This window comes from Solanum verrucosum, unplaced genomic scaffold, assembly GCF_900185275.1.
Source record: "Solanum verrucosum unplaced genomic scaffold, falcon-dt-bn FXZP01000022.1, whole genome shotgun sequence".
In the NCBI taxonomy this organism is placed as follows: domain Eukaryota; kingdom Viridiplantae; phylum Streptophyta; class Magnoliopsida; order Solanales; family Solanaceae; genus Solanum; species Solanum verrucosum.
This window is the reverse complement of record NW_026020086.1, coordinates 1,919,024-2,063,202: the sequence shown is the minus strand read 5'-3', so window position 1 is coordinate 2,063,202 and position 144,179 is coordinate 1,919,024. Positions and strand designations below refer to the sequence as shown.

At 31.5% G+C, this 144,179-nt stretch overlaps 13 protein-coding genes and 1 non-coding gene across 18 annotated transcripts in view; 7 read left to right on the top strand and 7 right to left on the bottom strand.

Moving 5' to 3' along the window:
* Positions 1-4,320: 4,320 nt before the first annotated feature.
* Positions 4,321-7,518, bottom strand: LOC125824346 (protein CHLORORESPIRATORY REDUCTION 6, chloroplastic). The gene is made up of 4 exons (XM_049503710.1): positions 7,267-7,518; positions 6,479-6,610; positions 5,426-5,634; positions 4,321-4,629 (listed from the first exon to the last, which is right to left on the bottom strand). The coding sequence occupies exons 1-4, from the start codon at positions 7,463-7,465 to the stop codon at positions 4,423-4,425; spliced, it is 747 nt and encodes a 248-aa protein (XP_049359667.1). The 5' UTR covers positions 7,466-7,518; the 3' UTR covers positions 4,321-4,422.
* Positions 7,519-13,133: 5,615 nt separating this feature from the next.
* LOC125824426 (probable flavin-containing monooxygenase 1) lies at positions 13,134-16,448 on the top strand. The gene is made up of 5 exons (XM_049503801.1): positions 13,134-13,254; positions 13,866-14,103; positions 14,202-14,380; positions 15,054-15,415; positions 16,094-16,448. The coding sequence occupies exons 1-5, from the start codon at positions 13,159-13,161 to the stop codon at positions 16,446-16,448; spliced, it is 1,230 nt and encodes a 409-aa protein (XP_049359758.1). The 5' UTR covers positions 13,134-13,158.
* A 1,480-nt stretch (positions 16,449-17,928) lies between these two features.
* Positions 17,929-30,513, top strand: LOC125824329 (uncharacterized methyltransferase At2g41040, chloroplastic). Of its 4 annotated transcripts, XM_049503682.1 has the most exons (9): positions 18,131-18,252; positions 24,783-24,843; positions 25,776-25,876; positions 25,963-26,103; positions 26,892-26,973; positions 28,000-28,193; positions 28,297-28,408; positions 29,616-29,720; positions 30,220-30,513. In XM_049503682.1, exons 1-9 carry the CDS (start codon positions 18,146-18,148, stop codon positions 30,346-30,348), a joined length of 1,032 nt encoding a protein of 343 aa, XP_049359639.1. In that variant the 5' UTR covers positions 18,131-18,145; the 3' UTR covers positions 30,349-30,513. The 4 variants fall into 4 exon arrangements, with proteins under 4 accessions (XP_049359640.1, XP_049359638.1, XP_049359639.1 ...); XM_049503683.1 differs by lacking the exons at positions 24,783-24,843; positions 25,776-25,876; positions 25,963-26,103; ... (3 more) ...; positions 29,616-29,720; positions 30,220-30,513 and adding exons at positions 19,025-19,125; positions 19,210-19,350; positions 19,623-19,704; ... (2 more) ...; positions 21,921-22,025; positions 22,297-22,656 and having other exon boundaries at positions 17,929-18,313; XM_049503681.1 differs by lacking the exon at positions 24,783-24,843 and having other exon boundaries at positions 18,102-18,313.
* Positions 30,514-41,437: 10,924 nt separating this feature from the next.
* LOC125824422 (protein RGF1 INDUCIBLE TRANSCRIPTION FACTOR 1) lies at positions 41,438-43,185 on the top strand. The gene is made up of 4 exons (XM_049503796.1): positions 41,438-41,653; positions 41,820-42,065; positions 42,155-42,295; positions 42,707-43,185. The coding sequence occupies exons 1-4, from the start codon at positions 41,651-41,653 to the stop codon at positions 43,082-43,084; spliced, it is 768 nt and encodes a 255-aa protein (XP_049359753.1). The 5' UTR covers positions 41,438-41,650; the 3' UTR covers positions 43,085-43,185.
* A 2,674-nt stretch (positions 43,186-45,859) lies between these two features.
* Positions 45,860-45,962, bottom strand: LOC125824739 (U6 spliceosomal RNA). The gene has a single exon (XR_007442807.1). It is a non-coding gene; the product is annotated as a U6 spliceosomal RNA (small nuclear RNA).
* A 22,401-nt stretch (positions 45,963-68,363) lies between these two features.
* Positions 68,364-69,279, top strand: LOC125824568 (uncharacterized). Its single transcript, XM_049503967.1, has one exon. It carries the CDS (start codon positions 68,482-68,484, stop codon positions 69,100-69,102), a length of 621 nt encoding a protein of 206 aa, XP_049359924.1. The 5' UTR covers positions 68,364-68,481; the 3' UTR covers positions 69,103-69,279.
* A 16,791-nt stretch (positions 69,280-86,070) lies between these two features.
* LOC125824429 (protein NUCLEAR FUSION DEFECTIVE 4-like) lies at positions 86,071-90,116 on the top strand. The gene is made up of 3 exons (XM_049503804.1): positions 86,071-86,474; positions 87,865-88,754; positions 89,475-90,116. Exons 1-3 carry the CDS (start codon positions 86,151-86,153, stop codon positions 89,938-89,940), a joined length of 1,680 nt encoding a protein of 559 aa, XP_049359761.1. The 5' UTR covers positions 86,071-86,150; the 3' UTR covers positions 89,941-90,116.
* A 1,457-nt stretch (positions 90,117-91,573) lies between these two features.
* Positions 91,574-92,478, bottom strand: LOC125824447 (uncharacterized). Its single transcript, XM_049503825.1, has one exon. It carries the CDS (start codon positions 92,413-92,415, stop codon positions 91,645-91,647), a length of 771 nt encoding a protein of 256 aa, XP_049359782.1. The 5' UTR covers positions 92,416-92,478; the 3' UTR covers positions 91,574-91,644.
* A 7,664-nt stretch (positions 92,479-100,142) lies between these two features.
* Positions 100,143-101,731, bottom strand: LOC125824451 (protein ALP1-like). The gene has a single exon (XM_049503829.1). It carries the CDS (start codon positions 101,695-101,697, stop codon positions 100,342-100,344), a length of 1,356 nt encoding a protein of 451 aa, XP_049359786.1. The 5' UTR covers positions 101,698-101,731; the 3' UTR covers positions 100,143-100,341.
* A 1,505-nt stretch (positions 101,732-103,236) lies between these two features.
* On the top strand, positions 103,237-112,365 carry LOC125824395 (uncharacterized). The gene is made up of 11 exons (XM_049503765.1): positions 103,237-103,632; positions 106,769-106,891; positions 107,237-107,333; positions 107,421-107,456; positions 107,941-108,128; positions 108,220-108,322; positions 108,646-108,827; positions 108,921-108,998; positions 109,265-109,367; positions 110,222-110,315; positions 111,820-112,365. Exons 1-11 carry the CDS (start codon positions 103,319-103,321, stop codon positions 112,212-112,214), a joined length of 1,713 nt encoding a protein of 570 aa, XP_049359722.1. The 5' UTR covers positions 103,237-103,318; the 3' UTR covers positions 112,215-112,365.
* Positions 112,366-113,098: 733 nt separating this feature from the next.
* Positions 113,099-119,078, bottom strand: LOC125824462 (protein OS-9 homolog). The gene is made up of 8 exons (XM_049503841.1): positions 118,855-119,078; positions 117,581-117,657; positions 116,821-117,021; positions 116,660-116,731; positions 115,142-115,257; positions 114,763-114,829; positions 114,577-114,683; positions 113,099-113,581 (listed from the first exon to the last, which is right to left on the bottom strand). Exons 1-8 carry the CDS (start codon positions 118,946-118,948, stop codon positions 113,371-113,373), a joined length of 945 nt encoding a protein of 314 aa, XP_049359798.1. The 5' UTR covers positions 118,949-119,078; the 3' UTR covers positions 113,099-113,370.
* Positions 119,079-122,649: 3,571 nt separating this feature from the next.
* Positions 122,650-127,325, top strand: LOC125824292 (protein PHOX1-like). The gene is made up of 3 exons (XM_049503639.1): positions 122,650-125,462; positions 125,560-125,797; positions 126,773-127,325. The coding sequence occupies exons 1-2, from the start codon at positions 123,269-123,271 to the stop codon at positions 125,706-125,708; spliced, it is 2,343 nt and encodes a 780-aa protein (XP_049359596.1). The 5' UTR covers positions 122,650-123,268; the 3' UTR covers positions 125,709-125,797; positions 126,773-127,325.
* A 212-nt stretch (positions 127,326-127,537) lies between these two features.
* LOC125824335 (uncharacterized) lies at positions 127,538-136,657 on the bottom strand. Of its 2 annotated transcripts, XM_049503696.1 has the most exons (15): positions 136,326-136,657; positions 136,107-136,235; positions 135,801-136,008; positions 134,940-135,086; positions 134,706-134,780; positions 134,525-134,596; positions 133,976-134,047; positions 133,741-133,812; positions 133,581-133,652; positions 132,749-132,820; positions 132,225-132,296; positions 130,328-130,471; positions 129,329-129,400; positions 128,697-128,843; positions 127,538-127,927 (listed from the first exon to the last, which is right to left on the bottom strand). In XM_049503696.1, exons 1-15 carry the CDS (start codon positions 136,518-136,520, stop codon positions 127,740-127,742), a joined length of 1,737 nt encoding a protein of 578 aa, XP_049359653.1. In that variant the 5' UTR covers positions 136,521-136,657; the 3' UTR covers positions 127,538-127,739. The 2 variants fall into 2 exon arrangements, with proteins under 2 accessions (XP_049359653.1, XP_049359654.1); XM_049503697.1 differs by lacking the exon at positions 134,940-135,086 and having other exon boundaries at positions 136,326-136,646.
* A 5,051-nt stretch (positions 136,658-141,708) lies between these two features.
* The window catches only part of LOC125824325 (protein S-acyltransferase 24), an 8,331-nt gene continuing 5,860 nt past the window's right edge, over positions 141,709-144,179 (bottom strand). Inside the window, exons 8-13 of the mRNA XM_049503675.1 lie at positions 144,031-144,088; positions 143,715-143,792; positions 143,526-143,624; positions 143,156-143,234; positions 142,924-143,072; positions 141,709-142,375 (exon numbers count right to left, since the gene is read on the bottom strand). Of these exons, the coding sequence (XP_049359632.1) occupies positions 141,953-142,375; positions 142,924-143,072; positions 143,156-143,234; positions 143,526-143,624; positions 143,715-143,792; positions 144,031-144,088 (886 nt within the window). The 3' untranslated portion in view covers positions 141,709-141,952. The remainder of the gene's footprint in view (positions 142,376-142,923; positions 143,073-143,155; positions 143,235-143,525; positions 143,625-143,714; positions 143,793-144,030; positions 144,089-144,179) is intronic.

Below are 144,179 nucleotides of genomic sequence, written 5' to 3'. Positions count from 1 at the left end.
GTTGATCTTGATTACCTGCATCTGCATCATAATAAGATGCAGACCAATTGACATTAGTACATTGAATGTACGAGTATGCGAGTTGGAAAGTTAAACATAACATAGGCTTGAAAAGATTCTGAAAGAAACACTTACCTTTGCTCTTCTCAACTGAACTGATTTCAATATAAAGCATTTTAAAAATAAGTGCAATATAAAGAAAAGTTTTTTAAAACATGATGTCAACTCTGTGCATTTAGAAATACAATAATAACTCTGTATGCATGCAAAGATACGATATGAACTCTATTTGTATATGAAAATACAAATATTTCTGATGTGTATATATAAAAATACAAAATACTGTTGTGGGAATTTCTCTAACCGACAACCATCACTTAACAACTATAGTGATGATACAACGTTTTACCTCACGCTGCCAAGGACCGTCCTATACCTTGCCAGGGGTATAGAACCTAACTCACTAAGTGGATCCACTACTCTATGCTAAAAAAAGCACTAAAGGAATCATCTAAAAAGTATGACCCTTTTCTACCCATGATGGCTACATGGTTTATGGGGATGTGAGTTGTTTGAACTCTCCCCCATATCGGTGCTCAATACTACTCCCAAAAATATTATATTAGCTCTTATGTTTAAAAACATACTTCTTTCTGTGATTTAAGATTAGTGCTAAAAAACTTAGCTCAAAGGCTATCTTGGAAATAAAAGTTTCCTCTTTTGTTTCATTTAGAAAGCGATTACTCGTTTCTGAAAACTAGCCCGAAGGCTCTTTGGAAATCGAGGTTTCCTTTCTTGTTTAAATGTGAAAACATTTTAAACCTTTGGGAATACATAGTCCCCATATACTTTTGAAGAAATGAACTTCAAACTTTACTCTTTAATCTTTACTCAACTTGAACTTTAAGTCTTAAAACATTTGGAAAAGACTTTTGGAAAACTCTACGAACTTCTCTTGACTTTGATCTTAACTTTCCTTGAATTGGATTATGGATTCAAGGTTCATGATATCAAGTTTATGGATGATTTCATGATGTTTAGATGTACCTTAGAGTGTTGGAATCAACTAGAAAACATAGGTACATTGCTAAGGAACAAGTACGAAAAGATTGGGGAAGAAATGGAAAGAACTGGCGACCTTAGCGCTCTGAGAGGCGCGGGGCGCCGAGCACAAACTTCAGAGCTGAAGTTGTGGCGCTCTGGCTGGCGCGTCTCCCCAGAGCCCAAACTTCAGGATCTGAAGTGGGGCGCTCTGAGAGGCGCGGCGCCCTAAGCCCTTGCCTAGAAAACTCCAACTTTTCTCCTTCATTATTCAACTCTAAACCCCTCTAAACTCGATTGGTTCTTTCCCCCAAACACTTAGAATCATCAATACCCTCAATATACATCAGATTCTACTCGAAAAACACAACTAATAACATGAATCAATCTCAAGAAACTCCAATCAACACAACCCATAAGAATTCAACGAATTTCATCAAGAACTCAAGAGTTTACTTTCAAATCTAAAAACTTCGCTGAAATTGAATCATGATTGGTGCGTGGGTGAACTAACCCAACACTATGTGATCTCATATACCTTTTAGGGATCACCCCCGACGAAATCCACAAGCTATCCTTGACGAAATCGACGAATCTTGAACGTTCTTCTCCTTTCTCCTCTTTTCTCCTCTTCTCCAAGCCCTAGCGTGAAATTCACTTTTCTAAAACTGACTAGAATCTGACTTTTCCCCAATTAAACTCCTAAAAACGAATTAGAATAATTAGGTAAGGAAAAGACTAAATTACCCATCCAAAATCCGGATTAGATTTTCCTTAATCCAACAGCCCAATTTCCAAAAGGAATAACTTACTCATGCGAACTCGGAATCGCGTAAACTTGGCGACGTTGGGAAGATCATTCCAAGAGATTTTCAACCATATCTGGAAGTACACATAACTCATCCTTAGATAGGATTTATGGCCGTTTGAAGTTGACCAAAACTCAACTTTTTCTAACTTGAAACAAATTTTCTAGATTTTCATTCTTTCCAAAAATGACTATTTCCAATTATAAGCTTCTTCCTAGTTATTTCAAATTGCGAGATGTTACATTTTTAATGTTATATTTATTAGAAATATTATTGATGAGTCAATTTTTGATTGAATCTATTCAAAAATAGTATTTTTCTAATAGTAAATACAAAATATATATTTTGTTTGAACAATTATGCTATACTAGTACTAGAAAACAACAATAGTGCCATACACTCAAAAAAGGAGAAAGTTGTATGATAGATTTGATATTGATTAGATCCTTGCAACATTTTTGCTTATCTAAAATCCAACCCAAATCGAAAAACTACCTACAAAAAAACGAGTTTCGTTGATTTGACTTGATTTGTAGATTAAAAAATTTGACGCAATTAGTTTAATTTGATAAATAAATAAAACGACTTACATACATTTTTATTCGTTGGTAAAGGATATTTGATATAATATTCATCAGACATTATGGAGGAGTCAATATTTTTGATAGTGAATACAAGATATATTTTGTTTGAATATATTATGCTATACTAGTAATACTAGAAAATAACAATATTATCATACACTCAAAAAAGGAAAAAAAAAAAAGTATGATAGATTTGATTTTTTTTGGATTAGATTCTTGCTAACATATTTTCTTATCTAAAAACACGTCTACCCCATACACTCAACACGTTTATTGAACCAATTTCACATGGCAATGCCTCATTTGCCCACTCTTTGTAAAACATTTTTGCATGGCTCATTTGGTTAATGTCAAGAATTATATATTTTTTGTTCCCCCCAAAAAAAAATGTTTTCCAAAGTAATTGATATAGATCTTAATTGTTGGTTGTGATATAGTATATGATGTGAAATGTCACTATTAAAGACTATTGGGACAAAAAAAAATGGGTTGTCAAAGATCGTACAAAAAGGAAAGAGAGAGAATGGAAAATTTTTCAACATATCGGTCGACTTAATAAAATTAGTGACCTATAAATTAAATTTTATTCCCTTCGTTTTAATTTATGTGTATGTTTTAAAAAATAACCTTCTTTTCCATTTTTTTGGGATTTTAAAAACCCTGCAATAATCGTATATACATTCAAAAATCCCCTCTGAGATACATCATAGAGATACATCTCTCCCATCTATTTTGTAATTGTTGAATATATGCTAGCTGTAACAGCATTGGGAAGGGCACTATTTTGGGCCACATAAAGCCCATTTGAATGGGCCTCTTAAATGTCCAATTGGTTGCCTTCATATGTTGAGATATTTAGATTTTGAAGACATTTTTTTTCTTCTTTTTTATCTCAGCTCATTTTTAGGTGAAAATTGTTGTTGGGCAAAGGTGTGAAGCAAATTAATTGGATTAAATGTTAAGTAAGGATTTTTGAGAATTAAAAAATAAGAGAAGAAAGAATAAATAAATAAAAGGAAACTAAAAAAAATCTCACTAGTTTAGGTTTTAATAACCTCTCTTCCCTTTACTTATCATTACTATGAAGCTTACCAGAATTTGGACTTCATGATACATGTATCTCAAATATGTTGAATCAAAATCAGGTGTAATTTGTTCTAGATATATTGTATCATAATGGATTCGCATGTATTTGACTCTCTCGCTCGCCTCTCCCCTTGTATCTGGCATCCCAAATATATGTATCTAGTATCTAGTGTGGTTTGCATATATCTGAGATATATAGATTATCTCGCTCGCCTCTCTCCGTCTCTCGCTCACCTCTCTTCCTATTTTAGTGTATCTAGTAGCGAAAATACATGTCTCTAGGTGTATCTGACTTGATATCGATATGACATTATTAATTAATTAGACAATAGATAATTATTTTAAACTCTGGGGAGAATTAATAAATATGATAGGAATGTTTATCTAATTAGGTAGTTTTTCCTAAACAAAAGCTCAAGGAACAAAAAATGGGCTTTCATCTCAGTTTATTTATGGGTTGGGCACAAACATTAAATTATTGGGCCTTTTGTTACTTAAGGTAATGGGATCCTTCTGAAAGAATCTTTTTACCATTACGAGGTAGGGTAGGGTTCACTTGTCAGATTTCACTGAATATGTTATTGTTGTTTGTAATATTGGAAAATATCCATTAGTTTGATTATGTAGTTTCTGAAGATGTTTGGTTAGCTAAGAGAGATCCTCCCATCTAGTCGTAATAGTTTGTAGTTAACATCGATGTATACTCCATATATAATAAGTAAACAACTAATTGTCCAAAGGGAAAAAGAAAAATAACATGCAATTCCTTATATAGTTTTAAGATAACTCATGTGTATTATCCGAACCATTTCGAATTTAATTAATACAACTAATATACTAGACAAAAGAAACATTTTATATTCAACAATTACAAAATATTTAGTGAAAAATTAATTCAATTTTTATGAAGGATCAATGTGATTTTTATCAATCAAGTCAAAAAGTTCATCACCAATCCCAAAACCAAGCATTCTTGCCATGTCTTTTGTCTTGAGCCTTGGCATTGGAATCTCATTTTGCTTCAACCAAGAATACACTACAAACACCTTATTCATCACAAACAATTCCAATGCCTCTGGATTGAATACTACTCCCATTTTCATACTCATCTGTCAAAACAAAGAAAAACTTTAAGATTTAAAAAGAAAAATGTCAAAAAAAAAAAGTTTGAATTAAAAAAAGGTTGCATTTATAGCTTAATTGGTCAAAAGTTCTTGGCATAATGGTAAGAATTATTGTCATGTGATCAGAATGTCACATGTAGAAAGTAGTGATGGAATCAGAATTTTCACTAAGATGAGTTAAAATATTAAAAACTAAACACAAAGAAATCAAAGAAATGCAACGTATATAGTATGTATATAGAAGGAACAAAAAGAATGATCTATTTACATAATGTTGTTTTCTGGCTACGTGGTGTCGATTGACTTCCCTTTTAAAAAGGTAGCACCTCTTTAGGTGGAAACTATATCTTGAAAAAAAAATACAAGGTAAAACTGTGTATAATAAACCTAATGTAATCCATCTCATCCTAAGGACCCGACAACAAAGGGGTGGAGCTAGGAGGCGCAAAGGGATTCATCTAAAAATAAAATTTATATACATAAGATCAATTTTATATATATATATATATATATATATATATATATATATATATATATATATAAAGTAAGTATATACTGAATTCTTTTGGCCTCTTCTATATATTTTACATTTCCTTAGTGAATTTTTTTTTTTTATTCTGCCGCTGTCTACCGATAGTGTAAACTTGGTGCACTAGTTGCCCAACTTTGTTTGGTTTAATCAAGAATTCAATACTAACTATACAACAAGTTAAAATACAGTAATTATATGAAAATTCTTTACATTGTCAGTGTATATAAATTTAATTAAAGAATTATATACCTGATGGGGTACCAACATTGCTGCATAACGTGCAAGTTCTCCAGCTCTCCAATCCAATAAAATTGGCAACCATGGATAAGTAGCATCTAATCTAACAAACCATAGTCTTATATCTGGAAATTCTGATAATTCCCTAAGATCATATTTGTCTTCCCTTTTGTAATTTATTGTAAATCCAATTGTCCTTTCCATAAATTCTTTTGGCTTGGCTGTTACATTTTTTGCAACATTATTAAAATCATAGACAATGTTAATAACAATAAAAAGAATTAATCTAAATAGTTGTTCATTTGACTGATTAAATTAATAATAGCCAGCAGGTATATAACATATGTATATTTATGTATAATCAATGTATATCAATTTATAAAAATAATCAGTAAATTTGTCCAGCTATTTGTGTGAAGATCCGATAAGATTTTGTGTTAAATTATTTAATTGGATAAAGATGAAAAAAAGTTCAATAAAAAAATCAATAAGATTACACTAGATATACTATTATTGTATTTTTCTCTACATATACCATGTTCAGTTTTTATTAAATCTCTCGTTTTAACGTTTAAAAAATTTGCCTTTGTAGAAAATTGATAATTAGTAATCCTTCTTAGAAATCGAATGAATTCGATTTTATACATACCCAAAAAAAGTAATAAAAAAAGGGAAAAAATAGATTCATTTTTCTTTTACTATTTAAAAACCGTGTGAGATAAAGGTTTCATTCACGATTTTGAATGTAAGAAAAAAAATCCTTTTTTAGACTTGATTCTCACACTCTAGTTATTTTTCTCTGTTCACTTAAAAACGTAACTGCTTCAGCTTTAACCACAACTAAGAAGGCAATAATTTAACACATTTTTTAAAAAAAATAGTAGTAAATTTTAACTTGTAATTATATGTTAATTATTATTTGAAAATTACTTTAAAAATACTATAGTTATAATAATTATTAAATATTTAACAGGCATACATAAATAAAAAATCAATCAACTCTCGAACTTTTAACTATATAACATAAATTAAAACGAAGAAAATAATAATTAGTGAGATAGTTACCAGATAAGGGTGATGAAATTCCAGTGGCATTCTGAAATGGGGATAAATCAAGATGTTGAATGATGTCATTATCTATTACAACTTCATATCTACCTTCTGATGGTGGCATTGGTGGAGGTGCTACTTCTATATCTGTTAAAAAATCGGAGTTAAAATTTAAAGTTTATTATTATTGAATTTATACGCGTTACTCTAACTCCGCCCTAACTTAAGTGCTAAAGAAAGTTAACTTTATTGTTGTGCATATTTAGTAGGAATTGAATCGACGAATTAACCAAGTATGCGCAGATGCGCTAATCTTATCCTTTCAAAACAATAACATATGGATTATGGACATTGATCAATTGGAACATGAAAACATGAAGAAATAAAAGAAATAGACTAGGAACGACATTTTATTATTTTATTGAAATGGGAAAATATCAAATAAGAGATACTTAACAGACAAATAAAATTATTTCATATTGAAGGAATTGAACCAACGAATTAACCAATTATATATAAGTTAACCTTATCCATTCAGAATAATAACATATGGACATCATTCAATTGAATTTTTTTAAAGAGATAGATGAGAAACATCATTTGTTATGTCAATAACATCATAAGGTAATGTATTTCAATAAACTTTGTAACTTTTACTTAAACCTTATATCTATATTAGAAAATTTGTTAAATATTTAACTGCAAACTTAATAATAATGAATGAATGACAAGATTCAAAACCTAAAACTTTCAAATTTCGACTTCGATATGTATATAAAAATGAAAGTATAGAATGTGCTTACTTTCTTGGTCATCATAAAGGGAGAGGTCAAAATTACCAGAAGGATTAAATGATACAAAGGTAGCAACTTGTCTCAAAGAAGAAGAAAAAGTGAAAGAAATTGAATTGGATTTGTGTGAATTATTAATAAATGGAACCAAAGAAGGAATTGTTTGTTTAAGTGTAGAAGAAAGTGTGTGTAATGGTCTTGTTGAAGCCATGGATAAACAAGAAATGATTATTTGTTTTTTGGATAGTTGAAAATATAGTTATTTGTTCTTTTTTATTTATCACCTTTTTATTCTAGCCTTGTGTTTAAAATTGCTTATATCCATATATTGGCTATTATGGGCAAAATTGTAAATATTGTATGGGATGGCTACTTTTTGGACCAATTTGAAAATAACCATTTTTAATGGGGAAATATTATATAATAGTATTGTGGATTTCAAACTTAAACAAGTGAAGAATTCAGGATTATTAATTATTGTAATTTTTTAAATTCATGACAGTGTTATGGATTTCTAATATAAAGAAAGAGAAACTTCATGATAATGTGAACCTAGTTTAGATAGAATAATAATACTAGAGTTATCATTCATTACTATGATGAGGTGAATAAGATTTCAATGCTTTAGGGACGAAATTAAAAATTTCAATAATATATATATTTATAAATTGAAAAATAACCTATTTATGCAATGTAATTTTTGATGAATCAGTGTAAAAAGGTGGCTCTGTCAATTCTCCAATGTAAAGCAGAGTTCTTGGGTTGGAGCGTAGGGAGCACCTCCTCTTTAGAAAGCCTTATAAGAGTGAATTCGAATTGTTCAAAACAAGTATCGAACACATCTAAGAAGAAACAAAAAAGAATATTTACAATAATAACAACAAATTCAGTATGATTCTATTAATAGAATTTAGAGAAGTTAGTGTGTACGTAAATTTTATTCTTACCTTGTAAGGATAGAAAAACTGTTTCCGATAGAAATTTTTTTCTATTAGAGCTAATATATATAGCCGATTGAAACTAAGAAAATGTCTTCCTAAGAAAATTAATGTACCCTAAGGCCGGCCATTTTAATTATATTTGGGGAGATGGGCTTAATTAAAAATGCTTCAAGTTATATATTTCCACAAGCCAATTAAGTTTCAATTAATATTTGTTCATTTAATCATTGGGTGTTTTGATCTTCATGTGATTCATTCATCTCCTTTACTAGGTAAGTGGAGTTTCTACTTTTACTTTTCTATTTATTTATCTATTGTAATCAATGATCATTTATTTTCTATACGTGTTTTATTTTTTCAATAAATTTCTCTCTGAAAATTGATTAGTTTCTTACTTCGCACAAAGCTATAGTCTAATGACCTTCTATTGTGTTGCATAAATTGTTTTCGATGGTTTTTGAGATCTCCAATAGAATTTTTCACTGAAAAAATATGTGTTTCTAATAATCTCCCATGTTAAAAGAGAATTTAAAGATAACATTATCTCATTAAATGATAAGGAGAATTAGGAAAAAGTCAAGGATTACTTGTGACCATGTCTAAAGATCTTCTTCTAATTATTAATTTGGCTATCACTAACATGGATTATATTCTACCAACAATATATCATGTTTATTAATTATTTATTTTATCAAACTGTATTTGCACCCAAATCTTTTTAAAATATGAGATTTATAATTTTAAAAGAATAACATATATAAATTATTTTTCATAACATGTAAATGTTATTGATGAAATAAAAATCTCTTACACTAACGATTAAAATGTATACACTAATGATGAATTGTAATATATCGATTTAAACTAAGATAATATATTCCTCCTTAAATTTGATTATTATTTCTTAATTAGAGAAGTACCGTAGGGCCGGCATGTGGGATTAATTAAATTGGGGAAAATTTATATTATTGCCCACAAACTAAATTTGACATTGTTAAAAAATAAAAGAATTCCTTTCATATGATTCAATATTATATTCTTCTCCAATGGCAGGTAAGATATGTAGGAATCATATTTTGGCCAGGTGTAAAATAATTTTAAAAAGATATGGATTTTAATTTAATTTCAATGGATAGCTAAACATTCAAATTTTGAGAATGTATGAATATTTAGATATTTTAATTTGTCCTAGTTGTATATAGTGGATATTCAACGATGATATGACAAATAAATTTTGAAAATGTCTAGATGATCATTTTGTAAGTTGAAGTGTTTATTTATCAACGGAACCAAGTTTAAATATCTATTTATGTATTATACCTATAGTTTTAAAAAGACATTATTATACATGGATAGACATCTTAAATTGACCTCAATTGACAATTAAATACTCTAACTTTGAGAAAACATGCACTTCTAGACATCTGATCAACTAGTGATCTCCATTGTGTCTCGTGGACACTCACATACATTACACATAAATTTGGAGGTGTCTAGATTATTTTATTAGTTGGAATGTTCAACTGAGATAATATTTCGAGATGAGTTGAGATGTCTAGACGTATATTTTCAAAATTGAAAGTGCTTAATTATCAGTTAAGATCAAATTAAGACGCCTAATTATATATTATGCCTTTCTAAAAATATATTTAAGTATTTTTCGACTTTTTAAATTTGTCAAAAAGTGAGCACATTTAATCTTTTTGTCAAATATATTATTTTTAAAAAAGCCTGGTTTGTAAATTTAACAGATCAATTTGATAGAAACTCATTTTAGGAGGTGAACATTTTGCAGTTTGCTCTATTTTTTGCGCTATTTATGTTGTCTGATATAATTTTTTGACTTCTAATTTCTATTATTTTATATATTATGATGTCTGATATAATTTTTGATGTTGCAATTTTTACATTAGAATTTTCTCGTGTTTGAAAGTAATATGAGAAAATTGCAAAATTGAGGGATGGAGTTATATTTCAAGAGATAATATTTCCGGAAAATCCAATTTATATGTTTTCTAAATAATATTCATGTTTGAATGAAGATATTTCTTGATATTCACTTCAACTTTTTTTTTTGTGTGTTAAAAGAATATGTACATATTATGCATATGGACTAACACGAATTGTAACAGAATAATAATTAAGTAGAGTATTTTTCAATCCTTTATTTTAATTTGATAAATTACATCAGGATTTATTTTTATTTTTATTTTCTATTATAAATTTTAGATTTGAATCATGAATATAAATTTGTCTTACTTAATTGGGGTCGATTTTCTTTGACGATAATACCAAAAATAATAAATTGATTGACTTTAAAGGGGGAAACAATATTTATATGCTATGCGTACATCAAAATAACAAATGCAATACGCACATTTATAAATTAATCATAGCTAGTTGTTATGTATTTTTAGTTTAATTTTTATTGCTAAAATTAAATTATTTCATTTGATGTAAATACCCAATGTAGAAATCTCACTAACCTTTTAATCTTATGAATTTGAAAAATAATATCATTTTCATTTTTGGAGTGAAATAATGGATCCCCTTAAATATTAAATCATTGTCCAAAAATGAATTGATACTATATTTAATATCTATTAAGTATATTGTATCATTTTTGGAAATTGATTTAATATTAAATAATTTATGTACATAATATTCCAAAAATAATTTGACATATATTTGTTTGAACATAAATATTTTCAAAAATATTTGGGAAAAAATTTGGCAAATATTATCTGACATACGCTTTGCCATTATTTGGCAAGTATATTTTTTGCAGACAATCCAAATTTCCAAATACTAGAATAGTATTTCGACCAAATTCTATTATTTGGAATTTTTTTAAAATTTAAAAATTATCCCAAACTTTTATATTTTATAAAACATCCATCATTTTTAGTTTTGAACTGAATTTAGTTATGGTTTATTGTACAAAATTTATACTTAAATAGTTTTTATTCGAGCTTGATCTCCAAAGTCACTTCCAATCACAAGCAGTAATAATAATAGTATTTTTCTTCTTCAGATTCATATCAATTGTGTTTCTTGTCATGACTTTTCATGAAACATATTAATCATACAATGATAAATACAAACTTAGGGTTATAAATCATATTTTTTTAAAAAAAAAAATTAAATATTTCTCTCAAAATCTATGGCTGGTCAAACTTCACCCAAAAATGACTTGCCAAAGATATTCGAAAAAGTATGGTCAAACGCCAGCTTAATATCTACTATATTGTATCCAAAGAATTTCTTATTTAATATTAAATCAGTGTCCGAAAATCAATTCAATATTATATATTACCTTATTTTATATTAAATTAATGTCCAAAAATGAATTATTTCATTTAATTTCTTGGATTTGCTTTTAAAACATTAATTGTGTAGACAAGGAAATATTTTTAAATCTTGAAGTATTATTAGTAGATACTTTTTTATTTTTGGGTAAGCTTATTAGTAGATACTTACTCCAATCAAGTTTGGATTATACTTAAACTTATTAACTAATTTGACCATATATTCAAATTTTGTCTTTTAATTGGTTCTTTGTACCACATTGTTTGTAACTCCTAATATCTAAATTTTGTAAACTTATATAAAGGTCTATTGGTTCTTAATATAAAGTTTTATTTCTTTCAAGAAGTTAGCATGGGTATATCAGTCTAGAATACAACTTCTTACCCAGGTAACCATTTATCCCATGCCTTTTTATTTTCATTTTTGTTCTTTTACTTCTTAAAATTTTATTTTTGTCAAATAGTTTTTCATGTTCATCCTTTTCTATAGATTGCTAAAAACATGACTATTATCGGTCGATCGGTCGATCGATCGATCGATCCAATCGAATTTAATGGATAACTAGTCAAAAATCGAACAAAAAGAATTTTAGAGGATAACTAATAAAAATCAAATGAAAAGGATGGTATAAAAGGTTGTCTGGAATAAAAGATCGATTTTAATGAAAAGGGTGCGTGGATAGATAAAAAAAAATTGATCAATTCGATCTATGAAAATCGGTGGACTAGGTTGATTAGTTAATTGACGAGAAAAAAATGATAAAATGTTGTGTTTCAGTGAGTTTAAAGGTTCAATTGCTAATGTTTTAACTATAAGGATTCAACTGACAAACATAGACAAATACAAAGGTCTTCTAGGTCATTCTGTCTTTAAAAAATCGTGTAATTTTTTTAATTCATATTTTTCTTGACTTGGTTATTATAGTTAAATGTCTTTATAGAATGATCTGATTGTATTAGTAATATAGATAGACAAATGTGTGAACTTCAAAAAACCGTGAAAAAATTTTATTTCACATTTTTCTTTTTAACTTTATTGTTATAATTAAATGTTTTTATAAAAAAAAATGACAACTACATAAACATCTCACAATATATATGTTAATTGTATAGTTGTTCGTGCAAATAATTTATTTCACGTTTATCGTGACATTACAACACATCAAGATGAAGTCAAACAACAACTAAATTAAATAAAAAAATAACATTAATATTCTCCTATTAATTATTTATATCAATTATCTATAACTTTTCATATATCCTTTTTATTTTCAGTCTCTTGAAGAACAACAACAAAAAAAAATTGCTTCATCATGGAGGAAAAAAGAGTAGGAATTATTGGAGGTGGAATTAGTGGTCTTTTAGCATGCAAATATACATTAGAAAAAGGTTTAATTCCTATAGTTTTTGAAGCTTCAAATGCAATTGGTGGTGTTTGGACACAAACAATTGAATCAACAAGGCTACAAAGTCCAAAAAGGACATTTGAATTTACTGATTTTCCATGGCCTAAAAGTGTTAGAGGAAGGTATCCTCATAACAAAGAAGTTTTGAAGTATGTTGAAGATTATGCAAAACATTTTGGGTTAATGGGATATATTCAATTGAATACTAAAGTTATTGGGATTAATTATGTTGGAGTTTGTGGTGATGATATGGATTCTTGGGAGTTTTGGAGTGGAAATGGGAATGCATTTGGCTCTGAGGGGAAATGGCAAATCTTGGTGCAACATGAGGACTTCACCACTCAGGTACGATCAGATTTACTGTTTACTTTTTTGTAATTGGTGTACATAAATTATTATATAATATTAATTTACATGGTTATATATATTATGCATATATTATATATATGTTAGTTATTTTTAATATAATATAAGGATTTCACCATTCAGATATGATCAGATTCGCTATTTACTTTTTCCGTAATTGGTGTAAATAGATTGTTATATAATAATTTAGTACAACATAAAGACTTCACCATTCAGGTATGATCAGATTCAATGTATATTTTTTTCTAATTGATATACAAAGGTTATTATAGTTGTCACCATTCCCATCACCTAGCACCATTTATAACCACACTAAGGTAAGTTTATCATTACCTCTACTTACTTTCACAATCATCGTCACAATCAACCAACATTACCATCAATTACAACCTCAACCAACACACACAACCATTACGATCAGTCATTACCATCATGAAAACCATACAAAAAATATTTTTCTAACAACTTTAATATTTATAAGTGTATTATATGGTATAGAATATTAATGAACAAGAGCTTTAACACATTTGATCTGTTGTTACTGTCAGTATATAAAAGTTAAAACTTTTATTCTGTTGTATTCGTTTCAGGAATATGAAGTCGAGTTTTTGATTCTATGCATCGGAAGGTATAGTGGTTTAGCAAATATGCCGGAGTTTCCTCTTGGTGAAGGACCGGACATTTTCGCCGGAAAAGTGATACATTCTATGGATTTCTCAGCCATGGACAATGAAAGTGCTAGAGAACTTATTAAAGGGAAGAGAGTTGCGGTTATTGGTTCTCAAAAATCAGCAATAGATATCGCGGCTGAATGCGCGAATATTAATGGTAAGAAATAACGTAACTTTATTTGATGATAACATTTAAGTTATGTATACTGATAATATGCATATTTTTTTAATGTGGTTGTATGTTTTATGACTTAGGTCCTGAAATTCCTTGTACATTGGTACAAAGAACAATACCATGGGCACTCCCTAGTGGATGCTTTTGGTGGGGAGCTACTCTTGGAAATTTATATGGTAGTCGATTTTCAGAGCTCTTGGTTCATAAGCCTGGCCAAAACATTATATATAGTGTGGTGGCCTCTCTACTTGCTCCTATGGTAAAGTTTCTCGAAATCCATTATATTGAAGAAAAAAAAAATATTACATTTCTATTTTATTTTATGTGTCTTAATTTGATTTCATCAAAAAAATTAAAAAGTAAATTATTATTTTTTACATGATATGATGTATCTTAAACTAAAGATATTTATAATGTTTCAAAATGACTTTATTGAATTGTGTGGTGTTTAACCTGTCATATAGAACACTAATTGGAATAAAAAAATGTTTTTTTTTCTCAATTTATGTATATATTTTTCTTTTTAGTATTTACCCAAAAAATTGACATTTTCTTATATATTTTTTAAAAAAATTGAATGTAAACTTCTCATTTTATCTTCATTGAAATTTTTACAGTTACACAAATATCTATGAATTTTATTAAATACAAGTGTTTTTTCTTTAAATAGCTTTCTTCCTTAAATTCCTAGCCTAGTCAAAGGGTTAATACTTATCCAAACATAGTGTTTACTCCAAATCAATGAAATTTTACTATGGTTAAGTTATTAATCAATAACAATTGTGTATATTTGAACATATGTGTCATGCATTCATTAGTTTAATGTGTAGACATACATCAGGCGTTTCACATAAATTGAAACAACAGAAGTAATTATTCATTTGTATGATACTATTTGCTTTATTAATTGAACAATATATTATTTATTTCAGAGATGGGGTTTCTCAAAATTTGTGGAGAGTTATATTGCATGGAAGTTACCATTGAAGAAATACAACATGGTACCAAAACAAAGTTTTCTTCAAGACATGTCTTCTTGCAAGTCCTTTTTATTGCCTGATAATTTCTATGGAAAAGTTGAAGAAGGAAGCATTGTTCTAAAGAAAATACAACATTTTTCTTTCATCAAACAAGGGTTAATTCTTGATGAAGAAGTTGATAAGCCAATAAAAGCTGACCTTGTTATCTTTGCTACTGGATATAAAGGTCAAGAAAAATTGAAGAATATGTTTTCCTCAAAAAAGTTTCAAAATCACATAGTAGGATCACCAAACTCAGTTATTCCTCTTTACAGGTACACATTACTTCTAGTACTATCTCTTGTCTTTTCGTAGATGTTCACTTGTATCACATGCATGAATGCTTTCTGAATCGTGTAATAAGGTCTAGAGTAGTTTAATAAGTTACTAGCTTAGTGTTATTGAAAAAAAAAAACATATACACACTCCCACAAGGAGAAAGTATAATAAAGTTAAAAAATTCTAATTTTACCCCTACATTATGGAAATGTTTAAAAATTATAAAATTACCCTTAGTTATGTTTTAAAATTGTAAAATTACCCCTTGTTGTTGTAGCCCTAGTTATACTTTGGGGCTATTGATAATTTTTTGTTATCGTTATTTTCTTTTCAGTCATTGCTTTGATTTCACTTCTTTTGAGCCGATGGTCACAACCTGATCTCTATCCTCTCTAAAACCCACTCATATAATTACATTGAATATGTTATTGTAGTAATAGTAATAAGATCCATGTTCATGATATATATAATTTCCCTTTCTTTTTTTTCTTTTTGCAAAATCTTGGCATTTATGTTAATCTTCGCGTAGTAGTTCATTCTTCAATTTCCAATACTATTTGTTGTTTCTTTTGTTTGTTCACATCTTGTTATTTAAGTTGAGCCTAAGGTTCACGTACATCTTATCCTCTCCAGAGAGACTCCACTTGTAGAATAACACTGAATATGTTTGACAGGCACATAATACATCCAAGAATACCAAACCTAGCAATAATTGGATACTCAGGGAGCATAACAAATCTCCACACATCTGAGATGAGGTGTCAATGGTTAGCACATTTTCTTGATCAAACATTCAAGTTGCCAAGCATAAAAGAGATGGAAAATGAGATACAAAAGTGGGAAGATTACATGAAAACATATGGTGGAAAAGAGTATAAAAGGAGTTGTATTGCAGCACTACACATATGGTACAATGATCAATTGTGCAAAGACATTGGGTGCAAAAATAGAAGAAAGAAGAGTTTCTATGAAGAATGGTTTCAACCATACTTGCAATCAGATTATGTTAGGTTAAGTCCTAATAATTAGTCCCACTAAGTATTTCATATATTTTGTTGCACCTAAAAGTTATTTTTCGGATTTTTTTTTTAGAGTAAGTCGTTTTTTATTTAAATATTTTTCATCAAATGGGGAGACAAAATGACTTTCCTCAATTGTGGGATGAAGTTATACCTATATATCTTTGACTTTCCTTAGTTCTCTATTAAGTCTTTTGGATATTTTGTTGAGATAGAAGTTATTTTTTGAGATTTTTTTTTTAATATAGGAAGAAGTGTTTGGATTGATTTTTTAAAAGTGATTTATAAGCTAAAAGTTAAAAGTTCTAAGTTGGTTTTACTATTAAGTATTTTGGAAATTTTATTACGATAAAAGTCATTTTTTGATGTAAATAAGTTTTTGTTGTTTGTCTAAAAATATTTTTCATCGGATGGAAAACTAACTTTCTTCATTTGTGGGCATAAGCTAAAACTATAGATCTTTGGTTTTCCGTCCTATTAAGTATTTTGTATATTTTTAGTGCGGTAAAAGTCATTTTTTGAAATAATAAATCATTTTCTGTTGTTTGAATGTCTGAAAATATTTTTGATCATCAGAGGAAAAATGACTTTCCTTAGTTGTGGACTGAATGTTACAACAATATATCTTAGACAATAGGAATTTATTTTTGAGGTATGATGTGTTATTTTATCCTTAATTATACGTTTTGAGATCAATTTCCTTTATTAAACGTCACTTTATCTTTTAATGGATCAATTCAATGTCAATCTAAAAAATCAATAATGAATTTGAGTAATGAGGTTTAAGAAATTAAAAGTTAATAGGTTTAAAAAAGAGAGAAAATGGTCAAAAGCCCTCCTAACTTATTGTTAGATTTTTAACTAGACACTCATATAACATTTAAAAGTGAAATATACAACCCCTAAAACGTCATAATCAGACATATGTCTGTAGTGAAATACACCCACTTAACATATGTATTTAACTAGTTAACTATTATTTTTTTCAGATTTTTTTTCTCCTTCATCTTCTTCCTTTCTTCTTTAACCATTTTTTCAATCCTAATTTCTTAAAGATTGATTTGGAGAAAATATGGGCAACAACAACGATGGCGATGGTTGTTTAAGGTTGGTGAATGGTGGTTTAAAAATAAACTTTTAGTAATATTTGTTTTTGCTACTCACTCTCTCAAGAAGAGTGAAATACATTCACTTTGCAAGATAAACAATTAAGAAGGTAATAATTTTATTTTTAAATATTTCAGGAAATGATAGAACCCAGTAAAGTATGAATATATGGTTGAGAATCCAACATATGCATCAAATTGACTAATAACATAACTATCCCTCAATTCCTGAGATTTTCAATTATATAAGGAGTATAATACATTAAACTAAAACAGGACATAAAAATAATCTTAACACATTCTATCCAACATTATTTTTATACACGTTAGCAAATGATGTTTCCAATACCTTTGGCAAAAGACCCTCTAGAGTAAAACTAAAATAAACATGGCGTGGCCAATATTGATCCTCAAACAAAAGAGCTAACTTTGGTGACGACAAAAATGAATCAAAATCACAAAAAAATTCCTCCTTTTCTTCTCTCCATTGTGAAAACACCCATATATGTAGGCTTGTTTATGTATCTCTACACTCACAGAGAATCAAATCGGAAGGGGAAAAGACAAGAAAGCCCTCATCAGTTTTAGCTGAAGTTCATCAATGGCTGCTGCTACTGCTTCTGCTTCAGTTTCTTTGAATCATCATCGTTCTGTGGTTCCAAAACATCATGGGGTTTCTTTGAATTCAAGAATTGGTGTTCCTACAAGGTTTTCCTCAAATGGGTACACTTCAAGAATCAGGGCTACCTCTGCTGTTGCTGTAGAACCGGTAATTTTTGGAATTGTGAAAGTTTGAACCTTTTTGTGTTTTTCACCGTAGTGATTTCTGATGTTCTTGTGACCCAAAAATTGGAATTTGAGAATTTATCAGTATAAGTCTCTTTTTGAGCAGCACATATTCTATTGGTGTCCGGGTCAGCTTTTTCGCATCTCCACTAATTCCACAGAATATCTGACACCTCCATTAGTAATAGGTAGCACGTAATTCTATCCACCAAGGTTAGAACACATGGAAGAAATCATCTAGTGTTTTTTTCTCCGATGGGATTTGATTGTGAGACCACGATAGATTGATGATGTACTGAATGATTTTCGGCTATTGCTGCTACATTGATGTAATTATTAGCTAATCATAACCATATTTTCAATTTGGGAGCTAAGTTTTTATGATGAGTGTGTTGACTCCAATTGGATGCTGGGTAATGTTAGACTGTGATGTGTATCAGTGTATGAATGATAAAATTGAAATATTTATCTTGTTTTATGGCTCAACTCTTATTAAATCAAGAAAGCTGGTCATAGCTATATTTCTTCGTTGATGTATCGGATCATGATCAAGTGTTACAATCAATGAGTGTTTTGCCGAATAATTGCCTTTCTTCATTCTCGCCTTTGTTGTTCCGTTAAAAGTTTAAAACTTAGGTGATGCATTACCTTTTGTTTTCAGTTTATGTATAGTTTTCACTCCTGTCTTGTTCAGGAATTGAGAACTCCAGCTCAGGATGCTACGAAAGCTGAATTGTTTGCTTGCCCAATTTGTTATGAACCTCTTATAAGAAAAGGGCCTTCAGGATTTAATGTGTAAGTTTAGTTTTTCAGATAGAAAATAACAGTGACTCAAGGTGTGGCGTTATTGTTGTTTGACTTTGAATTTAAAACTTGCAGACCTGCAATCTACAGATCAGGCTTCAAATGCAGAAAATGTAACAAATCATATTCAAGCAAAGATGTCTACCTTGATCTCACTGTTACTTCTGGAACAAAACAATACAATGAAGTTAAACCAGCTCGGAGTGAACTATTCAGGTATTAGCAATGTTTCAACATTCATGTCATTGCTTGACTAAATTAAGCATTTCTTCTTTTTTCCTGTAAGTATCTCTCCAAATAAAGTGCTGAAAATTATCTTGATCTGTTTTTGAGCTGTTTTTTTCGCCTGGCTTCCGTTTTCGTTGGACTCCTGATGCATCAAGTAAAAGCTTGTAATAAAAGATTTTTAGGCATCATCTAACTTTTTTTTTATTTTTTTATTTTCCAAATGTTTATTTCTAATATCTGCTGCTCTTACCCTTTTGTAGGAGTCCAATTGTTTCATTCTTGTATGAGAGAGGCTGGCGTCAAAATTTTAACCTAAGTGGTTTTCCTGGTCCTGATGAAGAGGTAAAAAAAAATTTATTGCTCAGATTAGATGTATCTTAGTAGCCTTATGGGTTGGATAACTAAATATTAATCGAAAAGTAACTATGTTCTTTCATCTTCCTACATATATAGTAGTTGTTACTTACCTATTAACTTTCCATGTTGGAGAAAATTTAGGCATGAGAGGTTTAAGGTGTTTGCCACTTAATGAATGCCTCTTCTCTCAAAGGATTATGTAATATCTATAGACAAAAGCTTTAGAGTTTTTATTTTTACATCTTTCGTCTCCAATTAGTTTGACTAATTTAGAGATCAAGAAAATGTAGCTATAGTATGGCACTTATAGCGTAAAAACTTGAAAGTAATTGTGCAAAATTGTGAAACTCGAATTAGTATTCGAATAGTTTTTGAATTTTTTTCCCCAGTACCTTGATCTAGTGGCAAGAATGCAACGCGCCAACGTACTCTGCATCTCTGCCGCAGACTAAAGCATATGGTGTAAGGTCACCAAGCATATGGTGATTTCTTGAACGGTGAAGGAGAATATCATAGACACATTTTCACACTGATAAAAATAAAATTATGGTTCCTTCCTAATGTATAAACTAACTGAAAACCGCTTTCCATAACCAAATCTGACCACCTAATATGTCAATATATGATAATTGAAGAATTTGTTCATGGATTCAAAATATGATAACTCAATTGATTTCATTACATGGAGAACCTCCTTGACTATATAACAATAACATTAAGGAAAAGAGTGAAACTTATAATTTATCTTGTATAGTCCAGTGATGGCTCACGGCTGCGTGATTGTCCTTTTGATATTAAATGCAGTTTAAGATGGCTCAAGAGTACTTTAAAGTTGCCGAAGGTGGTGTTCTTGTTGACGTTAGCTGCGGTAGTGGATTGTTTTCCAGGAAATTTGCCATATCTGGGGCCTATTCAAGAGTCGTTGCACTTGACTTTTCTGAAAACATGCTTCGCCAATGTTATGATTTCATCAAGAATGACGAGAGTATCATAAGCTCGTAAGTGGTTTTCTGTCTAATATAAGATATCAAGTCATTGAAATCTCAATTGTCGGAAATTGTCTTTTTAGACGAGAAAAAATTGAATTTCTCTTTCTATATAAATTTGCAGCAATCTAGCTCTTGTAAGGGCAGATGTTTCCAGATTACCTTTTCCCTCTGGATCTATTGATGCTGTGCATGCAGGTGCGGCCTTGCATTGTTGGCCATCTCCGTCCAATGCAGTAAGTTTTTCAAATTTTGATCTTTTCTGGGCATTCGTTATAACTACATTTCACTATAACGGCTTGATTTTCTCTAGAGATTCTCTGGATCAAACACTTAACCCTACACTAACATTTACGTCTCTAACCATACTATGAGGACTCACGTAAACATGAGACTTAGTATAAGTGTAACCAAAAACCTAGTCTTAATCCCAACTAGTTCGTATTGGCATGTAAGGATCCCTTGCTTTTATTATGTTCTGTTACTTAATTCTACATTGATTTCAATAGCTTGTCGATCCTTGTATTTGTAATATTGATGCAATGAGTCTTACCGGAACAGTTTTCCCAACTTGCGATTCGACTTTACGGTGACTTATCCATGTAAATTGGGAGATAATTGTAGATCTATATCAGTGGAAGCTGCAACACAGATGACCCTTTATCTTCTGAATGAACAAATTTACCGTAATTATTCTCATGTGCTCAATTTACTCTGCATGAACAAACTTTGCCATTTTCTGATACATAATAACCACGGAGTTTCTTCTTTTTCTTCACACCAGTTTAACACTTAACGACATATCTATCAACAATTCCATTATTTAATATCATCAAGTGCAAATAGTACAACTGATTCTGGGCCTAGAAAGTACTATTTTAGGATACCAACTCTGAGCCCCTAAGAATCTGATAAGGAAACTTTTGGTAGAAATATGAGCTCATTTTAAGGGAAGAAAATGGAAGTTGATAAATATTTGCGGTTGAAATTTAACCTTCACAAGTTGGGGGTAAAGTCTGCGTACATACCACCCTTCCCGAACTCCACTTGTGGGATTACACTAGGTATGTTGTTGCTGATGTTTAATTTGGATTGCTGCCGCATAGTTTTATTTGAACTCGTTGCTGCTAGCTAAAGTTTAACGATTTATGGCACTCTCAAGTTCAATGAATGAAGTTGAGTTTACAATTGATTATGCTGTTATTTGTTTGCCAGATTGCTGAAATTAACCGGATTTTGCGTAGTGGAGGTGTATTCGTTGGTACTACATTTCTTCGAGTCAATCCTTCAGCTCCTACGATATTCAGGGCCTTGGAGCAGGTAAATTTAATTTTCCATCTCATGATTATACACTATACTTCAAAATTTAGAGTCTAATTTTCTCCATTTTAGCATCACATGAACTTGATCGATTGTAGTGGTAAAAGATTCGGTTACCACCAAAACATGAGAAAACATAAAATTCTTGGACATGAACTGAAGAACGCCAATATAGTCATATGAGGACATCGGAAAAAAGGCTCGTATCTGATAGATAGATAATCGTTTCTGTAAAAATAGATATGAAAGTAGACTTCCTTTTTGATCTCAGAGTGCTCTACGGACGTACAGCTATTTTACTCAAGAGGAGATTGAAGACTTGGTGACAAGCTGTGGTCTCATCAACTATACCAGTAAAGTTCAGAGCTCTTTTATCATGTTTTCCGCACAAAAACAATGATCGTTTGGCTGGTATAAACGCGTTATTTTTCCTGTTTTGGTATATGTTTGCACTCGTTTCGCTGTGCAATCTATCTCAACCCTGTAAAAAATAGTATATACAGTACATAAAAGTTGATTCAGTCTGTTAAAGAACATTCTTTCTTGTGAATAATTTACACTGCTGGTGTAACTAGACACTATAGTGTAGCACATCAGCACATGTAATAATCCTTGGACTTGAGTTATTTCGAGATTATAATTCTTTGGACTAATTTATCTGAACCGAGAGGTGGGATAAAATAACACCAAGCTTGATGAGATAAGGTGGGATATTATCCCACGAACCAAACGACCCCTTTGTACTTCCCCTTGACTGGCTGAATTCAGTTTCTTTATTCAGACAGTACATTTGGATCAGTATTTTAAAAGGCAGGGGCGTGAGGCGAGACGAGGCGCTATACTTAGTACAAAGCAAGGTGTAAGCCCCGAGTCATGATGTGTAAGTCCTAGAAAAAAAAAAACCTTCAAACATGGTTATACAAGTATAAATAAGGCGATGATATCAAAGTTATTAATGGATACAAATAGAATTACAATTTCTTAAAATAGTTTACTTTCATACTATGTAATTCGCCTTACTATAAAGAAAATAATCAAAAAAAATTATTAGTATTATAATTAAAACATCACTCCTTCGTAAATAAAAAAGGCATAATACATAAATGTGTCTTTTAACTTGGTCTCGTTTTACATTTATGTCCTTTAACTTTGGATGTGCATAAGTAGATACTTAAACTTGTATAAAGTAGACATATGAGTCCTATGTGGCATAATACGCGTAAGATGCCACGTAGGATGCAAATTACCATGTAGGATGTCAGGTAGGACGTGTGTATTTATTTGTTCAACCGTATACCAGTTTAAATGTCTACTTGTGCAAGCTCAAAGTTCAAGGACATAAATGTGAAATGAGGCCAAATTAAAGGGCAAATTTTTGTATTATGCCAAAATAAAAAAATAAAATTACTTTCAAATAGAGAAATAATAAAATATGATAATTTTGAGATAGAGAACAAAAATCTGAACAACAATGATAAGTGAAGATGCAAAATTTGATTATGTATTACGAAAAAACTTTTAAGCATCATTCATTTATTAGAGAATTACGTAGGTCAACAATATAACTAGGGAATTTGGTACATAATTAGCCTAAGAACTTTTAGTCGAGCCTCGAGCATTGGATGTTAGGCGTGTTTAGAAAGTACAGTCGGTCCTCAAACGTTAGGCTTGTTTAGAAGTACAGTCAGTCACTTAAAATGTAAGCCTCACAAAATTAAGCCCAACACGTGACATAACACAAATCAATTTGAGTGTATTTCACGTGAATTGTCACGTAAGACATATATATCTACGTGTTTAACTTTTTATAAATTTAAGTATTTATTTATGCACACAAAAATAAAAAAACATAAATATCATCTAAAGCTAAATTAAAAAGCGTGTTTTAAATTTTTAATGCTGAAAATTATGATCCTAGCTCACACATCCAAATACAAAAATGAAAGAAAAAGGGTTGATGGATGAAGAAGAAAAATGAGTTTTAAAGGAATTAAGTACTAGAAAGTAACAAAAATATTAGTAATAGACAATCAACTAATTAGCTCATTATAGTAGGTGATATACATGTCATGTGATAATGAAATTTATGATTAAATTTAGTTGTCACACCCCAATTAATGATTTTTCTATATTTAGAATTAGAACTCCAACTCAAACTCGAAATTTGGGATTAAGATATAGTAGTCTCATTCATTCTTGTACTATTCCAGTCCGATTTTAATTGTCATAATTTTATTTTTTTTAGAGTCAGACGATAATAATTTTGACTAACATTTTACGATATATTTTTTCATCATATTGATATACAAAAAATTGAAATTAATAATACTTTTCTTATAGTTTTTAAATATTTTGTTTAAAATATCGAATTAATATAATTTAATTTAACTTTAAAAATCAATCTAATTGACTTTTATCGAGGGAATACTTGTTTTCAAACATTTTGATTATACACATAAACAACATCAACCACCAAAAATAGAAATAACTAAACTAACAAAAAGCTACTTCTAAAGATGACAAAATTGATTCAAAATCACAAAAAGAATTCCTGTTTTTCTTCTCTCCATTCATACTCACAGAGAATCAAATCGAAAGGGAAAAAGACAAGAAAAGCCTCATCAGTTTTAGCTGAAGTTCATCAATGGCAACTGCTACTTTTGCTGCTTCTCCTTCACTTTCCTTGAATCATCATCGTTCTTTGGTTCCAATACAACGTGGGGTTTCTTTGAATTCAAAAATTCGTGTTCCTACAAGGTTTTCCTCAAATGGGTTCACTTCAAGAATCAGGGCTACCTCTGCTGTTGCTGTAGAACCGGTAATTTTTGGAATTGGGGAAAGTTTGCTACCTTTTTTTTTTTTTCTTTTTCTGTCTTCTGTTGTTTTCGTTCGTTTTGGTAAAAGTGAGAAAAACCCCAAAAACATTGGAACTTGAATTTATCAGTATGAGTATCTTTTTGAACATCAGATGTTCTATAGTGTTTGTTAGTTTTGTGGGGTTCTTGTTTAATTTTGAGATAATGGTCAAAAATCACTTTTTCCCGAGTTTCATATTTCAACTGATCAGCTGCCTTGTTCCATTTTCCTACCTGATGTATCAGCATGTTATGTATTAAACATACTTAGTTGAGTAGATGGCGATAGTACAGGTAGAAAAAAAGAACAATTGATAGTTGGTCTAATCAACTTTGAGGTGTGTTATACATAGACGGAGTTGGTTTAGGTAGAAAATGAGAGTAACTGATAGTTGGGGTGTGAAACTCGTGAAGAAGTGATAGTTCAGGTGTGTTTATGACCATCAAGTCTTTAATTTTTGGGTTTACTGTTTTACTTAAGCTGTCGGGACCATAGACTGATGATGTATGGAATGTTTTTGGCTTATCGCTGCTACATTCATGCAACTGTTAGCTTATTGTAACAACAGCATATCCGATGTAAAATCTCACAAGTGGGGTCTGGGGAGGGAAGAGTCTAGAGTGTATGCAAACCTTGCCCCTACCTTGGAGGGTAGAGAGGTTGCTTTATGATAGATTCTCGGCTCATCTTTGCTAATTGTAAATATAATTTAAATTTGGGAGCTAAGTTTTTATGATGAGGGTGTTGAATCCAATTGGATGCAGGGTAATGACTCAACTCTAATTAAGTCAAGAAAGTTGTTCATAGCTATATTTCTTTGATTTTCCACGTTGATGCATAGGATCGTGTTCAAATGTCACATTGATGTATAATCTTTTCTGCTGTCTTGTTCAGGAGTTGAGAACTCCAGCTCAGGATGTTACGGAAGCTGAATTGTTTGCTTGTCCAATTTGTTATGAACCACTAATAAGAAAAGGCCCTTCAGGCTTTAACGTGTAAGGTTTAGTCTTTCAGGTAGAACAATAACAGTGAGTCGAGGTGTGGCCTAATTGCTATTTCACTTTGAATTTAAAACTTGCAGACCTGCAATCTACAGATCGGGCTTCAAATGCAGAAAATGTAACAAGTCATATTCAAGCAAAAATATCTACCTTGACCTCACTGTTACTTCCGGAACAAAAGAATACAATGAATCTAAGCCAACTGGGACTGAGCTATTCAGGTATCCTAGGGCTGTTTCAAGTTTCATGTTTATGTTTGATTCAGTGTTATCAAAAGCAAAAAAAACACAAAAAAAGTCTCTAAGGTCTGGTGGGGTTTTAAGCGCATACAAAGACTAGGCTTTAATTGAAAGAAAGGTGCGAAGGGAGAAAAATACAAATATAAATGTTTAGTCCAAGACTAATAACTATAAGCATGAATGACAGAATTATGAGCAAAGAAATTGATGATGAGACTGAAGTGGACATTAAGTGAGGCAAAACGCTCAAAGCGTTTTGAGCCTCGCTTCAAGGCCTAAGCGCGCCTTCGACAACACCAGCTTGATTAAATTATCTCCGATTAGTTTTTGGGCTCTGAAATTATTTTCCTAAAGATGTTGACTCTAGTTTGAAGTCAATATCTATTCATCCCTCCTCCCTCACATAAGTATTGTTTTGTTCTGGTGAACACCACACATATAAGCAAAAGTGTTTGTTTTGTTCTGTAGTTTTACTTCTTTTACATACTTAATAGCTGTCCAATTTTTAGGCATGCACCTTAGGCTGTTAGACATTTACATTTAATGCTTGAAATCTTTAGAATAACAACTGAAGTGGAAACTATGAAACGGAAACAATGCTGGAATTTTCTTCCATGTCTTTTTATGTTTTTTTCTTTCCCCTGCTTCTTTTTATTGGGTTCCTGATATATCTAGTAAAAGCTTGTAATAGAGAATTTTGAGAATTAGACTGATGTTTTCGGATTTTCGACATATTTATTTCTAATGTCTGTTGCTATTAACTTTCCAAGGAGCCCAGTTGTTTCATTCTTGTATGAAAGAGGCTGGCGTCAAAGTTTTAACCGAGGTGGTTTTCCTGGTCCTGATGAAGAGGTAAATTTTTTTATTGCTCTGATTGAATTTATCTTAATAACTTTATGGGTTGGATAACTAAACATTGACCTTCCTACATATTTCCTCGGTACCAATTTATGTGACATTCTGTCCTTTTTGGTTGGTCCTAAAAAGAAATGACACTTTGTTATATTTAGTAAAAAATTAACATAAATTTCTCATTTAACCCATAATGAGATGATTTCTAACCGCACAAAGATCTATGGCCTATTTTGGACCACAAGTTTCAATAGTCTCCTTTCATTCTTAAATTCCTTGCCCAGTCAAACACCTGTGTAAATTAGGGCAGAGTGAGTATAAAAGAGGTTGTCACAACAAAACAACAACAACAACATACCCAGTATAATTTCACTAGTGGAGTCTGGAAAGGGTAGGATGTAAGCGGACCTTATTCTTACCTTTGCGACAAAGGTAAAGAGGTTGTTTCCGATAGACCATCGGCTCGAAAGAAGTGTGCTCAATAGATAAAAGGAAAATAACGACAACAATAGATAAAAGAGTTTGTCACCTATCCATTAGTTTCTCCTTGTTGGAGTAGTATATCAGGGGCTTAATGAAACAGAACATGGCACACTTAGCTAAAATGTCATTTCAGTTCGGACATGTCAGACACGGGAGGTTTAAAGTATTGGCCACCAAATCAACTCTTATTTCTCTCATAATGACGTGTCATGTCTATAAACTAGAATTTAAGAAACAGTCTGGTGGAGTAAATTTTATTGCTGCATTTGGTCACAACAGTCCTAATTGCTTGTCCTCCGGAAACAACATCTTTACCTCCACGAGGTAGGATATGGTCTAAGCACACTCTATCCTCCCTAGACACGATTTGTGGGGTTTCGGAGGGCTAGCTATGTGAAGTTACTCCTCTCTCCTTGTAGAGCTGCTCAAACCTTTTTCTACTATATATTAACCAGTAAATTCATGTATTTCATTAAATTTTAAAGTCCATCTTGATGAGTTAAGGTCACTAAGCTTATGATCGTTCTTTTGATATATATGCAGTTTAATATGGCTCAAGACTACTTTAAAGTGGCTGAAGGTGGAGTTCTTGTAGATGTTAGCTGCGGCAGCGGATTATTTTCCCGGAAATTTGCCAAATCTGGGGTCTATTCAAGAGTCATTGCACTTGACTTTTCTGAAAACATGCTTCGCCAGTGTTATGATTTCATCAAGACGGATGAAAGTATCTTAAGCTCGTAAGTGATTTTGCTACCTAATTTAAGATCATTGAAATTCTCATTAATTAGGAATTGTCTTTCAAGAAAGATATAATTGAACTCTTCGTGTGAAAATTTGCAGCAATCTAGCTCTTGTAAGGGCAGATGTTTCTAGATTACCTTTCTTTTCTGGATCAGTTGATGCTGTACACGCAGGTGCTGCCTTGCATTGCTGGCCATCTCCGTCCAATGCAGTAAGTTGTTTAAATTTTAATCTTTCCTGGAAATAATCATCTTTGACATAATCAATGAACTACTTTTCAATCCCGAACTAGTCAAGTTCAGCTATATCAATCCTCTATATCCAATATTCTGCTCCATTCTATTCCAATACAACAACTAACCTTCAATCCCATACAAGTTGGGGTCGCTTATATGATTCCTCATTTTTTCATTTAAGCTCATATCATCATCATCAAACAAAATAAAAGTGAAAAATAAGTTTTTTTTTGTTGGTTCTTGTACTAGTAAATTTTTTATCATATGAGTACACTTTGGGCCTTTTTTCTCAACTTGGGATTGCAAATGAAGCGTGGCTTTAATACAAAAATGTGCAAATGGAGGAAAAAAAATAATACAAATATTTAGAGCCCGTTTGGATTGGCTTAAAAAAAAGTAGCTTTTAAGTCAAAAATAAAAAGTCAAACTGTAATGACTTTTAAGTCGAAAAATAAAAAGTAGGGGAGACCTACTTTTGGTTTCTGAATTATTATAAGTCATTTTTTACCTTGCCAAACACTTCGTAACTTATTTTAAGTCATTTTTTATATTTGTCAAACACTTTCAGAAGTCAAAACTGACTTAAAAGTAGGTTTGACCAACTTTTAAGCCAATCCAAACGGGCTCTAAGAATAATAATAATAATAACCATGCGTAACAAATATATGGACAAAGTGTTTTTTCGAAAAATAATGATAAAGTGAAATATTAGTAATTGTTTAGTGCCACATCTTCAGGAGAGACTCTCATTGGAAGGAAAAATATGTCTTAGAACCCTTGATGGCGACACTGAAGCAAACATTAAGCGCTCAACTTGTTTTTCGCCGCGCTTTAGGGTTTAAGTGCACCTCTGGTAACACTAATAATACCTATTTTCATAAAATAAATAATTGTACAAATTTGGATATATTGTAGTCATGGGGTCACTTTTAATCTGCATGAACAAACTTTCCCTTTATGGTTGTGGTATTGTTGACACCAATATCTTATTCTTGATGAGAGCTAGTGGACCGTTATTGCCGTGCTACTTTTGGTTGTAACATCCAATTTTCGTTTTGTGTCTCAGTTTTAATCTTAAATTTTTGCTTCTTACTGAAGTCTAAATGATTTTATGGCATTCCCAAAATCATTGAACGAAGTCGAGCTTTGAACTAATGATGCCGTTATCTGTTTGTCTGTCAGATTGCTGAAATTAACCGGATTTTGCGTAGTGGGGGTGTATTTGTTGGTACTACATTTCTTCGAGTTAATCCTTCAGCTCCTCCGATATTGAGGGCTTTGCAGCAGGTAAACTTCATTTCCGAATCTCGTGGTTATACTCAAAATTTTCTCCATTTTAGACTTAACATGAAATTGATAGATTATAGTGGTCAAAGAAACCAAAACATAAGACAACCTAAAATTCTTTGACTTTCTTCCCGCTTGAACAAAAGGGCAGTCTGATGCACTAAGCTCCCGCTAAGTGCGACGTTCAGGCAAGGGTCTATTGTACACAGTTTTACCCTGCATTTCTGTTAGAGGTTGTTTCCACAACTTGAATCACATGGCAACAACTTTACCAGTTAAGCAAAGGTTTCCCTTCATCATGCTAGAATGCATACCTATATTAGAAACTGCTTGACATTAACTGAAGAACACCGATATAGTCCTCAAAGTCAATCTAAACCATCAACATGAAAGAAAGCAGAAAAATATGGTCAAGATGATCTTGGAAAAGGGCTCGTATCTGATAGATAATCGTTTCTGTCAAAGAGAGATATGAAAGTAAATTTCCTTTTGATCGCAGAGTGCTACACGGACCTACAGCTTTTTTACTCAAGAGGAGATCGAAGACTTGGTTACAACCTGTGGTCTCATCAACTATACAAGTAAAGTTCAAGGTGGTTTTATCATGTTTTCCGCGGAAAAACGCTGATTTTTGTCTTGTTGAAGCTCATCATCCTCCATGTTTACTGTATATTCTTGTACTCAGATTTGCAATGTATCTCAACCCTGTAGATAAATTATAAAATTTATTCAGGCAATTGTGAATAATATTGCTGTTAAAAGACAAATGTAACTGGACACTGGAGTGGCATATCAGCCACATGTAATATATACATTTACTACTTGCCCTCATCTATTTATTGGAATCTACTTGTATATTTTTGCTAGTCCTGAATTCAGCTTTGTAACTTAGTATCAATATTTTTTGAAATGATTAGGTAAGTATGTGAGTAACCTTAATATCAAAAACACATTCAAGTTATAATTTATTTTTTTTCGAATTTTACACCTCAACTATCAATTGTTCCCCTTTGCTATTTGAGCAATCATCATCCATGTATATTAAAACATACCTTGAAGGCTGAAGTAGATTAGGCCAATTAGCGATTATCCTTTTTTTCTATATGAACTATCATCATTTACTCAGTTAGTTGTGTTTTAAGCTTTTAATACATAAATGAGGATAGTTTAAGTGGGAAAAGAGAAAAATGATATTTGAAGTTGAAATTCACAAAAAAAAAAATAGTTTAGATGCATTTTTTTTTACATAATCTTTATAACGAAATATTTTGATTCATATCGCGAGGTAGAACTTGACTCTGAATAAAGTAATTAAAAGTCATGTCCAAAGAGATTACCTAGTGGAGACCAAAAAAAAAAAGCGCTAAGTGATTTTTTCTCAAATGTCTAAATCAATAGCAAAGCCACATTAAAAAAAATAAAAATGAATCATTCAAAGTTTTATGTAATGTATAAATTTACAGAAATTCAGTGGCTTTTGTTTATATTTTGTATATTTATTTAAAAAAATTATTAATTACAAGGGAAAAAAGGTCAAATTTGCTTCTCTATTATACATTAATGATCAATTTTACCTTATGTCATTTTCGTTGTTACTTAAATAATTCAAATAAGCTTTTTTTTTATTGAAGTTATTTTTAATAGAACACTCATTTTTATATGACACTGATATTTTGATGAATTTAATTCATTATTTTTAATAGGGAAAATGCATAAGTACCTCCCCAGCCTATGCCCAAAATCCCTGAGACACACCTAATCTTTACTAGGGTCCTATTACCCCCCTGAACTTATTTTTTAATTAATTTTCTATCCCTTTTCAGCCTACGTGGCACTATCCTTGAAAAAATTGTCAACACGCACTGGGCCCACAAGATAGTGCCACGTAGGTCCAAAAGGGGTAGAAAATTATATATAAAATAAGTTCGAGAGGGTAATAGGACTTAGTAAAGGTTAAGTGTGTCTCAGGAATTTTGGGCATAGACTGGGATTACTTATGCATTTTCCCTTTTTAATATAAACCCTTGTCTTATATCGTTCATACCTTAGATATTCAATCCTAAACCTAAAGAAGATCGATACGATTGAATTAAATCCAAGATCAATATCTTTATGAAACATCTTGTTTAACAATGTTTATATTTCATCAAAATCTAATATGTGTTGTACTATTAATGGTCTTTCTTATTTATATCTTCACCGCCTAGAGGAAGATTATAATAATAATTATTAATAATATATGTATATGATGAAGAAAGCATAGTGTATAATTTTTTTTTTTAAATGTAGAAAAAAGAGCCCCCTATACACATACACCATGTGGAAGAAGGGAATACAATAAGAATAAGGTTTTTTGAACAGAACAAAGTGAAGTAAGCTTTATCTTATAGCAGAGAAATAGATCTCCCCTCGTGCAACTTCTCCATCTTTGACCTTTGACTACCTTAAATATATTCGATGTCTCATTTTAACTGTCGTTTTAATTTTAAAAATAAAAATAAAAAATCCTTTTGATATAGCTATTACTTTCTCTGTCCTTATTTACTTGTCTATTTTTTACTTGACACACGTATTAAAAAAAATAACATAGTAAATTTATCATTTTATCCTTGTTAATTGATAGAATTTTAAAATTAATTTACTCATTAAAGGAGTTTTACCTTTTTCAAAATCATTAATTCTCTAAATAAATTGAGGGTATAACAGGTAAATAAATATATATTATATTTTCTTAATTTGTTAAAAATGACAAGTAAAAAATCAAAATTGGACAAGTAAAAAGGGACAAAGAGAGTACCATATTAGAAATAAACTCAATTTAATTTCCTTTCTTCAATAAATAGTTTTTCTTTCGTCTCATGTTATGTGATATCTTTTGATTTGATATTGTGTTTAAAAATAATAGACTTTTTAAATTTGTAGTCTAAAATAATTCTTAGATATTTTTATGGTTGTAGGAAAATTTTAAAATTAAGTTATTTCTAATTATAGCAAGATGATATTCTTTTTGAAATAGATTAAAAAAGAAAGGTTGCTACGTAAAATGAGACGGACGGAGTAGTAACATGTTTGTGTGTCAGCAACAAAGAGTTTTGAGAGGCAATTTGACAAATGGAATAATTATGGATTACATTTGTGATAAGTCAGTTCATTGGATCCTTTGCATGTGAGATAATTTTATGACTACAAAGGTTTTTTCTTTCATATTTTATTTTTTTATTTTTTATAAAAGTTCTTACTTATGATCAGAAATCCTTTGTCATGTGTTTGGATCTAGTACGACATAAACTTTTAAGTTAAGCCAGAATTTAGACAAAAAAATATTAAATTATTTGTTAAACTTCTTTGTTATATTTGGAAAAAAATCTAAACATATATAGTCTCTTTATATCACGAGAAGAAAATAAGAATTAGTTACGAATAACTTTTGTTACTAAATAATAAAAATCGATTACTAATCTTTTTAATGATGAATTATTATAAAATTCAGTTAACTTTGAAAGTATTTAGCGATAAATAAGGGACGAATTTGGTAGCTAATGCTTACTCTCTTTTTTTTTAGGGATAGTGACTTTACCATTTCAATTATTCAAACGTACTCAAAATGGGGTTTTAGGTTTTGGAGCATTTATATAATTTGAATTCGCATCATGTAAGACCTGTTAAAGAAGGAATCACTCCCTAGACCTCAATCTCAAAGCCTTCGAAATATCTTTTTGATAGGTACCTCTATTTGTACGGGGAATTTGCTGCTGACTCGTGCTGAAAATCTCTAATTAAAAATAAAAAAGATCATAAATTCTGGTAGACAAGAAAGTCTTGATTTTATTTCCTTTTTTTAACTTTGGTAGCTTCCTATGTGTAAATTCAGAAACCGTACGTTTGTAGAAAGCAAAAGGCAAAGAAAAAAAAAAGCTGGTTAAAACTTTAGAAAAAGGAAACAAATTGATGAGGAACTTGTTAGGCATTTGGCCATGAAAACTAAAAATATTATTCATATTATTTGAAATTTTTTAAGTTAGAATTGGAGTTGTGTTATATTTTTTTTAAAAACATGATGTATACTTCTAATTACCCTTTCTAAGGAAAAATCCGTTTGGCCAGAATTTGGCCAAAATGATATTTTACCTTTGTTACTTTATCTTTTTGAACATTTTTTTCCTTTTTAACTTTAATACCTTTTAACTAAAAATGGAAAAAAGATTAATTTATTTTAAAATAAAAAAGATATTATAGATTTTTTAAATTTTTGACCAAATTTTCTGGCCATTTAGCATTACCCAATTTCTAAATACTAGCAAAATCACACTTTAAGTCAACATGGATTCGAACATTGAGGGAGGCAAAAAAAAAAGACAAATATAGTAGTAATTAATGAAGAATATATTGCAGCATTAAAGGGGTGTTTAGTATGAAAGGAAAATATTTTTCATGTTTTATTTGTAAGTCAAAATATTTTTGAAAATATTTCTTCAAATTAGCAAGTTTCCTTTAAAATGAGGAAAATGACTTTCAATAACAGAAATAGAAAAACAAGTTTTATAAGTCTTGTCTCCTCCCCACCCTTCCAATCCCCGTCCCTTGAATATTCCACCCCTTGCCAACCTCCAAACCCCCACTTTCCCCTGTAATGCTTTGTTTGATTATATATAAATATTTTTGAGATAATTATCAAACACTAGAAAATAAATATAAAAAAACACTTATTTTCTAGAAAAATACTTTCTATGAAGAACATTAATTTTCCTCATACCAAACACACCCTTAGTTAAACCGTTAAGCAACACTAATTAACAATTGCAAATGATGATCATCATGCTGATTAAATCGTTACGCAAATCTCTTTAAATGGTAATGCCACATTTTTGTCTTTAGAATCGTTAACCTTTCAAACTTCTATTTTGTTGATAATATGGTGTGTGCCTTTATGAAACGAAGGAAAACGATATAAATTACAATCAATCAAAAAATTATATTCATCGAAATATTACTATGTATAGTATAATGTAATATGACATGATACATTACGGAACGAGTAGGCTTCACTACCGGCTTAATTGGAGACAAATACCTAAAAACAAAGTTAAATTTTAATATGTTACAAATTTCAATATTCTAAGGTCTTTTTTTTGTTTTATTTTTTTGTCAAAAATTTCAAATTCCAAGATCATCTATGGGTTAAAGCATTAGGGTGCAAGAAACAAGGGCTTTCCTCAAAACTAGCAAAGGAGAGTACACATTAATTAATTAATCAAGTCATTAATTTGCTATAGTGCTTAATGAGTTGTCTTTTGTCTGCCCAACAAAATCTCCAATTAAGCCCATAACCACTGCTTCCTCCGTTTCAAATTATCTGTCGTGATTCTTGAAAATAGTCATCTCTAATTATCTATCATGTTTTTTAAAAATTCAAGACATTTTTTTCTTTTTATTATCTCCTGAGTAGTTATTGTTCTTAAAGACTACAAAGTACAAACACATCAAAACAATAAATATTTGATGATGTGAAATTACATAAGATATAAACGAAGGTAAAATAGTAAAAACTCCTTCCTAATTATAATTTTCTTAAGATAGGTGTAAAATTAAAACCAAACAAATAATTTGAAACAAAGGGAGTATTATTTATTTTTTAAAAAATAAAAATAATTAGTTTTATTTAGAGTATTATAAAAAAAATAATCATAAGTGGAGTAGTTAAGGATTGTTGTTTGCCATATTTTTAGTTTCCAAGAATCCGAGTTTCCTCGTACATGTTTAATGTCTTGTCTTAGCTTTTATGAGTGCTAATAATGAAGTGGTATTAAAGTCAAGAAATATGTTATTGTTTATAATCTTTAAAATATTTTAAATTATTAATTATTTTAATTTACAGTATTTTTTATATAATTTTTAAATATATAAATTTTATTTTATCTGAACTTACGTTGAAAATTAAATATTTTAAATTCCATACTTCAAACCATTCAAAATAAAGTGAAAAGGAGGTAATAATCAGTAGATTGAGATTGACTATATACATTCTTACCGTCTAAAAGATTTATTGAATAAAGTAAGATGCTTGAATTGGGGTACTTATATTTTTTCCCCAAATACTTTGTCTTCACTTCTATTATTCTTTGTCTTCACTTCTATTATTCAAACGAATTACATAGACTATAATTAGCTAAGAATTTGAAATTATATTTTGCAAATTGAATCTGATTCCCAAGTACTTTCGCCGTTCAACAATAGTTGTCCACTATATTATTTTGGGATATCCAATAATACTTGTCGATTTTATGAAATCAATGGATAATTTTACACTTAGTTCCTAATTGACCCTTATCATTAATTATAGTCATTTCCCTATGACATTTTCAAGACATTGTAATTACTATATTCAAAGGGTGATATAGTAAAATTATCCTTTTATTTATAGTTTCTTAAAGGGTGTGTCAAGTTAACAGTGGACAACTATTGTTAGACAGAGGCGAGAGAGAGTATTATATTTTGTGTTTAATGGATTGGAGTAAATGGTAAATATTTGTCACAACCCAGACCATCGTGATTGGCACCCACACTAACCCTCCGGTGAGACAACCATTTATACTAATTAGCTAACCAACTAAATCAAAATACTAAGGCATTTAAGTTGCGGAAGCAAGGTAAATGCTTAAGGAAAGGAATAGGGAGTTCCCATAAACTCCAAATCAATAGTCTAACAACTAAACAAATGCGGAAAAATACACCTAGAACCTGAAAGTCAATGTACCAAAACATCTAACAAGATCCATAAATCTAAACAAGAAGGGTTACAACCACAAACTAATGTACTAACAACTACTAGAAAGTCTAAGTTCGAAATGTGGACATAGACAGAAAGAGAACTCATGGCAGCCCAGAAGAACTGGTTCACCCTTGAATTCGAACGACGATCACTGCTCTTCTAAGCGAGGTCTGTCAATAGCCGCTTGAAGATGTCTTGTACTCAACAAAGAAAGAGCAAGTGCAGTGTCAGTACACAACCATAGTGTATTGGTAGAATCATGTGGCTATCCCACTAAGTGCAACATACATAAGTCAATACAACATAATAATACCATGCATACACCGAACATATACAATATCATCATCATTTAAGAACAAGTACAATTTCTCATTTCTCAAGATACATAATTATGTCAATTCATTGGTCCCCTCATGGAACCCAAACCCAAATAGTTAGCATACCGAAACGCGGTATCCGATCCAATAATTATGCCGGAACGTGGCAACCGATCCCATAATTATGCCGAAACGTGGCAACCGATCCAAGTTAGTGTGTCGGAACGCAACACCCGATCCCTTCAACAAGCCACAATCACAATCACAATGTACATTCTCATAACCATACAATCAAGTCATGATTCATGGCATTCATCATTCATATATCCTTATTTATAATTAATGTGATCAATAATGCAACATTCGCATACATACATGTATCATAATGAAGCAAGAACAAACATACATCACACAATCATAGAATCACAACCATCACCTACCTCGAAACAAGCTTGAATCCCCTAAGAAACTTGATCCTTTCCTTTCCGGATTCGTTCCGCTTGTTCTTGGTCTACAAAAAATCATAATAACACGAAAATCAATAAACGACCACTAATTACCCGAATTACTAACAATTCTATCAACCCTAGATTATGCTCATGATCATCATACCCAGATTAGGTTTTTTCCACCATAATTCTCAGATCAAAACTCTTCCCCATTGATAATTACCCATTAGATTAGGTTCTACGGATCAAAAAATGGATTCGGAAAGTGAAAATCTTACCTTTAGCCTCAAGAATGGTGAAAAATTGTCACGAAAATCCCTGGGTTCGTTCCTTAGCTCTCAAGTTCGAAAGTTGCAGAATAAAGACATTTTGGAGTTTATTTCCGAAACCAGTGAGTCGATTTAAGGATTCCAAACTCCATTTCACAACACACCTTCAACCAACGACACTCAGAAACAACCCGTTTACGCTAAAATCAATTTCGGGAGTTCTACTCGCCCGAATTCAATTTCGTAAAGTTGTACGGGTTCCTTAACGACTTATCTATCTACTCATGTAATCAAAATAATAATTAAATCACCCAATTGCTACCAGATTTTCCTAGATTTTAATGACTCCGATTTCGTCCAAATCTGGACTAGGTTGGAAAATCTCAAGATACTACGAAAAAGTTTTTCGGCACAAAAATTTTCTCCGTTGGCTTTTCTATAACGACGGAACCCGATTGTTACAAAATTCATGCAGTCTTGCTAAATATATGTCATTACTTGATGATCAAATATATAGTCCACCTATGCACTATATATACATATTAAAGAAGACAATATTACGACCGATATTTAGTGTATATATGGTTATTAATGGCGTAGCCAAAAATTTCGTAAAGGATATTTAAGTTACTAGTAAATTTTTATTTAATTTTTTTTAAAATGGATGAATCAAAAATTTTAAAATAAAAACTATGCATTATTAGTAATTGACTTCTTTTTTAAAAAAATGAATAGCATGCACCAATAATATTAATTCAAAATACTTACTAATATTTAGTTCAGATAAGTTCATATTTTATTTAATATGAAATGAATTAACATAGTGTAAAAAATGGAAAAAGTATAAAGATGAATTTCTATCTAAAAAGATATCACTTTTAAGGTTTAATTACTTTTATATTTCAAAATTTTAATAAATTATTATAATTACTTAATTAATATATATATAGGAAATAATTAATTATCATTATATGATTGCAAACTTTAATATATAATTGTATCAGATAATATATATATATATATATATATAATTTTTCAACAAAAATTGTCGATCTGACCACCCTTTGCGTAGTTATCTTATTGTATAGTGTGGGCATATTAAGGAGGATGCCGGTAAAATTATTTACGTTAGGCCCCCAAAATTTTGAAGCTCAAATAAAATTTTAGTAGTGAATGATTTTTGATTTTTTATTATATAATATTGAAATTTGTAGGGAAAAAAACTACAAAATCTTTATAAAAAGAGAAGAAGATGACATATTTTTTAACAATAGAAATATTTTAGAACTTTGAATTAAACTATTCAAATTTTATATTAGTAAATAAACTTTTTTACTATAAGATTCAATGTATTCTATTACAAACACCTTATTAATATCTTCACTTCATAAACAACCGCTCGGTCACTATATTACAAAAGTAAAATAACTGAAAAATTAATCACAAATCATTCACATAATTGAATAATCAAATATACTTATAAATGCATGTGGAAAGGAGATTTGGGTATATGTGGAAGGAATTTTTGGGTACAATTTTGACATAAATAATCCATCATGTAAAACATTTTATCAAAATAGTACATTTTTTTTGAATTTTTACCAAAATAGATTAAATGTATTTGTCAATAACGTTTTATAAATTATTATATTAAAAATTTTCAACGGACAAAACTAACGGCAGAAAAATTTAACGGAAGTATAAAACGTTACCCATGGTAACGATTTAATCTTAAAATGTTACCCATGGTAACGATTTAATCTTAAAACGTTACCATGAGTAACGATTTTCTGGTACAACCATGAGTTTAATCAATCTCTCGCGTAAATCTTCATTCATCTCCTCTTTCCTTTATCCTAATTCTACAACAACGCATCTTTTCAGTTTTACCAAAAAAGTTCAAAAAATCATTTTTCATAATATCATGATAATATTTGAATCTCATGTTTTCAAATTCAATACCTATTTACACAAAAAACACATTTTCAAAATGTTAACACGACCTCAAATTTCAACAGCATTCAACAAAAAATATAATACCAACATTTAAAATAAAAACGAAAAAATAAATCGTATTACACAGTAAATCAAAATTGCAAATCACAAATTTTTGATGATATGTTCACAATCAGCAATTGAAAAATTTAAAATACAATAGAATAGAAGAAAAAAGAATTTAAATCACGAAATTTCAATCGGAGTTGGCATTTTCGAAAAGTCCCAACATCAATTTGATAATATATATATATATATATATATATATATATATAAAAGAATAGATTTAAACCTTGCACAAATATTATATAAATGCGTGGGCAGATCAAAGAGGATGCTAATAAAATTGCGTCCCCCAAAGATTTGAAGCTCAAACAAAAATTTAATAGGGAATGATTTTATTTTTATTAGACAACATTGAAATTTATAGCGGAAAAGGGTACAAAATCTTTATGAAAAGAGAAAGAAGTCTATGTATTTTTTAACAATAGAAATATTTTAAAATTTTGAATTAAACTATATAAATCTTATATTGGTAAATAAACTTTCCTATTTTAAGATCCAATGCATTTTGTTGCAAACATGTGATTAATATCTTCTTGCAAGAACATGACACTATAAATAACTACAAGTAAAATATATCAACAATAAATTTCTCCATATGTGGCTATATAAAAAATCCTATTAATCTAAATAAATTTTAAAAAAATTATCCAAATTTCATGACTTCAAGTAATTAATGTTTTGAGTAACACTTGTACAGAAGTTAAATGCTTATATTTTAGATTTTAATACTCTCAATTAATATTAATGAACTGTTATACGTAATTACTCATCATTTAGATAACTTAATAAAATATGTTTTGAATGACTACAATTTCATCACAATTGCATAATATATTATGCCTAAACAAACAATCATACTTGCAATTGTCACCGGCTTGGCCTTGTGTTGTAAAAAAATAAAATCTTTGAAACAATAACGGTGAATTAGGATTATAAAAAAAATGAAATGAGAAAATTGACTAAGATTTAATAATGTTCACTAGACAAGTATTTGTTTTGAAACCTGCCTAATTATTATTGAAGACAAGAAGCTCGCTAGCTCTAACCTAATTTACCGATATATGAGATTCAAAAAGCATACAAAAAAAGAAGAAGTTATATACATGGATAGCATTATCAATTTTTTAATATTATATTATTAGTATTTAAGTATGTTATGCTATATTATTTATTACTAATTTTTCTAGGTTGAAAACTATTGAATTAATTGTCATTACTTTTTAAGTGACATATTTATAACATGTTCTCTATAATTTTATGAGTAGAATTTAAATACTTTTTAAGTGGTATGATTTAAAGATATTTTGCACTGATCATACATAAAAATTAGGGAAAACTTAAAATTTAAAGTTTAAATTGATAACCAAATAAAAAATAATTTTTCAAGCCAACTCATTTTTGTTTAGGGCTTAAGCTCTCAACACAAGGAGATAGAGAAAATTAGTTTATGTGGGAAGAAAATAATATGGGAGACATGGGAACAGTGCCCACGTTCTCCTCATATCTTACTCTTTTTCTCTTTATTTAATTTCATATATATATATATATTAGAGAAAAAGTTACATATTAGATAAAATTCAATAATTTTGATTTAAAATCTTATATTCAAAATTTATTAACTCAAAACACTGTTTTGTGGAACTCAATAGTTTTAGTTAAAATATAATATTTGTGTTCTTAAAATTCAGAATTCATATTAAGCTCAAAATATATTTTAATGAAACTTAATAGATTTGGTTATAATATGATATTTGTGTTAAAAGAAGTTTACTTAATATGTATAAATAATTTATTCAAACAAACTGTCTTTCTAAGAATTTATATAGTATCATAAACTTAAAAATCTGACTCCGCTTTAAATATGTATGTATGCAAGTGAGCCTCTTGACAAAATGTTGTGTATGCAATCGAGGAATAAAAAATATACTTTCCTCTCTTGTGATTCTCCATAAATACACTAACATCAATACCCTAGTCCCTCTCTTTCTCCAATCAACCCATTGTCTCATTGCTTAGCTTTTCTTTAGTACTTTGTGAGTCTTGAAGGTTGTGTTTTTATGTGATCATGGTAAGTTCTTCTTCTATTTCATTCATCAAATCTACTTTTATGTGTTGTTAGACATTTCTATGTTAGAAATTGTTGTGTTGTTACCTTATAAGTGATCGATTGATTGTGTAAATGTTATTTATATCGCGATAACATCTAAATTGTGTTATGGTATGTTGATATTTAGGGAATTCAAAAGCCAACATGGTTGGAAGCTCTCTATACAGAAAAATTCTTTGCTCCATGTTCAATTCATGAGAGTGCAAAGAAGAATGAGAAGAATATTTGTTGTTTAGATTGTTGCACAAGTATTTGCCCTCATTGTGTGATGGCACATCGTTTCCATAGACTTATTCAAATTCGACGTTATGTGTACCATGATGTTGTTCGACTTGAGGACCTAGAGAAGCTCATAGATTGCTCAAACGTTCAGGTAAATATTAAAGTTTGTAATCATCTCATCAGTTTAGCTGAAAGAATATATGCAATCATTTCTTTTAATTTGGTTCATAATTCTATTAGGCCTACACAATAAATAGTGCTAAGGTGATTTTCATCAAGAAAAGACCTCAAAATAGGCAATTCAAAGGATCTGGAAATTATTGCACTTCTTGTGATAGAAGCCTTCAAGAACCCTTTATTCATTGCTCTCTAGGATGCAAGGTAATTGATATAATATTCTCTTTAAACTTTGTAACATGTTTTACTTATATATTTTCTATTACAAACCATAATTCATATCTCATAATTGAATTATGTTTTATGCACCAATACGATACAAAAGGAGGTGAATCGAGTTATATATAATATTCGTGAACCACTAAAGTTTGTCTAAGCTTTTACACAACTTGCACAAACTAGTCCATGAAACATGTTTTTGTTACGTTTCTGACTAGTTAGTGCAAGTAAAGGGTAAAAAAGTATAAACACACAAATTTTTACGTGAAAAACACTCTGACTCGAAAATGTAAAAATATTAAAATTAGTATCATGTACAATAAGTCTCATAATAGTTCATGTACACAAAATTCTATTGAGTGACAATATTAATTTTTGAATTTCATTGATGATTAGGTGGATTTTGTGCTAAACCACTACAATGACATTTCTCCATTCTTAAGGAGATGTACAACTTTACAACTTGGTCCGGACTTCTTTATCCCTCATGACATGGCTGATTATGACACGGCTAACGAGACGGCCCAATCGACGATCGTGGACAACGATGAGCCCTGGGGCTCATCGTTGACGTCTGGATCGTCGTCGGGATCGGAGAACATGATGTTGATGAGTACTACTAATAATTTTCCATGTGTGAGGAAGAAAAGAAGTGGATTATATGTGTGTGGAAGAATTACAATCAATAGTTATAATAAAAACATAAGTGATGAAGACATGGCTACTAGCATGAGTAGAAGAAAAGGGATTCCTCATAGGTCACCTTTGTGTTAGAATTTAATAATTTTAGTACAATTATTTCACATTTTTACTTTGACCAACTTTCAAATTTAGAAATTTTTAATTATTCTTGGCTCACTGCTCATGACACCCCACCCCCCACCCCCACCCTAATCACACATACACACACAATTTTTGGGATTAATTAATTACTTGGTCGGGGTGTTTTGTCTTAATGGCATCACGTGACTCTAGGTTATTATATGTTTTTTTTTTAAATTTGTATAAGATGATTTTATATTTCTACAGACTACAATGACATAATAATAGTGCTAAGTTTAGGAATTCGAAGGGATTCTTTTGTTAAACTTGATTTATTTACATGCAAGTTGTTGTACTAGTACCACATGAAGGCACCATTTAAATAGTTATTCGTTCACCACTAAAATCATGCTTAGAGATTATTTCAAGTTCGAATATAAAAAAAAATTGATAAAAAATGTTTCTTTTTTATAATGGCTTTAAATAGTATGAATCCGACTTAGTCAAGACCTCAGAGTATGAAACATCAGTTGAAAACCAAAAAAAAAAAAAGATAAAGAAGTTAGTTGTTCAGTAAAATACGAATTTTGTATACTATGTAACTTCTAATTAAAATAATAATCAATAAACATATATCTTAATAAACAAAAGTATTAACAAAAAGTTTAAACATGGTACGTAGAGCACTTAAAAAATTGCAAAATTATCATGTCAAAGTATGATCTTTGTCACTCTCTCGTGCTAAAGTCTGAAAATTGAAGAATAATAATTTTCAATTGTAACATCATTTGTTTGACTTGGATTTGGCTCCCCTCCATTATCCCTTCCCTCCATTTCGTCAAGTGCATCTCTAGATGAGAGACATGTGTTTTATTTAAAGTTTAAAAGTCAAAATTATATTATATTAACAAATATCATAGTCATAGTTAAGTCAACTAATTTTAGAAAACTACTCTCTAAATTTGGTAAAATTACAATATATTTCATACAAATTTTGATATTTATTAATATCATTAATTTCATCTTATATTTTTATATTTCAATATTAAAATTGTAGAACATGAAACGTTTATATTTAATGTGATAAATAATAATCTTCAAAAACATTTGCATTTAAAACAATGTTTTCTTTTATTTCAAAAAAAAAAAAAAAATTAAAATAAAACGTATATGTTTTCCCTTCAAACGTACAATCGCCACATTTTCTCCTTGAAATAATTTTGGTATCGTTTAATTCTTAAAATCTTTTGTCTTTTTTTTTTGTTTTGTGTTTTTTTTTTTTTCAACATTGATAATTCTTTACTTTTCTTTTTGTTTCTCAACATAGTATAATATTTCAAGAATAAAGTTTACTAGTACAAAATATTATTTATTTGATTTTCACCTTAAGCATTATACAATTTAATATTTAAGTATAAAAATATAAGATGAAATTTATGATATTAATAAATATCCAATTTTGTATGGAATATATTGTAATTCTTACCAAATTTGGAGAGTAGTTTTCTAAAATTAGTTGACATAACTATGATTATGATATTTGTTAATATAATTTAATATTGACCATTAAATTTTTAAATAAGACACATGCCTCTCGTCTAGAGGTGCACTTGACGAAATGAATGGAAGGGGTAATGGAGGAGAGCCGAATCCGTTTGACTTTGACCCTATAAAAACAGACTCACTATTTTATTTTACGTGTAATTATTACCCTACTATATAAAAAAAAATTAACCAGCAAACAAAATTATCCTGTTAAATATTTTACTGTAAATAATATCTCATAAAATAGAACGTAGGGACTATAATATAAGTGTAATTAGCTTAAATCGTGGAGCAAGAATAACAAATTATGTATCTTAACACAATCGGGGTAGGAATTCATCCGAACCCTCTTCGACGAAAAATTATATTATATATGATTAAAATTACTTCTTATGTAATTTTAATAGATATTGAATCTCCTTCGACTAATTCATGATCATGTATTTACTTCTTTAGATTTTTAACCTCTTTAGTATAAATTTTGACTCCACTACTAAACGTAACCATATTTAAATTAAAAAGAAGAAAGGGTAAAGTTAATATTTTACATTAGTGTTTATTATTGACCAGTCAACTGAACAACCATTATATATATGGTCCAATCATCTTATTGAGTTGAAGTTAAAAAATTATAATCATGTTAGGTATAAGTTAATTATAGATAAAATTATATTATTGGGACAGAAACTATGCTATTTTTTGAGAAAATAAATGTTTTGAATAAGGTTTAAGCATAGTGTCTCTACTTACATGAGATCTAATAATATATGTGTTCAATAAGTCATTTTATTGATTTCACTAAGTTTCAATTCATTTCATATTGTACATCCATAAGCACATTCCTAGAACACGATTCTCCTTGAATGAGTTCTGACTAGCTACAAAACGTTACGATGCCTCATATTCCTCGTGTTCGTCCTCGTATGTCGAATTTAATTGTTCTTGATTGTCAAATGATATTTGGCCTTGTATATATCAAAAGGAGTAAAAAGGAAATGGGGATTTGGTTGACTCGATTATCCTCAAATGAGTCCTGACTAGCTAAAAAATGTTACGATGCCTCACATTCCTCCTTCGTATATGATGTCCGTCCTCGAATCTCGGATTCAATTGTTCTTGAGTGTCAAAAAGATATTTGGCCCCGTATAATAAATATCAGAAGGAGGATCAAAAAGATATTTGGCCCCGTATAATAAATATCAGAAGGAGGAGTAAAAAAGAAATGTGGATTTGGTTGAGAAAAAAAATTTGGACCATTTCTCGATTTGTGCGTGTCATCCTTGCGCAGGGGCCATGCTAATCTTCTCTGTATCGTTCCAATTTTATCGGATGTCCCCAAAGGGACAATTATAGAAGTTAATGTTACGCAATATAAACAAAACAAAGAAGCTTTCTTCAGCCGATGTGGGGAAAATAGCTTTCTAGTTGAGTATATTTCAACTACATGGGCCTGGATCTGAATGGAACCCAATTGGGCCTGGACTTAACATTAATGGGCCGACCTTCTTAGTAGAACACACATTGGATTGGTGATCCATCGATTAGTCTTCATTTTTGTTTTTTTTTTCAAAATTTAGTATTATTTTTTCATATACATTGTATGCACGCGCAAGTAGTATCAATGTATATACACTGATAGCATAAACACAAAAAACTTCGTCTTTTTCGTTGACAACTTAAGTTTTCCCTCAATGCTATCTATTGACTGTTCTCAGTTTAAGTGGTTAAGTGAGTGACTATTTAGGTTAATTCATCAAAAGAGAACTCCTAATTTGTTGGTCTTTAACAAAAATAAATATTGGAATAATCATTTTGTATAATAACTATACATAATTTACATAATAATCCATAATGAAGATGGCCCATTTACACGCATGATTGTTTCCACTTCACGAAAGGTTGTTCACGTTAGCTAACTTAGAATAGTTTTGGAGGTGGGAGATCTTGAACTTTCGACCACTCTTACTCTGTGAGTATAACGATATTCAATATCGTATAATTGTCAAGGGGGCGTTAGGAAATAGGGATAACCTCTAATCCTCAAAAAAGATTTATAGAGGCGAATTTAGAATTTGAATATGCCAAATTCTTATTAACCTTTTCAAGATTTTACCACAGCTCTTCTAATATATTGATTTCAATACCCATTAGTTATGCTTATTTAGTGAATTTTTAACGCATACAATTTAAATGAAATTAATTATTCATGACGCTTGAAATTTATATATATAATAATACTTATATAATAGAGGATAAACCACAAAATAAAATAGTCTTCCATGAATGAATGGCCTGCACGTCAAATAATTCTATGTACAATATATAACTAAAACCAAAAAAAATATTATATATATATATATCACAAAGTAAAACACAAGTTACAAATTGCAACGAACTCGATTTCTCATATAATAACTTAATTAGGTATTATCCTAGAGAGTTTACGTTTGTTGTTGAAATCATTCAAAATAAAGAATAAATTTAAATTTCTGTGACAATAATTATTATTAATTGAATGGTCGAGAAATCAATTACTAGCATATTGATGAATTTTAGAAAAGAAACAAATAAAGCAATTTCACATCGAATTCTCGACCTTAATTTGTCATATCATCGACCATATAATTAAGACATTTTCTTAGGTCATACGATACTTCTAGGTTAATCGTGGAAGACTTGTAGTGGTTTGTGGACTAATAAGTAATTAATTGAAGTCCCAATCATTAGTCAAAATCAATCCATTTTTTCATCAACTAATTAAACTCCAACTTAACTACCTTATCTTATTCTAAAAGGACACCTGTTAATTTTTCTAGTGAATATTTATTGGGAGATAGATATTTAAATTGATGCATTTTGATCACTTGATTCTTGGTAAATTCTGATTTTGAGTTTTGTGATATCTGACTAAGTAAATTTAACATTTGAATAATAAATATAGGGATAAGGGTCTGAAAAATATTTTAACTTTAGTCGGATTTCCTGTTGCGATACTAAACTTTCATGAGGACCTATTACCTCCCTAGACTATTTAATACCAAATTTTTTTACCTCCTGAACTATTTAATAGTGTATTTTAAAGGTATATATGTGCCCACGTGGACACATTACTATTTATAATTTTGCATTAGTTTTTATGTCCACGTGGACAAATATATATGTTTAAAATACGGTATTAAATAGTCTAGGGAGGTAATAGATCCTCATGAAAGTTTAGTAACGCAACAACAAATTCTACCAAAGTTGGGGTATTTTTCAGATTCCTATCGCATAAATATATGAGTTTTTAGTCCTTTTATGCAGGAATCTTAACTATTTTAAACTTAAATATTATCCTAATAAAAAATAAAGTAAATTAGATTTTGCATATTGTAGGGTTTATTTTATCGGACAAGCTCATATGTTGAACCTGATACCACTTTTGTTATGACATATTTGATTTGTCTTCAATTTTGGTTTGTCATTGTCTAATACGCCCAGCTACCAAATTTGAATTGTAACTCATATATTGTCCTCAACTATATGTCATCTGTCATGAACACCACATAATAAATTAGATAGAAACTTTCTAAATACCTTCTAAAAGTAAACCAATTCCAAATTATATAAAGTTGTATAACTTTATAACAAAGAGCATAACTATCCACTACAATGAGTCATAATGACTCATATGTTCATTAGATTTATACTTTAAAAAATTGGAAAGTTTCAAAATTGAAAAAATAAATAAATAAATTGTCAATGCTCAAAGGGACTACAAGGATTAAATCATTTCTCTTTTAGTAAATAATTGAGTCGAACTTTTTTCAAACTTAAAGCTAAAAAGCATCCTATACTCAACCCTTTATGAATTATATTATGAAGTCCCCACATTTCAAAACTTCAATCTTTTAAATAGGCATTGATAATCTTTTAAAAACTTTATCAAGTATAGTTTCTTCGCTACTATATAAGCCTTTTATGTTCATTTTTATATATATTTTTATTTGAGTTAGGAGTCTATTTAAAATAACATTTTTATTTTCACAAGATAAAAATAAGATTCATACACCACTCTTTTCGAGCTTCACTTATGAGATTATATTGTATATATGTTGTTATTTTTGTTATATATATTTTGTCCATAAACTCTACTTATGAAATTGTATTGAGCATATATATTGTTATTATTGTTATATATATTCTGTCCATTTTAATTTTTAAATGCTATTAAAAAATTTGATACACTTATTAAAAAATTACTTAATCATAGTAGTTGTTTAACTAATTATTAGTAATTTGCATCTTCTCTTAAAACAAGTAATGAATATTTAATTATAGATTTCTTAGAAAACTCTATAGATCATTTAATGGAGCAAGGCTATATATGAATAAAAAAATATTTCTTCCTAATTTTCTAAAGCTACACTCATTTTAATTTTGTAGGAGTTCAATTAACTAAGCATGTTTTTTTCTTATTAATATTATTATAGGCTTTTGGGACTCGAATACACAGCCTCACAGAGAATTTTCTTAACGCCTTAACCACTAGACTAAACTTTTAACATGTGCCAAGAGGTGTCAATACTTATATATATATATATATTTATTAAACCAAAAGTTAACCTATAATTTTTTAACGAAGGGGTGTCGCTTGACACCCTTGGCTAAGGGTGGGTCCGCCCCTGGGTAGAGGGGGGGGGGTTGAAATTAGTCATACTTGTTCATAATGAACATAACAAAGGTTACCAATGTAATTAACTAAACAAAAAAGATTTCTACATAACCTTCAACCTCTAGAATCATAGAACTTGTTTGCTTGAATAACAAGAGCAAACCACCTCTTTTTTTCCTCTTTTAATTTCATTTCACATTCTTAACCCCCAAAAAAAAATTGAACTTTTTATTTTTATTTTCTTAAAATACAAATCCCCATGGCTTCATCAAATTCTCAACCACCAAAAAGAATATGTTATTGTTCTCCTACTACTCATCCTGGTTCTTTTAGGTGTAAGTTTCACAAAAATGGACAAAAATCATCATATTCAAGAAGATCATCAAGTTATTGGGAATTAGCTAAAATTGCAAAGGCTAAATCTTTAAAAGTTTTTCTACTTCAAATAATCAAGCCTTCAAGTCATGATCTTCAAAGGAGAAGAAATTTTCAGCCTAAACCATCCAGGTTTATTGGATCAATTAATAATATTAATCAAGAACATGGGGTTATTGTTTCTTGAATTTCTTTTTTTTTCAATTTTAATTTTTTGTTAATTATTAGAATGTTTAAACTCCCATAAAGTGGTAAATGGACTATGTCACTAATATGTATATATGAGGACCTTTTTATGTTTTTATTAAATTTTATAACGGTGGTTTGTTCAGATATTTTTTTGATTGTTGTAATGAAATGGTGTTATAAATACATATATTATATATTATGTAAAATATAAAGAATTGATTCTAAGAATGTTGATTATTATATTGAAATTATCATTTAAAGAATGATTGTTATAGAAGTTTACTCCTTAATTATGAGGATTATGATGAGAATGGTCATTAGTGAAGTTGGTTTGTGCTTTCTCTTTTTAATTTTTGTTGTTCTTTTTTTTTTCTTTTCTGTTCTCCCCATACTCTCTGCTCCCACGTTCTTGTCAATTAAATGTTTGGTGTAATTCAGATTTTTTAAATGTAACTTAGATTATTGTTTTTTGGTAGGAAAAAAAATAAAACAAAATATTAGATTAAGGATGTCTACATGGGAAGATCATATATGTAATTTTGATTTAGTTTGGCAAGAATGAAAAAATGGAAAGATTTAGTTTAAGATGGTGGTTCGTTGAATTGTTGAATTTGTAGTTCGTAGAGAAATCAACGGCTTTTGATTCACGAATTTTCTCTTGCTTCTTGTTAGAATTTTTGATGGCTACTCTAACCCTAAATCTTAGCTTATACCTATATAAAGGGTATTGTATTCCTTTGAAAAGACATCTCGAATATATTCGTAAATTCATGAAATATTCATAAAGAGATCAAAATTCAAATCATCCTGGTTCGAGAAATACGCCACTAACTCTCCTCGAATTATGGAAATCAAATCCAAATCATCCAAGTTCGAGAAATATGTCACTAACGGCATTCGAATTATGGAGATAAAGTTCAAATCATCATAGTTTGAGAAATACGCCACTAACGACCCTCGAATTATGGAGATCAAGTCCAAATTAATCCAGATCGAGAAATACGCCACAAATGGCCCTCGAATCACATAAAATTCTTAAGAGAGAAGAATTTAGGGAGGAACAAAATTATATCATAATATTTGTTACGTTTCATTTTTTGAAAATCAAACTATTTAAATTTTAAGTGATTCAAGATGTTTTTTTAGGATAAATATAATTCAACGTCTTTAGATGATTTAATTTTTAAAATAACCAATAAATGTACAAGTTTTGTATTTACACATATGAATAAACTAAATTATGAAATTTTAGTCTAGTATCGTTGGGGTTTCCATTGTTGGAATCCCTCCAAAAATTAGCGTATGCCACTATTTGCAACGAACACACGGTATTCTTTGCTATATCTATGGGCTTTGCTATATGGGCTTGTCTCTTCCCATATGATTAAGAATGTTGGGCTTAAAATTTTTGGGCTATCCACATGAGCTTCACTTGTTTTCATTATTTAAAAAAATGAATTTTTTTCATAAAAGGTTATAGTATAGGTGTATATTATGTCGTTTAGTGAGCTTTTTGTTATTTACATAATATTGTTATTCATTAAAAGCTATAGTATAGGCGTAATTATATCACAAATAAAAGTTATAAAAGTATGTCTTAATTATATTGGGGACTATATAGTATATATTTTGGACTATATTGATGCAGAGCAAGTTTGAATTTGTACTTATTATTAAGTACATATGCATCTTCTTAATAAATTTTTTTGTTGTAACGTGGCTATGGCAAATGAAATTGAGATCATGATAGATTTCTTGAGTTCATTGCACATTCATGAGCGATTTGGTTGTTGACTTTTTAATACAAGTATCTTTGAACGATAAAAAAATATTAGATGAGTTCTTTCTATCTATTCTAGCCTTGGTCGATATAGTTACGTACCTTGTACCTGTTATTAATGGGAGATAATATGTATCTCGTCAAATTAGTCAAGATGCCTATGAACTGACCTGAATACCACGCCAATCAGGAAAAAAAACATATTGCCTAAACCATGATATCACCATTATAACTTTTGTTTTGATTTTGATAATCATTTTATCTGTCTCGAACTCTTTTACCTATTATTTTAATTAAAATATTCAAAATTAATTGATCACATCCGATATAAATTCCACACCCATATCATATCGTGTCGATATAAATATGGCACTGAAAATAAAGTCCCACAACTTACATGGTAGTACAAGGTTCTTAGGCTAATTCTAGTGGTTAATATTATCAAAATGATTGACAAATTTGTTAGCTTCAATAATGCTTTAATCTTCTTAGTCTAGTGACAACTACTACCCAATACCATGCACTTTTGTCAAAAAGTAGAAAGCTAAGGCCACATATTTACTAAAGTCTAGGGGAAATTAATGAAAGAGAAAATGAAAGACTTGGTATAGAGAGTGTATTACTGAAATTTCAATCATGGTTTAGGAGAATATTTATATCTTATATAAAAAAAATGTGAAAAATATTTTTTTCTTGTTATGTAATATATGAGAACGATTCATTATCTTCTTAGCATACTGAAATAAGAATATTCCAATCAAATGATATGAAATATCTACTCAGAATTAGAACCAAATAAATACACACTATTATATAGTATAATAGTATCTTTTTATGCCATATCTCTTCACATGAATGTGAAGATTTCTCAATATTCCCAACCATGAATAAGAGCCACAAACTCAACTTTTTCTACGTACTAACTAAAAAGGATAAATGTAAAAGAACAAACAAAAATGAATAACTTTTTTGATATTGTTTACAAATTTATTGCCAAAAATTCAAGTTCATGGCATGTGATTTATTCTTTGACCATGCATTTGATCAAATTGTTCCAAAGTATTGGAAGCCGTGAATTTCTCATGGCTTGTTTTCAAAGTAGTAGCAACCCATGTGAAATAAGCTCTTTTTTTGTGACCAAATGTCCAAATTCATGACCAAAGAATCTCAATATTGTTACTACTTGTTATGCTCTAATTGGTCCACATATTCTTTCAAAGGTTCTTGTCATACTTTGAAACATCCCCCCCCCCCCCCCCCCCGCTCTTTTCCACCTATTGTAGTGTGGTTACAATTAATTTGGATGTGTAGAGCGTAAAACATATTTAAGGATGAAACTTTTTCTAATAGAATTTTATACAATTTTTTTCATATTAAAGATTCGAACCCCAAATAATTAAAGATGGAGAGATTCTATTTGTTCCACCACAATCATTATTAATAGAGAGAAGTATTGAAACACCTTTGAACTTGGAGTAAATTATTAGTTTCGTTCTCGAATTATTGACAGTCTTAAAAACACTCATCTACTTAACTAACTTAACTTAAATACACCATGAATCTGTCACATGGTATAGCATGTAGTCTCAAACTCTTTTAGAAGCATGGAGTTCTTAATAAAAGCCTAGAGAAATGTTGAAAACACCCTAAACTTAACGGAAATTTTGAGGTGTATTTCACTCAAATTGCAAGATCAGTGGTGTATTTATGTTCAGTTAGTCAAGTAGAGGAGTGTTTTTAAGATTATCAATAGTTCAGAGACGAAATTAATTATTCGCGTCAAATTTAGAAGTGTTTTTAATACTTCTCCCTTATTAAAAACTAATTATTCGCGTCAAATTTAGAAGTGTTTTTAATATTTCTCCCTTATTAATATACTTTGAAAGGTTACTAAATGATTCATTCTATATTATACAACTAAAATACTTGGTAGAAGATTCTTTTCAAAGAAAATCTTAATTTGCTTCAATATAGGAGTTCCAAGGTCCAATTGGCTGCTTAATTGCTCTACGCTTAAGAAGACTTGTTAACTAATATACACACTAATTGAAGTAACAAACAATTGATTAATGGACTAATTACAATTCAATATCTTTAAGTGATCTAATTTATAAAATAGTCAGCAAATATATAAATCTAGTGTTGTTTAAACATAAATATACATACTAAAATTATATATATAAATATGCATATCCTAATATACTAACATACATATAATATACATAAATAGTGTACATGTTTTGTATATTTAGAGTAGTCAAGTTTCCAATATATTCACACTATCAAAGGCTCAACCAAAGTTTGAATTTATTGTAGGGATAAAGGTCTGAAAAATATCCCAATTTTGGACGGATTTGTTGTTGCTATACCAAACTTGCATGAGGACATATTACCTCCCTAGACTATTTAATACCGTATTTTAAACATATATATTTGTCCACGTGGACATAAAAAATAATTAAAATTATAAATAGTAATGTGTCCACGTGGGCACATATATACCTTTAAAATACACTATTAAATAGTTCAGGGGGTAAAAAATACGGTATTAAATAGTCTAGGGAGGTAATAGGTCCTTATGAAAGTTTAGTATCGCAACAGCAAATCCGATCAAAGTTGGGGTATTTTTCAGATCTTTATACCTTAATTGTATTACTTATGATCTCATTATTGTAAATTTAATAGATTAACATAATATAAAAAATTAGGTTCAACAATTTTTTTAATTTAAAAATACTCCCTAAAGGACGTTACAAGGTCTTAAAATAAATTTGAATCCATGGATGTGTGTACTATATGGTTGAACTAGCTTGGAATATGCAATATTATTTTTCTAATGCATCTTCAAATTGTACTTGATTTGACTCTTCAAAATAAAATTACCTCTAACATTAATATATATGCCAAAAATTAAAGCTTCAATTGTTGACCCAACTTGGTCAACTCTCAACCTATAAGACTTGGTCACTTGTTCCCTCTAAGAATCTTCTTCATATATTTATTTTGTTTTGTTTCATTATTTCGATGAAAAAAACATAGTAGAACTTTTACCATTTTATTTCTCGATTTTCTGGGAGGAATGTTAGCTCTTTGATAGAATCGAGCTTTCCCACAACTGAAAATGGATCGAGGGGTCGATTCGAGAAAGGAACTTTAGGGCGGGGAGGGGGTGAGAAAAAACTAGCTAATACATGAGCGTTAATATATAGATTTTTATCTCTTAGATATAATAAATCAACTCATATTCAGCTGAAGTTTATTACTAATTATCATGAGAGGAATTTACATAAATTTCACTAATTTATGAGCTAATTATGAAGATGTATTCTAGTTTACAATATTACGTATTTTACTAGATTTTGGTGCATCCAGATACGTTCAGATACATGTATTTCGGATACATGGGATTAAAATTATGTGTAATTTGTTCTGGATACATTGTATTCAATTGGATTTGCATGTATCTAGAATACATATTGAATCTCGTCGCTTCCCTTGCCTCTCTCCCATCTCGCTCGGACTCTTTCATGTATCTGGTATCTCAAATACATGTGAATCACTCCAGATACATACAAATACATGTATCTAGTGTGATTCACATGTATTTGGGATACATACGAATCTCGTTCGCCTTCCCCCCAAATCTCGCCGCCTCTCTCCCTATATTTTGTGTATCTGATAGCAAAAATACATGTATCTAAGTATATTTTCTTTAATATATGGTAGAAAATTTTTAATTAATAATATAATACGTAACATTTTGAAAGTATATATAATAGTAAAGTAAGTCTAATTACATAGTTTTTCCATATCAAAATCATTTTTTCCGAATCATGAGTGTATGGCAGCAGTCATTTATATACGTCTATATTGTATCGTGGGAGAGGTGAATTATTTATTTATTTGCAATTGGTCAATTATATTTTTATTTTTTAATTTTAGTAGAGACGTGGATCTTCATGGACCTTTATAATACAACAAACATTTTAAAATATTATATTATTGTTACAAAACAAAAAAATAAAATATAGAGGCATTTATTGTTCTAAAAACACTAAACATCTATCTTGAGGGATTATGGAGTAATTAAATGAAATTGGCGTGTACGTGAAGGAGTAATTAGCATCCAAATCTAAAAATACTTTTCTTAATCCATATGCATGCATGCCGTTTCTTCTAAGCTAATTATAGTTTGTTAGGTTTAGTGGGATTTGGGGGTGGGGGTGGGGGTGGGAGTGGGGGTAGGGGTAGGGGGGATGTATCTTTGGACCTTGTTAATTATATTATTGGAATGTAATATTATGTCAAAACAATAATGTGTTGGGGCTTTTAACTAAAAAGAATCATTCGTTAGAACAAATATTTCATGTTCACGCAAGATTTTAATTTTAGGATAGAATTGATTGCAATTCAAAGAGTGTGACGTAAATTTTCTATTTTAATACAAGCATCGATATTTATTTTCACAATTCAAACTCATAAAAGTAGAAGTACTAAGTACTAACTTTATATTAGACAAATTTTATTTGGAAAGTACTAATTTATTATTAACACCTTTTAGTGTAATAGCCAACTCTACCTAGTAAGACAAGTCTCTAACTATATATTAAATCAATATGCAAAAATATGTGTTTATATGCAAGCTAAGAATATATAAACATATTGTCTAGGTAATTAATTACACATTATTATTGGGGTTTAACCTAAAGATACCTAAAGCCACGTCCTCCTTATCATCAATGTAATTCTTTTTCATTTCAATTTATTGTTTTACTTTTCTTTTTAGTTCATTCTAAAAAAGAAAATTTTGTTTTTTTTCTGGCAACTTTTTAATTTCACTTTCCACGTGACATATTTAAAACTATAAGATTAGGAGACATTGTGATACATTCAACATATTTGTAATTTAAGACCATAATTTTTTTAATTTTTTTTTATATAAATTTCATATCAAATTAAAACTAGACAATCAAATTGATACGGAGAAGAAAATAAAAAAAAAACTCATAAAATGAATTCATATAAAATTTAAATTTTGAATTCATGTCTATAATTTTAGTTAGACATTCATTCACACAACCCCACATGTGCATTGCCTAATGTTATGACACATCAATGGCCGCTATTTTTTTTTTCAATAAACTAATTCATCATATCTTATTTGAAAATCATAAAATCAATTCATAGGACGTATGTGTATACGTGGAAACTTTTGGGGGTGCAAAAAGATTATCTTTAAAATGACCCCCACCCCCCAACAAAAGTGACCGTTAGTTCAACGGAAAAGTCCCTTGTAATTTTATATGTTTATTTATTTAACTATACTAAGTTAAATTAAGTAATTAATTAACTCATCATTTGCAAATTCTCATTTCCTTTTGTGACCCACTAATAGTTTGGAGCATCACCTATCAAAGATGAAAAAGTCTTATTTGCATCACCTATTATATTTTTATTTTTAGTTTCTCACCTGGTATATCATATTAGAGCTTAATTAAATTCAAATTCGCATTGAGAAGTTCCACATTAAAGGGTAAAACGCTTCCTAACAAAGGTGATTTCGAATTAAGGAAAACTCGAATTTGAGACCTCTAATTAAAGATGAAGGAGTACTTACCATACCATTCCATCACAATCTTTGTTCATCACCTGATATAGTTTCACTAATATATCAACGCTAGATACAAAAGCAGCTCAACAAATCATATTAAAAGTTGTTTATGTAAATTTTTTCTACCCCAATTATGTAAAAATTTATGCATCGTTACATTTACCGAATCAATTCACTAAAAAATGCATAATAGAAAGTTAGAAACCAAATTCTAGTTGAAATAATTTTAAGAAGCTTTTTAATATTTTCATGTGAAAACACTCTTATTTTTTCTCTTTTTACTTCAATCAAAATATACATGAAGATTAAATAATCACAAAAAAAAAAAAATTTGTTGAGAAGTTTCAATAGGATTGTACTTTAGATTGTATAATCTTACATTTTAACTAGTGATGTAACTCTTTTAAATAAAAGTAAATTCATGGACATATATTTAATGGATTTATCATGGCTTGTTTACAAAGTAGTATAACACCCCATGTGAATAGCTATTTGAATATTCTTTTTGCTGTACCAAATTGGCCAAACATTAGCGTAGATAGTCCGAATTTAATCGAACTCAATTTATGTATATATATAGCTTTAGTTTAAAGGATTATTAATTGTGCTGCTCGTACAAAATATTGTTATCCCAGTATAAGTATTCATTGAATTTATTAATAATTTAGTTAAAAAGTAAAAAAAAAATTCTTCACTTTTTCTTCCCCTACACCGGTATTCCATAAATTGTTTTTAAAAAGTTGAAAATGAGTCCAAAATATTGTTAAATTATGGAAAGTTAAATAAAAATACCATCCATTCATAATAGTTTGATCCAAAAATATAGCGTCTCTTTTAGGTCAAAGATATCATATATTTTTTAATAAACAAATTGTTTTTTTTTCTTTCTAAACACTCTTTTCCTAACAAGAAAAAGATTAATAAAGTGTTTAAAAATAAATGAGAAATAATATCTTTATCAGATATTTTTTATTTAAAAATAATAATTATATCAAAGATATTTTTGTTTCAAAATATTAATGACATGAACTCTTTAGACCAAACTACTGACAAAGGGTATTTATATTCAATTCGTATAATTTAAAAGCATTTTCAACCTTTTTTCAATTTTTAAAAATTAGATTATATAGGGTTATAGTAACCTAACATCATTATTTATTTATTAATGAACTAACTTAATTAATAAAATTTCATATAGTCAACTTCAATTTAAGTTGGGATTGTTAAGACCCCTACATTCTAGATATATACGGTTTCTAGCATTATAATATTTGAACAAAGAATCTGAATAATTTAATAATACGTTTAAGGTGTGTTTGACAAGTAATTGCACCATTATCATGAATGTAATAATAAATTGTTTTTTCTATCTCAGTTTATATAATATTTTAATTTTAATTTATGTAATGTTTTTTTTACTTTTTGAGAGATAAATATAAAAATCGTTAATCATAATTTGTTTATGATTTATAGCACTTCTTTCATCCTAAAAAATAAGTGTCACGGTATAAAAAAAAACTGTTCCAAAATTAGTGTTATCTTTAACAACAATGTTCAATTTTCAAGAGATATTTATTAAATAGAAATAGTTTTGATAAATTATACTCCCTCCGTTCATTTTTACTTGTCACAATTTGACTTACCACACCCATTAAGAAAATAATTATTGATATATGTATATTACCAAACAGTCCCTATTAAATGATGTCTTGAAAAATAAGTATTTAATGTTAAGGGTAAAGCATGAAAAGAAATTATTGTCTTTTCGATATGTCAAAAATAACAAGTAAAATTGAAATCTATTTTAAGAATAAATAACAAGTAAAAGTGAACAGAGGAAGTACATTATATTTATTAAATTATTAATAAGCACAATTATTTATAGCACTAATATAAATATTACACTAGTGGTAATAGAGTTACTTGTTTATACAAGCTGATAAACACGAAGAGAAACAATTAATTTGGTCCTAATCTACACTTATTAGTGCTAATCCCAAGGATACACTTATTAGAGATAAACATCAAGAGAAACAATTATTTGTGCATTAATTAATTGCTCCTAAGCTACACTTATTAATGCCTCAATTTTAAATAGTGAAATCATTTCATGTTCCTTCTTAGTTGTCACTTTTAGCTTATATTATTCATAATACTTATAAATCACTTGCTCGTTAAATTATTTCCCATATTATAAATCAATTAATATAAATATGCGATTAAATAAAGTGGATAAAAAAATTTGAAAGAGTTGGAGAGGGTATGATAGTGATGATGACCTAGTGTTGAGGTTGAGTAAAATAAGAATCGGGAGAGAGCAGAGTGTATCACACTGCTATAATTATAATTCATGAATTTATTTATAATCGCGATTGTTATGATACCTAATTTGAGATGTTGAATTAAGATAATTAAATTAATTTAATATTATAATAAATGAAAAAGGAAATACCAATATATTTTTTGAGCTCAGATGGTCTGGCAATGCATGTGAGCTGAGCATATGTAAGTGTGACCTCTGAAGACTACTCTGCTATGCTCATTGTGACAGTGATCGAGGTCAGAGACGAATTTAGAATTTTTAAAATATGAATATAACTTTTAAAAAATATATATACATGTGGAATTAATTTCTAATTTTTTAGATAAGTAACTCAACATTTAATTAAGTGCTTCATTTAATTTTTTATAGTATAAATATATATATAATATATTTAACTTTACAAAAAGATCACTAGGTTATAAATTCACCCCTAACTGGTGTGCATGTGCTCGATCACATCTCGTTTGATCATAAATTTTGTAATTAAAATTTGAAAGAAAATGAATTTTTGAAATTGTGATTTTGTAACTTGAAATTGTGTTTGAAAAAGTATTTTACTTAAATTCTTTTTTAAAATTTTGTAAGCTGAAGCTTCAAAAATAGATATATAAATAAATTTTTTTTTTAATAATCTACTCTCTAAATTAATTACTAAACAATAGTTAAAATGCTTATATTATATTTAAATTAATAACACAATATAATATCAAAAGTAACAACCATCCAAACAAGCTACTAATAAATAAGTTAAATAGCTTTAAAATAATAAATTGATCTTCTTCTCCCTCTTTTCAATGAGACCAAAAGAAAAAGTCACTTTTTTGGTTTCTATTGGAGCCCAAATTGGAGTTCCAATTAAATTCGGATCACGCTCTGTAGGGCCTATTCAGGGGTGACGCTCCCAATAAAATTTTCTCCATATTCAGGGCTCAAATTTGAAACCTTTGATTAAGAGTGAAGCAGTCTCAACACTGCACCACAACTCATATCAGTTAAAAAAAAATATCACTTGAGATGAAAGAGAGGGTATATAAAAGATTTTGGCATTTGGAATATACAACTTTATTCATGAGGTATTCTCATTGATACGCTAAAAAGAATAAAAAAAAGTATTTCACATCGAATTCCTATGTACCATATGCATAAAGTGTTTTTCTTTCCGCAATAATTTAGATTCATACTGGCTAGGATTTGTTTGGAAAAAAAAAATTATAAAGATTCTTTCATATTTAGAATGAAATTTTAATTTAGAAAGAAACAGTCATCAATACATTCTAGTTATTCTCTCAAAGAATGTTAAATCATGTGGCACTCCATTCATCCCATTTTAATTCATCGTCTTATTTTAATGATTGTTTTAGTCCATAAACAATTATCATTTTAAGAGTTTAATACTAAAATTAATAATTGTTTTCATTTATATTTTTAACACTATGCATAATATTTAAGAGAAGAAATCTATCTACTTTCAATAAATAAAAATAACTTTTTATTTTTTTAATATAAGCATTAAAAAGAGAGAGTAAAACGATAGTTAAAATAAGACAAAAGGAGTATTATAGATATATTCTCCCAATTCCAAAGGAGGATATGATTGTTCTAATAACCCAAAAGGAAGTCAATACTAAAAATTAATATAAATTTCTAAAATTTCAATGAAACATATTGTGTGCAACTAGCTAGGAAGTTGCAAAATGTCAATAATTTGCCTCTTCAAGGCTAATTAATTAGCTTCAATTGTTGACCTGACTTGGTCAACTCTCAAGACCACCCTATAGCTCACTCCAATTTGGCCTTATAATTTTCATTGACTTGGTTGTTTGCATTGTTTCAAAATAGTTATATATATAATCTATACGAATACTATTTGTATTATCGTGAAAGGTAAAAGAGGCCTATGGAGTAAGGGTGGGGTGTGTTCGAGTTTTGAAATTAGATGATTAGTATAGAATATTACTTATGATCTATGATATGCGTTTTTTCTATTTTTACTAGGAAAATCTCTTTTTAAAAACATAAAAATATTCTAAGAATTTTTTACTAATTAAACATCGAGACATATCAAAAACACCTTTATTCTTCTTCTTCTTTTTTTCTAGTGAAAGGCAATAGGAATTAATATAAGAATAAATAATTCAAAGAAAAAACTAAAGCTTTGTGCTTTTGGTTTATGATAGCAATCTTTCATGTGTGACGTTAGAAGAATCTCTTTTGCAATTTGTCGATTGCAAAACTTTTATTTAGTAAATTAAATTATTGGTCTTTGTGGTCCTTTTTTCAATTAGGTAGTATAATAAAATGACATTTTAATAGATGGGAGCATCTCTCTACTTCTAATTAGGCGTTTCATTACTTTAAATGCTTTAGTTGATGTAAATTTAAATTAATCAAGCTAATAATTCTGTATTTCATGATGATTAAACTCAAAAGGAAATATGAATCACAGATGGTTCAAATTAATTTGCTTAAAAAATATTATCAATAATGGTGTTTCACATTCACTAGCTTAAAATCTTAAATTTATTGCCAAGTATGATTTTTAAAAGGAAATAAAATGAACAAAATGGAGGCAGTACGTAATTGACGAAATGTTAGGAAAATTGTCATGCATGTGGATTTCATTTATGGATGTAACCTAGTAATTAATGAAAAAGATCAAGAAATATGAGATTTTACATTCGAATTTCAACAAAGGAAAAATCTACTACTTCTTGTATGTTTAAGGTTTGGTGCCCTGAGTTAGCAGGTACCATATAAAATTAACCAAAGTATGTGTAAGTTGTTTCTTTTGCTTCGATTATCGTATTATTTTAATTTACTATTGTTACTCTTATTTTATCCATTATTTTTAATATGACTTCTTCACTACTATTGAGATAGTCTATCAGAAACAACCTCTCAACCTTCACAGAATAGAAATACGTAAGATCTATACATGCACAGTACCAGACTCTCAACCTCAAACTTTACTTGTAAAATTACATTAAATATATGATTATTTTACACATAAATTGACTCAAACACAACGAACAAATAAAAATTAAAGTAAATATCATGTGGGAATTTTGAAGTTGATTGAATGTGGAATAGTGGCCAACCAAAACTCAAAGGGCTTTTTCATGAATGTCGTCTCCTCTAAGCAATTAGTTGTAGTGGGAATGATGGCGTATCTTATGGATTGCATGAATTATATTCCATATAAATAATTAATACTATATATGTCATAACAACATAATGTGCAATGACTTTACTTATTCGAATTTTCAAGAAAAAAGTATAAGAAAAGTAGTGTATCCACACCTTTTGGAATAATACAATTTGAAAAAAAAAGAATCCACTAAGTTTCGCAAAAAAGTTAACGATAAAAGACACATTAAAAATATTTCAAGTTTTCAAGTTTTATATATGAAATATCAAGTGTGTAAATTTTCTTTCTGAATTATCGTCAAATCTTTAATGAAACATATATCAACAATCAATTTTTAATGTGAACAAATAAATAATTGATAGTTAATATATGTGTTGATAAATATTTGGTAATAGTTCAAATAGGTAGGAAACTTAAAATATGGAATTACTTTAATTTGGTTCTTTTTGGACCCTTCCACTCTCTGCAAGAAGAAAGAAAAAGTATGGTAACACATGTAATAGACTAAAATAACTTGAGATTCTTTTTTTAAAAAAAAATGAATTTCAACATGAGATTCTTTTGAAGACTAATTTAATTACAACCTCTTCGAAGAAAAATCTATATATGAGTTGAATAAATAAAATGCAAAAGAAACATGAAATCATAAATCGTTGTTTGATGACTTGGTCAAGCTTATAAAATTTACTTATTTAGAAAAAAACACTTTTGGGTAAAAGTTTTTTTTGAAAAACAATTTTCAAGCGTATTCATTTGTATTTAGATATATTAATTTAAAAAACGTTTTTGCCCGTTAATCAAGATTTCAAATGTGTTTTCAAAAAAAAAAAGTCATTTTTTCTATCTTCGGAAAAATAGTTTCGGATACTACTCAAAAACACTTATATTCCTCCTAAAAAATTGGCTAAACACCTCAAAATACTAAAAACTATTTAATTTTCTAGAAACTTGGTTAAATAAACTAAAAATATAAAATCAAAATACATTTTTCACATTCAACATGTAGTCAAGTACTAATATTTTTATTCCATAGACCAAATATTATTTCATAAAGTAGTTTGGACATTCCCAAATGCATTTGGCACAAAAGCCTACTTAATTGAACAAATCCCAAATTCTTAGAGAAAATATTCCATGACTCAAATATTATTATTCTCCTACTTGTGCCCTAACACCATTACAAATATGAATAAACATATTGTTTAGGTAAGGCACACATTATTGTAGTTTACTTATTTAATTAATAATTATACGCCAAAGGCCATGTCCTCCTAAATTATTATCACAAATTTAGTTATGAAATGTCACAATTTCATAATACAACCCCACATGAGCACCGCCCTTTGAATATGATCTTCCCATGTTTTCCAATAAAGTATCTTTCTTCCCAATTTCTTTTTTAACTTATATTAAATTAATAAATATCCAGTATATGTTTTCTATAATTGTACATCATTGAACTCTATATATCATTGGTATGGTAATAAAAAAATTTCTTAAACTTATAAAGGGAAATTAAGGTTTAATATATAGCAATTATCTCAACTCCTAATAAAGTGTTTATTTAGATAATTTTAATTCAAATTTAGAAGAACAAAAAAATGTTTGTGTGTGTTTTTGTTAATTATTAGGTTAACTACATAATGTATATCATATTCTTTAATTATATATATATATAAGTTAAGAACGTGCAGAATTTTATGACTTATTGAAACGAATGTGTATAATTAAAGGAAATGACATATTTTAGATGGTTAACTTAAATATCTAATACATAAACGGAATATATGCAAAAAAAAAAAAATCAAAAGAAATTAATTAAAATATTTTATTAGAAATTGAAGTATTTCGAGTGTGTCTAAATAGAATATCCTAACAAATTTACGGAATTGGCCATGTATTATAGCTTTCCAATTTAGACATAATATATTTTAGGGAAAATTGTATATAATAGCAAACTATTAATTCAATTTAAATGATATAAATATACTTTGATTTAATTGTACCCTATAGCAAACTATTGCTAATTTCGCCACTCTCCCTGGTGGAATCTCGCTGCCACTCTCGTTTGGTGGCAGTCTCGCTCGCCTCTCTCAATTTTATACAAACACAAATGTATAAAATGTGTTTGTGTTTGTATAAAGTGGGAGGAAATTGTATATATACATATATTTTCGTTCCCCTCTCTCCCCTCTCCCAGATCTCGCTCGCCACTCTCCCAAATCTTGCTCACCACCCTCGCCTCTCTCGCTTATACAAACAAAAAACGAAATGTATAAATTGTGATTCTGTTTGTATAAAGCGAGAGAAATTGTATATACACATGCAAATACATTTCTCGTTTTATACATACACAGATTATACAATTGACCTTTTATATACAATTGCTTTCTTTTGTATATGTATAGCGAATTATACAACCGCCTTCTTTGTATATGTATAGTGAATTATACAACTGTTTTTTTTTGTATATGTATAGCGAATTATACATATATATGTTTGCTATGGAGCGCAATTATGCAAACTTTGTTATAGCATACAAATATGAATTTTGTATTTGCTATATGTGAAAGTTGCTCTATATTTTAACTAGCTTAAAAAGAAAACAAAAACTAATGGGATTAAAAAATTGACAAAAACTTATACCGGATTGAATTAAGGATACATGTGTATGTGTAATCTACGGGGAGTGAGTCACTAAATCAATAAGCTTTTTAAAAAATATTTTATTCTTGAAAAAAACTTTTGTAGCCACATATTTTTTAAGAAACAAGAATATTTTATTTATGTTGATAAAACAATATCGATAGTTCGGTACAAATCTATTTGCTCCTTTAATTTTTCTCTCTGATTTTTTTTTTCGCAATTCTAAAATTGTTAGTAGCGTATTATTCGAACATTGAATGTTTATGTAATATCCATATAAAACGAATCTTGTAGATCTTTCTTAAAATGTTTTATCAAAGGAATTCAGTATATCTTAATCTCTTTATAAATATCTTTTAACTATTCAAAAAATTTAGCTAGATGGGAATTATTACATATTTAAGAGGTAAATACTTAATGTATCAATTATATTTTATACTTAACTAAATAATTAATCATAAGAGTAGCTAGAGCTGTCAAAAAGGGCCGGCCCAGCCCACCCGGTCCAAGTCTCGCGGGCCAAGGAATTTGAAGGGCTAGGGAGGGCTAGCCCTTCATTTGGTAGGGCCTGAAAATGCTCAACCCAACCCAACCCTAGAAGGGTCGAGGGCTAGGGCGGGCTAGCTCTTCTTTTTATTTTTTATTTTATTTTTTTTCTTTTCAAACTCGTAATTCTATAACATCAAGATAATGAGAAGATTTTCAAATCAAATATGGCAAACAATGGTGTTGTTTCAATAACACTAGCAAAAATTTAGTGTAATTAGTATGTATTTCGCATACCAGATATGTGAGTGAGATAAGAGAGTGACAAGCAAGATGGGAGGGAGGCGAGAGCGCGAGATTTGTATATGTATCCTAGATACATGTGAATCTACTTTGATAGAGTATTTCTTGAACAAATTAACATAATTTTGAATCCATATATTCTGAGTTACATGTATCTGGATACGAAAATTCATAATATTACAACATAGCGTGTATTCAAATTATTAGATTATATACTAGTGAGATTATTGTAAATTACTCTTGAATAAAAAGTTTTGGCCCATGGACGCCAACCCTGCCCAGCCCCGATCATGCCTCAAAGGCCAATGACTTATATGGGCCGAGCTTATAAGCCCTAGTTTTAAATGGACTTGAAAAATCTTATCTCAATCCTATCCTAATAACGGGTAAAGTTGCGCCGGCCTCATGACCTGAGCCCATTTTGACAGCTCTAAGAGTAACAAACTAAAGTGAAGATGTACAATATTTAGTCGTGATTAAATATTAACAGTGTATATGCATACAATATATATGTCTTATTTATTATTAAGTACAAATACAAATATAAATATAAATATAAATATTTAACACTCATTTATTTTGAATCTTGCTATTTTTATCGTTCTATTTTCTTTCAACTTTGTTTTGCAAACTCATCTATTATTATAGGTTAGCTTACAAATTTCAACTCTTGTCCATATTATGATATACGTAAAATTACGAATTTAAAAATGTCCATTTATTTGGAAAATTTTGTTACCAAATAAAATTAGGTTAAATAAATAGAAACGGAACGAATATATTATTTTTGAAGTAGACATAAAAGAATTTAATTACAAAATAGCAACATGTATACGTGTAATCTATGGGGAGTGAGTCACTAAGGGTACGTGGCAGTGTTTTAGTGTCCCCACCATAACAGTTGCCGTTAAATCAAAACGGCAATTTCCTTGTCGTTTTGTTCTTTTTTTTAAAATAATTTCGAAGCAGCCCCTGGTTTCCAAATTTCTAGGTCCTATTAGACTACTTTATAAACTATGGTTAAAGATTTATTTCTCTATTTGAATTTTTCCCACTTGCTTTGGTCAAGAAAATTGAATTCCCAAGGAATTGACAATGTCTTATTTACATACTCATCCTTTATACTTTTCATGATTTTGCACTTTGGTGACCTTGAATATTGAGATATTTTCTTCTAAGTTACCTATTTTATGGAGAGAAATAATCATGTTAATTGATTCAGATATGTGAAGAAAAGGTGGTTAGATAGTTCGAATATGAAAATGTGAGAGGCTGATTATAGTAGGAGTTAGAAGAGATAAATGAAAATAAATTCAATGTAATTTCACACCGTGAAGTCTGAAAATGATTGAGTGTAAAAAGATTTTATTTTTGCTTTGGAGATAATTAGATAGGACATGATATACATTTTAGTTAAGGATATAACTCGAGATAAGAAGGTTTGGAGGCTAATGATTAGGGAGGAAATAGTAAGTAGTCGAGTGTTATAGCACTTTATGTGAGATAAGTAAGAAGTTATTTAGTAGTTGCCTCGTTTGTTTTGCATCTTAATATTTTTTTATTGTATATTCTTACAATTATATCTCATAAACATTTGTTTGGAGCTGATAGTTTATAAAAAACACCTCTCTATCTACAAAAGTCATATTGCAATATGCGTCTATTCAATCTATTACTTTATTTGTGAAATTGTACTGATGTTCTTTTTTATTTATAAGTAATTTTAAAATAATTTCAATAAGTTAAATCCTTTTTCAATTCTCAATTCCCAAGGATTTACCTAAGAAACTTCTTACTATATATGCTCTAGTTTTTTGGAGCACAAGAACATAAATATTCTAAAAATATGATAAATGATATTTATATATCATTTATGATAGTTCAGAAATGTATTTGTCTTTTTTCCCTTACATATATAAGAAGTTCAAATTGTTAAAAGTAAAAAATATGTGTTGAGTGAATTGACATGATGGTGCCTAGGGGTGTTTATCATTACTTAACTATCAAGTATTAGCTGTATTATTATTATTATTATTATTATTATTATTATTATTATTATTATATATCATAGTAATGCATTTTGGACCAAAAAGCACATTCCAGAAAGTTAAAGGAGTTGCACACGCAATTAACAATAAAATATCCCAACCCAAATATGAAAAAGGAAAAAAGAAAAAGAAAAATTGGAGTCCTATAAATAGATGCCTTGAGTGGTGCTAAGGTTTGCCAAATCAAATAGCCCAAACCGGGTCTAAAGAAAAAAGAAGAAAAATCTTCCAGTTTTTTTTCCCTCTCTCTCTTTCTTCTAGATTCCTCTGCTCCTTACAGTTTTTTAATCTGACAACAACAATGGCGGCTTCTACTAGGAGGTCAAGCGGACCGGTAATGCGTTCACTTTCACCGGCCGGAAAATTCTATTCACCTAGCCAGAGGAATTCGTCGTTTTCGTCGACGTCTTCTGCTTTTGCTTCCTCAACTTCCGGTTTTTCCACCGGTTCACACGCTATTCTCCACAGATCTACGTCTCCGAATCGTGTGAATTTATACAGCTCTAGGTCGTCGTCTCCGGCGTCCTCTATACGGTTCTCTCTGGACCGTTCTACTTCACCGAGCCGGTCTATTTCTGCTGTGAACCGGAACCACGTGGTGCAGAACCGGAGTCAGAAGAAGTCGTGTATGTGCTCACCGACGACACATCCAGGTTCGTTCCGATGTAGTCTACATAAGAATAGGAGTGGTTCAGGTTCAACCGGTAGCCGTACGGCGGCTACCTACAGTCCGAATCAGTTGATTTTGAGGCGGTCCGCGATGACGAACTCGCTCGTGAGAATCGGAACAGTAGAAGGTGATTTGGTGAAAAGAGCTTTGGCAGCTTTGATTCGTCCTTCTTCTCATCAACAACGCCGCCGAGCTGATTTCCAGCGTAGACCTAGCCGGCTCTCCGCCATGTCCAAAGCCGATGATTCGTAAGGCAAATTAGCGATGGAGAAGGACTCAGTGGAGGTCCGAACGGAACGGTTTTTTGTGTACTCCGGTGGCCGAAACCCTAAGATCCGACTGTATATAGACTCTGATAGTTAAATATTTTAATTTTTTTTCTATTAACATAAACTAAATCATGAAATTTTGGCGTTGCTGTTCATGAAAGCTTCCATTCTCAAAAATACAGCCTCCTAAGGCTCAAATTAAAATTGATCTAAATTTAATTGACATGATAAACCGGAATTTAGTCTCTTCAAGGTGTTTGATTATCATCAATTCATCATCCAATTATCACATCCATTCACTTTCATGTCATCGACATTTTCCCGGTCGTCGTTTCCGGCATCTTTGTGGCCGTTCTCCGTTTCCATTTTGGCCATTCTCCGTTTCCTGTTTCCTATTTTAGCCGTGATGTACGCCGCATCCGTCCGTATTATACGTATACGTATTATTTTTCCGTATACGTAGGAGTAAAATATACGTTTATTTATTTTTATTTAAATCATTAATATCTGTCATTTATTTATTTGTGTATTTTTTTTATGAAGTTTCTGGTACTGACTCTGTTTATTGTTTCTTATGTTTGCAGGTATTTTTATTTTGCTGGGTAAATTCGTTTGGCCGGACTTAAACATCAATCAAGGACATTATTGGGGGACCAATTTGGACAAAATTTGAATTAAACTATACTAAAAGTACTAACATTAAGTAATTGATTTTAAAAACAAACAAATTAGAATTAAATATACTAAGTACTAACAATAATATTAATTAATCCTTTTTAATTTCTTCATATTTTATACCTCTTTTAACAACAAAGATACTCCCTCCGTTTAAAAAAGAATGACTTAGTTTTTTTTTTAGTTTGTTTCAAAAAGAATGGTCATTTTTCTTTTTTGGCAATATTTTAACTTTTTCACGTGACATGTTTAAGGCCACAAAATTAAAGGATATTTTGGTACTTTAACGTAGCTTTAATTTAGAATCACAAGATTAATTTTTTTTTTTCTTTTTTTAAATTTCGTTTCAAGTCAAATTAAATCATTCTTTTTTTTAAATGAAAAAAATAAAATAAAATCTGATTTGACGATTAGTGCCCACAAAGTCGCTGAGAAACAAAGTGCACAGTTAGCAGAAAGTTGGGAACAACATAGTATAAGAGAGTACACAATTACAGCTAACTATGAGCTAAAATCCATTAAACTATCAATAAGATATTTTTAATTAGAGGTTCTAGATTCGAGTCATGGATATGAAAAAGTTTTTAACGAAAATTTTCAGAATGAATTTGATGCAAATTTAAATTAATCGAACCCTAATATATTCGAACATCTGAATGAAAAAATGAAAGAAATAAAATATGAATACTTGTCATTATCTCAACATCTACAATTTTCTTACCAATATATACACTAACGTAAGCACCAAGAAGGGGGAAAAAGGAAGACGGGGAGGGTGGAATATTTATGGAGGAATTTTTTAATCACAATTTCAATAGTTTCAAACCTATTTTTAACGACTTTAACTCTACTTAAATTTCCTTCATTATAGTATTGCTTCCTAATTTAAATATAGTTGATATTATTATTATCATCATTTCAAGTGTCAAACATGTTGCTAACCCAACTAGTAGAGTATATAATTTGCAACTATACTAATATTAGTTTATGTGATTTCTATTATATATTAAAAATATTTTTTTTTGTTTTAAGAAATTGAAAAGGTCGACGTGAAGTAGCATTGAAAGGTACACCAAGAAATAATTTTTTTGAATTTGACTTTTATTCTTTATTTATTCAAAAGTATATCCTTAAAATATTGTTTGGTTATAAGTTAGAATAGTTTTTCAATTAGATTTTTCAAGTAAAAAGATTTCCGATTACAAATTTCAAATTTCAAATACCATCATGTAACTTAAGCTGCTTCTTCTTTATTTTCAAAAAGAAAAATCTCATTCAATTTAGGTCCAAACGCTTAATTAAAGATTATAATTTTTTGAAAGCCTCTGATCGAAATAGATATATGATATTCTCTTTGTCTTAATTTATATGACATCATTTTTTAAGTCAGTATAAAAACAACGATATAGTTCCTTATTTGAAAAATATGTAATGATACTATTATCGTTTTACCCTTATCAAAATTTATTTATTTGGTGAAAAAAATCCACAGGAGTGTACTTCAATTAATTTCTGTTAAAAAAATATTTATCTTTAGAACGGTTCCGAAACATCAATTTTTTCCATTTCTTAAATTTCGTATTCAGTTAAACTACATCATATAATATTAAATGATAGAAGTATTATATAAATCGACAGAACAATAACAAATAAATGTTTCCTATTATACAAACAGTGTCCGTTGGCAATAAGTAGGAGCCACACAAATAGATACAATTCTTATGCAAGATAGTGCAATAATTTCTTAAGTAGAATCCAAAAAGTAAATAAATGTCAGTCTTAAATAAATAGGAACCACCAAAGAAATCTACTTATATTAGGTGTATATATATATATATATATTCTATGGGGTAGGAATTGGATGAAAAAACTGAAATTCAAAGAATCAAGATAAGGTTCTGAAAATAAGGTTTGTGGATGTATATATATAAATTATAATATATCTTGTGAATAATAATTTGCCTTTCTTTATTTTGTGGCTCTTTTCTTTTCCACAAAAAGAAAAAGAAGTGTTCGAATGTGACACATTATTGTATCGTTTGATAGCTGGTTAGAAGATAAATAACTCTCTCTTAAATGATCACCTTTATTTATAGATGGCGGCTATTGAATGTGATAGAAGAATCTAGATTTTTTTAGCTCATGGATATGCAGCATTTTTAGAAATTGTTATAGGCGTGATTTTTTCTCCTTATTTAATACGTTTCAATTATAAAATATCTAAATCAGTTAAAAAACATACAACACTTAAAACACATGTATTTGAGATATACTGTAATCACGCAAATCAAATACATGCGTACGGAACTAATCTCAAATAACTTATGTAATTATTTAAACTATTGTTTCATTGAGTAATTGTCATTTATGATAACATGATTTGAAAAAAATCCTCAATTTTAATTATGGAAAAAGGGTCTGATATACACCTTAACTTTGTTATATAGAGCTGATATGTCCCTCGTTATGAAAGTGGCACATATATATCATTATCGTTATACAAACGGTTCACATTTATCCCGACTGTTACAAATGAGCTCGCATATACCCTTCATTTAATGGAAGTAAAAAAATTAGTTTTAAATTTATATATTTGACTTTTAATTTTTTTTAAATTCATGTAGGGATATATGATCCTTCTAACAAAGTTTAAGGTATATTTTAATCCTTTTCATACACAAAATTGTTGTTTGACTTCTTTGGTTATTATGATTTGAGTTTCTTATTTTTTTTTTCTTTCATTCTTTAGTTTAAAGAAAAAAAATTTAAAACTAATTTTTTCCAGGTATATTATTGTAATTAGTTTTTTTATTTGAGAAAAAAAATTGGATTATCTATAATAAATTTTACAAGAAAATTTGTGTAACATAAATAAATTTGACCATTAAAATAATAATTTAAAATTACTCACTAAAACAAAAAATGTAAAAAAAAAATCGTGTGAGGAGGATTAAATTAAATATACTCATATGGCTTATATATATATATATATATTTAAAATAATTAAAAAATTAAATCAAAATTAAAATTTTCACTTTCATTAAGAAGAAATGGTATATGTGAGTTATTTATATAACCACATGGATATATATGGATCACTTTCATAACGAAAAATATATTAACTCTAAATGACAAAATTAAGGTGTATATCAGAACTTTTTCCCCGTAATTATTGTGGCCTTAGGGATTGGAAATTAGGCAAAAAGCAAAAGCCCAAGCCCACTAATAGAAAAGGTGTGGGCCCATAATAAATAGTAATGTCACTTTTATATTTGACTACTTTAAGAAATTCAGTTGGAGATTACGTCTAAGGGATGGCCTACAAGGATAAGGTTATCTACAATGATGCAAGGGATTATCCATTTAGGAAATAAGATGAAAGAATCAAATCAACTACTAATAAAAACTTTAATCCTATAAGATAAGCTTGCCAATAATTTAAAATAGCATGATGCGTCTAAGAGGGTATCAATATATTGTTATCCTTTAAAGACCAAGATAGTGTTTCAGGAAAGTTATTTCATTTCGAATTTTAAATAAAAGAAAATAATTATTCAAAATTCTTATGTGTTTTACTTATTGATTTGTAGTCGAAGATATTTTAAAATTAACTTTTCTATAGGTGAACAGAGAATAATTTTATATCAATTTTAATAGCTCAAAAAGTATTTTGATACTTTCCTATACACTAAATAGGTTTAAGTAATAACATCTGAACTCATAAGACTACATGAGCTATAGGTTTAGTGTTTCACGAACTATAAATATATTTCAAATCTTAATTTCACTTTCATCGAAATCAATATTTCTATTATTTTACTATCAATTATCTTATTTCAAATAAAACAAAATAGAAAGAACGCGAAGTGCTAACGCTGTATAATACCTAATGATAATGTATGTCCAATGTACAAGCAACTAAGATGCTTATAGAGGTTTCACTTTTTTGGTGCAAAAGGGATAAGGATAAAGTTTTCTATTAGGTCCCATCAAATATATTGTGGGCTAGCTATGTTATACATATAGCTGGTTTTCCATTATAGCTTAGCAAATGCCACTAGGAAATTTAATATTTGCCTTGTCTTGTCCTTGGTTTTATTAGTTGTTATTGTTGTTTTGTCTTTTCAATTTCTAGTAGTCAATTGGGAAGTGGAAGTACAAAGTTGAATTTTTAGACTTGTGTATACAAATTGAAAATGTATCAAAAAGTAGTGACACTTATAAAAAGAACAATTCTTTCTTGTGAGACCATCTCCAACCCACCTTCATTTTACTCTCTATTCTCTATATTTAAAAAGTAAAATAGAGAATGGGCACTCCAATCCATCTCCATATCACTCTCTATTCTTCATATTTAGAGAGGTGAATAGTAGTTCTCCAAATTTGGAGAACTACTATTCACACTCTCTATTTCACTTTTTAAATATTTTATTATTATTTTTATTACTTTCTAATTAATATATTATTTTACATATAATGTCATTAATTAAATATCTAATATTCATAATTATATTTTAAAAAATGTATTATTTAATATATACTACTTTCATCCCGAATTAATAGTATTTTAATTTTTTCTAATTTTCGACAATAATATAATTTGATTTTATTATTAATTTTCACTATAAATAATACACAAAATTAAAATGATAAGATGAAAAAATTAATTTAAAAATTCAATACATAATATGTTAATTTAAATACAAGATAACAATACAATACATGACATAATAATTTAAATACAAGATAAAATACAATACATAACATAATAATCAATTCGTGATGAAACAAGAATCATGCCAAAAAGATGTTGAACGTGCATTCGGAGTTTTGCAATCACGTTTTGCAATTATTGCAAGACCGTCACGTTTTTGGAGAAAGGAAGTGTGACATGATATAATGACTACATGTATTATACTGCACACCATGATAATTGAGGATGAACATGATCTTAATGCATCAAATCAAGATGTCGTTGAGGCTCCAATTCCAACGACAAAAATGGTGGTAGATGAAAATCTTTGGTTTGAACAATTTTTAGCTAGACTTAAAAAAGTTAAGGACAACGCTCATTGTAATGCATTAATAGAGCATTTATGGGAGCAATGTGATAATTTCGAAACTTAAGTGTTTATGTAATTATATTTCACTTTTATTTGAATTTATCCATTAATTTGTATATTATATAATATTTATTTACAATTTATGTTATTTAAAAATTTAGAATAAAATATAATTTTATATTAAATAAAAAATTTGAAAAAATAAAATTTTATATCAAATGAAAATTATATAAAGTAATTATTGAGAGAAAAAATAAAGAATTTATATTATGAAATAAGAAAATAAGAATGAATAGAAATAATAATATAATATTGAGGAGAGAAAAAAAAATTCTTTTTTAGAGAGTGAAATAGAGAATTGGATTGAAATTAGTTGTCAGAAAAAATTAAGAACTCTATATTTGGGAAGTAAAATAGAGTGTAGGGTTGGAGATTCCATGAGTAATTTGGGAATGTTCTCAAAGATGGTGGAAGATAGTAATCATGAGAAGATATTATCACAAGCATACCTTTCCTACCTTTTTTTTTTAAAAGTAAAAGGTGCATAAGAATTAAAATTAAGTTATTTTAAACAAAATATATATTTAGATATTTATCCTAAGTTAAAAATATTTATAACTTTACTTGCTTTGGGAACAACTTTAAACGTATCGACTGAAGTTGAATATATGCGTCTAATCTTATACATTTTGCCTGAAGTGTGCCTTTTGACGGTCAAATATTATACATTTTTGTCTTAAGATTAATATGACTTAGCAAGACTAATTTAATCAGATTTTTTAATAAAAAAATCTAAGTTTTGGACTTGACCAAGGCAAGGTTTAGACATTTTTTCGTAAAGTTTGTGAGATCTTGGCAAGACTTAAGCTATCTAATGGCTTGTCAACTTAAATTATGAATTTGACAAGCCAAATTTCAGACATATTATATTGAAGTTATGACTTTAGCAAGATTTTAGTTATATAATAGCTTGTTAAGATTAACTTCATTTTTTTTTTTTTACCGAAGTCATCGCCTCAACAAGGAGTCAAGGACTAAAAGTGGAAAATGCATTTTCTTCTCTAGTTATTTTGGACTCATTCTACACTTTGTTCGATCATTTTTACTTCAATTGTTTTAAAAATAAATTTTCATTTTTATAAGTGATTATTAATATATCAAAAAATTAATACATATTTTATTTTTAACATTAATTATTTATTACTCAAATTATTTTTAATACTGAACATCAATTAATAGGAATATTATAATAAAATATCTATATTAATTAGTATTATTTTTTAAAAAACATACAAATTTAAAAGTGGATAAGTAAAATTAATTTGAGGAAGTGGTTGTTAAGTGGATGCAACTTAATTTGTGGAAATAATGCTAGTAGATATGAAGTCAAATCAACTTTCGAATCAAGTATAGCTGTCAAAATCTTCAAAGATTGTTGAAAATCATTTTTCATATATAAGAAAAAGGGATAAGGCTCTGAAAAATATCCAATTTTGGTCGGATTTGTTGTTGCAATACTAGGCTTTCATAAGGACATATTACCTCCCTAGACTATTTAATACCGTATTTTTTACCCCCTAAACTATTTAATAATATATTTTAAAGGTATATATGTGTTCACCTGGACACATTACTATTTATAATTTTGCATTATTTTTTATGCCCACGTGGGCAAATATATATGTTTAAAATACGGTATTAAATAGTCTAGGGAGGTAGTAAGTCCTCATGAAAGTTTAGTATCGCAACAACAAATCCGACCAAAGTTGAGGTATTTTTCAGACCCTTATCCCTAAGAAAAAAATTGGGAAGATATTTTCTTCTTATGGATAACTATATACTATACTATTAAACTAGAAGGAAAAACATTTGGATACTACTTCTTGTTCTAAGAAAATAACATTCCAAATTTTGTGGGTTCATCGATGATGATCTAATAAATGATATTTATTATTTTCGAAAGGCAGACATTGTTTTTTTAGGAATTTATGCATCACGAAATATAAATGATATTCATTGTTATTCATTAAAGGAATAATATATGTTGCTTTTGGACTAATAAATAATATTCATTGTTTTCAAATTTCATGTGTATTAGTCCATAAATTTTTCAGAATATGTATGACCAAATTTGTTTGAGTCCAAAGATGACGATATATCAAATGATATTGTATTTCGAAAGCCGAACATCACTTCTCATAATCAAAACAAAATGATAGAATTATTTCTGATGTCTTGTCCACTTTTTAATTTTACATTGTAAACATGAACTTTATTACTTATAAGAATAAATAATTTAATCTTTTATGTATAAGTTAAAATAATATACATTAAATCATCTATGATATAAGTAAGGAAAACATAAACTTAGAAATGATCTATTAAACTAAAACTATTCTTTTTAAAGATGTTTTGAATGATATAAACTAAGATAGAAATCATCGTTTCTGTTTCATCATACAAGTGAACCCAACTATTGCCTTCATCTCTTCGAAAATATAATGTTGTTAAAAATCTCATTAAAAGGGGTAAATATAGAAAAAGAATAAGGATAAGTTTCAAATATATATAATAAAATAATTGATTTACAATAGATATAACAATATTTTATTTATATAAAGAAATAGCAAAATTAATACATTGAGTAAACAATATAGCTTACCGAAAATCATAGAAAATATACATTGGCTATACAATATAGCTTACCTATACGTGAGTTATACGCTGACTATACATTATGATACACTAAAAAAAGTTGAATATTGTTTAGCTATATATGAAGTATACACTAACTATACATTATGATACATTAAAAAAAGTTGAATATTGTCTAGCTATATATATATGAAGTATACACTGACTATACATGAAGTATACATTAACTATTCAATCTCGACCAACTTTAAACAATCTCAAAATTTATATATGAAATTCTCTCAATATTTCGAGTATGTTGATTATAATTCGCTCGAAACAATTCATGTTTTTGGCACATCAATAAAAAAAGTTGATTATTGTCTAGCTATATATATATATATATATATATGAAGTATACACTGACTATACATGAAGTATACATTCACTATTCAATCTCGACCAACTTTAAACAATCTCAAAATTTATATATGAAATTCTCTCAATATTTCGAGTATGTTGATTATAATTCGCTCGAAACAATTCATGTTTTTGGCACATCAATATTTTTTTAAAAAAAGAAAAAGACGAAGAAGACTGACGAAGCAGAAGATAAAGATGAAAAAGCAGAAGAAGAAGGAAGAATTATCGCTGAATGTTAGTCGCGAGTGGTAATTAACTAAAACTGTAGTTATGTTGACTAATTAACTAGTATGTGCTTGCTTAATCATGTAATTACCCCTTAAAAGAATGGGCTCAAATAACCAAAATCCTTTTTAGGCCCATAAATATAGGAGGCCCATAATGGTAAAAATTAGGCAAATGACATAGTATAAGAAAGAAATTACTTCCTTTCCCTACTCTTTTATTAATTATCAAAAATCCCTTTTTTTAGTGTTTTTCGGATACATAATATAGCAGTGTGGATACTTAATATAGCAGCGCAGATACTTTAATTAATAACGGGCGGATACTTAAATTATTAAGTTGTTAGCAGCAAGGATACTTAATTAACGGGCGGATGCATAATATAACAGCGCGGATACTTTAATTAATAACGGGCGGATACTTAAATTATTAAGTTGTTAGCATCACGGATACTTAATTAGCGTGTGGATGTATAATATAGCAGGGCGGATACTTTAATTAATAACGGGCGGATACTTAAACTAATAAAGTATCCGGTTAAGTTGAATTGAGGGAAAATAAGGGATTTTTGTATTTTAGTAAAAGAGTAGGGAAAAATTGAGAATAGGTAAAAAAGTGTTGTGTATTTAAGTAATTTGTCCATAATGTTTTGCCTTTGTCCTGAGTCCGAATAGAAATTGGGCCTAGATTAGCTTGGTCCTTTTTCGCCTATTTTGAAAAAAATAATAATGAAATTCTTTTTTCTTATACTACGCGTTGTTTGGTACGTGAGAAGGAATAAGCAATGATACTTCATGCGTTTAGATATTTCATGAGATTATTTAATCTCACATTCTATATGGGATGGAATAGGATTTTCGTCTTGAATTTTTAAAGCAACATTTATTTTGAGACAATATCTTTTTTTCTAAATGACACTTATTTTGAAAATTGAAATTAAAAAAATATTAAAGATTATTCAAGGTTCACGCAAGTAATTAGTCGGTGCAAACATAGAAAATATTTTTTTCAGCCAGAAAACAAGGGGATGATAAGATTATCATTTTTTTTTGTAATTTTTTAAATTTATTTTTTGCTTTTTGTAGTTTAGTGATGAGAGGGGACTTTGGGATTAATGCTATTCTTTTAACTCTAGCTGAAATTAAGCTTCTTTTCCAGCACTAATAAGATATATTATTAAATATGAATGAAACTTTTGTCTTTCGGCATTTGATTAACTATAATTAATACTTGCATGCCAAAGTGGCAAAGTATAAAAAAAGGATTAATCATTCATGGTTTGTTTTTGTGTCATAATGCACTTGTTTTCAAATAAATAGTTTTAATACAATATTTTAAAAACCATCAAATTTTGAAGGCCCAGATTTTACTCTTTATGTTAAAAAAAAACATCATCATTTATTCATTTTCATGTGTCCCATACAAATTTGTAAAATAAAAGATGAATATTGTATTTATATGAAAAAAAATGAATTTAGAAGCATGGAATATTCACTTTAGTTTGTGTAATGATGTAATCTTAAGTTTCATGTGTGTCCATACAAATTTATTCAGACACTACTATGTGTCCTATCTATGTGTCCCATAGATGGGAGGACGCGAAAATAAAAGAACACGAATTAGGGTAGAAGGTGGTATGTAATGAAGTGTTTTTTTTTTTTTTTTTTTTTGTTTTTTGAGGATTTAGATTTGTTAGTATTTGTCGTTGTAATAATCGTATTATTATAGTTCTTACTTTTGATATCTATCATCATCTATTGTTAATTGTATTTCGATTGTCACACTATTTTATCCTTCGTGTGCTTTTTTTTTTTAAGCTTTGCATTGCTTCCCTTGTTAGTCGCTATGTTTTCTTCTTTTTTGTAGTTGGATTATATTTGTTGCACTTCAGTTGAGGATCTTTTGCAAAACAATCTTTTTACCTCCATAAAATAGTGGTAAATTCTACGTACGTTTTACCTTCTCATACTACATTTTTGGGATATCATATGGATGTTATTGTTATTTAGACACTACTTAAACCTAAAATCTTTCGAAAATAATCTCTATATCGTTAAAGGTAAAAATAAGGTCCGTATATATACATTTTATTCTTCTTAAATTCACCTGTGAAATTATTGGATGTGTTATTTTTTAAAAACAAAAAGTTGTTTTCTGTTGTTAAACGAAGAATGAGAATCAGATTCAAGACATTGGATTCAACTTTTAAGGATTTTAATATTAAATTTATTGAATAATTATGATTTTTTTAAAGACTTTAATAATTTTCACATAAGTATATTTATCTATATTACATGTTAAATAATATTTAATTTAGTTGAACGGATTAAATATTTACTCTATCAGCTCTCTTCCTTTGTTCATTTTTATATGTCGTTTTAACTAAAAATAGACAATTTATAGTATTTGTCATTTTATGCACAAACGATACTATTCTTTTTATTTTATCCTTGAGAGTTAGGGGTCGTTTGGTTTGAAAATGAGTTATGATGGGATAAGTTATGTTGGGATTAGTTATGATGGGATAAGTTGTGTTGGGATTATTTTTTATTGAGTGTTTACTTTGTTGTATTTAAAATAATAAATTTTAAGAACAATTTATTTGTTTACAAAAATGCCCTTCATTAATGTAAAAAGTGATATAACAAAAGGGTTGAAAGAGACATTTTTGTCATTTACCTATTTTTATCCCGGGATAAGTTATTCCGGGATTACTATACCATCCAAGGAGAGGGATAACTTATCCCGGTACTAATTATTAATCCCGGGATAAGTTATCCCAAACTTGCCAACCAAACAACAAAACAAGCGGTACTATAATTTAATCCCAGGACTATTTGGTATTATCCCTCACACCTTAAAGTATTAACATTCAATCTAGACAGAAAAGAAAAACATAAATAGAGAATATATATTTTTTTCTTTTATTAACTCAACATCATTTCAAGAACTTGGTACATGTCACTGAACCCCACAAAGTTCCAAAAGGTTAGGCAAAGAATATATCTAATAGATTAGAAATTGTCATGTGAATTGAATTTAGAATCTTTAAAGGTTGGCCCATAATATATAAAAGTATGCATTTTTGCATCATATTGTTTGCCAATTTGATTAGAATAATTTTGGATTCCAAATCTTAGAGAAGTGTTTTTTCAAAAGAGTGTAAGTGGTTGGGGAATCTACCAACTAATCTAGTTAATTATCTGGTTCAAATTTTAGCAGAAATAAAATTATATTTAATATTTATTGTGTTTTTAAAATCTTGATCCTTAAATAATAAATTAAAGTTATTTGATATCTATACATCAATAGGAACTACTAGCACATTGAACCCGAATTAATATCATTGTCATTATAAAAGATGCAAAAAGTCCTAAATTTGACCTTGAATTTCGCACAATAATCTAAATTTATCAGCTCTTAATAATTGAGATCTTACCTACCCTTGTTGTTACAAAAATTGAGTTAGATTTGCGCTATTTGACTAGCGATAAAGAACTTTCCAATAGGTAGGCCTAATTCATAAATAAACAAGTTCAAAATTACCCCCTTTGAAATATACAAAAATACTCTTCAATTTTGTCAAATGATATAAAATTTATTTTTCTAGACCATCATCCTTTATTGTTTTAAGAGCGTACGTGATTTATTGGAGGAAAATATTTTTATATTATGAGGAAAATTAACTTTTCTAGGTTATCTCATATTAATTTGTGTCCATCTTATCATTTAACATACATTTTCATTTTCACCTTCCTTAATATTTATTTAAATTATATACACATTTTAAAAATAATATTTTTATATATATCAAATACAATAAAATATTTTTCATACAAAACATTTTTGTACGTACCAAAATCCAAACAGGCCCTAAATTAATTAGTCATAAATATTGATACGACTATACAAGCATGTGATAGTTCAAATATCATAAATTAGGTCATATAAGAGTAGGTTCATATTTAAATATGATACTATTTATCAACTCATTACTCTTCTTTGTAAGAATTATAATAATTGATAACATAAAAATAAAGAGTGTGTCGGTGTAAAAAAAAAAGTTTTCTCGAAAAGTATTTTTTTAATATTTGATAAGTAAATAATAATATTAATTTAAAACAATTATACGTAATTTAGCGAACACTATAAAGATGAAACAGCAAACAAATTCTGTATTTTTTTAAAAAAAAAATTAAAGAATATTTTGATAAACTAATGTTACGTATGGAAGAATAACATATGGATCTCTGACTTAAAATAAATAAATCTTTAATAAGAGTTACGTGCTTGAATTTGGTGAAGAAATATTTAAAATAATACTTTAAAATGGCCCACTTATCAAACTATTTATTTACTCCCTTTTTTAAATAAAAGAAAATGGATCTGTATAATCAAATGTCTTAATTTTTGTGTGTGTTGTGTGTGTGTTTTTAAAAAAAAATTGATGCTTCTAGATTACGACTAACTCACAATTAAAGGCGTCAAAAGTAGACATTTTTTTTAATTTTTTTTTATGAATTTAATTTTAAAGATATTTAATTCCGAATATAATATATTTTTAAAATTATGATTTTTAGGTTTATTATTTTGTATAATTTTAATACAAAAAGTATATTTAACATAAAAAATATTAACTTCAATATTTAATTTGACGTGATGCACAAATTAAGCAACGAGGTGAAGCATTTTGACGTTCTATGAATAAAAACAATAAATAAAAGATTCCTAAGTTGAAAACATTTTTTTTTATGTATTTTTATTTTAACAAATGTGTAGATACTGTATGTAATAATAAGTTGATCGGTTCATATAAAAGGGCTTTTTTTTTTTTATAAACTTAAAAATGGCATAGTGTTCAATATCCAGAATTAGGATATGGTGATGAACAATTCCTTGACTCTGGAATGTTCTATGAACTGAGAGTAGAGAGTTGAGAGAAAATGTAATTTCAATATCTCTTTTAATTAATTCCAACTGAGTGTTTGTTTACATATATACAAGAACAAGAAAGTATTTTCTAGCTACCCTAACTAACTTTAGCTAACTAGTCCTCTAGATTATTCTAATTACATATTGACCCCAACTACTCATGTGATGCCTTCTTTAATACTCCCCCTCAAGTTTGAAGGTATGAACAGATTCATTACACCAAACTTAGACAACAAATGTTCATGTTGAGACTTCCCTAGACCTATGGTTAGCATGTCAGCTTCCTGTTCCTTTGTGTGTAGATACTTTGTTTCAATTAGTCCTTGCTGAATCTTCTCGTATATGAAATGACAATCCAACTCGATATGCTTTGTTCTTTCTTGTAGTATCAAATTGGCAACAATTTGTATTGCTGATTTACTGTCACTGTAGATGGTAACTGGAGTTTGAACTTTAGCTCCCAGTTCCTTGAACAACTTGACTATCCATGTAACTTCAGCTACAACACTTGCCATACTTTTATACCAGCATCAGCTGAGCTTCTAGATATTGTTGTCTGTTTCTTTGACTTCCAAGAGATCAATGACTCTCCTAACTTTACCATAAAACCTGAAACTGATCTTCTTGTGTGTAATCAGGCTCCCCAATCTGCATCACAGTAAACTCTCAATTGTTTGGGGCTTCTGCGGACAGTAGTACTCCTTGCCCTGCTTGTCCTTTTATGTATCTTACAACTTCAAGTGCAACATTTAGATGAGATTGCTTTGGCTGGTGTAGAAATTGACTCAGTGTTTGGGTGGCAAACGAAATGTCTGGTCTTGTAACATTAAGATATAATAGCTTGCCAACTAGTCTCCTATATACAGTTGCCTCTTCCAATAGCTTATCTTCATGGCCTTTCCCATTTAGATCATCATACTCCTTAGTTGTTAGCTGTACATAGGGATCAAGTGGTGTAGAGATTGGTTTAGTAGCACCAAGACCAACCTCAGAAATGATTTCCAAGGTGTATTTTCTTTGATGCATGACAATACCTCCTTGTGACCTGGCAAATTCAATCCCAAGAAAGTATCTTAAGTCTCGTAAATCTTTCATCTTGAAAGTATTCTGTAATATTCCCTTTGTTGCTTGTATCAGATTAAGATCATTTTCAGTGATCATCATATCATCTACATAGACTAGAATTATCACCAAGAATTCACCAGTCCTTTTTATAAACAGTGAGTCATCTAGATGGCTTTGAATAAAACCAAGTTTTAGGAGTGCCTCTGTGAGTTTTAAATTCCATTGTCTAGGAGCTTGTTTTAGACCATATAAAGATTTAATAAGCCTGCATACTGGTTTCTCCCCCTGCACATTAAAGCCTTTAGGAGTTTGAAAACCTTGAGGAAGAGTCATATAAACTTCTTCAAGGAGATCACCTTGAAGAAATGCATTTGAAACATCCATCTGATGAACATGCCACTGCTCAGTGGCAGCAAGTGCTAAACATATATATAAATTTAAATATATATGAGATACTACAAAAAATAAATTAAAATTTAGTGGAAATATTTTTTTATTTGTAATGTTTATTATCGTAAAAACATTTAAAAATATTGAGATAATGTCATTACATTTAGAGTTACTAAATTTTTAGAGACAATTATATAAAATGTTGTTTTAAATATTCATATTTATTATTATTAATATTATTATTATTATTAAATATATCTAATTTAAATATTATATTAAATAGTCCTTAAATTTAACTGTCTCAAAATCTAGATTTTAATTTAAAATAATAAATGTCCATCAGTATTTAAGAGTCTGAGAAACTATCCACCGCTAATGTGAAACTTCATTTATCAACATAATCGAAAATTATATAAAAACACTAATATGTAATTTAACGTATTTACAAAATTGTGATAAGAAAACAAAAAAACCGTGACTCCATTCAGAGACAGATCTACACTTAAAAAATCACAATTCAATAAAACTTATAAATACCAGTAAGTTAGATCTAAAGTTTATATTTATATCAAATAATTTATTCAATTATACAATAAGAATAACATATATTCAATGTAATTTTAGGAGTGAAATTTCAAGGGTAAATTAATAAAGGAGAGAGATATAATTTTAAAAGTGTACACAAATTTTATCCTATCTTAAAGAAGAAAAAATATTTTCGATAAACTTTTTAATCAAGAAAATGCAATTTAAAGCAGAGCAAAAAAAATTAATGAAGTGAAAGGTCACAACAAAATATTCTAAGAGCATGACAAAATAATTTGACAAAAAAGGTAATAACTATATCGAAATATTCAATTACTAAAAATATCAGAAACTACGAGAGAAATATTATGATTAATATTTAAATATAGTAAATAAGAAAATATTAAAAGAAGAATTCATAAACTTTAAATTAAATATTTTTTCCATTTCAATTTGTCTGTCACATACTCCTTTTTGATTCGTTTTGAAAAAAAATATATCTTTTTACCTTTTTTAGCAATTTCTTAATTCTAATTTTCCACGTAGTAAATTTAAGATAATTTTAATTCATTCAATATATCTTAATTTAACATCATAAAATTTTACAAAATTCTTTTATCTTCTTAAATTTCATATCAAATCAAAGTACGACAAACAAATTAAAATAAAGTAAACTCCGCATAGAAAAGCATACACAAATCCAATATAAATCACCATCAAAGAATGTGATGTCGTGCTCGTCTCTTAACTAGAGATCTCGACTTTAAACATTTGATATGAAAAAATTCTTAATAAAAGTGCTTCCTCAAAATGGAGCCATATTATGCCATACAAATTTAAAATAGTCGAACTCTCATAATTGTTTATCCGTCTTTTCTCTGTTTTTGGACACATCACCCTTCGGACAAAAACATCCTGCAAGATTCATACCCCCACCCCCCAAGGTGATCTCATCAAACCTCAAAATTACAAATATAAAAATCCAATCTTTCCATATTTCCCTTCTCACTTCACCTTCTAATTCTTGTAAATAAACTCTTCTTTATGATCAAAAAAAGAATCTTGAAAACCTTAAAAAGATCCAAAAGGGTCCAAGAAAATGGTGAATGTTAAGGGTGGTACAAGGCCACCATGGGTAGGATTAGGAGCTGCTGTATGGTTACAAATAGCTTCTGGGAATGCATACAATTTCCCCCTTTACTCTCATTCTTTGAAATCTGTTTTGGGGTTTAATCAGCAACAGCTAACTATGCTTGGAGTGGCAAATGATATTGGTGAAAATGTTGGACTTATTCCTGGACTTGTGTGTAACAAGTTTCCACCTTGGGTTGTTCTATTGATTGGTTCTTTTTCTTGTTTCTTTGGTTATGGAGTTCTTTGGCTTTCACTTAGTCAAACTGTTCAGAACTTGCCTTATTGGATGGTAAATATTCTTCCTTTTTGTTAAAGATCTAATCTTTGATTGGTGTTTTTGAAAATGTTTCATTTCTAGGACATTGCATGTTGTTTGGTCTATTTATTTGCAATTGGAATCTTGTTTCATTGTTTTGAGATGGTTAGATTAGCTTTGGAGGGGGGGGGGGGGGGATGAGAGATATTTTGTTCCACCGTCAACATGTACTAGGTAACTCTGTCCATCAAGATTAGAATGGATGAGAAGTAATCACATAGTATTTTTGTCTCGGAGTTTGAATTTGAGACCTCATGATGCTCGACACTACATCACACCCTTGGCTACTAGTGAAATCCAATTTCCTGCAAAGATAGGGGTAAGGACCTCGTACACACTACCCTCCCAATATGTCAGTTATGTTGTTGTAATGTAATCCAATTTTGTTGGGAAGAGATTGATTTGGTGCATCTCTAAGTGGCATATGCTTGGTTGTAAATCAAAGAGATCATTATTAGTAAACAAATTTCAGAAAGATCAGTTATTTTAAGTAATGATTCTCCAAATATTGATGCATGTTGTGGTGGCTGAAGGAATTGCAAAATTGAATTTTTTTTGTGATTTACAATGACTTTCATATTTTAGAATGGTACAGCCTGAATAAGTTTTGTGAAATCTTAGCAACTTCCTACCTATAATTAGTTTTTCTGAAAGTAGACCTCTTTACTCCCGGTTCATCTATCAGGATTATGCTTGACATGAAAGAAAATTAGCTTATGTTTCTGACTTAGAAGTGTCCAATCCTTTTCAATTCGTTGGTCTGGTTTTGACTCGATACGGAATTTAAGAAAGTAAAGAAGATTTTTTGATCTTGTGGTCTTAAACTAAAGATATGTAAAATGTACCAAAATGCCTTTTAATCTCGTGGTCTTAAACATACCACGTGGAAAGTTAGAACTAAAGAACTGCCAAAAAAGGAAAGAGACACTTCTTGAAACGGACTAAAAAACAAAGTAAGACAAACAAATTGAAACGGAGGGAGTATTACTTTTCATGAAACAAATGGTGCTTGACCACTGCTAACAATTAAAAAAATGTCCCAGCTGGTAATCTTTTATATTTTTACTTCTTAGAAGCTGAATCCTTCTTCTGATCTTGCTTTTTCTGCTTGGATTGATACACCTGTCACCTTTGCCAATTGCGGCTCAGCTGTTAACACCGCTTACCATGGTTTAATTTATAGAAATGTTCCATGTTGTCCTTTAAGTTGTTCACTCCTGCTTGGTGAAGTTGTATCCTCTGATGCTCAATAATCGTTTTCGTGTTTAAATTTTCCTAATGTTTCCATTCATTGTTGCGTGTATCCTCATTTTATGGTTTCAAGAGTTAATGTAATTGTGTACTGTACTTCATGGTTTGACAGTTATGGATTGCACTTTGTGTGGCAACGAATAGTAGTGCTTGGTTCAGCACAACTGTGCTTGTGACTAATATGAGAAACTTTCCTCTAAGCCGGGGCACGGTTGCTGGTATTCTTAAAGGCTATGGAGGGCTCAGTGCTGCAGTGTATACAGAAGTCTACAGTGCATTGCTTCGCAATTCTTCTTCTAAGCTCTTGCTGTTCCTTGCACTAGGGGTTCCTGCTTTAAGTTTGTTAATGATGTACTTTATTAGGCCTTGTACACCTTCTTTAGGCGAAGATTCTTCAGAATCGTACCACTTTTTGTTCGTCCAAGTAGCTAGTATTGTTCTCGGTGTCTATGTATTAACAACAACAATATTGGAAGATGTATTTTCTTTAAATGTCTTAGTTTCTTACACTCTTCTCATTATCATGGTGGTCCTTCTAATGGCTCCACTAGCCATTCCTGTGAAGATGACTTTTTATCCCTCAAACCGCGGCAAGCTGGGTGTGTCCAATGTATCAGTCCAAGACGATAGCCGTGCAGAGAACTCAGAACCCTTGTTAACACCATTATCATCATCAGCAAACCTAGGAAGTTTTCAAGAGGGAGATGAAATCTCTGAAGTGGATATGCTTCTGGCTGAGGGGGAAGGTGCAGTAAAGAAAAAGAGGAGGCCAAGAAGAGGTGAAGATTTCAAGTTCACTGAAGCTATGGTCAAGGCAGATTTCTGGCTTTTGTTTTTGGTTTATTTTTTCGGTGTGGGTTCTGGGGTTACTGTTCTCAATAATCTGGCGCAAATTGGAATAGCTCAAGGGATTCATGATACAAAGATCCTGCTATCACTCTTCAGCTTCTGCAACTTTGTTGGTCGTCTTGGTGGAGGAGTTATTTCAGAATATTTTGTCAGGTGTGATCCTTCAACCTCTTAGCTACTATGTGTATTAATCCCCTCTTGTTGCCCCCGAGGCTCAATTTCAAATGGCAAAGGTTGAGGGATTTGTGACATAGGTCACAAGTTTGAGCCTTGCACCATGCGAATCTAGTATTAAGTGAAGAAGGGTAGAGGAAAGGCCTTTTCTCGATCATTAAAAAGGGCACCCCCCTGCACTAAGCTCCCGCTATGCGCGGGGTCCAGGGAAGGTCTGGACTCAAGGGTCTATTTTACATAGCCTTACGCTGCATTTCTACAAAAGGTTGTTTCCACTGCTCGACCCAATACTCATGACCTCCTGGTCACATGGCAACAACTTTACCAAGGCTCCCCTTCCCTCGATCATTAAAAATATAAAAAATTAATCCCTCTTGTTTGACTGAATTATTTTCAACCAATGGAACAATGAAATAGAAAGGAAATGATGATAGGTGGTTTCTTCGCTTAAAACTTAGCCCAGATTAATTAGTTAAGCAGTTATTGCTACTGTAAACTTTATGCTTTTGTCGATAAGATTGAAAGGAAAACATCTTTTATCCAAGCATCTCCCATAGGATAGTCAAAAGCAATTTATGGATGAGGTAACTTGTTGAAGATGCTTGAAATGATTAAGTAGGCTGCTTGTTTCAGTTATAGTGTTTCATTGTCGTAATACTAGCACCGATCTAATTGCTTCTTGTTCGATTTGCAACACAGGTTAAAAGCAGTTCCTAGAACAGTTTGGATGACATGTACACAAGTAGTAATGATCATTACCTACCTTCTATTTGCTTCTGCACTTAATGGTACCTTATACGCAGCGACAGCATTACTAGGAGTCTGCTATGGTGTTCAATTTACAACAATGGTCCCAACAGCCTCTGAGTTGTTTGGTCTCAAGCATTTTGGTATAATTTTCAATTTTATGTCGCTAGGGAACCCCTTAGGTGCTTATCTCTTCTCCGGTCTCCTTGCCGGGTATCTCTATGATAATGAGGCAGCGAAGCAGCATTCTGCTACTTGCTTGGGTCCTGATTGCTTTAGAGTCACCTTCCTAATTCTGGCTGGAGTATGTGGTCTCGGCACCGTGCTTAGTATTGTTCTTACCATGAGAATAAGACCTGTTTATCAAATGCTTTATGCTGGAGGATCCTTTCGGCTACCTCAAAGTTCAAGTCATTGAGGTATCTTGAAAAAGCTTAACCAACGTCATGTGCTAATGTCTAAAGGGAAGCACATTGATCAGCAATCGCCTGTGAGTTCAAATTTCGGATAGTATGATATTTATGAAAATTGTTGTTATTTGTATGATATGTTTGAGAATTTTAGCTTTGTTAGTGTGTCCACAATGAAGCATCATGCACATAGATGCGTAAACTACTCATGTAACACTTGATACATCAAGCTATATAGCAAGAAATAGTGTCCTCTCATCTACTTTGTTTCCACTCCATTCCCAAATAGTTATGGTAGTATTATGAGCATGTTATTGTTACGTACTGTATCGTTTCCCCTTAAGACTGGCATCTAAATGCTATGAGAACTGTTCCGATGATAACAACACATTATGATTAAGCGTATGGTTGTTCCTAAGTACTTGTACATGCATAGTGAATATGCTTCAAAGGAAACTGGGAGAATAGTTTATGATGTTCTCGATAGCTGGCTAAAGCATCGAACTAGACCGACAACTGAAGAATATACTTCTACAGTTATCGGAGCTAATCTGAGATTTGGTTATCAACAGATTGAAGGAAACATTACTCGGAAGCATAATTATGTAGATGAGTTGATCTTATACTCAATCTATATTTAAATTCCATAAAGTCTATAGTTATGCTGATGATTTGAATTGGTTTTTGTTATTTACTTTTAACTCTCAGCTACTATTGGAACAATTTCAAGTTTTGTGATTACCAAATTCTAATGGCCTATCCTTATGGATAAGCTCAATTCTGTTTTGGTGCATTTGGAATGACATGAAACCTGTCTTTTTCAGTATCAACAAAGTTTTGCATGTGAAGGTCGTTATCGATTCCCGCCATTATTCAAAGTACTCCCAGGAAGATCCCTTTCACTATGTGTATGGTTTACCCTGAAATCATGCTGCTTCTGAGTTCTGGGGTCCTGCTATTTATCTTTAATGCCTTTCATCGATTGGAAGACTCGAACTTGATCTTATATACACATTGCTTAACATACATGAGTGATGAAGAAAGGAATTTGCGTAGCCTTCACTCAATAGATGCAAATGGAAATGGAATGATACTAAGAATGACCTTAAAATTGCTGATGGATTAATTTTAGAATTCTCTGCTAGTCTTTTATTGCATATATACTTGTAGCTGATTGAGCTTTCTATTTGGTAGCTCTGTATTGATGCTTTCTTTAACATTTTTTCTTGGCTTCTTCACTTCCTTTGTATGCTTTTTTTCAAATTACTTTGTAATGTTTTTACTTGAGTCAAGGGTATATTGGAAACAAGTCTATTGGAATCACAAGGAAGGGGTAAGGTCTGTATATATGAACCAACCATCATACATATTTGATATTAAAGTTCAAGACTTTCAAGTACACAAATGCAGAAAAAAAAGGTTACAACAGAACAAGGATTGTTGAGACAGCAAACCCCATGCCTGTGTGCCAAATACACTCTTTACCTTTTGCTACTAAAAAAACAAACAGATATTTACCAAAAAACATACTAACCTAGGTGATTTCTTCCCATCAGAGTTACCTGGCACCTAGTACTGGTGAAGGTGGTAGGTATCTCGAGATGCGCGCAAGCTGGCCTCGGACACCACAGTTATAAAAACAAACAAACATACTATCCTAGGATTCTTTAATCTGCAGCAAGTCTTACAAGATGGAAGCTTCATATGAGTTGTCAAGTGGGCTTCATATCTTGAAACATTAACGACCATTGTGAGTAGATAGCCCCATCATCAGCTGGTATCATTTCTTGATTGTAGTGATTAAGTATTGGGCTACTATAGCCCATTGCATCCAATGGTCCAGATTTATTGATTCTGCTTGGATAAACAGCACTGTCTTTGTATCTTCTGTCCAATGGACCAGACTTCATTGGACTCCTATTAGGGTACATCAACTTTTCTTGAAGTACTCTCCCATCCAGAGGACCTGAGGCACTCAGATTTCTGTTGGTGGCCATAAATTTGTCTTGCATTCTTCTGTCTAGTGGTCCTGACTTCATTATCATGCTTCTTGTTGTGACTATGGCTTTCTCTTCCTTCGAGCTCTCGAGCTTCCTTAGTGCTCCGGTCCATTGTGTTCGATAAGGTTTGAGCTCAGAGAGAGCTAGACGAGTCGAAGCTCGGTGGATACTGAGCTTGCTCAAGTTCTTGGCAAGTAACTTCTTGGCTTTGTTGATTGCCAAAACAAGTCTTGAAAGACCATTTGATGATGAGGTTGTTCCTCCTCCTCCGATTCCGCCTCCGCCTTCCTTTCGAGCCAATTTGAGAATCTCTAGCCTATGTTTGGCTACAATAATCCCCATACTTTGAAGGAATTCATGATTGAAGTAAATCAAGTCCTCCTTCTGAAGCTCATTTCTACTAAAAACAAGACCATACTCATAGATAAGTTCTTGATCAAGGCTAGTCTTGGATAACCAAGAATACCAATCCATGTTCTTCATGTTTGCTAGTAAGTTATGTGACTAATGAGACATATTACATATATTATGCAATTTGAACCCCACCCCACCAAAAGAAAAAAAGGGAAGATAAAGCTCACTTGTCTATCCCCACTAAATAGATAGGAGGAGGAAGGTGGAAAAGGTCAAGAGTAAGTAAATGAGCTTGAAAAGGAAACCAAAATATAGTGGTGGGTAAGATGATAGGTAGCTAAATAAAGAGTCATAAAACTTCATTAGGTTGTTGGTTTGCTTGAAAATTAGGTAGTTAGACCTCATTAAAATTGGTTTTAATTGTCATGTTATAGTGTATAGCAGTAAAGTTTTAAAATTCAATTAATCACCTATTTTTTTCAAGAGAATTTATTTCATATGTATCCCATCTCATCTACTTTTTTACTTACATTGCATACACAAGTAGGCATAAACTTGCCAAAACTTAGATATCATGGAAAACTTAACATGTATGGTAGGGGATTGGACTCTAAACATGATCAGGATACGACCTAATGGTCAATGAAGTGATGAAAAAAACTTCATGAGATCAGTGATCAAATTTCAGCAGAGACAAAACTTTAGCTGATTTCTTCTTATCTATCGAAGTTTTGATAGAAAACGTTATTCAATATTTATGTTGGTGATTACACAATCTGACTTAGACGCTACGATTATCAATGGGAAAATGTTCCAATTGGACATATCTAGAATTGTACTATAGTGTTATTGATGGGAAATTGCTAAGTGCTAACAACCACATGCCCCTATACCTACAAAGGAGTTGTTTTATTGAAAGGGGCAATTAATTACTACTCACATGGCCAACCCTCAAGATTGTCCTCACAAGCTACATTCAATTTCTCAAAGGCAAAAACAAAATACACTAGCTTGATTAAGACATTGTACACCTTTTCTTCTTCTTTTGAAACAAAAAAAAAACAATCCTTTTTCCTAATGTTTGGTTAAATTTTTTAGTTGTTTATTACCAAAAAAAGAAGAAGAGTTTATTAGCATTTATTCTTTCACTAACATATCAAATGCTTATTATTTATTTCAACACTCAAAAAAACATTAACCGATATATATAAATTATTTACAATCAGCTAACACAAACGAACTCGTAATCTAATGATTGTAACTCCTTCCTTTACAAGTTAGGATCCATATCACATCAGTATTTTTATATCTTTTTTTTTTAATTCTTTTTCATGGTTGACAATTAAAAATTATATAAAAAAAAACCTAAGAGGAGCTAGGGTTTGAATTTGACATCTAACCATAATGTTGATTATTTTTAGGTCATTTATGGGTCCACTAAAACCTTTTTTTAATAGCTTTTGAAGTGAGATCCCATGCAATTTTTTAAAAATATTTATATAACATTAATAACTTATTTGTTTGTAATAAATGTTAGGCAACCAAATATGCTCACAAAAATATAGCACTTTAAATTCAACTTTTCAATATGGGTAGGGGACCATAGACAAGGAAAGGGAAAAAAGTTGGAAAAAAACATTTATTAGTTGTATTCACTTATTACTGTGTAAGATTTATCACAGTAATAAGTGATTAAAATTAATATTTTTTTGTTTGGGTTTTGAATTTACCTAACAATATTAATTTACCTCTAGTTTATTTCTTAGAATGTATAATTTTCTACTTTTAACAATGATTGAGACCACTCTGTCGTCTATGACTCCGGATCATGTATTAAGCTTTACTTATTCATGAAATTATTTAGATTAGTAGTCACAGAAAGTACATAATATTAGAAATGACAGACGTTTTTATCGTGTATTAAACTTTATTTACTTATGAAACGCTTTTCATTTTATCTAAATTAGTCAAACCCACAAAAATACATGATATTAAAAATCACAATAAAATCCTTTAACGGTAATCAATCAAATCATATAATGTTATTCAAGCAGATATAATAGAACAGACAAGGTCATAGGATACTAATCAATTAAACTTTTTTATTATTATTTGGCACATATGATATGATTAGGACCAAATATAAGGTATAAAGTTTCAATTTTTTTTATGACAAGGAAAACTCGCAGTCGCTATTCTTTGGGTGCACATAGGGTAAAATTTCTGCTACTATGTTGTTACTATCCAAAAATGGACGTGATGGAACTCATCTATCCTACCAAGACAAGTCAACCTCAAATCCAAAGATACGAAAGAAATGTGGAAAGTAAGACAATAATAACGTAAAAGCGAAAAACTTAGTCATTTTAATATTACCCCAAAACATGATTGTTATGTGTACAAGTCATTAATGTATTAATACAGATTTGAAAGATAAGTACATGTCTCAATATCTTTGTTTCTCGGATAGGACAAAGGAACAAGAGAGTCCGCCGGAATGAAAAGCAGCTACCTTTTAACATACCCTCAGAAAAGCCTCAAATGTGACTAGAAGAAGAGCAATCACACAGAATCGGGCTCTGAACCTGCACAAGTATAGAAATAATGAGTAAGTACCAAAACACACAGTACTCAACAAGCAACCTACTAAACAAAGCAAAACTAAGCTAGAATACAAGTACTCCTTTCATTCCAATCGAACTGCCTCAACTACAATCTACATAGAAATCAGCCATATCTAACAGTTTACAAATACAGTTCACAAGTTTCCATAATCGCAGTCTAACTGTTACAATTCATCAATCACAATTATCAAGTATGTCAATCATAAGTGTCAAGTAGATCAATCACGACAATCAAGTAGATAAATCATAAGAATCAAGTTCATCAAATCACAATAGTCAAGTACACCAATCACAAATCTCAAGGTCATCATGCACAATGTCAATCGGGACTTATGGAAAATGCCCATATTCCAGGAACTCATCGGTAATGACATTGGCATTAATTACACTCGCTAACAATGACACTGCCTCTAATAATACTCGCCGACAATGGCCTTGACATCAATAACTCTCACCGGCAATGACCTTGGCATCAATATCACTAGTCGGAATCATTTTCCTTCGACTTTATATAATGTCACTGGCTGAAACCATTTCCTTAAACATAATCATCACATGTCTCTTCACGATGCACATAAATCAATATAAATAAGCAATTCACACTACAGGGAAGAGACAATAACTAAAGCAATTCAAATCCACAATAATGCCATCAAAACATTTCATCAATCAACAATTTAGGTCCACAACAAGGCAATTCACAAAAGATAATTATCAACACGTTGTCTTTTTCATTAATCCCCTTTTTATTCATTAAGATCAATCAAGTGGAATAATTGAACACATCACCTCATTCTCATTACTCCCCACCACACACAATGAGGGAATACACAATTCTATTAGTTTTACAAGGTTTTGAAATCATATGCCTTAATAAAATCAAAAGTCAATCCAAGACTTGAGCCTTTCCTTTACGAACAATGTCCAAACCCACACAATCTGATTCAATCAAGTAATCACAATAAGATTCTGAAAATAACAACATCTGAATCATTCATTTTTAAAAAATGGGTCAAATCAACTCAAAAACTCAATTCTGAAAGTGAAGTTTGAATCCGTAAATCTTTACTGAAAATGTTACCCAAGGCATTTGAAACACATAGGTGAAAACCATGTTGAAAAAGAAATTAAAATCAGCTCATAATCACCATTTTACTATAGAACTCAAGTCCTTGAAAACCTTGTCATTTGTCAATCAAAATCCCAAGTTTTGATGTTAAAATCCACAAATGATTAAAGGGGATTGAAGTTTTCGGGTTACAAAGACTTATCCAATTGATTCACCACGAAAAATCTCCTTAAAATCACCCTTATGAATTTTCCAAAACTCAAAATGGAGAAAAATAAGGTTAAACCCCGAAATGATAGGAATAAACCCTATCTAATGTCGCAAAAACGGACCGATCTTCACTTTCGCGAACTGACCTTCATTAAAGCGAAGGTCACGATCACGACATCCCCATTGCGGATGCGAAGGTCAAGGCCCCTGACCTCTTCACGAACGCGACGATCACTTCGCTGAAGCAATGCTCGCTAAAGCGAGTCATCCTGCGCTAAAGCGAAGCACACAGACACAAGAACATATCAACCAACTCTCAAATCTCCGAATGGACTCTCGAGTTTCGTTCAGAAACCCATAAACACACATATATGTAAGTTGACTATATTCAATGTTTGGACACAATGAAATAATCGAACTATGAATCTGAGGTTTCCTTGACCCGGGTCCCGTGTAAGTCACAAGAAAGGAACACAACGCCTAAAAAGGTCAAATCAAGCTCGGAACCTCTGAAAATTTAAGCAAGACCTCGCCTATGCCTAAAATCATCCCCCGAATTTAATTGAACTCTCGGAATTCCAATCCAAGTATCCGAACCCCAAATGTTTACCAAAATCAATCCAAAGGCTAAAATTTCACAATTTTACAACTTAGGACCTCAAATCCTCAAAAAGACTCTGAATTAGAAACTGACAACTCTCCTAGACCAATTTTCACATTCCGGCTAGACCAATTTTCACATTTCGAAACTGATAGAATCGGCGGGATTCGATTCCGACACTCGAAACTCCAAAATGACATCGAAACCATTTTTAACAACTTTAGTCTTTCAATTTTCCAAAATTCCCATGGTTCACATTTTTTAACTCAAAACTCGAGATCACTTTCAAAACTCATTCAGAAATGACTCGGGGTCAATGTCGGGAAGGGTAAAACAATAATTTTACAAAAAATTTAAAAAATGACCAATCGGATCATTACATATGCAACAACTATAAAGTTTCAAATATTTGGATATCCAATTCAAAATCCATAAATTTTAAAGATGAATCCGAAATTCAAAAATTCCAAAAAAATGTCAAATTTTAGTTTGAATTTCAGGTTGGCCCAAACTATATCCACCCCTACCGAGAATAATTGCATCTTCGTTTGAATTAGGGGTGACCATGGGATAGGGTAGGGTGGGGCAGGTTAACCTTAACCCGCAAAAGTTTCAATCCGCCCCACACGATAGTTTTTCTTTTATTTTCAACCCGCCCCGCTTCGCCCCGTGAACGTTTTAAATTTTGTTTTGTTAGAAAAATAAAATTTTACACAAATATTATAACGTGCAAATATTTGAGAGATCACGAGTCAATGGCCAATTTTGAGGTTTTTTCTTTTTGTTATTTTATTTTTTAATTCATGCCTTCAGATTTAATTAATTAATTCAACTAAGAGGCTTCGAGTTTTAAAAGAATATGACATAAACAAACTTAGTTGTTATGGTCTCAAAATATGTTTATTGATTCTTTTTTTTTTACAAATCAGAAATAAAGAGCATCAACTCCAGCTCTTATGCAGAAGTCCATAACAAGCTATTTTGTTCTGTTTATTACCACTCAGATTAGTAAAAAAATAAAAAATAAAGAACATCAACGGTACCACCCCATAAGGCCAAAACCCGTCTCGTCTCATTGTCATCCCGAGTTTGAACCCAGTTTTTTGGGTATATACATCTATCCTTCCATTCAAATTTTTACTTAGAAAAATTCTAAGATAGATTGGCAAACAAATTAATATTTGAGATCTATAGGTTAAGTAAATGAGAGATAGATTGGCAAATAAATTTTTTTTTGATAAAGATATATTTGTTTTGAAAAATTAATTTTCTGTTTTTTTTGTGCTTATGCTTCTACTTTTGATGAAAAAAAAACCATAATTTATCTTCTCCCCAATCACGGGAAAAACTGTTTTCGTGTTGTTATATACTCAAAAACACTTTTTAAGTTATTGCCTCTGTTAATGGATATTTTCATTCAAAGCTTATAACACTTCTTTATTCGACCTTCAAGCACAGGGCAAGTGTGAGACTATATATGTATCTTAGATAACTTAACCCTATTCTGAAAGATAGTTCAAGTGGTGAGGATCGCCTAAGATCAATCGACCTTTTTTGTTTGGATAAGTAGAGCTTGATTAATATACGGGGTATACAAAAGATGCAATGCGTTACTCACTCCCCTATAGTCTTGTTCTTCGATTTTATTATTTCCAGTTGTTTTCTTTGCCTCAGTTATCGTATTATTTTGTTGTTACTTACTGGTCTTGTCTACATTATTGCAGCATGGATTGCTTCACTATTGTATTTCCTTTTCATACTTGATTTTGATATGCTTTACTTGAGTGGAGGGTTTGCCAAAGGGTAAAACTGCATACACACCACTCTCCTCAGACCCCGAATACACGGGGTATGCTGTTGACAGCGGGAGAGGAAAACTCCCACATGCATGATTTTACTGAGAGAACCCCTTTTCCACCTCATACAGAAACAGGTGTTTGTTGGGTAAAAGTTACACTACTACTATCTTTTGAGTGTCAAACTCATCTAACTCTCAATCAAAAAGATTGTATCATATAGTTAGATTAAGGAAAATAATCAAATTACTAATCTCACCTGTTAGACAGATACATATAGTTATCTTTTAGTTAACCTGATCGTAAAATAGCATACCAAGAGCAAAAGGACAGGCAAGATAGAGATGCCTTGTGGACAAGAGCCACCCGGGGCAACTGAAGAGGTTGTGGTACAAACAATGATATTGGCCTTCTGTTTCCCTGCATTCTGCTATAAGCACTACAACAATCTACTTGTTCTGTATCACTACAACAAAACTGTGTCCCATTTCACCAAGTAGATCGACCAAGACCATATAAGGAGACTATAGCCCCCTATGCGTAACTGCTGTGGGATTCTAACACCTTGACCTTAGATCAGAATCTCCCGAAATCTTAATCCAGGAAGGAAAAGGTTAGGATTTGACACGCATATGATGAATGTAATCACCACATTTTACTTAGAAAGAACCAAATGTGCAACAAGGCCAAGGAATCTACCCATCGTGTCGCTATAGAGGAGTTAAAGAAGAGGATTCAAATTTCCAGGAGGCATCACAAATAGCAGTCATTGTGTTCTCACAAGTGATCTTATCTTGGTTATATGATCTTTCCTTAATATATTGCTCATAATGTCACATTAGTACATTTTTTACACACTTGTAACTCAGGTTTGAAGTTTCTTCTTAGAATCTTTAGGTGGTTCTATTTTATATCCATATCTCTTCAGTAGACTAAGATTCTTATTTGCTTCACCTAATAGTAAATAAAGTCACTATTATGCTATGCTCCAAAGTTCTGTGGTGCCCTATTAGTTCTCCGACTTAGCAGCAGCATCTTGAGTTGCACGCTTATTGGAATTCTAAGAGGCATGAACAATGTGACATTGCTTTCTTCTGTCATTAACTTAATATGGTAAATCCCACTCCCCAAACGCCCCTTACCTGGAAGCCAACATTGTCTCTTTCCCTTTTTGTTCCTTAACATAAAACTTGTTAGAACATATAATGCTCCTACCTTGCCCATTTCTGTATAATGAACATCAAGCACGAGATGGCAAATACTGAATCAGCAGCTAACTGCTATTTACGAAATTCCTGATGGTTCTACTTGAGACCGAAAGAGAACTAGAGATGTTAAAATAGGCAAATTACAACTAATTTTCTATCTAGGCCAATTCAACACCGTACTAATATATACAACAACACAAGGCAAGTGCATCCCTAATCTTTCTTCTGTCATTACAATCATAGGAGTTATGCTCCTATTTTGTATTTGTTTTCGTCGGAAGGCTTTCCTTCCTTAATTGCATGCAATCAACAATTCATTCAGCATAATGAACATCAACCACAAGACACTAATACTGAATCAGCAGCTAATGCTAAATTTTCCATATGATTCTACATGAGACCAAAAGAGAACTGGAAATGCGAAAACTAGGCAAACTGCTTCTAAATTTCTAACTAGGGCAACTTAACAGTTAACATCAGACTAATATATACATATCACTATAAGATGCTAAGCAGAACAATAACATAAACAACATAAACCCGGAATTCATTCCCTCTGACTTACCCTAAACAAGTGTGAGGCAAGCGCATCTCTAATCTTCTTCCCACTTTCATCAACCTCTCCGTCAAACACAGGAAACTCTTCAAATCTCGGATACTCCTCCTCGGTTTCATCTGTCACTGCTTCACTACACTTGATAAGAAAATTGTGCAGCAAACAGCATGTGATAATCACAAATGGAAATGCCTCAATACATTGCTCATTCCATTTCCTAGCTAGAAGCTTCCACTTTTCCCTAACTCTCCCAAAAGCTGTCCCCACCAACTGCATTCCTCTTCTATGCACTGAATTAAACGCCATTTCCGCCCCATCTTCCACGTTCGATTCTCCTCTGTAGGGTGTGAGAACCCATGGTAAAAGTGGGAAACAGGAATCACCAAGAATATACTGAGGTATTGAATTGCCATCATTTAGCTCAAAAGATGAACCATTTAAGTACTCTTTTGATTCCTCAACACCCAAATAAAGCTTAGATTTTCGTAAAACAGTTTCAGGCCTCATAGTAGAAGGCCACCCAGCTGATACATCCAAAAATCTTCCTTCAGAATCAACCAAAGCTTGAACAATCAAAAATCCATTTTCACCTAGCAAATCACCACCCAATTCGAACTTTTCAATTCCCAAAACACCACAACAATTAGGCAATGAAATCCACCCAAACCCCACAATAACCCTATTGATATCACTCTTGAGCTCAAACAAATGCCCCAGGTTCTCAGTAATAGCTTTACATACAGTGTAGAAAACGCGACAAGCAGTAGGGGAATCAATCCCAAATCGCCGCGAAACAGCAGAAAATGAAGCACCATGAGCAAGACGATAAAGGGTCAAAGCAAGAGCGTAATTAGGAGGAACGGAAAGTGAAGAAAGCGAAGGCGTTAGAAGACGAAGCAGAAGGGTAAAAGAGGGTTCCGTAAGATTGAAAGTTTCAGCCCAAAGGGTATCCGAATCTGCAATCAGAAATCGCTGAAACCAACAACCGGGTAATGAGTCATCGTCGCTCGGAGAAGTAACGGCGGCGCGTGGAGGTGGAGCAGCGCGTGGAGGCGGAGGAGGGAGAGAGAGAAGTGAAACGATGTTGGAAATGGAAGAGGAGGACGAGGAGATAAGGGATTCGAGGGAAAGGGATTGATGAGGGAGGAGATGGAGGTCATGGCGGAGGAGGAAAGAATGGGCGGAGGAAATGGCGGCGATGAGGTGGGGTATGAGTTTAGTACAGTGTTGGTGACGGAGTTGAAGGGTGGCTTTGAATTTCTTAGTGAGTTTGGTTATCTTTTTGGTCATCGTCTTCATCCTCTTCTTCTTCTTCTTTCTTCCTCTCTTTCTACCGGCGGTAGCCATTGATGATCTTCAACTTTCAAGAGACCTCTCTGTGTTCTTTGAGATTTATTTACAGCAAAATATTTCCTTAGATCTATCTAACGGTGCACAAGCTAATATATATATATATATATTATTTTAACACTTGTCATCTGCAAACGTGTGATCTGTATCCTTAATTTGACGGGTATAACTAATACAAACATTATTTATATATTTTATTTAGTAATATTCTTATATATCGTATCAAACGATTAATAAGATCGTAACAGACGTTCATGAAAATTTTCGGTCAAAAGCAAATTGAGATCACATATCACCAAAAATTCATAGACTATAACACGTGAAAATGATAAATTTGATTTTTCCATTTTGGGGATCTAACAAGCAGCACAAATGCCTAAGCTAAGACACATACTATCAGACTCAAATCTACTATTCAATCTACAAGGACCTAGTTAATAACAAATGACGTCGGAGACATACCACAGTCACAAGGTGTTCGGTAGAGATGGCGGTAAATCTGGTAAGGGTACTCCAACTCCGTAGGGTAGAGGTTCTACTCAGACAGTAGGCAGCTATGAGGGCCAGTGTTATGTTTTCCAGGGAGGCCTGAGGCTGAAATTTTCACTCGAGTCCTACAATCAAAGAAGCATAACAAGAATGGAGCCAATCAATACCATAAATAACATCGAAATCTAATCCATTAAATTTATATAAAGTTGAATAAGTAAACGGATATGCATTTTATATGATAATTTCATATGAAATACATTTGAATTGATTTGTATTAGGTCATGTAGGATGTGTATATCTACTTGTTCAACTCTATGCAAATTTAGATGTCTATTTATTCATACTCAAAATTGAAGAGTATTAATATTAGTTGAAATCAAATTAAATAACAGATTTATGTATTATGTATTACGTAAAATATGTATTGTTTATCTTTGTGCTTGTGAACATTCATAAATTAATATGACATAAAAATCAATAAGCAACAATATTCATCAAGCACCACAATGTTATAACTATCAAACTACAATAGAAGAGATGAAAGAAAACTTAGGATTAATGTCGCTCGAGTCATTTCCTTTCTTGTTGAATTCTCGAGCACTGTTTCGTATGGTGATAAGATAAATAAAGTTATGCAGGAATGAAATAAATAATTTTAGATTAATTAATATTTCTAATAAAATACATAATTGATGAAAAATATTTTATTCATAAACTCAAAAGCGAATCTCGCTACAAGTTCTCTCTAATTATTGCTAGTTTCTTCAATTAAAATAAGAAACCAAACTAAACAAGAACTAGAAAACTTATTCTAATATGAATTAGGACAAACAAATCCTAATTAGATATGAATCAAATAAATACTAAATAACAAATTCTAAACCACTTAAAATTCCTACTTCAGTTTTAAATTATTATTTCAACAGTAATTAAGTAATTCTATAATTTATCTCTAAATAAAAAATAAAAAAGGGGTCCCATGTTTTCGATATAGACCAGGTTTTCTTCACCAAAAAAACTTATGGACTTAAGCGTCCTATATATAAACAAGATTCCAACTCTTCTCTCCTAAGTTTAAAGACTTCAAGAATCCAACTTTTTACTATTTTCTCTGCAAAATAAGGATATGGGGTCTGCAAAATTGAAGATTGGAGGGGCATGGAGTGGTGTACTGGAAGTGGAATTGGAAGAATGGACAGTACTAATGTTAAGAGAAGAGGTAGCAAAAAGATCGGGTCATGGTGGAGGACCCGAAACAATTAACCTTATATGTGCTGGTAAATTGTTGAAAGATGGTGATGGAACTGAAAAATTGAGTCAATTGGGTGTTAGAAACAATGCAAAGATTTTGGCTTCAAGGGTTTCTGTTGATCAAGGAAAGTCTGTAAAGGAAGAGTCTTTGGCTGAGGAAGAACGTTCTACTAGGCTTTCAAGGCTAAAGTTAGTATCTTTTTGTCATTCTTTATGTTCTTTTGTTGAATCACTTGATGGGGTTGGGTGATCAGAGTGGAAGTAGTGACTTTTAATAGCTTGGAAGTAGTGTCTGATTTAGCTGCTAGTTTGGTATACATATAAAAGAAGAATAAGGCTAAATATAGCTTTTTTATGATCATTCTTTATGTTCTTTTCATGTTGTTCTCTTGATTCTATTATACTATGTGAGTTTTGTTTCTAAAGGGTGATCAAAGGCATGCTTAGCTTTTATCTTGGTGCACAAGATTGATTTTGATTTTTTAAAAAAAGTTTGTGTGTGTGTGTGTGTGTGTGATGGGGTGGGAGGAGGGAGTTTTTGTTGTTGTTCATCTTCTTCCTTATTTGAGGAAGAATGTTGCAGTAGGCTTTCAAGGCTACAGTCAGTTTTGTTTCTGAAGGGTGATCACAGTGAAAACTAGTGGCTTGCTTAGCTTTTATCTTGGTACATAAAATTGATTTTGATCATTGTTGTCTGTGTGTGTATGTTGGGGGGGGGGGGGGGTTCTTTAGTAGTATGATCAGAGTGAAAGACTGAAAGTAGTGTCTTGTTTAGCTTTTATCTTCGTACATAAAATTGATTTTGATTGTGATCATTGTTGTGTTTGGGTGTTTGGGGGACTCTGGTTCCTTTTTTGTTGTTGTTCAGCTTCTTCTTTATTTGTTGTATGTCTCCACTGAATTTGACTTGGGATTCTATTTGCTATGGGTGTGTGATCAGCATTCAGAGTGAAAGTAGGGCTTGACTTAGCTGCTATTTTGGTACATGTAAATTAATATTTGATTCTGATGGTGACTTGTGTTGCGTGTTTTCTGTTGTATTTCCACTGAGTTTGGGGATTCTAATAGTTGTGGTGTTGTGATCCTTTGGTAGTTTCTGATGATATAGTAGCAGCAAAATACATGTATATTAATCATCTTTGTCATTTCAATTACACCTTCCTTCGCAACATCACCATTGCTCCTAAATTGCACCTTCCTTCGCAACATCACCATTACTCCTAAATTGCACCTTCCTTCGCAACATCACCATTCTACCGCCAACATACCTTCTCAATTTAACAATTCACTTACCCAAAACACCACAGGCAAATCTCAACACCACTATAGTCACAAAATATACAGAAAAAGCCATCACGGCAACCACCTCTCAACTCTCATCTTCTTCATAAAGCACTCACCACAATTGTGAAAACAAAAGCTCAGTCTCTATTGCTATTGATGTAGGAAGATCAAGCTTGTCGTCAGAATTCACTCTCAAATTGGTAAAGGAATCTACCATTGGGTGAGGAAGGCCAAGTTCGTCATCAGAAACCTCCAAAAGATAGCCTATCTTCAAACTGTGACTCGTTGAATTCATCATCGAATCTTCCACCCCATTGCTTGTTTGCGGGGGGGGGGGGGGGGGTTCTCATAGAAGAGCTTTGGGAAATGAAAATTGGTTTTGTTATGGGTCAAGGAAAAAGAAGATGTGAAACACAGGGGAGGTGACGGACTTGCCGAAGAAGGGGAAGAAATAGTATGATCAGAGTGAAAGTAGTGTCTTGTTTAGCTTTTATCTTCATACATAGAATTGATTTTGATTGTGATCATTGTTGTGTTTGAGAGGCGGGGGCTCTGGTTCCTTTTTTGTTGTTGTTCAGCTTCTTCTTTATTTGTTGTATGTCTCCACTGAATTTGACTTGGGATTCTATTTGCTATGGGTTGTTAATTTTGTTTTTAAATAGTGTGAGTGGGGTCTGACTTAGCTGCTATTTTGGTACATGTAAAAATTACTATTTGATTCTGATGGTGACTTGCCTTGTGTGTTTTCTGTTGTATTTCCACTGAGTTTGGGGATTCTAATAGTTGTGGTGATCCTTTGGTAGTTTCTGATGATATGGTAGCAGCAACATACATGGATATTAATCATCTTTGTCAAAAAAAATACATGGATATTAATCATCTTTGTCATTTCAATTGCACCTTCCTTCGCAACACCACCATAGCTCTTGATTTTTTTCGCGACACCACCATTCTACTGCCAACACACCTTCTCAATTTAACAATTCACCTACACAAAAAACCACAGGCAAATCTCAACACCACTATAGTCATAAAATATACAGAAAAAGGCCATCACGACAACCACCATCTCCACCTCTCCACTCTCATCTTCTTCATAAAGCACTCACCACAATTGTGATAAGAACAACTCGGTTTCTACCTCTATCGATGTAGGAAGATCAAGCTCGTTTTCAGAATTCACTCTCAAATTGGTAGAGGAATCTACCATCGGGTGAGAAACGCCTAACTCGTCATCAAAAGCCTCCAAAAGATAGTCTAGCTTCAAACTATGACTCGTTGGATTCACATCAAATCTTCCACCCCATTGCTTGTGTGTGTGGTGGTTGGTGTGGGGGGGGGGGGGGGGGTTCTCATAGAAGAGCTTTGGGAAATGAAAATTGGTTTTGTTATGGGTCAAGGGTTTGGGCAGGACGTATTTATGCTCAAATTGACGGTGAAAAAGAATATGAGTGGAGATGGTAGTTGGGTGGAATGGAGAGAAGCTATTGAAAGAGGAAGGGGTAGGAGGGTTTGGCTATGCTCTTTGTGTTTTGGTGGAGGATTGCTGAAGAAGAAGAAAAGGGGGTGCAAGTGGAGTGATTATTGTGGATGAAGAAGTAGAAGAATGGATAAGGGGGCGAGGGTGGTTTTCTAAATGTTGTTTTTAATTTAAAAAAAAAATTAAATATCTCTTTTGTCCCCCGCCCCCTCCCCCCCCCCCCCAAAATCAGGCGTGTCTATCATACCCTGGTGTCTACGTCTACGAGATACACCTGTGCCAAGTAGAGGTTTCTATTTGACTATTGGTGGCAACTTTAATTGTCTATCGCTTATGGTAGCTATGATTTATATATGGAGGTTAGAGATTGGAATAGTGATTTACATTTTCTATATATTTCGCTGACATCCTTTTTTATGGTTTTGCTTTAATTTGCTTTCCTTCTTAGCATTGAAGTATACCTTTATTTCAATCCAGTCAACTGTGACTTCTCTGCCTGGATAGACATGTTTTCCTGTATTGTTCTTTTCTAGCTAACTACTGATATGATTGGAATTACAGGGCTGCTGCTGTTTCTCTGTCAGCGAGGCATGCGGATGGCTCATTACCTGTTGAAGATTTCAATCTGGAGCTCGAAAATCAGAGTGGACAAAAGGTGCAACTGGGATCTGAGACTGACCAGAGGTATGCAAAATTACTTTCCTAATTTATTTAGTTAACAAGCGTATTTCTTTTCCGCACTAGGAGTATTAGTATAATTTTTGAGTTGCTTATTCTTAGATCTGTAGTACTATCTGATTGTTTCTTTCGCTTCGTTTATCTATTATCTTGCTGTTACTACTGTATGTTATTACTGCTTATTTTTCATCTCTCCTTGAGCCGAGGGTACAACTTCTCTGAGTACACACTACCCTCCCCAGACCCCATTTGTGGAATTGGGTTTGTTGGTGTTGGTGTGACCTATTTAGTAAACAGTTTCATATTGACTATGAAACACAATCTGTTGATTCCTTTTTCTTTATTTTTTAGGGCAATAATGATGGGCCTCATGCTTCACGCAAATGCAAAAGCCTTGATGAGGAAGAAGAAATACAAGGAAGCACTAGAAGTGCTGACCATGGGAGAGGTTAATGCTAATCTTTTTCTTGCTTTTCACCGTGTTTATATAAACATCTTGTTGAATGCTCATACAGAAGCGGGTTCTTCTTTGCAGGAAGCTTTCTCTCTCTGCGACCAGAAACTCATCGAGGTGAGTTAGATTCTTTCTTCCAGAAAATTTAGTATTTATTAGTTTAAGCATTATTGTTATTAAAGATGAGAGCCATAAATGTTCATTATTTAATGATTAATGGAGAGTGGCTCACAATTTCTAAATGTGAATTCCTCACGGAATTGATGTGAAAAGTGACCTTGGACTTCTGCAACAATTAAAAAAAGTGACCTTGCACTTTTGAGTTATATAATATGGAAAAAGAAAGAAATCAAAGGTGATAAGATGATTTAATTTATTTATTGCAACAAAGTCATGGAACATGCCCTCCTTACTCTTCTCATATGGTTGTTTGATCTGAGTCTTTGTTGTCAGTCCTTGAATGGCCTTATCTTGTGAATAGTGCTTAGCATTTATAAAATGTATATTTCATTTTATGGCAAGACACTTTATTCACTGGTCTGTAGAAATTTGCTCCATAGCTGATATTTGATGATTCCACCCTTCCTCGTTGGCTTTTCAGATGGTTGACAATGTGCCCATTCTGCAAATAGATATGGTGTGGTGCTACTTTATGCTCCGAGATATCAGCTGGCTCTCAGTTGCAGGAGTCCGCCTTGCAAAAGCTAGGGAAGGGCTTGAGCGTTCTCATGGGAAGGAAGCGAGTCGTCTCAGACTGCTTCAAAAAGGACGTTATCCGGAGATTGCCCTGTGAGTAAACCCTCCAAAACAGATTGATACTGCTTGTGTATAATGCAGGAACATTATTTGAAAATTTGTTGCTTCCATATCTTCTTTCTAGACATTTGAGGCTGGAGCTGCTAGAAGGAGTAGTGGCATATCATAGCAATCAGACTGAAAAATCTAGAAAGTCCTTGACATCTGCTCAAACAAAGTTTTTGCAGGTTAGCCTGTCTTTCTTTGTAAAGCTGATGATAGTTGGCTCTTTCCATTTTCACTAATAGACAGATATTTGGAAAATATTTTAGTTCTTGTAAGAGATAATATATTCACCTCCAGTGTCTACTTTTGCTTCAATTTCTATCTAGTTATTCATGCATGAGCACATGTGTTCATGCGCTGCTTGTGATGCTGACTTATTAGTCTATTGAATTTACATACACATCTATTACTTCTCTTCTTTGGGATATCAGCTGCTGTTCCTTCTCTGTTTGGTTAATTCTTCATAAACAGTTAAACCATTTTTTTGTCTTTCTTTAAAAAACAGCTTCAAATTCCAGATGAAGCTTTGTCCTTACTTTTGGGTATGGGCTACAAAGAACGGGATTCCAAGAGAGCACTGCGCATGAACAACCAAGTAGTAGAAAATGCTGTTGATTTTCTTGTTGAAGAGAAAGAAAAGAAAGCAAGGAAAAGGGTGGATGACCTTAAGCGGCAGAAGGAGATCATGTGAGTTCATCTTTGTTTAAAATATAATTCCTTTCTGTATTTCATTAAGATTAGACACATTTATCAAATGTATCTCTACCATATTAACTGTAGGGAGCAAAAGTGTTATGGAACGACTCCCCTTGGAAAAGCTGTTGATATCGAGAGGCTGAATGAATTGGTGTCAATTGGGTAAGTAAGACTTGTATCACAGGATCTTTCGTGTGGGGACGTTCCATGTATCCCTTGCATAGGACAATTTGACTGAAACTACTTTTTAAGATCATAACTCATTACTAACTCTGGATCTGAAAATCTGAAGGAGAGCTTTTTCGGCTATCAAACAGTACATTTGGTTGATAAACCAGAGTGACTGAGCTTCTTTTATCCTAAGTCAGGCTTATGTTGAGTCTTGACTGGACTGATATTTAAAACTCATTCATATTCCTGAATGCCAGGTTTGAGAAAGAGCTTGCTGCAGAAGCACTTCGACGAAATGAAAATGACACACAAAAGGCTTTGGATGACTTGACAAATCCAGAAGCTAATTCTTCGATACAGGTAAATTTCCTGGCATGAATAAATGTCCACGTGAAGCTATTAGTGGATTACTTACCCAGGTATAAATTGCTGATTGAATTTTATTACAAGTTTATAATTTGGGAATTGGTTGGGTTGTGTTCCTACCAGTTAATTCTACCTAGGTTTGCAGATCAGCTGCAGCAAATGCTTGTCAAAAAGTGTTTGAATGCCCTAGGAACTTCTTTAGGAAAAGGAATATGCAAAATAGTGATCAATCAAATATTACAAAGTGCTGGTGATTATTATCGTTAGAGGTAGACCAAGAGAAATCTCTAGTGGTTCTACTTTTTTTTTAAAAAAAAATCTGAAGAACTAATATTATCTAGAAGTATCAGAAAGATGGGTCGGGGTCTCTTGCTCTTCTGATTTAGACAAACTCAAAATAAACAACTGGCAAGTTTGATGAATGGCAGTAGTCAACTCATAAATACTTTTGACACCAACTTGACGTTTACTAGTCATATGGACACCTTTGTAAATACTTTTGATACCAACTTGATGTCTACTAATGAAAGTTTGACTTCTTGAAAAAAACAATGGGCTAGCTTGATAATTAGTTAATTTAATAAAATGGGAATAAGCACCTGATTTTTCTGGGACCGTGCAATTGGAAAAATTCAACCATTTACTTATTCAATGAGACAGTTGTATTTGCCGCATGGTAGATTGCCCGTGCTTCGACGATTCCTGTACTAGTGGAATGGAATGACTCTTTGATATAGTTGAAAATGGTGCAGAGAAAATAGGATTTATCAATTTCTGGTGTTCTGACTTGCAGTGCTTATTTATCAAATAATATCTCTGGTTATATGCCTCTTCTTTTCGTAATGCAGATACATATTGAGTCTAGGAAGAAGAAAAGATTGCGTCAAGCAGCCAATGCTTCAATTGAAGAACTTGTATCCATGGGTTTCCCCAGAGAAGCAGGTATCTAGTATTTGTTAAATTCATCCTGAATTAAGTTCTTATCCATGATCCTTTTTTTTAGTAACTGCCTGGTTTTCTTAATTTTGAGGTGAGCGTTTTGTTGTGTGGCATTGCCGTATTAGCGCTTAGGGTTCAGTAAAGCGAGTTCACTGGGATCCCGTTTGCTTTAGCTTTAAAAAGTTGACACATTACCTTTTAGGGACTCACAAATCCAACAACAACAACAACAACAACAACAACATACCTAGTGTAATCACCTCCCCGATACTTCTTCGACCTACCTCTACCTCTCTCATACCCACTATAGCCAACCTCTCATACCTCTTCACTAGGGCGTCTCTGCATCTCCTCTTCACATGTCCGAACCATCTCAGCCTCACCTCTCTCATTGTGTCCGCCACGGGGCCAATTCCACATTGTTGACAAATAGTTAGAAAGATCTTAGAATGACAAAAGTGGCTAAGACAGAACTGTTCACTTAAACTGATCTTGTTAATTCTATTAACATTTCATTTTATTTCCAGTAATAACTTTTTGACCTATCATTCTTCCATAAAAAGTGATTATTTTAAGTGTTGATTTTGTAACATGATGGGTAGAATAAATTCCAAGAAATGTATTTGAGTGAAAAAGCAGAAGAATTATTAAGGATTGTAGGCAAGAAGGTCTCTACCAGTCCTCGGCCACCAAATAAAAAGGAAAAGGACAAAAAGATGTAGGGCCTTATGTACCCAGATATTGGTGGAATTTCATGAATTGTGCTTTCACCCGTTGGTTAGGTAGTTTTTGAGGTTAATGCAGTAGTTAGCAGACCTTTTGGAGTTACGTTATGGTTTGTGGGTGTGTGGAGGGGGTGTTAAGTTGTCCACAATAGTTGTGGGATGTGGGATTAGTCTCCTTGCATGATTTTGAACAATTCTCACCTCATGAGCTACCTTTTGGCATTGAGTTAAGTTAAGCCCAATGTCCAGTTCTTCACAAAAGGGAACACCAATCTCATGACAGCATCAAGGAATAAATCGAGTAGACGACCTTTAAAATTTAACACTTGCAAAAACTCTGTATACGAGGATCGCCATTGCCTCAAAGAAGAATATCATGTAAGAATTTATCTGATTGGGCTGTTTAAAATGGTTTTGGCAGCCAAGAAGTTCTTTCAGTCTCTGGAGTCTCCGTACTTGGTGACCGTGTTTTCTATAATTGCCCTATCCTAAGCCTTGGTGGACGGAGTTACCTATCTGGTTTTGGTGGGAGGTGACAGGTATCTCGTGAAATCAGTCGAGATGCGCGCAAGCTGGCCCAGACAGCACGGTTATAAAAAAAAAAGATTGGTTTCTGTCATGCTCAATGATCGTGATAAGCTGCTGCCTGCTGGAAATTCACTACTAGTTAATTAGAAGTCATGAACTCTCATTTGCTTTCATTTCTTGAAGTAGGATAATCTAATTTAATATGGTCGTCATTTGAGCTGACATAATAATATAAAATGGTTTTGTTTTGGCAGCGGCTGCAGCTATTCGCAGCCTTGGCACACGTCAAGCAGCGATAGATCATCTGCTTCAAGGAACAAGTAATACTGCTGCAGCAGGAGATCACAATGTAGACAATACTCTTCCCAACGACCAGGGAGGAGATGGAATTGCAAATGATCCTCTATCTAATGACCAAAGTGAAGATGGATCAGGTACTAACGCAGGCTCAAGTAGTGATGGAGGTCCAAGTCATAACAAAGTTGAGACGCGTGATGTAGAAATGGAAGATGAGATTACTGGCGAATTACTAAAAGGAGATGCTTACTCTGACTACGACATTGAGGTCACGGAAGAAGGTGAAGCTATAAACGAGTACTTAGCTTTAATGACCGTAGGAGTTAACGTAGAGATTGGTTCATCGTCATAGTTAAAAGTACAATACATGTTGAGAATTGTCCGTATTCGTAGTTTAAAGTACAGTACACTTTAACAAAAACTTGAATAGTTTGCTGTGAATAGAACACATATAATCTTATATATATATATATAGCCTAATAATCCTTGATAGGTTTTGAATAGTTCCCTTTCAAAGGAAAGAGTGATGCCTTGCGTTTCCTTTTTGTTAAATTATTTTGCGTTTATGGTGCAGAGTTTTGTTACTCTGTCAACTTCCTCTGGGTCCTGATTCGGAGATGGATTTAGGATTAAAGCTCTATGAGTTAAATCTTTAAGTTTTTTAGCATTGAATCTGTTATATTTAAAAATTATGGATTCAAATCTTACTATGTGTTGTAACAATAGGGAATTTTTGTACAAATTTACGAGTCATGTTCTAGTGGATGCTCAATAATTTGTTTTTTAAAGACAAAAACAAGAGCTAGAAAAATAGCTTGACGTCATGATGATAGAAAGCTTAACCCCTCATGTTCAAGACTTTGGGTGTGTTCACTGTTCAGTATGGAAGAAAATATTTTTCACAAAATGTTTTACAATTTTTTCATGTTTGATTAGTTCAAAAATTTTGAAAAATATTTTCGTTAAACAAATTCTTAAAACGAGGTTTCCAAAACAAGTTCACAAGTGACATTCTACATTAACTATGTTTTTTTATTTACGTACCCAGCACAAGAAAGAAAGTAAGAAACCCGCTTATTTTCCTACGATGTACCTTCTGTTTCTTGCTTTCCTTTTTCCTTTTGAATTTAGATTTCTTCTCTTTAGAGGGGATGAGGTCTTTGGTTTAAAAACAAACCAGGAAAAACTCTGCAATTACGTTCACCATACAACAAATTAAAGATAAAATAGAATGTGAATAAAGCAATTGGAATTTTGAAAGTAGTGCACAATCTTTGAGAATGCTTGAGCTAAAATGCACATCTTATATTATAACATTAGGGTCATGTTTCCTCAACAAATCTGACTTCTATCCCTGTACCTTAAGAAAATGTGTTGTACCTTTCAAAAAAGTTCTATACTGAATCAGATAAACAAGTAGAAAAAGAGTTGAGGCTTAGCAGCTTGATATCGATAAGTCGATGAATGTAACATTTCGGCAGTAAATTCCTTCATAGGTCATGTATGTATTATGTTGCTACGGTGATATTTTCATCATCTGAATTGTCTTCCTCCGCTCTCCCGTGCTCGTCTGAATCAATCGAAGGCTGATACACTGAGCCTGTCACCATGGCGATCTTTTCATTTTCAAAGTTATCTTCAACTTTCGTTTCTCTGAAATCTTTTGGAAGTGTATTACAGTTAATGGTATGCCACACTGGCCTTTCTTCTTGAAAGAGCCTGCATAGAACAATTAACAATCAGAGCAAATGCTGACAACAAGAAGTCAACAACATACCTAGTGTAATCCCACAAGTGGTGTTTGGGGAGGGAAGTGTGTACACAGACCTTACCCCTACCTTGGGAGGTAGAGAGGCTGTTTCCGAAATCAGAGCAATGCTGACGACCAGAGAAAATGAGTTGTCCTTGTGCTTATATGGAGAACAGGCTATAAATGTCAAGATAACCAAACCTAAATGATTGCATAGCAATAATGCTAACATTCAGAAACATTTAAGAGTAGTTGTTAAGTGTTCAATGGAGTAACCTAGTGAATTCTTTCTATTTAAAATTGATCTATCAAAGACATACTTTTGAAGTCCAGCATAATGCATCAATCTGAGGGAGGAACTTTGTTCATTATCCAAATATATACAAATCTTGAGTATGAAAATATCAACTACACAACCAAGCATCAAATCCCACAAGTGTAGTTCTCACAAAAAGGTGGCCACATAAGGTGGGGGTAAGGTCTGTGTACACACCACCCTCCCCATACTCCATTTGTGGGATAACACTGGGTTTGTTATTGTTATTAAGACTATCAGAAAATACCAAGACAACTAAGATTGGAGAAAAGAATGAAAAATTATTTGATTCCTACACCATCACAGCATGTTTGATGTGGTGGTCTGCTGACTTTGACTGAGACCTATAATAAGCATGCGTTTTCAGCTTATGGTACTTCTTGATGAATGCTTTTGACCAGCGTTTTACTAACATGAAAAACAACTGGATTTCCACTTCCTACCTAGAAAAGTCTCCGATTTCTCAATACGTCAGCAGCAGATAGTAAGTTACTAATGGAAGCTAGTATTGAAATAAATATAAACAGCAACCAGAAATAACAGACAACCCAGAAAGGATGACTTGTTGCCGTCATCAGCAGCGATAAGAGAGAAATTGAACAAAAAATCAGGAGTAACTTTCTTTAAAAATCAAGGAGAATAACTTACGGGTGTTTGCAGAGGGTTGGGCAGTGTACGGTGAGAGCGTACTTGCAGGTGGACAATTCAGTTATAGAGCTTATCATTGCTCTAGGCTCTGAGCAAACAAACCTCACCTGGAATTGAGTCCATCAGAAATATAGAATTTTTGGATAAAAAAGACAAATAGCAAAAAGCAAAAGAATAGCTTCATACCTCTGTCTGTCGTTTTTCATTTGTTAAATCACATACGGTTCCGTTAGTATATATATGAGCATGATATCTACAGAAGTCAAGGGGTTGGAGAAATTAATTATTCTGAAGGAGAAATTAATTATTCTGAAGAAGAAATTAAAAATTTTAATCCATCCACACATCAGGCATTGTGCTTCAAGTTCGAGAAAGACTTCCCAAAAATTTCTAAAATTGAATAAATGTAAGATAATAGTTGTTTTCTGTAGTCAAGTACTTATGTGAAACTTGAAACTGAAGAGCCTTTGCTTTTAATTGTGGTTCGCAGACTCACTATGTACCCAAGGTTTATAATAGAAGCTCTTTCCAAGCCAGTTAGTAACTCACAGTTTGATATCCATACCTTTGTGATGCATCTTTCGAACGGGGATCCTTTAGTACTGAATTATCTGAGTGCTTCTGATGATAAGCTGCGGTAGCCTCAGCATCATAATAACCCAAGATAAATTCTTGAACCAACTGAAAGCACATAACAAATATTTTCTTTGATCAGAGAATACACTTTTTAACAAGGCAAATAATTGATCAACAATGCATATACTACCATTTCATTTTATTTGACCTAGTTTTATCAGACACTAAGTTTAAGAATATAAAGAAGATTTTGTAGTCTTTTGGTTTTAAAGTAATAGGATTGCCGACAATATCCTTTGAATGTAGTGGTCTTAACCATGCCAGATCGTTTTTATAAGGAGTTGTCATTAAGGATAAAGTGAGAATGTTGAAATATAAAAAAATACTAAATATAGAAAAAGACACTTTTTTTAAAACAAACTAAAAAGAAAAGTAAAACAAATATATTAATACGGAGAGAGTAAAAGATACTCCTATGTACATGAAAACAGTATGCAGGCTATGATGAACCAAGAAATGCAATTGCTCAATAAACATCCTCCCTCCATATGTTTGACCTACTTTTTTCTCCAATAAATATGTTTGTGCTACCTTCTATTTTCATCATCCCAATAATTCAAAATCTATACTTGAATGAGAAACCCAACAAGTTCAAGATGTAAAGTCATTCAATTTATTACTACATCATAATATTTTGATTTTGATATGACGTCTCTATACTCTTCACATCTTTCAACTATTATCTTTTCAATTACAATATAATCTGCATAAAAGAAAAGATATGACAGAACAAACAGTTTAGTTCCATTTGCAAACTTACAGGCAATCCTTAAAGTCTAGTAAATCATCTGTCTTCTATAGATGTAAAAATTACCAAAAAGCAGCAAGAACAAGAAATTTTCGGAACATATAAGAAATAGGCTATTAATTCTTTTTTCCTAAATTTCCAGCTCAGAAAGCGTTGCCTCAAAGATTTTGGCATCACCCACTGGACCTGGATATAGTCAGAAATCTATACTAGATCTTCTTGGCTATTTCAAAGTCGAATATAACAGCTCATTCAACTTCACCACCATGAAAGTCAACATGAGTCATACCAAATGGGAGGGGAGGATGGGATGGTCTAGTGGTCGAGAAACGGGAGTAACTACATAGAGATTCTCGGTTCAAATCCCAGCCATAGCACTTAGTGTGACATCATTTGCTATGGTCTTTGCTGTCTTGGTGGGTAGGATTACCTTTGGCAACATATGTGGCTGTACATGCTGCCCAGTGGATTAATCAAGGTGTGCAGGGGGGGAGGAAGTAGTTTTAGATTATCCAATGTCAGTATCTGATCCTTTGAATTTTCCAAAACCAACCCACCCCTAATCACATGACAGGAGCTTTAGCAAGGCAACAAAGACTCAGCCAATTAAATATTTAAAATATTCTTGGTGCAAAAAACAAAAGGTTACTCTGAGAAATCATGCCTGAAGAACACACTTAAAAGTGAAGTAAAACATACCTTTTCATCCTCCAAATGAACTTGCCTCAACTTCTTCTCATAACAGAATTCATATGACCACCACCCTTCTTGCTGTAGAAAAGTTTGATAGTGCATGATAATAGAAAAAATTAGACTACTTCTTCATCAAGTGGTAAGGGAAGAGCTAGATGGATTCTCACCCTGACAAGGCATTTATCCTTCAGTACTTCAAGTAGTTCATCTGGCGTCTTCAACTTGATGCGTTTCTCAGTGTCCACAACCAAACTGCTTATATTGGTTGTCACTGGTTTACCAATCTTCGGTTTATCGACTTTAGGCAAATAACAGAGGAACTTCTCCCCGTTTTTGTTGGGCATAAGAATAGTTTCCTGGTCATCATCCTGCAAAACAGAGTGCACCAGTACATAAGATTTGTAGAGTGATCATACATGTAAATTTACCCTCCATCTCATCATTATTTACTCAGAATATCAGGTCAAATTTCTGTTTGCATCCCCCTTCAACAGGTTGCATACAAAATTAATGAAAGTATCAGTTGCACTTTTCCCTCAGGTACCAAAGAAGCCTAAATGTTCTCAAATTTATCCCACAGTTCATAACCCTCAAGTTACCAGTGTCACCACTAAAGGATCCTAAAGGTGGTACTATACTTCAAATACATTGCTCAAAAGAGGCTGTTCAGCATGCTTCCCAGTTCCCAATGTAATCTTATACGTATGACTAACATAGATTTAAATTCTTAATTGTAGTTTCAAGAACAGTAGACTCTAAAATTATTCATGTGTTTTAGCGCGTCGTGTACTTGCCAGTTTTACATCCACTTCTTAGAATCCTATTTATAATTAAAGATCATCTTTTATTGCAAGCATATAAAGTTTTTGAAGTGCATAGTGTGCCTATGAATATGTAAAAAGGTGAGAGATATGACAAATAACTTACCGGTTGGAAAGGTGAGTCTTCTGAATGAAACTCAACCTTATATTTTGGTTCTTTAGAACTTTGACTGAATGATGCGCCTGACACAAACAGGAATGAATGACAAGAATTACAACCTAATAGTAGCAAATAATAATCATTCTGGAAAGTACTCTAGTTTGAGCAAGATGTAAACTTTGCCAGCACTAGTGTAATCAAGTGAACAGAAAGGCCGCTGGCTTTTCCTTTTTCATTCAAGAACAATAATTTAAGGGTGTGAACAATCGAGTTTCTCTTTTCGTGACTACCCTGTAGGTCACACTTAAACACGTGGAAACAGCCTCTTTTTGGAAATGCAAGCGGAAGACTGTGAACGATATACACCTCTTCCCCTACCCCAACACTAGATATGGGGGGCACTTGGTGCACGGAGTACGCCTACCTCCCTTGCCAGCTCAAGCTAATATTCCCAGCTATTAGTTAATGCTTCTATTACTAAAAATTTAGAGTATCAACCAGTTAAAGCTTTTTCCTTTTTTTTGTGTAATTCTATTAACCAATTTCAGTTATTGTAATAATCATTCTAAAACACAAAAAAGAAGAAGAACTAAGCCTAGAAATCAAAGGTAAACAAACACTAAACAGGATTATTAACCTAGTATTGTTGGATCATTATTTCTCTTTCCCAATCATGCTTCATTAACAACACGCCTAAAATTCTTACCTCCCGTTTGACCATCGATTTTGAAGTTGAAACTTGAAAATTTGAGCTTTTGAAATTGCGATTTTGGAATTTGAAGTTATGTTTAGACATGAATTTTAGTTGGAAAAAAATTGAAGTTTTGCAAGTGTAAGTCCCAAAAACCCAAAACATGACCCTTTTTTTTATAACCAGGTGTCCGGGTCAACTTGTACGCACCCCGACTAATTCCACGGATACCTTCTATCACCTATCAGCAACAAGTACCAGATAACTATATTCTTAGTCACCTGACCATTTTTGTCTCTTTGGAATTTGAACTGAGACTGATCACTAGGCCACACCCTTGGATACAGAACTTGAAAATATTTGAAGATAATTTTTAAAATCTACAATCAACTAGCTAATTATCGAATGATCTCTCTAAATTAAGCAAATACTGAGCTACATAATCCAACACGAACAAAAATATTTACAAACTAAACTTTAAAATTCATTTTTTATTACAATTAACACATCAACAATGGACTTTAAATTAATTTTTTTTTTCCATTTAGCATTGAAATAACAAAGAAAGTACTTGAGATTTTGGGTATACCTGCGTGAACAGATAATATCTGAGAGGAAGTGACGACGCCGTATAAGAGATTAATGGAGAAAATTAGAACAATCAAACACCATACCGATCTCATCTTCTTCTTTTCTCTGGTTTTTTTTTTCGCCCCAAATTGAAACCCTAATTATGGTGTAGAATATGATACAGTGGTCTGCGAAACAGAGAATTTCTTGCTTGTTGACTATACTGTTTATTTTGTTCAAATAGTAGAAATGACGATCATAAATTATCTGGTTTTAACTTGACGCGAAATATAAAAAAAAAATTAAACCTTATAATCATAAATTAAAACATATAATCTAAATATATTTTAATTTTGTGACATATCAAGTAAAAAGTTAGAAATAAAAAATTATTATTATTAAGAATAGATTTTTAAAAAAAAAGCATATTCTACAATATTAGATGACATATTCTAGCCAATCAAGTTGGAGCTTATCATTAGATGAACGTGAATTGACCAATCAAATCACATAGTTGTAACTTATACCACTTTTTATAAACTATATATATCATTAATACGGATCTGCATAATTCATAAAAGGGACAAAATGAAAATACAGAAGAGAGCTCGTAAATTGAATGTCATAAATTTCTCTATAAGCTATAAATTTAAGTTCAGGTTCATAAGATTAAATTACTTATTCGTAAAATTTATATTCATTATTCATGACAAGTTTGATAACTACCGAGATATTCGTGATGAATAATTCAAACTTTTGATTTTAATCAAAATCGACTTAGACTTGATCATAAAACTCCTACACGTTAAATATGGAGAATCCTATTAAAAACATGAATATATGAACACTTTTAGAAATATTAATTAAACTTTTGTCATTTATTAAAATACTTTACGATAGATAAAATTATTAATTCTATTATCCTCTCCAAATAAAATGTGTGCTCCATTTGAGGCATCCATTGCTTTTTTAAGTCTTGTGAAAGTGAAATTCTCTAAAGGGATTTTGTTATATGATTGTGATGTTGAGTTATATGATTAGGATTATATAGTTTTTTTCTTGTCTTTAGTTTTGTTTAAGTTCAACAAGTAAATAATTAAATTTATTTCAGCCTTTTGTGTATTGATGTTTTTTTTTTTTTTGTTTTATCATAAAGTTGAAACAACTTTAAAAAGAAGCTGGTGATTTTGTTTTTCTAGCATGTTTTAATAATATGAGTATTGAAGAAAGGGTATTATGTTAAAATGGAGTAAACAATGCTAAATTTTTTTTTTGTTGAATTTCTGAAATATAATAAAGTCTTAGGTAAAGCAAAATACAATATATTAGCCAACTACCCCTAAATCAATTATCTTTATACTCGTTTTATCTCACGTCATGTTGTACAATTCGAATTTTGAAAGTCAAGTTTTACAACTTAATAACTAAACCATACATTAAAGACATCTTTTGCCTTCATTTTTGTTGTTTGTTTTTCAGAGGGTTTAAACGGTTGGTAGGTATTTTATGGAAAATCATAACAGATGTGGAGAGTTTTTTTTTTTTTTTTTAACTTTATCCCAATCACATGATATGTCTTTCACTTTATAATTTGTCTGTTTTTTAGAGTATTATTTATTTGTTTGAAACTTTTGAGGTGAGTTGAAGATAACGTGCACTTCATTTTTAGAGGTCCAAACATATTTCATACCCCCACAGTATATCTCTTTCTTTCCCTCACCACATACACTTTTCCATGCTGTGTGTCAGTTTACTTTTACATATTCAGTTTAATTTTATTATATTTTAAAAAATAATAATTGATATGAATATGTTATTATAATACTCATAATAATTACTAATGTTTAATCGTAAGTCATAAGATATAAGTTGAAGAATAACTAATTAATGTTTAGGATAAAACATGAAAAAGTAGCAATAGTAATAGTACTCATATTTTTGTTTTGATATTCTAAGAGTAAAAAAACAAAAGTAAATTTAATGAGAAATTAAGCAAAGACGAATTAAAAATTTAATATTTAAATTTATATTGTGTTAGAAGTTTTAGATTCAAATGAATTTACTTATCTCTATATTAAAAATTAAATTTTGACTTATAAATGGGAAAAAATAAAATATAAATTTAATTATAAATTTCATCTTGCCATGTATTATGTCATGTAAAATTTATCTTAGAACAAATAAAAATAAACCGAGGAAAAAAAGCACATTTGATTTTGTTGTTGCCTTAATTTGTACTCTCCCAAACGTTCCCCACAATCTAGGATTACACGGTTAGTGGGTCCCACATTTCGTTGTCGGAATATGGAATATATTAAGTATTAGCTATAATTATAAATCCTTGTTTACATAAAAGAAATAATTCTAGAAAGGCCCAACACATATACAACCCCTCTAACTTGTCCTTATTTTTCATTTTGGCACTCCAACTTAGCCTTGTTTCATTTTAACCCTTAAACTTCATTTTTTATGTATCATTTTAACACGAAAAACTATTTTTATGATTTCTTTATTTTTATATATATTCTTCAATTGCAACTTCTTATTTTAAATCGACATGTGTCAGTTAATTTTAGTTAAAAAAATAAAAATTAACAAAAAATAATTTCTTTTTAAGAGTTTTATGTATTTTAATGTGAAAAATAACCGACGAAATTGTGTTGATTTTCTTTCTTAAAAATCACCGATAATCTAACAAATTAAAGTCAGTTGAGTTTTAACATTTTTAGTAGTGTTATTAGAAATGAACAAGAGTCTTTTTTACTCGTATTGAATATGAGTTTTTTTATTCGTATTGATTTATATTAAAAATAAAACGTGAGTATTTGCGTTAAATTTAGATAGCCTAGATGACAAGAAATAATAAATAAGTAGTGTTATTTAATTTAATTGAATGTTTAAGAAAGAAAATCGAAGAACTTTTGTCAATTTACTTTCATGCAAAAATACAGAGAAATCTCAAAAAATAATATTATTGTTTGAAAAATTTAATTGAATGTTTAATTTTTTTTACGAAAATTAACAAACGCACGTCTATTTTTTTAAAATAAAAAATTGCAATTGAAGAACATAAATAAATAAAAAAATCATAAAAATTAGTATTAGTGTTTAAATGGTACAAAAAAAAATAGAGTTTAAGGGTTAAAATGGAACAAGACTAAATTGGAGTGCCAAAATGAAAAATGAGGGCAAGTTTGAGGGGTTGTGTATGTGTTTGGCCTTCTAGAAAACAACAACAAAATCAACATAATCTTTCTTTCCTAATTAAGGCAACTTTGAATATAGAAGAATTCAAACTCGAGATTTTTTATTAAGAACAAATAAGTAGTTATAGCGACACAAATATCTATAACTTATTTTAGATTATAAATTTCAAAAGTTTTTTTTCCTTAAATTTTGTGTCAAATCAAATTACATCATATAAAATGATGAGAGCTTATTTTAGACCACAAATTTCAAAGTCTTTCCTTTTTTATTAAGTTTCGTATCACTCAAACTAATTCAAATAAAATAAGATGGAAGAAGTACACTATTTTGTCGAACATAATTCGAATGAAACCTCTCGATCTCATTTAGCTCTGACGCCTTTTTAAAAAAGTAAAAAATAAATTCAACTATTATGTTGACATTGTTTTTGTGGCGTTTACGTTAAGGTACAAGACACCCTTTTTTTACTTTTTATTTTTCTAAATTTTAAATTGTATTTTTTTTAATAAAAAAACAATAAAAATCAGCTTAAATAACAAGTGGAGGCATTTGTGCTGTTTTTTCCCCATTTCTGCATAAACAAATATTCCCTGTGAAAAAACCCAAAGAAAACACAAGTCTCTACGCATTCTTCTCTCTTCAAATTCTCAGAAAATCTGCAAAAAAAAAATAAAAAATTTGAAGGGTGTTCAAAAGCAAGCTGAGTATTTACAGATAAGTTATCTTAAATTATATCCTTAATTTAAATTTTGGAAAAAAAAAATAAAGAGAAAAAGCAAGAATCTTTGTTTACAGCTGAATAAAGGGGGTATTTTTATCTTCAGGGTTCTTTTCTTTCAATTGGGGTTTGTTTGTTGAGCTGCTTACAATAGAAAGGAGAATTTTTTTTCTGATATATAGTGTTTTGTAATTTTTGAAGAATACCCTTTTGGATTTAGGGTGATAAATCTCAGTTCTTTGAGTTATTTCTTGGTGTTTTGTGAAAAAGATCGGATTTTTTTAATTTCTTGGCTTCTGGGTTGTGGTGGATTTGATCTGATTGTAAGTTTCTGTTTGGTTGGTGAAATTTCCTTATCTGGGTTGTGGTGGGGTTTGGTTCTTGATTTCTAATCTGGTGCAAAGACTCTATTTTTGTACCAGTTAGGTCCTGTTACTTTTAATCTGTTTTAGTGATTTGGATTAGGAAATTAGTTTAAGTTGGGAAAGTTGGATTTGTTGAGCTCAGAATGGGGAAGGAAAGTTGGACAAAGTCGAAAAAGATAGGAGGTAAATCTGGTGAAAGTAGTAGTCCTAGAGCATTTGATAAGGACACAGCAGTTTTCATTGCTATGTCGAAGGAACTTAAGGATGAGGGGAATAAGCTGTTTCAGAAAAGGGACTGTGAAGGGGCTATACTGAAGTATGACAAAGCTATCAAGTTGCTTCCGCGGAACCACATAGATGTTTCTTACCTCCGTAGTAATATAGCAGCTTGCTATATGCAGATGGGACTGAGTGAATACCCTAGAGCGATCCATGAGTGCAATTTGGCTCTTGAAGTCACACCGAAATATAGTAAGGCGCTTTTGAAGAGAGCTAGGTGTTATGAGGCTTTGAATAGGCTTGATTTGGCGCAGAGAGATGTTAATAGGGTGCTGGAGATGGAGCCGAATAATCTCATGGCTACTGAGATTGCAGAGAGGGTGAAAACAACCATCGAGCAAAAAGGTATTGGGGTGAATGACATTCTGGTAGATTTGATTCCCGTACCGGAATATGTTGAACCGCCTTTTGCTTCAAGTCACTCCAAATCATCAAAAGAGAGGGCTCTAAAGAAGAAAATCAAGAAAGTAGAGGAGAAGATGGTTAATGGGAAGGCGGAGGAGAAGGAATTTGAACACGGAAATGATTTAAAGCAAACCGATAACAAGAATGATGAAAGGTACAGTGAGGACCAAAATGAAAATACTGATAAAGACCAGACTCAGGAAGAAAAGGTTGATGACAAGATGGAAGGAAATAAAACTGAGAACAAGACCAACAGAAAGAAAGCTAAGGATAAGAGTAAGGAAAAGAAGAGTAAGGACAAGATCGAGGCAAATAAGGCCAAGGATCAGCATGAGGAGAACAAAGATGAGGACAATGACGAGAGGAAAACTGAAGATAAATTGGTGGTGGAGGAAATTATCAGTCATACCACTGAAGAAGAGCCAAAAAGAACAGTGAAATTAGTATTTGGGGACGACATAAGATGGGCCCAAGTTCCTCTGAACTGCAGTATCTTGACACTAAGGGAGATCATAGGCGATCGTTTCCCAAGCTTAAAAGCAGTCCTAATCAAGTATAGGGACCAAGAAGGCGACCTGGTTACGGTGACAACAAACGAGGAATTAAGGTGGGCTGAAGCTTCTGTAGGACATGGTTCTATAAGATTCTATATCGTGGAAGTTAGTCCGGAGCAGGATCCTTTCTATGAGAAGATCAAAGGTGTGGAAGACGATCATAAATACAATGCACGACATGATAAGATTGTTGAAAATGGAAATGTTGAAAGAAGCAAGGAATTGCATAATGGACCAGTTTGCATTAATGATTGGATCTACCAGTTTTCTAATTTGTTCAAAAACTATGTTGGATTTGAGTCCGATGCTTATCTGGATCTCCATGAAGTCGGAATGAAGCTATACTCTGAGGCTTTGGAAGAGGCAATCACAAGTGAAGAAGCTCAATGCCTTTTCAGCACAGCTGGAGAAACATTTCAGGAGATGGCTGCTTTGGCATTGTTCAACTGGGGTAATGTTCATATGTCCAGGGCACGGAAAAGGGTCTACTTGAAAGAAGATAGTTCCGGAGAAGCTTTGCTTGCACAGATAAAAATTGCTTATGATTGGGCTCTAAAAGAATATTCAAAAGCAGGAGAGAGATATGAAGAGGCATTAAATATCAAACCAAACTTTTATGAAGGTATCCTTGCTCTGGGGCAGCAACAGTTTGAGCAGGCAAAACTTTCTTGGTATTATGCGATTAGTACTGGTGTCAATTTGGATTCTTGGCCTTCTACTGAAGTTCTGCAGCTTTACAACAGTGCTGAGGAAAATATGGAAAGAGGTATGCAGATGTGGGAGGAGGCAGAGGAACTGCGTCTGAACAAACTATCAAGCACCAACAAAACGCAATTGCAGAAGATGAAGTCAGAGAATTTGTTCAAAGGAATATCTGCAGATGAAGCTACTGAGCAAGCTGCAAACATGATGTCTCAGATAAATTTACTATGGGGTACCATGCTATACGAACGATCACTTATGGAGTTCAAACTTGGGCTTCCACTCTGGCAAGAATCTTTGGAGGTTTCTGTTGAAAAATTTGAATTGGCCGGAGCTTCTCCAACAGATATTGCTGTTATGATAAAGAATCATTGTTCCAACAGTACTGCGACAGAAGGTGAAACTGGAAAATATTGCCTTAAAACTTGTTTCCCATTTCAGTGAGTTTTTTTAAAGATCATTTGAAATGTTTCTGACGTTTGTCATATTTGTAGGGCTGGGATTCAATATTGACGAGATAGTACAAGCATGGAATGAGATGTATGAAGCAAAACGGTGGGAAAGAGGCGTCCCTTCTTTCAGGTTGGAACCATTGCTTAGGCGACGAGTTTCCAAGCTGTATCATGCCCTTGAATTAGCATGAGTTCTTGTTATGGTGTCAGAGGAATCAAGAAAGAAACTCCCTATTACGGATGTTGTTGCACCCAGTCTATGCTTATGCTCACTGGGAAGGTAAATATCCTGTCTTTAACATGCTCATTCATTTAATATCCTGTAGGAAGAAAGACATAGGCAGGTGGGGTGAGGGGAGGAAAATCAGTTTTCCTTAAGTGGGTGTAGCAACTTATGTTTGATCTCAACATCTCTAAGTTCAGCTCATTTAGTGCTTTGAGTTGTATTTTAAAGTTTATTACTCTATTCTTTGGAGTCTTCATGTTGTAGAGAGATTGAATAATGATTTGTGGTCAGGCTGCAATAATACTTAATTCTATGAATTAGCACTTAACACGTACGTGCAAGAAGTATGGTCAATTCCTGAAAAAGCTTTTTCATTCCTGTAGGCAGAAAGACATAAATTTTGTTACTTTTATATTTTCCCTTTTCGTCGAGTTCACATATTGCTGGGAGTAGCCTGGTGTTTACAAGTTCAGATCTTTCCGAATTCTGTGACCTGTTAAGCAATTTCATATAGGGCTAACAGCCTTCCTCGGGAAATAAATACTCATTTTTGTAGTTTGCAAGGAAAGCAGGCCTGTGTACCTGGATGGTTAGATGATAATCTATCCCAAAATGGACAAGAAAGATCAATAATCAACTACTAACTGTAGCTTATAAATAATTTTTGTATGTTCAAGTGTACTGTACAGAAGTACATCCAGATGATTTGTCATGCAGTCACTAAAACATATTCAGCAGATTGTACTGAAAACTATGCCGAGTCTTGACAACAATTTCTACATCAAGTTCCTTTCGCCTCGCTAATCTTATTCTTGTGTCGTTTCTGCTTGTTTCTACTGCCTCTTTTTTATCATTCTCTGAGCTGAGGGTCTATTAGAAATACTCTCTCTACCTTCTCAAGGTAGGGGTAAGGGGTAAGGTCTGCATATACTCTACCCTCCCAAAACCCCATTGTGAGATTACATTGCATTTGTTGTTGTTGTTGTTCCCTGCTTTATCTGAGAGATGTTTCATGTATTTTTTCTGCAGGGACTGTATGTGCTTCAGCTGTTAATACAGGTTTTGGAATTTGGACCTTGTGACACTATCACACTAAGGATTGTGCATTACCTGTTTTCGTTCCATCGAGTTTTACAGTATCACAAAGGAAAAAAAGAAAAAAGAAATTTTTTTCTCTCTTTTCCTTCATATGGAGATGAAGAGGCAGAAACATGTTTTTCTTTATTTTTGCCTCATCGTCGTTGTCTTGCCCATTGCTGCAGGTTCCTCAAAGCCAGTGGCAAATGGCTTCTGTAGTTTTCAGTTATTCTCCTTTTGGCTCATGGAAGGGTCCTAAAGGCATTCTTTTCTTACAGGAATTTCTTTGTTAGGAGTACTTTTTGTTGTAACCTAGATTTTCATTCATTGCTTGTAGTACTATTTTGTGTCAGTTTAGCCTTACTGTATGTTTTTTTTTTAGAGATTTCACAATTAGGGTCTTAGATAGAGTTCTTGCATTGTATTGATGTAACATTATGTGAGTTAATTATGTACTGAACTTGTTTGTATGATGTTCCATATTGTTGGTTAGGTTGTATTTTAACTGCAGTGTTGATTACCAATCAAGAAGAATGTTGGAACTTTTAGCATTATTACTGTTTTGATGTGCTTTTTCCTCTTGAAGCAATGGGAGAATTATTGACAGATAATCTTAATGCAAGTAATAGCCACTAAAGTGCTTACTTACCTGCCGAAGCCAAGTTCGAATGCCTGCTTATATATTATGCACACTATATGGACATAACAGTGTTGAACCAACTGCAAACAGAGTAAACTACATAAAGAGGTAAGCATGAGACATCAAGTGCCTGATTTAACAGAGGTAATCAAACACCAGAAAACACATATGTAACTATTGGCAAAACAGAAAAAGAAGAGCATCTTTGCATAGCCCGTTGGTGTTATTCTATATACACACCAAAATGGCTGTCCAGGTATAGTCCCAAGATAAACTATATCATTCATTAGGACGGTATCGCACAAGATTTGGAAGGGTTGTAGCTTGAAGTTTCTTGATTTCAGATGCTGTCACCCCACAATATTCTAGGTATAGAGAGTGCAAATTCTTGAGAGGCTTCAGGTGCTGCAAACCGTCACTGGTGATTCTAGAGTTTGAGACATTCAAAGAAACCAATGATGTCAATCCTGCATTTTCAGATGAGATGTTGTCAATTAAGTAGGAAAACTATGAAAAAGCAGGATTGAAATCCGAGAAAGGAAAAAAGGAAAGAAAACACTAATGCAACTTTTTCCAATCGATCCAACTGTTGGTTGACAGAGCCAACCAACGCCTCCACCTATACTGATGAGAAGTATATGTATGGAGTGAAATAATTGAGATGCACACAACTTGGTCCGAACAACTAAATGAATGAACAACCTGGTGCACGAAGCAACTCGTGTTCACACAGAACCTGAAAAACAACCGTAGCCCCAAGGGGCGGTACTTTAAGCAGCCTACCCTGACGCAAGCATCAATGGATAATTTCACGGCTTCAATCCGTGACTTTTAAGCTCACACCGAGGCAACCATACCGTTTCTCCAAGGTTCCCATTACGCAAACGCCTCGATGATTTTAAAAGTAGTAGTATTCCTGCAGTTGGCTAGACTAATACATTCCTTTCTAAAGCCTTAAGAGAGTGGGTGCATGTGGAAGCACACATCAACACTAAATTCACCATCACTATTTCAGAAAGCATTCATCATTGTGGTATTTAGTCTAAGCTGATTGAAAAACGTACATCAGTATGTTGAGAGAAACTCAACATATTAAGGATTCTATCGTCTTCATTAGATATGTTTGAAGTCATCAATTCCCAATGTAGTTCCCATATTAATCATCCATAGCAGCAGTTTTGACGAGCATTAGTACTGCTGTAGGTGTTTCACGTACCGAATGAAATGAAAAAGTACCTGATAGAAACTCCAAGGCTGTATCTGATAGCTTCAAGTTCTGTGACAGGTTTAGCAACGTCAGAGAAGTAAGATCCTTTATGTTCTTGACCCCAGCATCCGTCAACTGACCACCACAGAGGTCCAGAGATTGGAGGTTTTTGAAATCTGGTGAGACATGCACATACTTGAGAATTTGGAAATGAGTAAAAAATTGAAAACAACAATGTGTCTGAGCACAAATGTAGTGGAGCTACAAGTTTAGCTTGGAAAAATTAATCATGAAGATTGGAAACAACAAGAGAGGACAACCACAAAGAAAATTGTTGACACCTCCCCTCATTAGAAGGGTCGTTTCATACGTCAGTATTGGTATTGCAAGTTATAGATAGTAAGACCAAGAAGCAATTAACAGCTGAATCACTTAACATCAGACCAACTAAAGGAGTTTCTAGCAGCAACGAAGAAATATTTCTTGTCGATTCACTTCCATAGTTCCATTACCATACATCGCCAAGAAAACTCATTCTTACTACCATCTGTAAAGAAATGATAAGAATGTTCCTGCTCCATATTCAAAACTTAACATACATGAAAAATAATAGAAATTTTTTGACGGTACTTCCAAAAAATAAACGGTTGCTTCAACTTACATGACAGATACTTTGTACCGGAATCTGTAATTTGAGCACCAAAAAGATCCAGATGAGTCAATCCAGTTAAACCTGCTTCCATATGGCAGAAAAAGCTACATGTTAATGTTTCTAGTATAAACCAGAAAAGAATGACCTAAACGGCTCCTATTAAACTACAATGAGTGTTGTCCCCAAAAAACAAGAGAAATGAACTAACAAACAAAAATATAACAAAACCCAAAATGAACCGTAATCGTGAGACTTCAAATTCTGGTTATTACAATGAAGCGTCACTATAATTGTAAAAAAAAGCCTTCCATGATAATTTGGAAGGCACTACTTGCAGTACAACTTCATACGACGTACAATATCAAACTTCCGTACAAAAAGTAGAACAAATAAAAACAGTTGTTAATGTCAAAGAAGTCGTTACTAGAAACACATTCTGGTGTTTCAAGGTTTTCCACCGACACATATATGGCACACCAATCATTATTCTCCTTAGCATGATCAGATTCATCAGAATATCTGTAACCTGAGTTTGTCGACCTTCTATACTAGCAATATATCTATTAAGTCCATGTGTTCAGAGAACAACATCATACCAGTGTAATCTCACAAGTGGGGTTTGGAGAGGGTAGTGTGTACGCAGACCTTACCCATACCTTGGATGGTAGAGAGGCTATTTTCAATAGAATAAAAAGCATTTAAGAAAACATGGAGAGAAGAAGTCATGTCAAAATAATAAGAACTCATGGCAAAGTAGTCTTAAAAAGAAGAGTAACTACAACAAAATAGGACAACAATCAGGGTACAAGAAACTATAAGAGTATGAAAGGATAAGCGACACAAAACTCAACTCTACCCACTAATGTTCTACCCTAATTTGTGTCCTTCATAATCTTCTATCTGAGGTCATGTTCAGTGTGTGTAATGAAAATGGACACAAGACTGGGGATGAGTAGATTTCCAAAATCTGCACCTCATATTAAAGAAGAAAAAGATTTCAGGGCTTACCGGTGAGAACTGCAAGTCCTGAATCTGTAATTTGACGAGCATCAAGGTTAAGTGACCTCAGAGAAGTCAATCCAGATAACTCTTTCAAACCACTGTCAGCTACTGAGGTGAACGAGAGATTGAGATCTTCCAATTTCGTCAACCCTAGAACATACCAATTGTTAAAATCAGCACGTCATCATATGTACAAGATAACAATATAGAAGCATCAAAAAGTAAGCTGTAAAGCTTTTACAAGTCGAGAATGTGACATATGTTATACACATTGCTCGACGGAATGCAGATAAAAACACCAATTCCTTTCCCCTACACCCCCGATTTACTGCCATAAGAGCTTATAGTTTCGACTGAAATTGTAGTCTTTGAACTGTGAAAATACATAAATCTCGCTGTACAGAAAGTCACTTGTAACAAATTCTATGTCAAGGAAGGAAGATTCAGTTTCTAGCCAGAAAAATAACAAGAATATGAGAACTCATTATACAGGGAAAAAGTAGAGGGGAAAAAACAACACAGAACACACATGGAGAAGTTGGATAATAACTACTACCTCTATTTTCCAATTTATATAGCACACATCACTTTTTAGCTTGTCCCAAAAAGAACGACACCTTTCTGTATTTAGGAACAAATTAATCTCTTTAATGAGATGATTTACCGCCACACAAATGCATGCCTTGTTTTAAACCACAAAGTTTCAAAAGTTTTTCATCCCTAAACTCCATGCAAAGTCAGACAATGACACATAATTTGGGATGGAATAAAAACTAAATTGAATCAGCGAAGGTACTTTAAGTGCAATAGAGCACCAGAACTACAAGGCACTTTTCTTTTTTTACGGCAAAAGGAAGCAAAACTGGAGTCTGATTTACCTTAGAACCTTCAATTGACGTCCACAAGCACAACAGATGCTTTTGGCAGGTGGATATTACCATAGGTAACCTGGATCACTAATTAACCTTGACCCACAAGGAGTATGTTGTTTTGACCATACGAAAATGAATTGGGAACTTGTTTAAAATCTAAGAACTTCAAGAAATCTAAATTCAAAAAAATGAGATGATGTGAAAGGAACAAATGATCAGACCCCTGAATTTTGGACAGATGAAAATGAATCGACCAACGTAGAATTTGTTCACAAAGAACTAAAAGATAATGTAAAAAGGATGTACATATTCTAGTAGATATCAACTCAAAGTATGAAGATAAATAAATGTTTGTATTGCATTTTGAAGATTGGTAATAAGATCAGTTGCAAACTCAAGTAAAATTCTAAGTTTGGCAGGTGTTGGCCTACTAAACAGACACTTCAAGCCAAAATCTTTAGGGGTCATTAAGGGTCGTTTGGTCTAATGGACAAGCAAAGATAGTCCTGGGAAAAAAATAAAATTTAGTACTGTCTTGGCCCTTGTTTGGTTACTAATCCTAGAATTAGTTATACCAGGATTAGTAATTAGTCCGGGATAAATTATACTTGCCAGAGGTTGCAATAATTGTACCGGGATTAGATAACACATGATAAACAATGAAAATGACAAAAATACCCTTAAGGATGCCTGTGTATAACTTATACCAACAAAACTTGTCTTCAAACCAAATGACCCCTAAGTATTTTTTGTAATCTGACCAACTTAAGTCCTCACCCTGATCCTCTCATAAAGACTAATAAATATGGGGCAAGCGTATTAACTTGTGAAGATAAATTGGTTGGTGAGATTTGATTATAAACTAATTAGGATTTGCACACTTGCACTTTACTTGCTATTGTGAGAGCTGACATGAAAGAAAAGCAACAGACTTTTTTTAACATATATATCAAAATCACTAGGCTAATGTGATGCCAAAAGTCGCATGATATGATGGAAAATCAGTTGCTAAGTAGGGTAAATGGTCCAACCAGAGAGTTGAAGTATTCCATTCCTTCCAACTTCAGTATCAGACAGCTCCAAAGCTTTCAAGTTTGAAAGGCCTGAAAAAGACGGACGACATTAATCTGTAAAAGATAAAAAAGAACTCTCTTTCTGGTCTGGTGGATGCATTTTAACCAAACTATATGGTGTTAATAATTTAGAGCTTCAAAAGTCCTTGTGAACAATCTCCAAGAGTGTCCAACAAGTTCAAATCTGCATGAACTTCACATGACATGTCTGTATATAACCATCTCAGTTTATTTGAGCTTTAAACTTGAGTCTAATATTCAGACTTCAGGCATTAGAACTCGACTAGGGGTCTTAATGACACAGAATTGGACTAAACAAACAGCCAAAGGAAATATTGCGCCAACACACCAAAAATTGCATTGACTACATGATGAGGTATTCAAGACTACAATTTAATGCAGAAAAAGTAAATGAGTGACACTACAGCATAATGCTAAACAAAGAAAAGAGGGGAGGGGAAATAAACTATTTTTAAGTATACCAGCTAAATGAGCAAGACCATCATTGCTAATCCTACAAGAATCCAAGTAGAGGCCTTCCAATTTTGTCATCCCTGCAACATTGGTAAAACTAAAAGAAGTAAATAACCAAAATAATGGGAGAAAGATGAAACATATAGAAGTAACCACCTCAACTTAAAACTGATTTTTTTCAAACCAAGGGATCAGAGGTAAGAGAACATCAATTCTAGCTATCCTGAAAGCATCTCAAAACTCCAAGATAAAGCAACAGCCGGTGGCCAAATATCAACTCTAGATATACCAACAGTTTGTTCAAGATGAAAACAAACAAGTTTCAGCACGTGAGAATTAAGTAACAAGAAAGTTCATATTATTGCCAAGTTTAAGTTTCGATCCCATAATGAAAGAGTCGTGACTCAACATGATCAATTGGATAACAACAAAACTCTCCACGAATATCAACAAAATGGTAGGTGTGACATCAAGATTACAACAGTTTGGGCTGTTAACCGCAGGCATAGAACTCTTGCATGACAACATTATCTGACTGAAACAGATTAGCAATTTGCTAATGTTTTCCATTTTTCTGGTTCATTTTGCGAAATGTTTGGATAAAAAATACTAGAGTGGGGTAATAAATGACATATTACATGAAAATAAAGACAGGTTATATTTTATATTTGAAAGGAAAACACTTTTGGTGAAATAAGTTGAATCGTTAAAACTGAAAGCTTTTGGATCTTAGGATGCTATAGCATGATAGCATAGAGAGAATGGATTTGAATTTTAGAGAAACTAAAGATAAAATGTCATCTAACCTCGAAAGGAGGAAATTAAAGAGAAATTACGAACCTTTTAGCTGTACCAAACATGTATCCGTGATATTGTTAAATCCCAGATTCAACTCTTTCAAACTGCTGAGTGCTGCAGATGTAAAACGGTTGGCTAACAATGTGGAATGGTTTTCCTTTAGTCAGTTCTTTTTGGCAGATAACAAATGTCTTCCACTTACCCGAAAACTTCTCACATCCATCATCTAACAGGTGACATCTATTGACATTTAGCGACTTCAACGAAGTGAGAGCTGCATAATGATAAAGGAACTATCAGAAACTTCAACAACGTGATGGAATCCCAGAATAGAGAAGTAATTCCCCGAAAAATTCTCTCTTTTACTTCATAAAATTTGTCCCACAAACTAGACCTAGTAAGTTAACATGGAAATAAACACAGTAAAAGCAGCAGACCTGTGAGGTAATCCAAACATGATGCAGTAACAACAGACCCTTCCAAGTTTAGCACGACTAGTTTGTACAGATCTGTAAAAGAATGAAATATTATCAAATCCAGATTACATCTCAACCATAGAACAAAAAAAAATGTAAACTTTACGAAAAGCAGCCGAAGAGACTATTAATTGAGCTTCTTACATACTTAAAAGTTTGGAATTTATCAGACTCAAAAGGCTAAAACCGGTAACATAAACAACATAACAAATTGGTAAATAAAGATATCATATAACAAATGAAAGATATGTTGAAATGTTCAAAAAAAAATAAAATCCGATATAGTAAAACCAGCGAAACTAGAAAAAGTGCAATGAGCCTGAGGCTTCAGTTTTCATGGAAACACACAAAAAGGCATAACATTTTTTTTACAATAGAATCCAAAAGATGGGAACTTTAAAAGTAATGTGAGATCACCTAAACCAAGCATGCAGGCAGTCCTGGTATGATCAATTAGAACAATCATAGGACATCACAAAAGTTTATAACACCAAAAAAGGTAAGTGATACCTCTTAAATAAGACACTCCAACATTTGTTATGTCGATACATGAAATCTGAAGTTCCTTCAAATTCACAAGCCCTGAAATATATCGTGTGAAAATCGGCAAACATTTACGAAGCAACTCCACGAAACAAGCTCAAACACATATATATATGAAGATTTTAAAGCATATTCATCGAGAATATACCTGCAAGAGGCTTCAAGTCTGAATCCGTAATAAACTTGCAGTTTCTTATAGTGAGAGATTCAAGGTTCGTCAAACCTAAAAGTTAAAAGACACAAATGAATAAAGGGCAGCACACAACCAAACAAAGAGGGACATATGCATTGCACTTGTATAATCAGAAACGACAAAAATAGCCAAACATTAAAGACGACATAATGTTGTCTCCTCAACAAGAAATACGGGAAAACAACAAACCTTCAAGATGAATAAAACCTCCATGAACTAGAGGACATCGCTCAAACTCCAACTTGACTAGTTTCATTGAGCCGGATAAACTTTTCATTGATTCAGCACTGATCCCATTGCATTTTCTAAAACTCAAGTATGTCAAATCTGTAAAACCTGAGCAACAAATATAATGGATCGTCATCGCCAGAAATTCTAGCACATAGTGGGGTGGGGGAGATAGTGACATATCCACTTTGGCAAACAAGACAAAATGATTCATCAAATCAAATTGATAGCTCACATTATCCATAGAAAACAAGGAAATTGTTATTCAACCCCCGAATGAGATGGAAGTAAATTCATTAATGATCTTGGAAGCTCAAATTATGTGTCTGAATCTGATCAATTTTATCAAGCATGTAAAGCATTCCATTATAAACTACTTCCTGAGATTCAGTTTCTTAAGCTGCATTAAGAAGCAGATCACCGCAGTGTTGAGGCATCAATGGAAGATCCCTTGGGATGGATTTTTCAGATTTCCTTTTTCTATATCTGAATAATAGAGAAGTTCATAGAGGTTGGTATCCCACAAATGTAAATGAAAAAAAAAGGTCCCTGGTAATTAGACTAATTATAATCCGATTAATAGAAGCAGAACTTAATAATTTATGATCCAATGTCAAAGATAAATAAAACTTGAAAGCAAATAGAGAATTCAATTACAAATCTTTCTACATTCATGCTAATTGTGGAAAGCTATAACGGACACGGTAAACAAAAGCAATAATATTAGCTTCATAAGAAAAAATCCTTCTATGTCAAATTAGTTGCAAGAGAGCAGTATAGGTTAACATGTAATATATCATCAGAGGGAGTAGCAATAACTACCAGCGATGTGCTTTATGCCACGGGCAGAAATTTTGTCGCAGCAATCCAAACCTAAGGCTTGGAGGTTTGAGCAATTCCTAAGGAGGCTTAAACCAAAATCTGTAACCTCGGTGCTAGATATATATGCAGACAGTAATGATGATCCTTGTGAAGAAATGACATCCATCCATTTATTGTTTACTCTCATATGTTCTCGCATGCACATATCCTATCAGCAAAAAGAAAACCATCAAATGAAATAATCAACCAGATCCTGTATTGAAACAATAATTAAATTCAAGCTTCCAATACAAGCGAGGACTTTACATGCAGGGCGCAATCTCTAAAAGCCTCAATACAGCTATCAGAAAGGCTGCATGAATCCACCAGATGGTTGAATATCAACTGGCTTATGTCTCTTGGGAGCATTGAAAATGAACGATATTTGTCGATGTCCTGTTAATACAGAGAGCATAAAATTTCCCGAACAAACACGAAGTACTCGACCATGAATCTCAAAGGGATGTAGCAGAGATATTTAGTCACCTCGCATATTTTACAAATGCATACTTCCATGAGGGACGGACAATGGCTTTGTTGAAATTGACAACACGCAGCGGGCAAAAAAAGGGAGGACTCTAGCCATTTTGAGCCAAATTTGAAGTATCTACCAGAAAAGCCTCTTCTAGTTATGTTCTCATCAGCATAGTGGTCTCTTTTACATGAACAAACACTCCCCATCAAGGAATTCCCTTGAGAAGACTCACTATCATTAAACGCTCCAAAAAGATGGGTTCTATGGCTCAATTATGAATTGACTAATCCAATATGTCTGCTAAACTTTTGTAGAAGCATTCAAAAGCTATCCTGCAACAGAGACATATTTTACACATCAAAATTCCACATATAGGTAACAGTTGCAGAGCCAAATAAAATACACTATGCAGATAGTATAGTACCTGCATAGTGTATACTTCACGTGTGTGTATACTTCTTTATATTCGACTCCTCTCAGTGAAAAAGTATAAAAAACACATAATAAATACGTAAAATACACTAACAAATAAAATACACTATGTAGATACTAAACTCCATTTCATTCTATCAAACAAGAAAACAACCTTAAAAGTCCACTTCCTCAACCTTCTCATAGAAATATACTCATTTACTAAGGCCATGTATAAAAGGAGAGGGCTAAGAGTTTCTTTTTTTCTACTACTCAAGTACAAACAAAATACATGTAAAGTTTGAAACATTAAAGCATAACAAATAAAGAGTGTGAAAAAGAAACTTAAAAGAACATCATATTGCCAATAAAAAGTGAATCCTCAAAAATATAACTGCATGCAAAGAGAAACAAAAACTCACTCAAAATAGTTACATGAGCACTAAAAAAATAAATAGTTACAAGAACAAAGTTTATTTTTGCACCTAAAATTTCAAACCTTCAAGCCTCAAAATACTCCAACAAAAAGACCATTTATCTACTCTCAGATGATAAATACAAAAAAAAATAATTAATTTTTATTGTCAGTTATGATGGGAACAACCATAGAAGGAAGAGGCAAGAAAGAGTCAAAAGGTGGCAAGAACAGGGGAACTATATAGGTATGTGCCACTTGTCGAAGTTCTTTTCTTTCTACTACTCAAGTACACAAAATACATGTAAAGATTGAAACTTGAAAGCATAATAAACAAAGGGTAGGCAAAACAAACTTTAAAAAACATCATATTGTCAACAAAAAATGGGGAAAAAATGAACCCTGAAAACATAAATGCATGCCAAGTGAAAGAAAGACTCACTCAAAAGAGTTACACTAGCAAACTTCCATTGTCTATCTTTTGCACAAAAATTTCATACCTTAAAAGACACAAAATATTCCAACAAAAAGACCCTTTATCTACTTTAAGAAGACAAATACAAAAGATTTGATTTTTAATGTCAGGCAAGAAGGAGCCAAGGTGGTGGCAAGAACAGGGGAACCATATGGGTATGTGCCACTTGTCCAAAAATACACCTATAAAGTTCGAAACTTTAAAGTATAATAAAACAAAGAACATCACATATTGTCAATAAATGCATGCAAAGAGAAAGAAAGACTCACAAAATAATTACATTAACAAACTTTCAGTGTGTATTTTCCACTAAAATTTTCATACCTCAAAAGACCCAAAGTAAGGAGAGGGCTAAAAGTTTCTTTCTTTCTACTACTCAAATACACAAAAATACATATAAAGATTGAAACTTTAATGCATAATAAATAAAGGGTAGGAAAAAAAGTTCAAAAAAACATCATATTATCAAATATAAAATGAACCCTAAAAAACATAAAGTTCGAAACTTTAAAGCATATTAAACAAAGGGTAGGAAAAAATCTCACAAAAAACATCATATTGTCAATAAAAAATAAACCCTAAAAAGCATAAATGCATGCCAAGATAAACAAAAACTCACTCAAAATAGTAACATGAACAAACTTTAGTTTTTTGCACTAAAATTTCATACCTTTCAAAGTTTAAAGCCCCAAAATACTCCAACAAAAAGACCCTTTTATCCACTTTTCATCAGAGGATAAATACAAAAGATTTGGTTTTTAATGTCAGTTATGATAGGAACAAAAAATTATACAAGGAAGAGGCAAGGTGGTGGTAACAAAAAGGGAACTATTTTTTGGTATGTGTGCCACCTGTCCATATCATTGTATCAAAGTATGGCAAATTTTCATGAGTCATTTATATGATTTCATTTGATTATATAGTAGCAAGAAGATAAGAGAAACTTCTTTTTAAAAAATAAAATTGTATGATCAAAAAAGTGATGTAACGTTTTTATTCCTAGTACTGTTTTTTTATGTCATTGTGGAGTACTATGATTTGTCAACCTATCATTATTATTATCATAGGTTTTAGCTTTTTATGGTCTAAACTGATATCTATATTTTTTAATTTTGTGTATGCTCAAATAAGTATGTAAATTGATATAAAATTGAATAAATAGATATATCGTATACATATTCTAGTCTTGGTAGATAGAATTGTCCAAGATCCATTGGTATTACCTAGTGGTCAATGAAGTGGTTGAGAACCTTGAGTTTTCAGGTTCAAAATTCAACGGAGACAAAAAACACTAGGTAATTTTTCTCATCTGTCCTAATCTTTGTGGATAGAGCTACCTGGTACCTGTTGGTTGTTGGTGGTGGGAGCCAGTAGGTATCCCATTGAATTATTCAATGGTGCGTGAAAGCTGGCCCGGATACTACGATCATCAAAAAATAAAGTAGACACACGCGTTTTAGATGACAATATCCGCTTATGCCATGTAGGATATAATATGTATTTGTTCAACTTTATATAAATATAAATAACCAAAATTAAAGAATATAAATATTAATTAAGATCAAGTTACGTAAAAATGTTTACGTGTGTATTATATAATTATATAATGCACACATATAATGCATACATTAATATTAATCAAAGATTTCTTATATAACTAGAAAGATCTTCACAAATTGTGAATACTAGTTTGCTAAAAATTAATCAAATTAAGAATATGGTGTCATTACTATTGAGATATATAAATAAATTATTGGAATTCATAGTTCCATTCAAATAAAAAATTAAATAAGGAATATTATAATTCAAAAAAAAAGTAGCACTATTTTGTTATGAAAGTTAAAAAGTAAATGGTTTTAAAGTTTTTTTATTATGTATTAACCCTTATATTAAGGTTTAACTTTGATATATGAAATATTTTTAGATTGTTAATGTATTTTAAGATATTGCGATTGGGTAAATTAACTTATATTTTAGTTACTAACTTTATTTATTTATAAGAGTAGCTTAAAATAACAATAAAATAGATAAATTGTTACATCATATTTTCATGCGACCTTTCGACAATCTTACGTAAACGCAAAATGATTCCCACACCAAATTGAATTACTTTATTTATTAATTTTATTTTTATGGATGATTAATTATGTCATTCTTTTAATAGAAATGTTACAAAATGAGAATTCTACTTGACATCATTCTCTATTTTTTCATCAAGAGTTATCATCTTTGTAGGAGTATAGATATAAATTTAGGGACCCACCTTATCTCAAAGAATTAAAAAGATAATTGAAACCATTGGATTTTTCTAATTTTTAATTAGAAAAAATTAGGGCGCCCATAGGATTTGTAACAAGTGTAAATTAACAGAATAAAGATGATTATCCTTAATCACTTAACTATCATAGATTTTGAAATTCTACTTTATCATCTCTTTTGAATAAGGTTTTTTTTAAGCTCGAAGTCACTTTTGTTAGAAAGTGTATTCTTTTACATTGATTTAATTCAATACATGCACTAAATCAACATATAGTACATGATATACGTAATATTCTTTTGCTATAAATGATGCTTATATAAAGTCATTAATTGACATTAATTAAGATTAAGTTCACACTCAAATACGATTCTTTGGGTAGTAATTAAGTGGAATTACCCCTAACTAAAGTTATATTCTTCCTTTTACATTTTTTCAATTTGGTATTAGTACACAAATAGAGATTAAGAATACCTTAATCCCCTTTTAGCATCTTATTACCTTTTGAAAATCATTTTATTCGAATAATTCATGTTATACTCATTTTTATATAGTAATTTTCTTGTTACTTCATTTTTTATATATAAAGTAATACTATGATTAGCAGGGGGTCCAGTTGATTGAGCAGTTGATCTTCGATCTTAGGTTTGAAATTATACGTATGCTTTCTCGATCGAACTTCTCATACGAGGCTTGTCTAGCGTGATTTACCTCTCCTTGTGATTTTGGAGGCTCGAGGAATAGATTCTTTATTAACAAAACAAAACAGTCCAATTATATATGTTGTAACAAATCTGTGGGCAAATTCTCCTTTCTATTATTGGGGGAACAAATTCCTCGTGGAATATAAATTTTACTTTGTGTGAACAAATATCACGTTCAAAACATTTATTTTAATATTATAAAAGTATGCTTATTTGCATTGCCACATTGACAAATTGATTCTGTCCGTTGGAGTTGCCTCTAAGGCAGTACTTCCTCTATTGATTGTAGTACTTCCTTCCTCTATTGATTGTTGGTCACCTGATTCTCCTTTAAGTGGCTGAGTAATGCCAATTGTTATTTGGCTTAAATGTCATTATTCATGGTGATAAACAGTCGTGGTCTTCATTTGGTTTATTACACACAACACACAAAGGAAAATATAGAGTGCATAAAGTTTGTCAAAAAGAGAGTTCTTATTAGTTGAAGGGAGGTGTTCTTTTTTGTGGAGCTTTGGACTCAACTCTTGTCCAGAGTTGTTGAGTTATACTTTGTGTTAAGGTTGTTGAATCCTGAAGGGGACAAGTTAAGAAGGACTACTGCTAGACCGGTGAAAAACATTTGTTGCAATGGACTTGAATCTCCTTTAAGATAGTGAGATATCCGCGCCTCAACCTGAAGAGATTTTTGTTTCTTCATTTTATTTTTCAATTGTAATCTTGTATCTTTATTATTTTATTATTTTTCACTAACACAACTTTTAAAATTAACCCCCATATTCATGGCATATAATATACTACTTGAACATGCAACGGTACAGAAGAAGAACGAAACGAAGTCTCAAGGATATTGTTATAATGAACTTATTCGAGCCCATAGTTGTACGACTTTAAAACATGTCATAAGGGTCTAAAGCTTATTTCCTTATATACTCAACATTTCTCCTGTGTTTTGTTGGTACAAAAGTTGCCTGGAGTTTCACACCCTAAGAGTAAATAGAAAACTCATGGTAAGGTATGCTTCCCCCCTTTAATAGGTTACATGCATAGAGAATCTAAATTAGTCGGATCAATGAGTTTCGAATACTGGTCAAACATTTATATGAAAAAGAAACAAGATGTAGCTTCTTATATAAAGGCAAGGAATTCCTTAAGCAAACCAATTTCTCAAAATGGATTACTAACAGCTGCAAATTCAGTAGCATCTTTACTTCTGCAAAAGAATCACAACTTTGTACAAAGTAAGACTTTGGGGAAGAAACAAATGGTAAACCAATTGAATAACTTAAGCTCTAAAACCAGTGTGTGCTTCATATATAAACAATAAAAAGGTCAAAAAGAAGGGATTCTAAATACCCAAAATGCCAACGGCACACTAGTTATGAAGGTAACGCGGTACGCGCAGCATTTCTTCCTAAGCCAACACCCAAACCCACAGGTACAGAATCAGTTTTGCTCTTCACATTATGACTACAATGGGCAGAATGAACATGGGCCTGGTGTGAGTTCTGGTTATTGTTGCTTATATTGATAACATGATGGCCATTTCCATTGATCGGATGAGAATGGCCGGTGCCATTTTGCATACTTGAACTGTGAGGAATCTGCATCATTCCAATCCCTTCGGACTCAACCGATTCTTCAACGCACTCGACGTCTTCGTTGTAACCGTTTATCAAGAAATCTGAACAGTTCTTCTTACACCCATGATCATATGGATTACGGAATCGACCACCTGGTCCTCTGAGGTAACTGTAACGCATCATATTGGCCATTTCATTTGTTGTAATGTTGTGTGATATCTGTTGCAAAAGGGAAAATAGGAAGGTCAAGATATATTTCATGTGTTTTAACTGCTCTCACGAGATGGTGAAATAATTGTCACTGAACACCAATGATCCGTTCAACAACTTATAATGCCGTGAAGACACCATTGACAGTAAGAATTTTGAGGAAAAGCAGCTTGCACAGGTAAAGGAAATAAGAAGCCAATTAGCATCTCAGGGCAAACTAGAAGCATGTTCGTCTGTAGAAAGTTATTCAAATACACTTTCCGATCCGCACTGATCATCATTTATACACAAGAATTCTGTCTCTTCCAGAAAACATATCTGGAAGAAGACAAATTAAAGATCACCGGATGTGTGCTAGTGGACCTATTTTCCAAAACAGCTGAGACATAGTATGTAAAGTTGTAAGAGAACCAGGAAAACGAATACTGGAGTTCCTTGTTGTATGCTTCATTTATACTAATATATTTATATGTTTAAAGGCATAAAATAGCATATAGTTTCACGGAGTAGACTAAAGAGCTCATCAAATGTAAACAGGAAAACAAAGAAAAACATACCTGAGAAGCTTGTACCCCAGTTAAGACTGCCACTCCAACGAAGAGGAAGAAATCTGCAAATAAAAATGCTAAAGCACCAATATGGTGAGTACCAGCATGACTCAGCCAAGCCCCAAACGATGATGGAGCTGCTGGGTCAGTCAAGACTCCTGTTATCACAAAAAGACGTTTTATTAGAAAAAAAAATTCTAATGAATATATATTTACATGAATTACAGGAAAGAGTATTTACTTGTAAGAGTAACTGCACCAGTTAAGACCATTGCCAATACTTCGAGAACAAGAAAGATGAAAAAGTCCCACTTGTTTTTCTGAACAAAAATGTGAAAAATAACTCTTCAGAGGATGCAACCAAGAACTAGTAGGCAAACATAAGACATACTGAATTATCAGAGGAAACCGTGATTTCGTCTTATGTTATACTATGACCATCACCTAATGAGCTAATGGCTACATCACACATACCCTTTTTTCTCATAACAAAAAATTTCATATATATACACTAGTCTCACAATTCACTGTTGATATAATCTCAAATGCACTAGTGGGCGGTAGGGAAAAAAAAAGGAGAAAAAAGATCACAAGAATCCAGAATCGATTACCTTGCCGATGCAATTAGACACCCATGGACAATGATGATCAAATTGTTCCACACAACGATCACAGGTTGAACAATGCTTTGCACGAAGAGGACGAACAATCTGGCAAAAGGAAAAAACGATAATGTACATAACCCCCTAAGAGATGAGTCTCTATCAATAAAAGTATGAACAAACAGCTCTAGTCAGTACCTTGCACGTGGAGCAAAGCTGAGACCAATTCCCAGCAAGCAAAGCAGGATGATTCATTTCCATTTTGAGCAAAGGTTCCTGAAATAGGACAAGGAAATCACATATTTCTTGTGAATTGTACAGGTTGAAAAAAGAGAGGCAAATCTGAATAGACAGAAGTTTATAAAGGTCTTGGCTAAAGATTATGCACACCTCCTAATAAGAAACAATTAGTATTATTTTGAAGAGCCTCTTTTCACACTATTAATTTTGGTTTTCTTCGTTCTTTCGTTTTCAAACTTTTTTTTTTGGTTTGGACTGCAAGGTTGGAACTTACATCATCTTTGATATTTTGTGAATCATGTTGACTCCTCCGGATGTAACCTGGATCTTTTCTGTGACAGAAAAACAAGACAGATTCAAATTTGACGAGTACAAGCAAGTTTAGCATATAGGAATTTCTGACATTGTCAATGATAGCAATGT

What these genes read in the sequence shown, in the direction of transcription:
- LOC125824451 (XM_049503829.1), bottom strand. Translation starts at nt 101,697, where the DNA reads ATGGCTACCGCCGGTAGAAAGAGAGGAAGAAAGAAGAAGAAGAAGAGG.
- LOC125824335 (XM_049503696.1), bottom strand. Translation starts at nt 136,520, where the DNA reads ATGGGGAGTGTTTGTTCATGTAAAAGAGACCACTATGCTGATGAGAAC. An exon ending in TGGAGTGTCTTATTTAAGAG is followed by an intron (nt 134,048 to 134,524) that starts GTATCACTTACC and finishes ATTCTTTTACAG; the next exon opens with ATCTGTACAAACTAGTCGTG. An exon ending in TGGTCTTGCTCATTTAGCTG is followed by an intron (nt 132,297 to 132,748) that starts GTATACTTAAAA and finishes CGTCTTTTTCAG; the next exon opens with GCCTTTCAAACTTGAAAGCT.
- LOC125824422 (XM_049503796.1), top strand. An exon ending in TAGATTGCTCAAACGTTCAG is followed by an intron (nt 42,066 to 42,154) that starts GTAAATATTAAA and finishes TAATTCTATTAG; the next exon opens with GCCTACACAATAAATAGTGC. An exon ending in ATTGCTCTCTAGGATGCAAG is followed by an intron (nt 42,296 to 42,706) that starts GTAATTGATATA and finishes ATTGATGATTAG; the next exon opens with GTGGATTTTGTGCTAAACCA.
- LOC125824395 (XM_049503765.1), top strand. Translation starts at nt 103,319, where the DNA reads ATGGGGTCTGCAAAATTGAAGATTGGAGGGGCATGGAGTGGTGTACTG. An exon ending in AAGTGCTGACCATGGGAGAG is followed by an intron (nt 107,334 to 107,420) that starts GTTAATGCTAAT and finishes TCTTCTTTGCAG; the next exon opens with GAAGCTTTCTCTCTCTGCGA. An exon ending in CTCAAACAAAGTTTTTGCAG is followed by an intron (nt 108,323 to 108,645) that starts GTTAGCCTGTCT and finishes TTTAAAAAACAG; the next exon opens with CTTCAAATTCCAGATGAAGC.
- LOC125824429 (XM_049503804.1), top strand. Translation starts at nt 86,151, where the DNA reads ATGGTGAATGTTAAGGGTGGTACAAGGCCACCATGGGTAGGATTAGGA. An exon ending in AGAACTTGCCTTATTGGATG is followed by an intron (nt 86,475 to 87,864) that starts GTAAATATTCTT and finishes ATGGTTTGACAG; the next exon opens with TTATGGATTGCACTTTGTGT. An exon ending in ATTTCAGAATATTTTGTCAG is followed by an intron (nt 88,755 to 89,474) that starts GTGTGATCCTTC and finishes TTTGCAACACAG; the next exon opens with GTTAAAAGCAGTTCCTAGAA.
- LOC125824426 (XM_049503801.1), top strand. Translation starts at nt 13,159, where the DNA reads ATGGATTCTTGGGAGTTTTGGAGTGGAAATGGGAATGCATTTGGCTCT. An exon ending in TGAATGCGCGAATATTAATG is followed by an intron (nt 14,104 to 14,201) that starts GTAAGAAATAAC and finishes TTTATGACTTAG; the next exon opens with GTCCTGAAATTCCTTGTACA. An exon ending in CCTCTCTACTTGCTCCTATG is followed by an intron (nt 14,381 to 15,053) that starts GTAAAGTTTCTC and finishes TATTTATTTCAG; the next exon opens with AGATGGGGTTTCTCAAAATT.
- LOC125824346 (XM_049503710.1), bottom strand. Translation starts at nt 7,465, where the DNA reads ATGGCTTCAACAAGACCATTACACACACTTTCTTCTACACTTAAACAA. An exon ending in CCTTTATGATGACCAAGAAA is followed by an intron (nt 6,611 to 7,266) that starts GTAAGCACATTC and finishes ATTTTTTAACAG; the next exon opens with ATATAGAAGTAGCACCTCCA. An exon ending in AATTTCATCACCCTTATCTG is followed by an intron (nt 5,635 to 6,478) that starts GTAACTATCTCA and finishes AAAATGTAACAG; the next exon opens with CCAAGCCAAAAGAATTTATG.
- LOC125824292 (XM_049503639.1), top strand. Translation starts at nt 123,269, where the DNA reads ATGGGGAAGGAAAGTTGGACAAAGTCGAAAAAGATAGGAGGTAAATCT. An exon ending in CAACAGTACTGCGACAGAAG is followed by an intron (nt 125,463 to 125,559) that starts GTGAAACTGGAA and finishes TCATATTTGTAG; the next exon opens with GGCTGGGATTCAATATTGAC.
- LOC125824447 (XM_049503825.1), bottom strand. Translation starts at nt 92,415, where the DNA reads ATGAAGAACATGGATTGGTATTCTTGGTTATCCAAGACTAGCCTTGAT.
- LOC125824568 (XM_049503967.1), top strand. Translation starts at nt 68,482, where the DNA reads ATGGCGGCTTCTACTAGGAGGTCAAGCGGACCGGTAATGCGTTCACTT.
- LOC125824462 (XM_049503841.1), bottom strand. Translation starts at nt 118,948, where the DNA reads ATGAGATCGGTATGGTGTTTGATTGTTCTAATTTTCTCCATTAATCTC. An exon ending in AAGACTCACCTTTCCAACCG is followed by an intron (nt 117,022 to 117,580) that starts GTAAGTTATTTG and finishes TCTGTTTTGCAG; the next exon opens with GATGATGACCAGGAAACTAT. An exon ending in TCGAAAGATGCATCACAAAG is followed by an intron (nt 114,830 to 115,141) that starts GTATGGATATCA and finishes TGACTTCTGTAG; the next exon opens with ATATCATGCTCATATATATA.
- LOC125824329 (XM_049503679.1), top strand. Translation starts at nt 24,670, where the DNA reads ATGGCAACTGCTACTTTTGCTGCTTCTCCTTCACTTTCCTTGAATCAT. An exon ending in GGCCATCTCCGTCCAATGCA is followed by an intron (nt 28,409 to 29,615) that starts GTAAGTTGTTTA and finishes TTTGTCTGTCAG; the next exon opens with ATTGCTGAAATTAACCGGAT. An exon ending in TATTGAGGGCTTTGCAGCAG is followed by an intron (nt 29,721 to 30,219) that starts GTAAACTTCATT and finishes TTTTGATCGCAG; the next exon opens with AGTGCTACACGGACCTACAG.